Below are 120,051 nucleotides of genomic sequence, written 5' to 3' on the forward strand. Positions count from 1 at the left end.
GGTGGGGTAACTGGGTAAGCTGGACTGGGATGCAGAAGTGACTGGGAGTGTGCACCATGGAGAACAGGGTGACTTGAAGGGACTGGATATTGATAACAGGAATAAGCTGTTGCTGTGTTAGGTTGGGATAAAAATGATGCTGTGTTACGATACGTTTTTGATGATGTGTGTTCTAAATGCCTTTTGTAACTTTTCTGTTACTTTTCCATAGGGGAGCTGTGTGTGGTGAATCTCGGACAGATGTTTGGTTCCTGGGTGGGTGATGTTATGAGTTTGTGGGTAACAGGCACCCATAATTTCTGGGTTTGGTAGATGTTATAATTTAATAGATGCTTGGAGTCTTGAAATAGGTTGCCAGGTGCTGGATTTAGCAAAGTGCCAAAATACAGGCCAAACCAGTTTTTCTGTGTGTGCAGGAAATCGCCTGGTGAAGGAACCATCAAGGAGAACAAAGGCAGGGAATAGGCAGAGTCATTAAGCCAACAAAGACAGGAAGGGAAGCTACCAGCAAAGCTAAAACTGTGTGCCAGCCAGCAGATGGGTTGAGTCTTGCACTGTGCTCTGGGTAGTTAGCAAAAGACTTAGGACAGATGCTTTTTTTTTGGGGGGGGGGGTGAGTTTCAGGATTGGAGTTGGCCTGCTGTAAACGGGAGGAAAAATACTGGTAGCTGCATTTTGTAAATGTTTTGCAAGCTGGAGAAAGCGGGGTCAGAGCACAATGCAGGCTAGCAGTTTGAATCCAACGTTGCAGCCGTGGGAGAAACAGGACCTGCTTGGGGTGTCAAGCTCTGAATTCCTCCACCGTAGGCTCAGGTTGTATATATGTGTAAATAAACCATATGTCATAAAGACACCACAACAGTTGACTCTGTGCCTCATTTCTGAAGGAAACACAGACCTCGGATAAGCGCCTGGACCCCTGGAATCCCACACTGCTTGGAGGTTGCGGTGGCGCGTAATAGTATGCTTTAACATTTTGATTCTTATGATTGTACAGTGGTGCCTTGCAAGACGAAATTAATCCGTTCCGTGAGTCTCTTTGTCTTGCGGTTTTTTCGTCTTGCGAAGCACGGCTATTAGCGGCTTAGCGGCTATTAGCGGCTTAGCGGCTTTAAGAAAAAGGAAACAAACTCGCAAGAACTCGCAAGACGTTTCGTCTTGCAAAGCAAGCCCATAGGGAAATTCGTCTTGCGGAACGACTCAAAAAACGGAAAACTCTTTCGTCTTGCGCGTTTTTCGTCTTGCGAGGCATTCGTCTTGCAAGGTACCACTATAAAGCACTTCCTCTGCCCCAGCCGCAACAAAACATGACTCTCCTCCATCCCTCTCTACAGCCAGAGTAGGCACTGTAACCTTCCAACGCTTTGACTTCACACCCAAAGGTCCATGGTCTCTCAAAAAGACGGATGCCAGCCAACGTGCTTTGAGGTGCTTTATAGTAAGCATTCTAGAAACTGATGACTATATACTGCAAAAAAATATATACAGCTGTTGTTAGTCCTCCCCCCCCCCAGCTGCATTGGCTGCTTATCTGCTTCCAAGTACAGGTCAAAGAACCTGCCTTGACCCATAAAGCCTTAAATTGGTTGGGGGGCCAGGTAACCTGGAGGACTCTGGTGGAATCTAAGGTAAAGGTAAAGGGACCCCTGACCATTAGGTCCAGTCGTGACTGACTCTGGGGTTGCGGCGCTCATCTCGCTTTATTGGCCGAGGGAGCCGGCGTACAGCTTCTGGGTCATGTGGCCAGCATGACTAAGCCTCTTCTGGCGAACCAGAGCAGCGCACGGAAACGCTGTTTACCTTCCCGCCGGAGCGGTACCTATTTACCGTATTTTTCGCCCTATAGGATGCACCGGCCCATAGGACGCACCTAGATTTGGGGAGGGGGAAAATAAAGGGGAAAAAAATTATTTCCCCCTCCCCCAGGCGCGGGGCCCCAGAACAGGGCCCAGAGCGATGCAGAAGCTGCGTGCAGCTTTGGCATGGCTCTCGGAGCTTGCGGGGCTGGAGGAGGGGGACTTCTAACCAAGTCGGGGGACAGCGGGAAAGGCGCGCTGCGCCTCCCGCTGTCTCCCGAGTGTGCGGGGCTGGCGACGGGGAGGAGCAGGCTTCTCCCCCTGCCAGCCTTCCAACCAAGTCAGGGGACAGCGGGAAAGGCGCACTGCGCCTCCCGCTGTCCCCCGAGTTTGCGGGGCTGGCGACGGGGAGGAGCAGGCTTATCCCCCCCCCCGCCAGCCTTCCAACCAAGTCGGGGGACAGCGGGAAAGGCGCGCTGCACCTCCCTGCTGTCCCCCGAGCTTGTGGGTCTGGCGGTGGGGCTCTCCAGGCTTCAGCGAAAGCCTGCATTCGCCCCATAGGACGCACACACATTTCCCCTTCATTTTTGGAGGGGAAAAAGTGCATCCTATAGGGCGAAAAATACAGTATCTACTTGCACTTTGACGTGTTTTCGAACTGCTAGGTTGGCAGGAGCAGGGACCGAGCAATGGGAGCTCACCCCGTCGCAGGGATTCGAACCACCGACCTTCTGATCGGCAAGTCCTAGGCTCTGTGGTTTAACCCACAGCGCCACCTGCGTCCCTCTGGTGGAATCTACACACACATATAAAAAAGGCTGTGAAAATGGTTTTGTTTTTTTAATGTTCTGAAAAATACATTGAATTTGGCATAGCTCAATGTCGCCATCTAGTTTCACATCTGTATATTGCACTTTACAACACACTTTAAAACAGGCATCCCCAAACTCGGCCCTCCAGCTTTTTGGGGACTACAACTCCCATCATCCCTAGCTAACAGGACCAGTGGTCAGGGATGATGGGAATTGTAGTCCCAAAACATATGAGGGCTGAGTTTGAGGATGCTTGCTTTAAAAGTTTTATTTGCAGCTGTATAACTAAGTCCTCTGTCCCTCCATATAATCCTTCCCGAGAATCAAGATCTTCGACAGAGGCCTTTCTTGCCTTCCTTCCAGGTATCCAAAAGATGGCAATGTTTAATATGCTATTTTCTATGCCCCCCCTCAGTCCTTTGATAGCCACCAACTTGAATGACTTTAAAAGAGAATTAGGCAAATTCATTGAGATAACACTGTCAGTGGCCATCAACTCTGATGGTTATGTTCTACCCGTAAGGTGATCATTCACTGTTTGCCCTTAGGAGGTTGGCTTAATTTTTTTCTTTTTAATCAGGTCTTTTGGCCCTCATACTTATTTGGGATGCTGTGAGTTCTGTTGTTTTCTATCACTTGCTTACATTGTTATACTGGATTGAGTGTATACCACTCTGATCTCCTTAGGGAGGTAGAACAAGATAAGGATTATTTTATATAAATAAAGATCTAGGGATTTGTAGGCTGAAGAACTGGACTTTACAGATTCTTAATGTTTGCCTGACAAATTGCTGTCCACACACCTCGAGCTGAAAACAGTCATCCATTAGAAGAGGCAGATTTTACCATGCTGTTATAATCAGCTGTGAGCATGTGGTAACTTTTGCGTGTTCAGACCCAGAAACCGCCCCCTAAATAAATTCACACTTGACTCAAAATTTTGGTTTGGTTTTTGGCAGAATTTAGGCCACAACTTTATTGATTACAGAAAGTGACTGGTGGCATAGGCTCTGGTTCGACTAGCTCCCTGCCATACAGGTAGCACTGACCCAGGGTTCCAGCATAGGTCAGCCAAGGGTGAACACCTGGATAAGCGGAAAGCCAGGCACAGGCTAACTCCGCCACCCAAATGTCGCCCGGGACTCAGGTTCGGGCACAACCCCCTCTCAGGGGTTGACCCTCTCAGGGGTTGACCCTCTCAGGGGTTGACCCTCTCAGGGGTTGACCAAACCATCGAGTCCCTGGATTCCTTTAACTGAATACTCTTACATAGGGATGGCGAGAGCGTTCTCCCATCCCTATCACCTGAACCAGAGCCTATCCGCAACCTAACAAGTTGTGGTGATTTGCTATGCGGCAGGCGAAACCTAAATGGCAACAGTCAATCAGCCAAGTGGGGAAAATTCCTGCTGTCCCCCTGTCCCAACGACAGATGACACACGACGGCACAGCAAGGTCAAGCGCAACAAGCCCCAAAAGTAGAGGAGAGGTGGGTGGATGTTCCGAATACACGCGCTGAAAGAGGAAGCTCTGGGTCACGTGCATGTGCATAAATAGGTCCCTCAAACTGTTTAGACTGCGTCCCATTGGCCAGATTGTACCCAGCTTTGAGGGACCTACCAATCGGGTGTTGTGGCTAACCAACTGTACCCACCCACAACAGGTTGTCCAGGTCTCATCGCAATACAGTGGTGCCTCGCAAGACGAAAAGAATCCGTTCTGTGATTCTCTTCGTCTAGCGGTTTTTTCGTCTTGCGAAGCAAGCCCATTGACGGATTAGCGGATTAGCGCTATTAGCGGCTTTTAGCGGCTTATCGGATCAGCTGATAAGCGGCTTAGCGGCTTAGAAAAAGGGGGGGGAGGGAAAAAAACCCGCAGGAACTCGCAAGACATTTTCATCTTGCGAAGCAAGCCCATAGGAGATTCGTTTTGCGAAGCACCTCCAAAACGGAAAACTCTTTCGTCTAGCGAGTTTTCCGTCTTGCGAGGCATTCGTCTTGCGGGGCACCACTGTATGTGCCCTCTTTAAGGGAAGACCCAATTTGTCTCACACAGGCGTTTGGATGGGCAAATCTGTCAATTTTGATTTCTCTCAGTTTCTCACATTTCCAGTCAGACATTTCCACATCGGTTTGTGACTTAAAAAAAAAGTCCTCATGAATATCCGTCCACATCTTAGTGCTTAGTCCGAATACACACTTTTTTCTATGCAAAATATACATATTTTTACAAACCAGTTTCCCCTAATAGAATGCATTTTGTATGTTATTGTCCCTATGATGAGCATTTTATGTGCACCTTTACATCAGTACCTGCATTTTTTAGCACATTATTTGGTTGGAGAACTGCATTGCAAAATTCAGAGAAGTCCAAATTTCAAAGGATGGCTGTGTTTCAGATCATGTATTGACTCAAAAAGTACGAAGTTCACCTTCAGATACAAACTAAACAGAATTCTACACACACCCAATCCCTAAACAGAACTTTCTCATATGAGCTAACAGATAGTAAACCTTTGCCTGCTTCTGTATTTCAGTGCAGAGTGCTTTAGTGGCTGCAGAAGAGGGAAAAATTCAACAGATAACCCTTCTCTCCTCCCCTTGCTGCACCTTCATGTTGTAAAAAAATGTATCGTGCCAATAAAATATGCGGCAACCAGTGTTGTTGGAGCAGTTCATTGCTATCTCTTGGGTCCCTGATAATAGCTTTATTCCCATTTGATAAAAGAACGAACAGTGGCCAGTTTTGTACCCCGCCTACTTTTCTGAGGAAACGAAACTTAATTCTGCTTTGGCAAGCTTTTCCTTTTCCTTCAGAAGGGCATAGAAAGAGAAAGACCAGGTGCTGAGATCCAGGGAGCTCCAAGATGGCTTTGCAGCCTATTTTAAACCCGGTGAGTGTGGAGAGTGTGTGTAAGAGGGGAAAGCTTGAGAAGGTGGTGGTCAGGAAGGCTGCATAGACATTTTCTAAGAGGTTGTGTCTCTCCTAAGGATGAACTAGCCGGGAGATCTGACTAGCCCTTCCCTGTCTCCTTGCAGCAAGCTTTCTATGTGCATCCTTACAGCTAGGATTGAGCTGCTGCAAGGATAATTGAGTTACAGAAAAACCCCAGAGAAAATGCAGAAGCTGATAAGGCTTTTCTTGGCAGGGAGATAAGTAACGGGGAAAGCTCAGCTCCTCAATTCCTCTGGACTGACACTGTTTTGTGGGAGAGATTCAAGTGCGTACCTGAACTTTAGGTTTGCACAGTTAAAGTGGACTGAAGGGCTCTGTTACCCTAGTGCAATAAATCTGCTTAACAAAGAAGAGCCCTTTTTGTGGTTTGGAAATGCATTGAAAAGTATGCGGTGAACGAAGTAGCAGCGAGAAGACATGTAAGCTTCCCGCAAGCAAATCGGGATGGGTGCTCATTGTAGTATAAACAAATTGGAACAAATGCTCAGTAAAAACCGGACATCGCCTAAGCTTCGTGTTAGCTCTGTGGAAGCGTATCAGGATAAATGCTGAATAACCTTGGCTATGCTACCTCAACCGAAAGGCATGGTAAGAAAAAAGCAAGGCAAAATTTAAAGTGGTTGTGACTCTTTGCTGCCTTCCAGTCAATGCAATCTAAGTTGCCCCTGAGGTCTTTCACTCCTTACGCACTACCAAATTTGAGTCAAATCTTTGCCCAGAATGTCCCCACCACCAAGTTTGGGGCCTTAAGCTAAAAATGTGTATTTAGAAAACAGGTCTTTTAGACCATTTCCATTGTTTATCACACCAATGATATTCAGAGATATATAATGCCTGAGGAGATTATACTTGAGTTTGGGGAATAGGGACCCAGCAGATGACCACCTTTTTCTTTTCTTTTTTCTGCCCCACAGAGCGTTCCCTTTACTGGCCCCATTTTTGGGGGTCTGACTGAGGGGAAGATGATTGTAATCCAAGGGCAAGTCCGGGTTTCTGTGAAAAGGTTTGTCCTGCTTCCGCTTAGCTCTTTGTGCCCTTTTGATAATTATCCCGCCTCATCAATACCTTTTCCTCACATTTGATTCTCTGTTTTTACAGTCTTTCCATCTCCTTCCTCTTCACTGACTTTCCCCTGCTTTCCCAAATTCCAGAGAGTGCCTCACATTTTGCATTTAACGTGAAGTTGCTCTGTCAGGAACAGCCCTAGCATTGGGCGGAGTAAGTTAGTTGCCTCAGGCGGCTGAAATTTTGGGTGTCGTCAAGACAAGGCATTAAATCACCTCTTATTTACTTTTATATTTATTGAGATTTTTACTCTCGGGGAGATGTGAGATTTCCTGCCTCGGGTGCCATAATAACTTGCCCAGCCCTAGGTAGCTTTCATGTTGACATTAGAGGAGGTGTCATTTGCATTGTGCCTCAGGGGACAAAATATATTTGTGTGAACAAGGAACAGGAGAAACAACAACATGGGCAGTGTTTTCCTTTTGGAATAGTTTCCAGAACGATTAAAGCCACAACTCCATCCAGCCTTTACTATCGTTATTTTTAGCTGCTCACCACAAGTGAATAAGCTGCTTTTGCAGTGGACTTCTCTGCCCATACTGATGTGGTCTACTCCCAAACTTGGAGGGTTTTACATCAAGCCCTACCCTGTTACCAGTATTCTTGATTTTAAGAATATCTGTAGAAATATTACAATTTACCAGTATTTAGCCACAAACGGGGTTGGTTCCAGGTACTAATGCCCAGGCAAGAACATGTAGTATTCCCCACAAGGGACCCACATTTTCCTTCCCCTGAAAGTGTGGTGCAGTTTTTAATCTACCCCTCTCCTTTAGCTAGGGTGGTCTCTCAGATATCACCCCAAATAAGAGGAGACAGATTTGCCCAAAATGTGCAGAAATCTTGGGTTGTACCTAATGCTAGTCCTCCTCAGAGTTAGACTCATTAGAGCTAATGGACAAGGCTAACGTAGGTTCACTATTTTAAGTGGGTCTCCTCTGAGTATAACTAAGAGAAATCTTTGTACCATAATTTTATTTTTAAAAGATCAATACATCTGCTCTCATTGTAGTGGTGAAGACTGTGAGCAGGTGAGCTGTGTGCCTATCTGCTCCCAGGTGCTCATTGCTGATGGGTCCCTGCAAGATCTCCTTACTGGCTTTTTTATGATTAATTAATTAAACTTATTAGTAAAACACACACACACACACACGTAACCCAGACAGCTTACAAAAATAAATAGATAACACATACATTAAAACCAGCATAAAGCAAAACAGAAAAAGCTAAACCTCATTAGTATTTTAAAAAGGCATGGCTAAAGCATTCTTCTAACCTAATGTTTTAGGCCACGGGTAATTCAAAGGCACAGGTCTGGTGATAAGAAATGGTTTTTTTGCCTGGTGCCTGGGCTCATTCCAGCGAACACTTCAAAATACCCATAGGCCACCTTGTTTGGTGCTGGTTCTGTATATAGCATAGATCATGGTACTTGACGCTAATTTTTGTAGAGAAATTATATCCCTTTGATAGTAAAGGATTTCATTTTTAAAAGAAGCAACCATTTACCAGTTGCTTGAAAACCAGTCCCTAGTAATGGGGTGCTGTTCTTATACAGACATGTGAGGTAAATTACCACAAAACCGCCTGAAGGACATTCCATGGCTGCCAATATGGCAGCTCCCCCACCTACACCTTAGCCCATTACTGGTGGTAAATGGGAGTGGGGATGCTGCCATAAGCAACCATAGAATGGTCTTCATGTGTTTTGTGGTAATTTACCTCTCACAACTGGCTTTCAAACAACTGGTAAATTTTTATTTTATTTTAAAGAAGAATAATTCAAAAAAGCCTTTCTTTTGTGAGGGAGGTACTGATCTGAGTTGGGTTTTTGTTTGTTTTTTAAACAAAGTTTTATGACTTTAATCTAAATAAGCAGGAAACTAGTTCCTGGTACCAAGGAGGACTTTGTTTCTTGAATAGCACCCTATCACACAACGAGCCGCTTTTGAAACTGTAGGAAGTCTCAGAAATGGTTTATGTCATGAGGCAGCTTGGGAGAGAAGATCTATTAAAAAGGCAGAAACCACATTAAGCTTCCCCATCCCTTCAAGTGCGTCAAAAGTAGCTATTTGGGGATCCCAGCCTAAATGGCTATTTTAAAATCTATTATTATTTTATTTTAATATTGTGAGCCATGTTGAGGGTCTGCACTAGGCTGAAAGGAACTTCACACAAACAAACAAACAGTGGCGTAGCGTTGGGGGTGCAGGGGGGGCCGGCCGCACCGGGCGCAACATCTGGGGGTTAGGGTTAGGGGGCGCAAATCCATGGGTTAGGGGCGCAAATCCATGGGTTAGGGGGCACAAATTACTTGCCTTGCCCCGGGTGCTGACAACCCACGCTACGCCACTGCAAACAAACAAAATAGGGTGGACAGGAGCAAAAGTGGTCAGGATCCCTGTACCTTCAATTGGTATATAGAATATGGAACTTTTCTCACCCAAGCATGACAAATCGCACAACATATGCACAGTTATTAAAACAAAGCCCTGTAATTCATTTTGCATGTGGCTATACAGTATACAGTGGTACCCCGCAAGACGAATGCCTCGCTAAACGAAAAACCCGCAAGACGAAAGGGTTTTCCGATTTTTAGAGGCTTCGCAAGACGAATTTCCCTATGGGCTTGCTTCGCAAGACGAAAGCCCATAGGGAAATCTCCTGGGACAGCGGGAAAGCGCAGCGCACCTTCTCCTCTGTTCCCAGACCTGTCCTGAAGGCTTGTGGTGGGAGGCCCGGGAATAGAGGAGAAGGCGCGCAGCGCTTCTCCTCTGTTCCCGGGGCTTGCGGTGGGAGGAGGGTTTTTCCTCCCCACCGCCAACATTCAGAACAGCATTCTGAATGTTGGCGGTGGGGAAGAAAGCCCTCCTCCCACCGCAAGCCTTCAGGACAGGTCCGGGAACAGAGGGGAAGGCGCGCAGCGCTTCTCCTCTGTTCCCGGACCTGTTTTGAAGATTTGCGGTGGGAGGAAGGTTTTCCTCCCCACCGCCAACATTCAGAAGGCTGTTCTGAAGGCTGGCGGTGGGAAGAAAAGCCCTTCTCCCCCGCCAGCCTTCAGAAGAGTTCCCGGAGGGGTGCCTAGGCTGCGGATAGCAGCATGCTACCCCGCGCAAGGGGCGCTCTTAAGCAGAGCGCCCCTCGCGCGGGGCAGACATTCGCAGCTTGGGGAGCCCTGCAGGACTTCCCCGCAGGGCTCTCCAAGCTGCGGATAGCAGCCTGCTGCCCCGCACGAGGGGCGCTCTTTAGCAGAGCGCCCTTTGCGCGGGGCAGACACCTGCAGCTTGGGGAGCCCTGCAGGACTTCCCCGCAGGGCTCTCCAAGCGGCGGATAGCAGCCTGCTGCCCCGCACGAGGGGCGCTCTTTAGCAGAGCGCCCCTCGCGCGGGGCAGACATCTGCAGCTTGGGGAGCCCTGCAGGACTTCCCCGCAGGGCTCTCCAAGCTGCGGATAGCAGCCTGCTGCCCCGCACGAGGGGCGCTCTTTAGCAGAGCGCCCTTTGCGCGGGGCAGACACCTGCAGCTTGGGGAGCCCTGCAGGACTTCCCTGCAGGGCTCTCCAAGCGGCGGATAGCAGCCTGCTGCCCCGCACGAGGGGCGCTCTTTAGCAGAGCGCCCCTCACGCGGGGCAGACACCTGCAGCTTGGGGAGCCCTGCAGGACTTCCCCGCAGGGCTCTCCAAGCGGCGGATAGCAGCCTGCTGCCCCGCACGAGGGGCGCTCTTTAGCAGAGCGCCCCTCGCGCGGGGCAGACATTCACAGCTTGGGGAGCCCTGCAGGACTTCCCCGCAGGGCTCTCCAAGCTGCGGATAGCAGCCTGCTGCCCCGCACAGAGCGCCCCTCGCGCGGGGCAGACATTCACAGCTTGGGGAGCCCTGCAGGACTTCCCCGCAGGGCTCTGCAAGCTGCGGATAGCAGCCTGCTGCCCCTCGCATGGGGCAGACACCTGCAGCTTGGGGAGCCCTGCAGGACTTCCCCGCAGGGCTCTCCAAGCTGCAGATAGCAGCCTGCTGCGCCTATCCGCAGCTTGCAGAGCCCTGCGGGGAAGTCCTGCAGGGCTCCCCAAGCTGTGAATGTCTGCCCCGCGCGAGGGGCGCTCTGCTAAAGAGCGCCCCTCGTGCGGGGCAGCAGGCTGCTATCCGCCGCTTGGAGAGCCCTGCGGGGAACTCCTGCAGGGCTCCCCAAGCTGCGAATGTCTGCCCCACGCGAGGGGCAGCAGGCTGCTATCCGCAGCTTGGAGAGCCCTGCGGGGAAGTCCTGCAGGGCTCCCCAAGCTGCGAATGTCTGCCCCGCGCGAGGGGCGCTCTGCTAAAGAGCGCCCCTCATGCGGGGCAGCAGGCTGCTATCCGCAGCTTGGAGAGCCCTGCGGGGAAGTCCTGCAGGGCACCCCAAGCTGCAGATGTCTGCCTCGCACCGGGCAGCAGGCTGCTATCCGCACCCTAGGCAGCCCTCCGGGAACTCTTCTGAAGGCTGGCGGCGGGACAAGGGCTTTTCTTCCCACCGCCAGCCTTCAGAAGGCTGTTCTGAAGGCTGGCGGTGGGGAGAAAAGTCCTTCTTCCCCCGCCAGCCTTCAGAAGAGGTCTGGGGACAGACTGTCCCTGGACCTGGTCTGAAGGCGGTCTCCATAGGAACGCATTAATTGATTTTCAATGCATTCCTATGGGAAACCGTGCTTCGCAAGACGAAAAACTCGCAAGAAGAAAAAACTTGCGGAACGAATTAATTTCGTCTTGCGAGGCACCACTGTACAGTGGTGCCTCGCAAGACGAAATTAATTCGTTCCGCGAGTTTTTTCGTCTAGCGAATTTTTCGTCTTGCGAATCACGAATTCCCATAGGAATGCATTGAAAATCAATTAATGCGTTCCTATGGTCAAAAAAAGTCCAAACAAAGCCAAATTTGGTACAACAAGAGTTTATTAAGTGCTCTTTAAGGTCACACATACTGTAAAGAGCATTTCAAAAATTGAAGGAACAATAATTTAAGTTTCTAAATATGACATAAAAACATTTAAAAATCAACAAAGTGTACAGTACATTTTCTAAGACTCTGGGGGACAACTCGAAGAAGATTCCTCTTCCACTCTTTCTTCTTGCTGAAGAACCTGTCCACGGTCTGCTGCTTCATCCGCCTTTTCAGCACCTCCCTGAAAAGCGACATGACCCTCGTATCAAAAGTATTCGCAAGGTCATGTGCCACATGCTTGTCAGGGTGATGCCGCTGTGCAAAAGCCTGCACATCCTTCCACTTCAGGCAAATGTCCCTCAGTTCTTTGGAGGACAGCCATTCCTCAGTTGCTTCCTCCTCTTCCAGCGAGGCCTGCTCCTGCACAGCATCTGCCTGCAGTTCGACCAGCTCCTGGGTGGTCAGCTCGTGGTCGTGCTCCTCCACCAGCTCGCTGATGTCCTCCTCTGTGACCTCCAGGCCCATGGTCCTCCCCAAGGCAACAATGTCCTGCACCACTGTTGACTCTGGTGCATCAGAGTCACTTGGTGCCACACAGTCCAGCCACAGGCTGCGCCAAGCGCAATTCAAATTTCTCTGGCTGATCCCGTTCCAGGCCGTGGTGATCATCTTCAAGCAGGTGACGATGTCGAAGTGGTCCTTCCAGAATTCCCGCAGGGTGATGGTGGTGCAATCAGCCACCTCGAAGCATCGCCTGAAAAGCTCCTTGGTGTAGAGTTTTTTGAAATTGGCGATGAGCTGCTGATCCATCGGCTGGAGCAGTGGCGTGGTGTTAGGCGGCAGGAACATGATGTTGATGAAGCTGAACTCCTCGAACAAGTCCACCTCAAGGCCTTTAGGATGAGCAGGAACATTGTCCATCAGAAGCAAAGCCTTCAGCGGCAGGTCGTTGTCCATCAGGTACTGTTTGACAGCAGGGCCAAAAGCATGATTGACCCAGTCCACAAACAGCACACGTGTGACCCAAGCCTTACTGTTGGATCGCCAAATGACACTCAGCCGCTCCTTGTGACCTTGTGTTTCTTGAAGGCCCGTGGGTTCTCCGAGTGGTACACCAACAGGGGCTTGATCTTCAGGTCGCCACTTGCGTTGGCACAGAAGAGCAGGGTCAGACGGTCCTTCATGGGCTTGTGGCCAGGCAACTTGGCCTCCTCCTGTGTGATGAAAGTCCTTTTGGGCATCCTCTTCCAAAACAGCCCAGTCTCATCGCAGTTGAAGACCTGCTGTGGAACGTAGCCCTCCGTCTTCACAACCTCCAGGAACTCCGCTGCAAAGTCTTCAGCCGCAGAAACATCAGAACTGGCAGCCTCTCCATGCCAGAAAAAAACACACAAGCTTCCAGATTCTTGAAAACCCCTCCCCAACTGTTCCCCCAGCCACCCAGCACACAGAAATTCAAATCCAGATTTTTTTTAAAAAAACAGCAGAGTGGCCCAATGGTCACAGAAAATCATAAAAATGCAGAAAAAACACACAAGCTTCCAGATTCTTGCAAACCCCTCCCCAACTGTTCCCCCAGCTACCCAGTACACAGAAATTCAAATCCAGATTTTTTTTAAAAAAACAGCAGAGTGGCCCAATGGTCACAGAAAATCATAAAAATGCAGAAAAAAAAACACAAGCTTCCAGATTCTTGCAAACCCCTCCCCAACTGTTCCCCCAGCCACCCACCACACAGAAATTCAAACCCAGAATATTTTTTAAAAAAAACAGCAGAGTGCCCCAATGGTCACAAAAAATCATAAAAATGCAGGAAAAAAACACACAAGCTTCCAGATTCTTGCAAACCCCTCCCCAATACCAAGTCCTTGAATTCCAAACACCCCAACCCAAAATCCAAAAACCCCCCAAAAAGTTTTAAAAGCTTAACTTACCAAATGGCTGCAAAAGAAGTTTTGGAAAAGCTTCAAAAATCACCAGTCTTTAAAAACCTCAAAAAAGGCTACTATGTACACTGACTTCTATGAGTTGCTCCTCGAAGTCAAGTCGCAACTGTATTAACAGTGTTAAGAAAAAGGAAACAAAGTTGCAAGACGTTTTCGTCTTGCGAAGCAAGCCCATAGGGAAATTCGTCTTGCGAAGCAACTCAAAAACGGAAAACCCTTTCGTCTAGCGAGTTTTTTGTCTTGCGAGGCATTCGTCTTGTGGGGCACCACTGTATATTGTTATTCACTCAGAATTGTAGGGGTGGCTTGAAGTGGCATACTTTTGGGGTTTTTTGGCAAATATTTTTATTGACTGGCTTTCTGAACATACAATTAACAAACATTATCCTAAAACAGAAGCATGGTGCTTCTGCGTGAAGTCCAGTAGATTAACTTAGAGTCTCTCCATGGGTTGATGGAGGAATTATCATGTGACTAAGCTCTGTTAACATATGAAATGAAACAAAACTACGTCAGTCATTTTTTTTTAAAAAAAACATAGCCTTCAGTGGCGTAGCATGGGTTGTCATCACCTGGGGCAAGGCAAGTAATTTGCGCCCCCAGGGGTGGGGCTCAGCCAGGTAGGGGCAGAGAGCTGCAAGTGCGAGCACCCCCCCAGATGTTGCGCCCGGTGCGGCCGGCCCCCCTGCACCCCCCACGCTACGTCAATCTTCTCGTTAACTTTTCAACTAAATCAGTTTGCCAAATGCTTTCATACCACCTGGATGATGTTAATCCTAGAGTAGTTTTACCAGTACTTATTAGCCGTCGAGCCGCCACCATTAAAAATGTAAGGAACACCAGGATTTTGATTATCAAATATGGACAACGATGCTAGTTGAGGAATACAACTTTTTTGCCAGTCTCTTCAAATGTTTGGGTTTTTTTGGTCCACCATATGTTTTAAGCGCCCTCAAAGAACCTCATGGGAACTGTAGTTTGTTATGGGTGCTGGGAATTCTAGGTCATCGAGGGGTAAACTACAGTTCACAATGTTCTTGGGGGAGAGGACTGTGCTTTAAAGAGATGGTGTGTACGCAGCCTAAAGCTCATTAACAACAGAATCTTTTATGCACCTTCATGGCTCCTGCTCTTTCTGAATCACCCCTTTCCCCTACTCTCCCCTCCATTTCATCTCTCCAGTTCTTTCCCTGCAGGTGTGGTCATGGTCAACCAGCCCACCTGCCCACCTCTTCCCGCTGAGCTTCAGCCCAACCATCCCCTCACATTTCAGATTCTCGGTCAATCTAGTGTGCAGCAACGGCAACATCGCCTTCCACTTCAACCCCCGTTTCGACGAAGGCCGAGTCGTCGTGTGCAATACTCAGCAACACGGCCGCTGGGGAGCTGAGGAGCGGGCCTACAACATGCCTTTCCAGCCAAATATTTATTTTGAGATGATCATCAACGTCAAGAGCCACTGCTATCAGGTGAGGAGGCTGGAGAAGCTGCTCCGGCTCGCTGTCTACCATGCAGCCCCTTTGTGTCTTGCAGGGCACGGACTTGATAATTTGCAAGTGCAAGATTTATCTCCAGCATGGACTCCGACTTGGCTTTATGTTTAGGCCGGCAGAAGCTTGGCCCCATAGTGGTGCAGCAATAGAGCTGCTAGCACATTTGCAAAGCTAAGCAGGGTCGGGTATGGTTTCATATTGGATGGGGAGCCTCGCGTTGCAATTCTTGCTTTGCAGGGGGTTGGAGTAGATGACCCTTGGGGTCCCTTCCAGCTCTACAGTTCTATGATTCTATAAGAGATATGCTTCTCCATTCCTTCCCCTCCCGCCGCATTCCCATTAGAGATGCGGCTCGGCTGACAAGAACAATTTGGCAGGGGATGATGATAGCGAAGAAGAAATATATAAAGGCTGTATAAGAGCTGTGCAGGCTGGCCCGATGTTGCAATGAGTTCTCATGAGGACTTAAAACAGAAATGAGCAGACCGATATGCAAATTGTGGAGAAATGAGCAGGACTGGAAGAATTAGGAACCTGCAGAAACTTGAATGGATTTATCTGCCCATCCCTAACCACAGTAAGCGTGTCGCTGGGAAGTGAAGTGTTTAGGGGGTTCTGTGCATACTTTCATGCTGAGGGGTGTGGCGCTTGTACAAGTGTGGGCACAGCCTTCCATTTCAGGAGGGCCAGGCTTCTGAAAATACAGAAGAAATGCTTCACCTGTGAGTTCTGCTGAATGGGTTGCCTCACAAGTCCCCTTTGTTTGATAGCTGCTACCACCTAGTGGGTGAAGTAGAACACGGGTGGAATTCAATTCCAAGAAGAAGGTAGGCTGTCACAGATCATGTGAGGCGTCCAGTACAATTCACCAAACTGTCTCCCTGTGGGCTGTCATTCAGTTTTAAGCAGCTAGGCCAAGAGAGAAGCCAAACAAACATAGGACATCAGTCAATCCAAGGCATTAAAGAGATGGCTGTAGTCTGTATAATCATGTATTTATGCTTATAATAATTTTATTCAAACAACCTTTAAGAAATAAACTTGACAGTGGATTTTCTAAATGTTTCTATTTATTAAATCTTGAAACCATAAGAGGAGGGGGGCCATGTGGGCACCACCAAAAAAGGAGACACAGATTTGCATAACGTTTGCACCTGCCATTTTTCTATCGATTTGAATGGAAATATCATCCATCTCGTCATAGTGGGGGGGGGCAGGGGCAGTGTGTCGCGTTGTGTCACCCGAGGTGAAGTGGGAATGTGCTGCGCTGCCATGCCACACCTCTTCCTCCTCCTTTACCTGGGTTGCCCATGAAGTGGCAGCAGCATCCGTGGGTTCCGATGTCACAAAATCTTGCCTCGTCTCAAAGGGACTCGCCTAACCAGTTCCTCAACCTCCTCCAAACTCATAACAATAAAGTTACCGGTAAATGCTAAGAGTTACTTATATCCAATTGTAGTTCTACACAGAGTAGACAATTGAAATTAATGGACATGAGAGTCAGTTTAGTTCCATCAATTTCAATGAGTCTACTCTGATTATAATCTAGTTCAACTCACTGACTCCAACACCTTAACGAGGTTGTCCCTCCAAGTTCCACCCTCGGATTAGGAGCCCACAAAGCACAAATTCTGCCTCTTGTTTCCCAAGAACTAATCTCACCTCCTCCTTCCATTATTCTAGGTATCCGTCAATGGCAACCACTTCCTGGAGTACAGACACCACCTTCCTTTCCATGAGGTCCAGACATTGCAGATCAATGGAGATGTCTCTTTGAACTGCATCAGCTTTGCTGGCACTAATGTGAGTTGCACATTTTCACCTCTTACACCTCCTCCAATTTCAGCTTACCATGGTGGATCATGTACCTTGTAATGTGGGTAGCAGCCATTTGCAAATCAAAGGAGAACACTTAGAAATGCGTCAGTCTAATTTTAAAATGAGGTGCTGGAAACTGGTGAGATATGGAGTCGGAAGAGACAAAACATTTGTGGTTGCAGTTCTCATGCGAGCTTGAACACTAGAAACAAGATGCAGTGAATTTGTATGAACAACTTACCCTTCTTGGGGAGCAATCCTGGGGAGGGATGCTGCAGACCTCTATGCCAGAGAGGGTGGTTTGCAGATACAGTGGTGCCCCGCAAGACGAATGCCTCGCAAGACGGAAAACTCGCTAGACGAAAGAGTTTTCCGTTTTGGAGGTGCTTCGCAAAACGAATTTCCTATGGGCTTGCTTCGCAAGACGACAATGTCTTGCGAGTTCCTGCTGGGTTTTTTTTCTCCCCCCCTTTTTCTAAGCCGCTAAGCCGCTTATCAGCTGATCTGATCAGCAGATAAGCCGCTAAAAGCCGCTAATAGCGCTAATCCGCTAATCCTTCAATGGGCTTGCTTCGCAAGACGAAAAAACCGCTAGACGAAGGGAATCACAGAACGGATTCTTTTTGTCTTGCGAGGCACCACTGTAGACTCTTCTTCCTTGTGGTGGCAGAAAACTTAAGTGCCATCGGTGCTGTGCTCTGCCATTGCTGCACCAGCAGTGGCAAGACCAACAATTAACTGTGTTGTGCCATGCCAAGCCTCTGTCAGAGGAGGCTGTGGGTGTACAGGATCCCAAGCCTCCTTGTGACCCCAGATAAACCTTCAATTGCATTGCCTGGCATAAGCTTTTGGAACTTGGCAGAATTTGACAGAATTCCACACACATACCCTGTGTCCCATTAGGATTGTTCTGTAAGTTATTTTTTGAAACGTACTTGCCGTGCGTCTTTGCCAGTTCTTGAAATTGATTTCACAGTACCCACAAATATTTGAAACAGAAGATTTTGCTTTATATCACAAGGTGATCAGCAGGGTTAAGATTCTTCTTGATTAGCCTTTGCCTCATACGTGAAGTATAAGAAAATAAGCAGCAGGCAGACCTATCAGAGAAAGCATTCCATAAATAAGGTACCACCACCAATAATGCTAAGTTTCAAATTTTCAAATATCAGGTAAGAGAACTGTGAGAGGCATGTCTGAGGATTCTATCAGAAGTCTCATGGCCCTGTTACCCAAGGTGCTGCCAGCTGGAGTAAGCAGAATGGGCCAAGCTGGATAAGTGATCTGACTTAGTACAAAGTGGCTTTGTGTGCTCATACTTAATCTTAAGAGGGCATGAGAAATGCAAACTTGCTTCGGAAGCAAACAAATAAAAAAGGAATTTTTTTTTTGCTTTGGAAGCCAATAATGTTATTTACTCATTCATATATTTACGAATGGATGTATCACTTTAAGGTGGCAGTTGATGGCTTTTGGATCAAATTGGGAAAAGAGACAGTGCCAGAAGGGCAAGCTGTTGTTGTTGTTGTTGTTTTTAAAAAATAGTTCTTATTTCCAAACGTATTTTTATTGTGTTTCAGCCTCCACCCCCATACACCCCTCCTGCTTACAATGTTGTGACAGCCACCACAGTAAGTAGAAGCCCTTAATTTGTTTGCATCTCTTTGCTTTGCAAATCTAGTGGGGGGGGGGGCTGGGGCTGGTGGGGACTGATTAGTACTGGTTATTTATGTAGCAGTTTCAATGCACGAAGTGCTTTACAGTGGTACCTCTAGTTATGAACTTCATTCGTTCTGGAGGTCCGTTCTTAACCTGAAACTGTTCTTAACTAGAGGCGGGCTTTCGCTAATGGGGCCTCTTGCTGCCACTGCACTGCCGGCACATGATTTCCGTTCTCATCCTGGGGCAAAGTTCTCAACTCAAGGTAACTCTTCCAGGTTAGCGGAGTTTGTAACCTGAGGCATTTGTAACTCGAGGTACCACTGTACTACATTCACCTTCATAACTCCTTGCATAGTAGGCCGCTAGTTTTCCCATTTTCCGGGTTAGAATGGAGAAATAAGTGACTTATTCAAGGTCACCCTCTGAAGACCTGGTCACATGACTGTTGAGCACATGGTGCACTGGGGGAAAATAGATGAGAATCCTGTTTGTGTTCACAATGAACCTTTGCCTCCCTAATTCTTGGAAGCCAATCACAGAATCACTGTTAAAGGAGCCTTGTAGACTAGGAGGGGGGAACCTCTGCTCCCCCCCAATATTGCTGAACTACAACTCCCAAGCAAATGCGGCCAGAAATTATGGAAGTTATAGTTCAGCAACATCTAGAGAACCAAAGGTTCCCCACACCTGTTGCGCAGATCATCTGGGCCAACCTTCTCCACTGTTCAGCACTAAGGCATTCCTAGAACAAGGCTGCCTAACGTCAACTTGCAGACCTCCAGTAAGCGCGAGCCCCATGACCCCATATACGTAACCAGTGGTCTCATACCCTGCGTTGCTCGGAAATCAGTCTTGAAAGGCTCAAAATGACATCTAGCTATATCCAAACAGACAAAAACCTGTGTCTTGATCTCAGGAACCACCATGCAAAATTTTGCAACGATATTTTAAGAGGTGTCCAAATGCACAGTGAAGAGGCAGACCACTTTGTCAAACCACTCTGACCATTAAAAAATTTATCCTAACGTTCAACTGAAGTCTACCCTTCTGTAACTTAAGATCTAGTATTCCCAGGAGCAAACGAGTCTTTCCCCTCTTCTTTGTGACAGCTTTCCAGATATTTGAGCAGTGTTATCATATCCCCCCCTCAGTCCTCAAGGTTAAACATACCAATAGAGCGCGCTTCTGGGGTTGAAGTCAAATGGCTGTGTTAGCAGCACTAAAGTGACCTCTGCCTGCAATAATAATAATAATAATAATAATAATAATAATAATAATAATAATAATAATAATAATGCTGAAACTGCATCCCAGAGCAGAATCAAAACGCTAAATATCCTTCTGTCAGTGCAAAAGTTAATGCTCTCTTAATGATATATCTCTTTCTTTTCAGGTTGGTGGTATGTTTGCTCAGCCGAACTTTGTGCAGCCATCTTTTTCTGTGAGTAGCTTCGTGGAAACTTCACAGATCCTATAAACTACTGGGCTAAAGGATGGGAGGCCTAAGGCACAACCTGGCACCCTGATCCACTCACCAATGGTGACTTGTGGTTGCCGCACAACAACAGAATCCTGTTGGCAAATGGATTGGCACTGAGCCCAGAGCTCAGTGGAAGCAGGGCATAGCTCCACGAGAAAGATACATGCTTTCCAGGCAGAAGGTTCCAAAGGTTGCGATTCTATACTCAGTTACCTGGCTGGGAATAAGTCCTGTTGAAATCTGTGGGACCTTTTCCTTCTTCCATTTTTTAAAAATCAATGTATATACAACGTGAAAAACAGTTGTAGGGAAATTCTTCTTCCATTTTTTAAAATCAATGTATATACAACAGTTGTAGGGAAATATTAGAAAAGAACAGAAAAACAAACCAAGCACATGGTAAAGGTAAAGGTAAAGAGACCCCTGACTGTTAGGTCCAGTTGCGGATGACTCTGGGGTTGCGGCGTTCATCTCGTTTTATTGGCCTAGGGAGCCGGCGTACAGCTTCCGGGTCATGTGGCCAGCAGGACTAAGCCGCTTCTGGTGAACCAGAGCAGCGCACGGAAACGCTGTTTAATCCACGTGCTTTAATCCACTTTGATTGTGCAAACCTAAATTTTCTGGTATGCGTTTTCAATCCTACCTGCAAAATAATGAGACTGTGGAAGAGTTTTGTTGCCTCCCACTGAGCTACGTATAGATCCACCCACTGGCAAGTCAGGATTGCAGAGAGGAAGTGAGGATTAGGAGAAGAATGGGGTTAAGAATTAGGGTGAGATGTTAAATGAGAAGAAGCTGAAGTATTTATAGATTCCAGAGTGATGATTTTTCCTTTCTTTCTTAGTATAGATTTTGATATTTCATGCAGGGCCCTTACAAAGAAAACATTTAAAATTATATTAAGGGGGGGGTTACTTAAACTGACTAATCAAAAAGCAAGACTCAGTGTTTTTTTCTGGGGGGACACAGGTGTACACATACCCCTAATCATTTTGTGAATCTAAGTTTGGCCTCACTAAGGGGCAGTATTTCAGTATGAGTAGGAAAATGAGAATACCCCTAAACATTTTTTTAGAAAAATAAGCACTGGCAAGACTAGTCAGTGAAACATTCTCTCTAGTTAGTGGACAACCCTGGAGACATTTGATTGCTCCACCTATTCACTGGGTTCAACAAGTGTTCCCTGAAACAAAACAAAAAATAATACAAACAATAGTTCTACGTAAGTTAAATGATTGCTTTTCTTTTCATTCTTTGCAGACAAGGAAGAAGAAGACGGCCCAGGTGTGTGGGTTAAATTCTGGGGCAATATTGTAGTCTACCTAGTTTAGATAAGGCAGGACTGCAGGGGTTTGGTCTAGACTGAATTTTGATGCTTTTCGGTTCTGCTATACAGTATTATTATTGCAAGGCCTTTCATTTTTTCTCTGTTTCTTCATCTTTTCTCAGGGTAACAGTGGAATAACTTTGTCCAATCCTGTGAGTATATTGGTGTTCTGTTTTCTATGCCTCTTGGTTCTCCATCATAGATAAATTTAGAAATTTCTGCTCGTTTTTGACATAGATTAAAGATGGTAAACTGGCAGCCTGTAGGCCCCAAATATAATTTACAACACACCCACACAACAGATGCATCTCCTTTTGGCTAGATGAAGTGTTCTTGTGGCATTTTTTCCCTGAAGCTCCTGAATCTTCCCACTCTTGGGAGACAGGACGCTTAGTCAAGACAGATTGGTCTGATCTTATACAGGCATCAGGCCAAGTCTAGACATAGGTTGCCTAGTTAGATTAGGGAAAGCTGAGTGTTAAGAGGCAGCAAAGCAGACAGGAGTCAAAGAGGGTCTGGGCAGGGCACAATGAAAGAAAAGGCTCAGCAAGCAAGTTCAAGAGGCAACCAAGGTGCAAATATAATCAAGAAATTTGCTCTGCGTGCCAGCAGCTTCTCCCCTTAAGACATATAAGTTAAAGAGATCCCATAGCACTACCAAGAAGATGTGTATATTCTATCAGAAAAGACAAGGAAGATAGAAATAATGACGTTTGATGTTTGCATATATATTGGCACAAAGGCAAGGATGCAACTAAAAACTAAGAAACTAGTCCATTTTTTGGTGTTTAGAGGCGCCTCATAATCAGAGGCATTAAATTGTACCTTGCTTCTCCCTGCTTCAGTAGGGGCTGGAGGGTAGAGATACAGTGTGGGAAGGTTCTAGCAGTTCAATGTGTACTTGCATTTTAGGGCTAAGGAAGAGCGATTACAGCTGACTTGTAAATTGTGTCCTTTGGTTGCAGCCAGCCTACCCAATTTCCGCCTCTGATAATAGATCAAGATCCACCTGTGTTGACTTCTGAATGCAGGAACATTCTTCAGCTTCTGGGAGTCTTATTCTGGGAGTCTTAGTTCTGGGAGTCTTGGTTCTGCTTTGTCTTCTTGCTTCTCTTGATGAAAGACTGAATCCCTGTTGTTATTTTTTCCAGGCTGTCCCATTCCACATTGCCATCCCGGGGAATTTCACTCAGTTCCGCAAGATTACAATTGTGGGAAATGTGCCTTTTCACGCAAACAGGTGCGTTAGCAGAGGGGACAATATTATGCACCAACTTCCTACATTCAATTATCAAATGAAGTTGAAGCCAATCAGAAAGTACCGTATATACTTGTGTATAAGCTGACTTTTTCAGCACATTTTTTATGCTGAAAAAGCCCCCCTCGGCTTATACTCGAGTGAGGGTCCCTTTCGGGCTGCTCCTTCCTCATCCTCTGCCTTTGCCGCTGTCGGCGGCGGCAGAGGAACGAGCAGCCCAAAAGCAGCCCTTTTGGGCTGCTTGTTCTTACTCCACCACTGCTGCCACCAGCCTCTGCCTCTTGGCAGCACCCTAGGTAGGCTGGGGGACAGGAGGGGCTGGGAGGGAGAGAGAAGCCCCCTCTGCTGTGTGCGCGTGTGCACACGCACTATGGCCCACCAGGAGGTTTGTGGTGTGGTGAACCAGCTTATACTCAAGTCAGTAAGTTTTCCCAGTTTTTTGTGGTAAAATTAGGTGCCTTGGCTTATATTTGGGACGGCTTATACTTGAGTATATACGGTATCTGTCAAATTATGTCTGCAGGTTCCAGAGATACAACCAATCTAATTCGCTTCCCTATCACATTTGAATCTTATTTTGCTGCCTTCTTATTAAGTTTACCTTTGCTGTGTGTGGTTTTTCCAAAATATTTATTTCTTTCAGAGTAATTTTCTTTCTCGATTGGCAGTGACGTTGTTTGGGAACGACATGCAAGTGTCATGAAGGGTGGCTGATTTCATAACATTCACACATGCAGCAGAAGCTGAGCTTCTAGGTCAACCCGTGGCTCCTAGGTGCAGGTTTGCTTTCCTGCAAATGAGGACAATAACGAGAGCCAGTGTGGCGAGCACTGTGGTTCGGCTGGAGAGTTCAAATCCTCGTTCAGCCATGAAGCTCACTGGATGAGGTTGAGCCAGAGACTCATAGGGTTATTGTGAGGGTAAGGCAAAGTAATCTTCAAAGATGCCACCCTGAGTACAGTGGTACCTCCGGTTACAAACTTAATTCGTTCCGGAGGTCTGTTCTTAAGCCAAAACCTTTCTTGAGACGCGCTTTCGCTAATGGGGCCTCCCGCCGCCGCCACACTGTGGGCGCGCGACTTCTGCTTGCATCCAGGGGCAAGTAGGGGTATCTACTTCCAGGTTAGTGGAGCTTGTTACCCAAAGCATTTGTAAGGAGGACGGTATGTAACCCGAGGTTCCACTGTATATTGGAGGAAAGGGATGGTACCAGTGTGGTAATACAAATCTGATCCAGGGAAGACTCAGGTCTAAAAAGATCATGGGCTTATCCAGACTTTCTGTTACATTGCGCTTTTCAGGCACAGATCTGGGATTTAAAGCTGTGTGTCAGAGTGATGTTGGTTGGTTTTTTTCATCTCAGTACTTCCCTGGGAAAATCCGCATTTTACTGCTGAATCAGAGCAAATAAAAATCTGCAGAAAACCTGATTGCCGTAATCAGCAGTAAAGCGCAGGTTTCCCTAGGGAAACCACCGGGACAAAAAAGAAAACCTGCTTGGACACAAAGCTTTAAATCCCAGACCTGTGCCTAGAAATGTGGCATAAAAGATAGTCTGGATGAGCCATGAGTGAAATAAAAGCCAGATCAAGATGTTTAGGCCAAGCAGATGAAAGAGTGAATTATTTAAGATGGCTGTAGAGCAAGAAGCAGAGAAAGGCAGGCTCAAGAAGATTGTCTATCAGGTAAGCACTCACAAATACCCATTTGTTTTGTGTATTTCTCGAAGAAACAGCAGGTTGTAATTTGTCACTTACCCAGTCACTTGTGGCAAATAATGGAGAGTCCTCAAGGCTATGGCAAGAACAAAAATGATCAAAATAAGTTTTTCTTTCAGACCAAATGCAACTATCAGATCCTATGCATATTTACTGAGAACTAAATCCCAGTAAGTTCAATACAGCCCACTCCAAGTTAAGTGTACAGAAGAGGATAACATTAGATATTTATACTGGGAGCAGCCAGGCTAGTAAACATTTTCAGTGGGCATGTAACTTTAGTAGATTTATTTGCAAAGCTGTGAAGAAGTTATTTATTCCACCCACCTTACCCACCCATTTTATAAGTTCTTGTAGGCAGGGGTTACATTTCCAGGTATGCGTGAAATTATATATAGTGGGGAACACCATCTAAAAAACCAAACTCCGCCAAGAATCTGCCAAACTCCATCACAATTGCTCCCTCCAAACCTCCTTTCTCAAACTCCCAACTCTTCACAGCCCTCAAAGGTCTGCACAAAGGCTTCTGGATCGCTAGCCATTTTCCTGCTCTTTTCATGTCATTTTTGCAGTTTTTTTGCAGTTAAATTGGCAAAGGATCAGGAAGACTTGGTTCTCTTAAGATCTATGCTGGGTTAAAAGTCGTGTTGTATCATTTTGGAGACCCCAGGAATATGCATTGTCGCCCTTTTCCTCCCAGATTCCATGTGAACCTGAAAAACACAATGAGCGGCAACATCGCCCTGCACATCAACCCCCGACTGAAGGAGGGAGCAATAGTCCGGAACACCTTCATCCATGGCAGTTGGGGCTCTGAGGAGAGGCACTTGCCTGCCATGCCTTTCTCCCCTGGCCAGGCCTTCCATGTAAGAAATACCTTTGGGGAATGAGCATTTGCACTGGTTTACATTTCAGATCTTTGTCAGAAGGCACACCTCATCAACAATACCAACTTAGGTTGAAATGGTTACACAGAAGCTTCTGACATTCTGTGGCAGCTATTAGTTTCAACAGCTGATCTTGGAAAGACCCTTCCAACACTCTCCTTGCCCCCTGCCCTTTTAGCAGAGAGGAACTGGCCACTTTGTCCTGCTCTTCATGTGCAGGTGAAAACACATGAAGAAGGACCTTTGGCCTGATCAAGGAAAGCAGTGTTTATATTCCTACAGCCATTTTACTGGCTTATACTTGCCTTTCCACATCAGACCATCAATTCCAGCATTCTGTCTCAAACAATGCCTTTTAAGCAGCTAAGAAGGGAGAGATTGCCCCCTCCCCAGATTAGCCTAATTAGTCCAGTAGGGGGCTGGATTTTCTTGGGACCAGAGCGCTATACTTTTATAAAGTAGTGCTATACATCTGACAGGATTCTTGGCACTCTGAACAAACTGCTTCATTTTAGGAAATCATTAAACTGGTATAAAATTAGGGTTGCCATACGTCCATAATTTCCCAGACGTAGCCGGGATTTGGCAGTCGGAAACAGTGACCGGGCAGAAATCACAGCGATGTCTGTGAAAATCCAGATGTATAGCAACCCATGTCAGAAGTGACTCTGCAAAAAACCGAAACCCCTCAACAACAGTATGGCAACCCTAATAAAATTGATATAATGGATAAAATCTGCTCCATGCCTCTTGTTGTGTGTGGATTAGTATGGTTTGAAAACTCTGAATAAAACATTTCTTACTTTCTACCACTAGATGGAGATCACCAACCTAAAGAATAACTATCAGGTGACTGTGAATGGAATTGTGATATTCAGTTATACCCATCGAATCCCTTCAGGACAGGTGGACCACCTGGAAATAGCTGGGGATGTGACCCTCTCCTGTGTGCAGTACTGACGAGTCTCTGTTCTTCTTACACAACATTTTAAATAAGCTATCTTGAAAGAGAAAAGCAAATACATTTCTGTAGTGCCTTTCCCCCCTGCGGATCAGCGCTGCTTCAAACCACGTCAGGCATACCTGAACTGCAAGGCTAATGTTTACTATTATGGCTTCCCTACAAGGAACCCTGGGAATTATAGTCTGAAAGGATCACTTGCAGAAAAAAAATTTGGTAACCTTGTGGGATACCTGTGGGTAGGGAAGCCATGCTTGCAAACTCTGTACTTTTTCTGGTACTGATGCAAATATACAGGTGTTGAATAAAGATGTTGAATGGAGATTTTACTAACTGGACAGCAGATAGAATTTTTTTGTCTCAAATTCAGATAATCATTTACTTCTTCCCTTGTACCCTTAATCATACTTTACAGTTATGTAAATTATGCTGATATGCCTCCTTGATGAAAAATAAATGCCAATGAAGATAAGTTGGAATGATACTTGAAACTGCAGCATTCAATGATATTCCAAATAGTTGTGCTATTTTTGTCTGAGCAGACTCCATAACCACCTGCAAAAGTATGAAGTAACGAAACAAGCTCACACAATTAACACAAGGTGTAACACAACTCTCTCATTGAATTCCACAAATACTCAGCCTTCTGTATTCAGAGGATTGTGTTTTATATAGACACAACTAATTTCAAACCAGTCCTGTTCCACCACCATCATGAAGGATCACAAGCTTGTACAGGGCGAAGTCTTTTAAAAGATGCCCCGTGGAACTGTGTATCCGCGGGGCCTCTTTTAAAGGACTCACCCTGTACTACTCACTTGCTTAATCACCTACATTAAATATGTCTGTAGGTGGGCAGGTTTTCCCGCTCTTTCTCAGACTATTCACATGTCACAAATGAACAGAGGTATGCGTGGACAGACAGACTAGGTTTTTTCTTTACGTGAAATGGAAGCTTTTAAGATGCTGGTGTGAGTATAAATATGGTAAGCATTAGCTTTAAAAATTCAATATACATTGAAGCGCAACAAAAGATTTATCAAGAGCAGTTTAATTTTCTTTGACTCTACCATGCTGGACTATTTAGGCAAGGTTATTACAGGATATACAAGTGTGATTGAAACACTAGGCATCAAAAGTTTTGAGTCAAAAGCTTCTATTCCAGTTTCTTATTGCACCTTATGGCCAGGGATGGAGCAGTCTCTCTCTCTCTCTCAACACCTTTAACTGCCTGCAAAAAGCAGTTAATTGGCTAGCTATTGTTCTAGAACCAGCTATGTGTTTACTGGAGGTAGCTCTATCTGGATATCAGGCAGCAGGTTGCAGCTGGTGATGATGTCTATCTTTTCTGCAACAGCACGCAAGTCCTCCAGGACAAGCCGGATGTTGTGTGATGCGCTGATGATGCCGTTTTGGGAGTTACTGAGCTGTCCAGTTATGGCCCCAATCTCCTTGATAGCAGTCTGGTACACTTGCTTGACGGTGCTGCTGACATCGTAGTACAAGCGGGCATTACTCTCGATCAGCTTCTGCTGTAGTAAAGTGCTGTAGCGGCCGCGATGTCTGATACGAAGGGCAGGCTTCTCTTCAACTGCTGTGGGGGACCCCAGATCCTCATTCCTGAAAACAATCAGTGGAGGCAAGTCCGCGCCGATCAATTTAGGCTCTGCTTTCGGCCTACAGGGGCTTGCATCTTCCTCCTCATCTGTTTCAGAGGCCTCCCCAGCAATTTTTACGCCAGAAAGGTTGGGACATGAAGCCTGGGGTACAGAGGACAGATAAACCTCTTCCTCTGAATCAGTCTCTGAGGCTTCTCCCTGAACAACAGTTTTGTACCTCCGGGTGGTCATTTTTGCATTACCTAAAGAAACAAAAGCAACTTCAATTTTGAGAATTTGTGACGGAGATAAACCTACCAGGATAACCCCAATTGATTATATCCCATTATGGAGCAGTAATTAAGAATAGGATGTACAGACAGTGCTGTTGATGTGGGAGGTTGATGGAGGGGGGGGGGCTATACAAAAAATGAGGGAACTGCTCCATAAATCCTCCATGACCAGTTCCATCTATGTACTGACAGATGAGAGAACATAAGAGGGGTGGCTCCCTCCATATCCCCTCTTTGTCATCTTTTCAGGGACAGCTGTCTAATCACTGCTGGAGACAGAGGTGAGAAACCTCAGACCTGGGAGGCAAATGTGCCCCTCCAAGCCTCTCACATCACAGCTTCGCATCTTCCTTTTGTCCGGCTGGAAGGTGTCCTCAAACTCTGTTTGTGCCTCTCACTTTCACTCTGCCCACCGTGGAAATGTGGCTCCTGGAAGTTCGCCCAGAAACTTCCTCCACACTCACAATGCCAGCAGCCCGATAGCATACCATTACCCAATCCTCTCACACAGGTTACCCCAGGGTTGTTACTTTTAACACACCACCACAAACAAGATTTGTGTAGCATTTGCTAATTTATATCTATTAAACTGTTTGCTTGTAAAAGCCTACTGTAACATAAATGGAAATGCATCCCACTGCAGCGGTGAGATACCATACTTAAATAGTTTTAAGTTGCTCGGGGTTGCCTTGGGCACGATAAAGCAACTGATGAAATAATAATAAAAAATAATGATAGCAAGAAAGACTGGCCAGGCTACCTGTGTGGCTGCTCAGTGTGTACTTCAGGTGCTAAATGCAGATAGGAAACGTCAACACCCCCCCTTCATAGAATCAGAGAACTGTAGAGCTGGAAAGGAACCCAAGGGTCCTCTAGTCCAGCCGCATAAAATGCAGGAGTCTTTAAACTGGATGCGTTGCCAACCCAGCTCAAGCAAAGGCGCGACCCACTTGCAGAACCAGCCGCAACAACCCCCATCCTCCTCTCCCCTCCCTTTTTTCTCTCACAGCCTGACCCAACGGATGCCTACTCGGAAGTAAGCGCCACTAACTCCAAGGGAGCTTTCTCCTTAAGTAAATGCACAAAAAACCCTGCAGATACACTCTCTCTCTCTCTCTCTCTCTATATATATATATATATACATGCAGCTGCTGCTATTATTAATACTGCTCCTCCTGTCTTAGGTACAGCATACCCCCCCCCCCGCAAAAAACCATCCAAACTCAACCTTCCGATCAGGAAGAAGCGTCTCCACCTAGGAGCTGGTCACAGGACACAGACGGATCACGTGCCGCAGCAGCGCGTCGCTTTAAGTTTGGAGGTTAAAAAAAAGCAGCACGTAGCACATGCGCGCTGGCGGCTGGAAGCTGGCGCGAGCCGTCCTCTTCTCTCAGCCAATCCTCTCTCGCCTCCGCCTCCGCCTCGCCGTGTTCGCCTTCCCTCCCTTCGCGAGCACAACCGTCGAAAAGTTTTGAGCTGAGGAGAGGCTATAAAAGGGGCCGCTCGGCTGGTGCAGAGCGCGTTTCCCTCAGCGCTAGAGAAGTTTGTGGAGCTCTAAAGGGCGGGGCGGAGAAAGGGAAGGGAGAGCTCAACGGTTGGGCCAAGAAATTACTTAATTTATTATTATTATTATTTTATTTTCAATGCAGAGTTACAACAAAAATTACAAACATTGAATCCAAAATAATACTGTACAAACAAGAAAGAAAAACACAACACACAAAAAACAAAACAAAAAAGCACACATCTACAAATAAAACCATATCCTCATTCTAATCTAGTCATTACATATACACCTGTTGACTTCCCTTGTTCTAAGACCTCAAAAAATTTACTCTTTCTAAATTGTTGTGTCTAATGTAGATTACTTCTATCTTTATACTTTTATTACGCCATTTTCCCTTTAACCCTGTAAAGCATCATTCATTACACACTTACTTAATTTCATAGAATTTATACACCGCTTCATTGTAAACACATGGTTACCCTCAAAGCGAATCACAAAGAAACCAAAAATCTACAACCCTACTTTAAAACACGCCAAAGTTAACATGCTAGCACGGATTAAAATGACCTTGTCGACTTACTTTCTGACTTTAAGAGCCGTTCGACAGTGGCATGGTCTTGCCTTGGAGGTTTTAAGCAGAGTTTGCATTGGTGCTTTAGTTGAGATGCAGGGGTTTGGGGTGCCTTCCAACTTTTAAAAGTCTGATTTGATTCCTTCCTAAGCATCTGGGTAAAGGTAAAGGGACCCCTGACCATTAGGTCCAGTCGTGGCCGACTCTGGGGTTGCAGTGCTCATCTCGCTTTATTGGCCGAGGGAGCTGGCGTACAGCTTCCAGGTCATGTGGCCAGCATGACTAAGCCGCTTCTGGCAAACCAGAGCAGCGCGCGGAAACCCCGTTTACCTTCCCGCCAGAGCGGTACCTCTTTATCTACTTGCACTTTGACGTGCTTTCGAACTGCTAGGTTGGCAGGAGCTGGGACTGAGCAACGGGAACTCACCCCGTCGCGAGGATTCAAACTGCCGACCTTCTGATTGGCAAGTTCTAGGCTCTGTTGTTTAACCCACAGCGCCACCCGCGTCCCTAAGCATCTGGGTAGCATTGCCTAAACAGGAATGCTTTTAGCAGGCACCGAAAAGAATGTGGTGAAGGCGCCTTCTGGATCTCAGTAGGCAGGGAGTTCCAAAGGGCAGGGGCCGCCACGCTACACGATCAGAGTTCTTACAAATGTGGAACGGAGGCTCCAATACTTTGGCCACCTCATGAGAACAGAAGACTCCCTGGAAAAGACCCTGGAGTTGGGAAAGATGGAGAGCACAAGGAGAAGGGGACGACAGAGGACGAGATGAGCACCAAAGGGTCTCATCAATGGTTCCTCTTCATCCTGGAGAAGAGTGACTAGTGGGGTGCCACAGGGTTCTGTCTTGGGCCCGGTTTTATTCAACATCTTTATCAACGACTTGGATGATGGACTCAAGGGCATCCTGATCAAATTTGCAGATGACACCAAACTGGGAGGGGTGGCTAACACCCCAGAGGACAGGATCACACTTCAAAACGACCTTGACAGATTAGAGAACTGGGCAAAAACAAACAAGATGAATTTTAACAGGGAGAAATGTAAAGTATTGCACTTGGGCAAAAAAAATGAGAGGCACAAATACAAGATGGGTGATACCTGGCTTGAGAGCAATACATGTAAAAAGGGTCTAGGAGTCTTGGTTGACGACAAACTTGATATGAGCCAACAGTGTGACGCGGCAGCTAAAAAAGCCAATGCAATTCTGGGGTGCATCAATAGGAGTATAGCATCTAGATCAAGGGAAGTAATAGTGCCACTGTATTCTGCTCTGGTCAGACCTCACCTGGAGTACTGTGTCCAGATCTGGGCACCACAATTCAAGAAGGACACTGACAAACTGGAACGTGTCCAGAGGAGGGCAACCAAAATGGTCAAAGGCCTGGAAACGATGCCTTATGAGGAACGGCTAAGGGAGCTGGGCATGTTTAGCCTGGAGAAGAGGAGGTTAAGGGGTGATATGATAGCCATGTTCAAATATATAAAAGGATGTCACATAGAGGAGGGAGAAAGGTAGTTTTCTGCTGCTCCAGAGAAGCGGACACGGAGCAATGGATCCAAACTACAAGAAAGAAGATTCCACCTAAACATTAGGAAGAACTTCCTGACAGTGAGAGCTGTTCGACAGTGGAATTTGCTGCCAAGGAGTGTGGTGAAGTCTCCTACTTTGGAGGTCTTTAAGCAGAGGCTTGACAACCATATGTCAGGAGTGCTCTGATGGCGTTTCCTGCTTGGCAGGGGGTTGGACTCGATGGCCCTTGTGGTCTCTTCCAACTCTATGATTCTATGATTCTATGATTCTATGATTCTATGAGATGGTTCTTGAAGTGTTCTTGAAGCTACGAACATGAGTTTGACCAAACTGCGGGAGGCAGTGGAAGAGTCGGACACGACTAAACAACATCAAAGCACCACAGTTGCAGGAAGCCGCTGGAGGGGAAGAGGGCTCTTGTGCGTGCTGGTTTCCCATGCAGGCAACTCTTCAGCCGCAGTGAAAACAGGATGCTGGGCTAGATGCAGGGCTAGATTTAGGTTTGATGAGGCTCTAAGCTACTGGTAATGGGGCCCTTTGTATGTCCAGCTGTCCTTTGTCAACAACAAATTGTCACTGTTTTTTGTGTTGAATATACAGTGGTACCTCTGGTTGCGAACGGGATCCGTTCCAGAGCCCCATTTGCAACATGAGCAGAACGCAACCTGTGTCTGCACATGCGTGGGTTGCAATTTGCTGCTTCTGCGCATGCGCGTGACGTCATTTTGAGCGTCTGCGCTTGCTCGAGCAGCGAACTCAGAAGGGACCCATTCTGGTACTTCCGGGTCGCCGCGGGATGCAACCTGAAAAGATGTAACCTGAACTGAACATAACAAGAGGTATGACTGTATGCTATATGGTAGTTTATGGACCTAATGTACCTCAGGTACATTTATGGACCTATGTACCTCGGGTTACAGACACTTCAGGCTACAGACTCCGCTAACCCAGAAATAGTATCTCGGGTTAAGAACTTTGCTTCAGGATGAGAACAGGAAATCGTGCAGCGGTGCAAGCTGATAGATTTGCAGACTTGCAAGAGTGGCCCCTAATCTCTGGCTGTATTTTATAGCTGCACCCTTGGAAACTGCTGGTTGAGATGAAAGGTCACTCCTTTGCAGAAGACCTTCTTGCCTTAAGGGTCCTCTACTGAGGGACTCCACCACATGCCCCTGTTTTTTGCCCATGGATGGTGTTTAAGGATTTTATGGACCCAGGTCACTCAGGACAGATGTCTGCTGACCACATGAAACTGCCAGGGATCTGGCAGGATTGTTGCAAGTGATCACCACAGACTGTCCATTGTGTTTGTGTGCATGTGTGTGCATGAAACTCCACTTTGGCTAGGAAATTAGCCCAACTGCTTCTGGATTTAGGGAGATAGTTATTTCCAAAATAACCCAATACGAGCCATGGATAGTTACCGTAGTTCATCTTTCGTTTTCCTTGCAAGAGTTGCATTTTCACATGACCTGGAGAGGAAGTTCAAGAGTTCCTTGTTGTTTCCTTTTTGCTAGCATCTCCTTCCAACATGTCCTTATATAGCAAGATTATAACTTTCTCGCGAACAAGAGTGGACTGTACTGAATTTTTTTTTTTGGTCATGCAATAACAAAAGGAAAAGAAACCTTTAGAACTTTTGGTTCTCCAGGTCATTGTAAAGTTCAGACTTAAAGCTGGGGGTCATTAGCAGCTTAAACTACAGCTCATTCCCCCTACCTATCACATTTCAAGTTGCTTTTGCACATGGCAGTACACACTAGAGAGGGGGCAGGGATGTCTTCACCTGAGGAGCATTATCTGCTTGGTTTTCATGAGCCTGCAATCCCTCCAAATCCCATTCATAAAGCTGTCATCTGTGCATGTACAATGGCTGCCTCAAATGTACACACCTCAGCTTAACCATGGCTTACATCCTGAAACTGGATGGAAGCTGGGAAACACATCAAACAGCAGCATTTATCAATAAACTACATGATAGATATGGATTGTGGCTGATAATATGTAGAAGAGACTTTATTTGCATCAGCGGCTAGCCATAGCAATAAAATAAAATGTACTGAAGACAGAGGTAAAAACTTAACTATGGAAAATACATTTTGGGGGTTTACATCAATAAATCATAGATCTTATTCTAACTGCCCCAGCTAAAAACCTTGCAGTTTTTGCTTATATCATGTGTACATGGCTTCAGATGCCAGCTGTGGGAATGCCTGAGTAAATGGCAATGTATTCACAGCCATGTTCAAAGAAAATGCTTGCCATGCAAAAACAAAAAGGGGGAAATGCTTAGTTTTTGTTTTATTATGAAAAGTTCATCTTCATTTTCACTGTTTAGAAAATACAGGAACTTCACAGAAAGAAATTAGCAAAATAGAAAATGGAAGCTTTGTTGTTGTTGTTGTTTAGTCGTTTAGTCGTGTCCGACTCTTTGTGACCCCCTGGACCAGAGCACGCCAGGCACTCCTGTCTTCCACTGCCTCCCGCAGTTTGGCCAAACTCATGCTGGTAGCTTCGAGAACACTGTCCAACCATCTCATCCTCTGTCGTATCCTTCTCCTTGTGCCCTCAGTCTTTCCCAACATCAGGGTCTTTTCCAGGGACCCTTCTCTTCTCATGAGGTGGCCAAAGTATTGGAGCCTCAGCTTCAGGATCTGTCCTTCCCGTGAGCACTCAGGGCTGATTTCCTTAAGTATGGATACGTTTGATCTTCTTGCAGTCCATGGGACTTTCAAGAGTCTCCTCCAGCACCATAATTCAAAAGCATCAATTCTTCGGCGATCAGCCTTCTTTATGGTCCAGCTCTCACTTCCGTACATCACTACTGGGAAAACCATAGCTTTAAGTATATGGACCTTTGTTGGCAAGGTGATGTCTCTGCTTTTTAAGATGCTGTCTAGGTTTGTCATTGCCAAAGGCATATTTTCCACTAAAAGGTCACTGCCTCTGCTGGCTAACAAAAGTTTAGGATTTTTGGGGTTTGTTCAGAGCAATTATCCTTAAAAAAACAAACAAAAAACTTTGCTTTTACTCAAGCTTTAATGCTATATGTATCACTACTGGGAAAACCATAGCTTTTACTATACAGTGGTGCCCCGCAAGACGAATGCCTCGCAAGACGGAAAACTCGCAAGACGAAAGAGTTTTCCGTTTTGGAGGTGCTTCGCAAAACGAATCTCCTATGGGCTTGCTTCGCAAGACGACAATGTCTTGCGAGTTCCTGCTGGTTTCCCCCCCCTTTTCTAAGCCGCTAAGCCGCTTATCAGCTGATCAGCAGATAAGCCGCTAAAAGCAGCTAAAAGCCGCTAATAGCACTAATAGCGCTAAGCCGCTTATCAGCTGATCCGATCAGCAGACAAGCTGCTAAAAGCTGCTAATAGCGCTAATAGCGCCATGCCGTTTATCAGCTGATCCGATCAGCAGATAAGCAGATAAGCCGCTAATAGGGCTGAGCTGCTTATCAGCTGATCCGATCAGCAGATAAGCCGCTAAAAGCCTCTAATAGCGCTAATAGCGCTAATAGCGCTAATCCGCTAATCCTTCAATGAGCTTGCTTCGCAAGACGAAAAAACCGCTAGACGAAGAGAATCACAGAACGGATTCTTTTCGTCTTGCGAGGCACCACTGTACGGGCCTTTGTTGGCAAGATGATGTCTCTACTTTTTAAGATGCTGTCTAGGTTTGTCATTACTTTTCTCCCAAGAAGCAGGCGTCTTTTAATTTCGTGGCTGCTGTCACCATCTGCAGTGATCATGGAGCCCAAGAAAGTAAAATCTCACACTGCCTCCATTTCTTCCCCTTCTATTTGCCAGGAGGTGATGGGACCAGTTGCCATGATCTTCAGGTTTTTGTTTTTTTTTAATTATCTAAGCGTAATTATTGTTGCATGGTGGGACAGGGTTGAGAATGGGAGGCAGTAGGCCAGATTCAAAGGCACTGTGGACCAGATGACCATGCCTGATATGGATAGTAAAATAAATGGGAGAAGCATGAATTTAACCACTCATTCAATGCATGCTATCATTGGAAATATCCAGTGACTGCTGTCCTCTGATTTTCCAACGAAACCAGCCTTACTCTTCCTCATCCTCCCTGCGCTCCTGTTTGTTTGCATTAGACATTTAGGTCAAATCATAGCTTTTTATATAAGTCTTTGATGCTTGCCAGTCATAGAATCATAGAGTTGGTAGTGACCACGAGGATCATTTAGTCTACCTTCCTGCAGTGCAGGAGTCACAGCTGTAAGATGTCTAATATATTGTAGATTTAAAAGTGTTTATTTAATTTTACTCTCTTTGTAAAGTTTTTTATTATATCATTTTATAATGTATATAAAAGAAAGAGAACAATTATAACCGACTAAAATAAAAAAGATTATAAACATTCTAGTTTTGTAAGCAAAATTATTTGAGATGATTTCCAAGTGCCTGGTATTTCTTCACCATTCCAATTTTTTAAATAAAATAATTAAAAAAGGAAGAATCAGATCTTTAAACTTCTTGTAGAAATTTGAAGAAACACCATCTGGGCCTAGTGTTCATTTGGTTTTCAGTTTTTTTTCATAGCTGGTTGAGTGACTGAACCCAAAGAGTGCTCATTAATGGTTCCTCGTCATCCTGGAAAAAGTGACAAATGGGGTGTCACAGGGTTCTGTCCTAGGCCTGTTGTTGCTCAATGTCTTGGATGAAGGAATTGAGGGGATGCTCATCAAATTTGCAGATGACACCAAACTAGGAGGGGTAGCTAACGTCGCAGAAGACAGAATCAGGATTTAAAATGACCTTAACAGATTGCAGACCTGGACACAAGCTAACAAAATGAATTTCAACAGGGACAAATGCAAGGTTCTGCACTTAGGCAGCAAGAACCAGTGGCACCAATATAAGATGGGGGACACCTGGCTTACTAGCAGTACATGTGAAAAGGACGGAGAGGTCTTAGTGGACCACAAGATGAACATGAGTCAACAGTGTGATGCAGCAGCAAAAAAACCCCCAACACTATTCTAAGTTTTATTCAAGGGAGGCAATAGTACCACTCCTGCCTTGGTCAGACCACACCTGGAGTACAGTGGTACCTCGGGTTAAGTACTTAATTCGTTCCGGAGGTCCGTTCTTAACCTGAAACTGTTCTTAACCTGAAGCACCACTTTAGCTAATGGGGCCTCCTGCTGCCGCTGTGCCGCTGGAGCACAATTTCTGTTCTCATCCTGAAGCAAAGTTCTTAACCTGAAGCACTATTTCTGGGTTAGCGGAGTGTGTAACCTGAAGCATATGTAACCTGAAGCGTATGTAGCCTGAGGTACCACAGTACTGTGTGGGCACCACAGTTTCAGAAGGATATTGACAAGCTGGAACATGTGCAGCGGAGAGCAACATCACAAGTTGTTTATTTTTTTAAAAAAATGTTTTTAATTGCATTTTTTCCAGATACAACTGAATCAGATATACAAAGAAATAACAGAAAAGAAAAGAGAAAAAGAAAAAGAGAATCATCTTTCCAAAACATTTTTCCATAACCAACCGGACTTCCCCACGTCTCCCTCACCATGCGTTCTTTACAATAAAAATATCAGCAAATTATAACCTTGTTTCATGTATTCTTTTGTTCTTTCAAATAATTATATTTTGGGTTTAAAATACTTATTGTCAATTTACTTTAAAAACAAATGTAATATTGTTTTAAACATTAGTCCTTTCATTAATATAACTTAAATTCCCATAACATCGTATCTTATTGCTGAAGCTGGATTTTCCAAACCATGCAAATTCTTAACATTCATATAACTTATAAAATTTTTGTAAATAATCCTTAAATTTTTTCCAATCCTCCTCCATTGTTTCTTCTCCCAAATCTCGGATTCTGCCAGTCATTTCAGCCAGTTCCATATAGTCCATCAATTGCGTCTGCCATTCTTCCAGTGTGGGTAGATCTTGTGTCTTCCAATATTTTGCGATGAGAATTCTTGCTGCTGTAGTTGCATACATAAAAAAAGTTCTGTCCTTCTTTAACACCTTCTGGCCGACAATGCCCAGGAGGAAGGCTTCTGGTTTCTTAGGAAAGGTGTACTTAAACACCTTTTTTAGCTCATTGTAAATCATTTCCCAAAAGGCCTTCACTTTTGGACAGGTCCACCAGAGGTGAAAGAATGTCCCTTCAGCCTCCTTACATTTCCAACATTTATTATCAGACAAATGATATATCTTAGCAAGCTTGACTGGGGTCATGTACCACCTATATATCATTTTCATAATATTCTCTTTCAAGGCATTACATGCCGTGAATTTCATACCGGTGGTCCATAACCTTTCCCAGTCTTCAAACATAATGTTGTACCCAATGTCCTGAGCCCATTTTATCATGGCTGATTTGACTGTCTCATCCTGAGTGTTCCATTTAAGCAGCAAGTTATACATTCTCGAAAGTACCTTAGTCTTTGGTTCTAACAGTTCTGTCTCTAGTTTCGATTTTTCCACCTGGAAGCCTGTTTTCTTGTCCAGCTTAAAAACCTCTTGGATTTGAGCATAATGAAACCAATCCTGCACCTTATTCTTTAATTTTTCGTAGCTCTGCAGCCTCCAATTGTCTCCAATTTTTTCTAATATTTCCCCATATTTCGGCCAGCCGGCCTCCATATTGGGTTTTTTTCGAGCCTTGGCCTCCGCTGGTGATAACCACCTCGGGGTCTTTCCTTCTAATAAGTCTTTGTATTTTGTCCAGACCATAAATATTGCTTTTCTGACAATATGGTTTTTGAACATTTTATGAGTTTTCACCTTGTCGTACCACAAATATGCATGCCATCCTAGAGAATTATTAAACCCTTCCAGATCTAGGACATCAGTGTTCTCTAAAAGTAACCAATCCTTCATCCAGCAGAAGGCTGCAGCTTCGTAATATAACCTTAAGTCTGGCAGGGCAAACCCCCCTCTTTCCTTAGCATCAGTTAGTATTTTAAAATTTATTCGGGGCTTTTTGCCCTGCCAAACAAACTTAGAAATATCCTTCTGCCATTTACCAAAACATTCCACTCTGTCCACAATCTGTAGGGTTTGAAACAAAAACAACATCTTTGGCAATACATTCATCTTTATAGCTGCACTTCGGCCCAACAAGGAAAGTTTTAGTCTTGACCAAGTTTCTAAATCCTTTTTAACTTCTGACCAACATTTTTCATAGTTGTCTTTAAATAAGTTCAAGTTTTTGGAAGACAAATTAATCCCCAGGTATTTCACTTTTTTAGCCACGCTTAATTCTGTTTCCTTCTGAAACCCATCTGTTTCTAAAGGTGTCAAGTTTCCCCCCAAAACTTTAGTTTTTTGTTTATTCAACTTAAATCCCGCCACCTTGTGATCCCGCAACATCACAAGTTGTTTAGATTGATATCTGTCCTCATCCACCTTTAAACAAATGTTCCCCACAAAAATACTTAGGCTAGAATAAATCACAGAGACTTGGCCCTGAGATGTGCCCCAGTGGTAAAAAAGATGATGGTTGGACTAGATGTCCTTTGGTGTTCTTTCCAGCTCTACAATTGTATGCTTCTATGATGGCTATTCTCCACCTCCACAGTGAGGCAATATTACTTTTGAATACCAGCTGTTGGAAACTACAGGAGGGGAGAATGTTCTTGTTCTCAGGTCCCGCTTGCTGGTTTCTCACAGGTATCTGGGTGGCCACTGTGACCACAGGATGCTGGAGTAGATGGGCCATTGGATTGTTCCAGTAGGCTCCTCTTATGTTCTTGTGTACGGTGTGAAGGCAGAATTAAGATTTATTGCTATGTTCGCTGTTGCCTCTGGCCCTGACCATCACTGGCTTGTGCTCAACCCACAGATGATCGCTCAGAGGGGAATGTTCCCTGTCCCTGGGTTAGCTACGCATTTTGGTGTTCAGCTGAGGATAAAAACCAAACTACTAAGAAGGCAGCAAACTCCACTGATGTAACACACATGATACAGAAGGTGGAACCTTTCCAGAAGACGTTATATTGATTCACAGAATGCAGTACGTTACATTTCTTTCTTCAAAATATATACATAGATTTATCATGAACATCTGTACAAACTATCTTAACACATAACCATACAAACAGTAACAGAACCATACATCTTCAGTATTTGGTTTTTTTAAAAAACATTTATTAAGGTTTCAAAGAAAAAAATTACATAAATAAAAAGAAAAGAAAAAAAGACAGAAATAAGAATAAAAGAAAAATACAAAATACAAAAAAGATAAAAAACACTTAAAAAAATACATCAATCTTTCCACCTTACATTCATTTCCTTGCTTCCCTGACCTCCTCACACCTCCCTTTTTTGTATTCCAATTCAGTTAGTTAATTCAGCAATTTCTTTTCCTCTTTGTTTTTATCTTAATCCTTTAACTTAATATATTATAACTTTGGATTCTCACCTGTTAATAATCCATTTTTACATACACCTTTATAGCATTGCTGCTTAAACCACTTAACTTCATTCTGACATCATTCTAACATTCATTAATTTTGCAATATTTCTGTAAATAATCTTTAAATTTCTTCCAATCTTCTTCCACCGACTCTTCTCCCTGGTCTCGGATTCTGCCAGTCATTTCCGCCAATTCCATGTAGTCCATCACCTTCATCTGCCATTCTTCCAGAGTGGGTAGATCTTGTGTCTTCCAGTACTTTGCAATAAGTATTCTTGCTGCTGTTGTGGCATACATAAAGAAAGTTCTGTCCTTCTTTAACACCAATTGGCCCACTATGCCCAGGAGAAAGGCCTCTGGTTTCTTCAAGAAGGTATATTTAAATACCTTTTTCATTTCATTATAAATCATCTCCCAGAAACCCTTAATCCTTGGGCACGTCCACCAAAGGTGAAATAATGTACCTTCAGTCTCTTTACATTTCCAACATTTATTATCGGGCCATACATCTTCAGTATTTGTAAGGGACACCCTTCCTTTCAGTAATGACTGCTCATGCAAGTTGTTATTTTAAAAAGAAAACTAAAGTTTATTCTATATCTCCTCCCTGCCCAATGTTCCCTTAATACTTGTACAAACTTTCTAACCCAGAAAGAATCCCGTTTCTCTCACATTTATTATTATAAACAACAAAGAAAAGCATCAATACCCATAAACATTTCTTCAAATTTAAATTTTAAAAACGGCTTCCTAATGAATGAAAGCACTTTGTTTCTCCAATAAATAATCACGAATAAAAGGAAAAATCATAACAATTCAAGTAAGTGCTCTGGGCTTCCAAAGAGCATAGAGGTCTGTCATCAAACAATAGTATTTTTTTAAAAAGTAAAAGCCACAGTTCTGTCAGCTTTTAGAAATTGCTGACACCAGTCACAGGGCAATGTAGTGCAGGTGGGGGAAAATGCTTGTGCAGCAAAGCAGATTTCCAAGAACCGTCTCATTTAAAGGTAAAACAGTCCTGGCGGTTTTGCTTTCACACGTTTTGCTTCCTGAGGTAATGAAACTTAATTCTATATAAGCATCTCCTTTCATTGCGTCTTTGGAGGGCAGAAAAAAGTGGAGAATCATTCGGTCAGTTCCAGCAAGTGCTATAAGATGGCTTTCTCCTCACCGATTTTGCATCCAGTGAGTATAGAAATAAGATGTTTAATAGATGAAAGCTTTTGGGATTGCAATGGGAAGAAGGGCGGCGTGGGCATCTTCTCAATAGATTACTGTATTTTTCGCTCTATAAGACACACTTTTCCCCTTCAAAAATTAAGGGGAAATGTGTGTGCGTCTTATGGAGCGAATGCAGGGTCCTTGGCTTCAGCGATAGCAACGCGAAGCCGCCTGAAGCCCCCGGAGCACAGGGATCCCTCTCGCTCTCCAGGCTTCGCTTCGCTGGAGAGGCGCTGCACAGTTTTCCCTCTCTGCGCAGCGCCCCTTCAGCAAAGCGGGAGGAGAAATGGAAGGGGCTCCGTTTCTCCTGCCGCTTCGCTGAAGGGGCGCTGAGCAGAGAGGGGGAGATTTTTTCTCCCCTCCTATGGTCCGGTGCGTCCTATAGAGTGAAAAATACGGTATGTTTGTGCAACATGCAGCACAAAGCTGGAGCTTTCTAAATAACAGCATGCATCTCATACGGTGAGGCAGATCTCTAAAGCAGATCTCTAAATAAGTGGCCAAGCAGATTTACAATCCCTTTCCTGCCTCCTTCGCAGCAGAGTTTTTGCAGGCAACCTGACCAAGCTTGCAGGTGGAATGGCGACCTGCAGCTAGGATCAGATATTGATTCAAACTTATAGGAAATGCAGAAACTAAGTAGGCAGAGCTTTGGCATGGAATTGAAGTTGTCATCCATCTGCCTGGCGGGACAATGGAGGAAAGTGCCATCGGGGGAACAGTCAAACAGTTGAAGAGTTACAGTGCCTGGTTTTTTTGTTTTATTGGTCATTCCTGCTGTAATCACTGCTGTGAACTGTCTGTCTCCAGGCATTGCGGTCATCTGCAAAGGATCCCAGAAGGGTTTATGGCATGGAATTGGGTGATGGGAAAAGCTTGTCTCCTTAAATATTTTGTCTGCCAGGCTGTTCAAGGCACAGTAAGGGGGGGGGGAGGGAAAGCTAAGATAATAGAATAACAGAATGGTTCAGCTAGAAGGGACCCTGAGGGTCATCTAGTCCAACCCCCGCAATGCAGAAATCTCAACTGAAGCACCCATGACAGATGGCCAGGCAACCTCTGCTTAAAAACCGCCAAGGAATGAGAGTCCACCACCTTCTGAGCGCGTCCGTTCCGCTATCGAAAAGCTCTTACCACCAGAAAGTTCTTCCTGATGGCAAATCCTAACCGCTGACTTCCAGTTAACCTCAGCAGTGATGTGGCTCACATTCCTTCCTCCTCTCCAAATCAGAGGAGGAGGTTCAATCATAGCTGTCAACTTTTCCCTTTTCTTGCGAGGAATCCTATTCGGAATAAGGGAATTTCCCTTAAAAAAAGGGAAACGTTGACAGCTATGTGTTAAATGCATCTTTGCATTTAACATGCTGGGCTCCCGCCAACCCCAAAGCCAATAGAATAGCATTAGCTGGAAGGCCTGATAATTTTTGGGACTGTGGTGGGCATGGAGGAGGAATTAACCCTTGCTCCCCCAGCTGAGGTCCCCTAGGGGCTTTACGTTTATTCCCAAGTTAAGGTCTCTGCCTAGGGTGTCCCCAACTCTAGGACCAAGTGTGCATATTTGAGAAGCAGCCTCCTGATTTTTAAAACTTAACTACTTCTAGTAGGGGACGCAGGTGGCGCTGTGGGTTAAACCACAGAGCCTAGGTCTTGCTGATCAGAAGGTCGGCGGTTCGAATCCCTGCGACGGGGTGAGCTCCCGTTGCTCAGTCCCTGCTCCTGCCAACCTAGCAGTTCGAAAGCACATCAAGCACAAGTAGATAAATAGGTACCGCTCCGGCGGGAAGGTAAACGGCGTTTCCGTGCGCTGCTCTGGTTCGCCAGAAGTGGCTTAGTCATGCTGGCCACATGACCTGGAAGTTGTACGCCGGCTCCTTCGGCAAATAAAGCAAGATGAGCGCTGCAACCCAAGAGTCGTCGCGACTGGACCTAGTGGTCAGGGGTCCCTTTACCTTTACCTTTACTTCCAGTAGAGATTTATAATAGATGATGATGATAAATGTATAGTTCATTTTGGAGAATAGGAACAAGGATGTGATGATTTTTGTTTTTCTGCTCCACAGAGTGTTCCCTTTCTGCAATACTTTCATGCGCCCTTGCGTGGGGGGATGTCGATTTGCATCATAGGCCAGGTCCTGCATTCTGCAAAAGGGTTTGTGTGTCTCCTCTTTGTCTCCCATGCCCTCCCTCCCTCAAGAAATGCCCTCACCCCTCCTACACCAATCTTTCTTCTATTACTAAAGAATTTCCCAGGCTGAAGTCAGAAAGTTATCTTAGAGAGCCCAAACCCTCTACCACACCGAGATTAACTCTTCAGACTATATTTTGACTTTTTGTCACATAGAAAAGATACTATGAGCAGCACTGAGGGCTCATTCACATTCACCTTTGCTTTCATGCTTTCGAGGCAACTGCCCAGGCTTTCCAGCTCTGTGTTCGAGTGTTTTTTTGTTGTGTCCTCAGGTTTTCCCGAGGGGAACCCATGTTTTACCTGGGAAAACCCAAGTGAATTGGAGCAAATGGCAACCCCCAAAAAACCCTATTTCCAGTTGCTCCGATTCAGTGGTGAAATTTGGGTCTTCCTGAGGAAAGTGCTGGGACTAAAAAGCCTGTACTGGTCAAAACTTCCTTTCAATAATGACTGCTATCAAAAGTTGTTATTTTAAAAAGAAAGCTAGAGTTTATTCTATAGCTGCTCCCTGCCCAATGTTCCCTTGCAGGGTGTCAATACTTGTCACAACTTTTCCCACCCCTTCAGGACAAATCACACTTACCAGAATTCTTCGGTGCAGCTGTTAAAATGTCACTTTTTTTTTTTGCACTGGCTACACATCACACCACCACCCTGTGACAATTTAGTATGGGGGACTCAGACCTGGGGTCCGGATGCGGCCTCTGCATTTGGCCCTTGGAGCTCTCCACAGGCCACACTGTTCACTGGCCCTGCTTCATATCCAGAGTGTTTTTGCCTGGCTGGAATTGGCCCTCAAACTCTGATCATGCATTTTCTGCTTCCCTGGGTAAAGGATTGGGATGGATGGGTGAGCGGATGCAGGACAGCTTTCAACAACCCGGTGCTGTCCCACAGCATCTGGAGGACACCAGGCTGGTGAAGGCTGATGGAGAAACTAATCTGCTGTGCAACAGGTAAAACTATATTACTAAATAAGTACAACTCCTTCCTCCATTCTGCCTCTGGCCCTGCCCACCACTGGGGGGTGGCACTCAGAAGGTTGTCCAGAAAGCAAATGTGGCCCTCGGGGTGAGCAAACCTCCCCACCTGTTATGTACTGAGCTGAATGGGATCCAAAATGCAGCAGTCTGATTGGCCCTAGAACAAGAGGATTCAGAATGCAGCAGTCTGATTGGTCCTAGAACAATGCAGCAGTCTGATTGGTCCGCAGGAGCCACCCAATCCAGCTCCAGGTGGAAGTGAATCCACAACCTGATTGGCCTACAGGAGAATCCCGGAATTAGCCAATCACGTGCAGCCCATTGTGTAAATAATGTATATAAAGCAGATATTGTGGGGGAAATTCCATTCCTCCTCACCACTATGAGGGGAATAAAGAGCATGAAATCCACTCTCAACTCCGAGTATATTTCACCACCCTTTTTTTTTAAAGCAGATACTTGTGTGCATTGAAATGCTACACATTTTAAGGAGGTGAAAACTACAGCCATCTTTGCATTAAGTAGTTTCCCTAGCACTATACACCAGTATGTATTTAATAAGCTTTAATGGCCCATCCTATCCCAAAGTCTGGGTAGCTGAGTTGGTTAGAGCATGGCGCTGATAATGCCAAGGTTGCTGATTTGATCCCCATATGGGACATTTGCACATTCCTTCATTTCAAGGGGTTGGACTAGATGATCCTCAGGGTCCCTTACAACTTTGATTCTATCGTTCTAAGGTGAGTTTCAGGACATCCTTTCTTAATTCAGCCTCAAACTACCCCTTTCTCCCACTACCCCTCCGCTATTAACCCCCCTCACCCCACCTTTCCCTTCAGTACCATTTCCTCCTACGTAGCTTCAGTGTCAATATCGCATTTCAGGTTCGCGTTCACTGTTAATCTGTTGGGCGAGAATGGCGACATCGTCTTCCACTTCAACCCGCGGATGAACGAAAATGAGGTGGTCTGCAATACGAAGCAAAACGGAGGTTGGGGAAAAGAGGAACGCTGGCCCATTCCTTTCGAGGCAGGGGCCACTTTTATGATGATCATCGATGTCATGAGCGACTGCTACAGGGTGAGGCTGCCGGCAGGGCATATCTATTCTTCATCAAACAGTCTTCTCATGGCCTGTGGGCTTTTAATTCTCATGGCTCAAGATGGCTTTACTTTTTCTGTAACAGGCAAGATGGCTTTATGTTTAGTAAAGTAAAGTGGTAAAGTGGCTCCTGACCATTAGGTCCAGTCGTGACCGACTCTGGGGTGGCGGCGCTCATCTCGCTTTATTGGCCGAGTACAGCTTCCGGGTCATGTGGCCAGCATGACTAAGCCGCTTCTGGCGAACCAGAGCAGCGCACGGAAACACCGTTTACCTTCCCGCCGGAGCGGTACCTATTTATCTACTTGCACTTTGAAGTGCTTTCGAGGAGCAGGGACCGAGCAACGGGAGCTCACCCCGTCACAGGGATTCAAACTGCCGACCTTCTGATCGGCAAGTCCTAGGCTCAGTGGTTTAACCCACAGCGCCACCCGTGTCCCGGCTTTATGTTTAGGCAGTGCTATCTTTCTAGAAAAAGAGGTGCCAGAACTCACGATGAACGCCCCCTCGTTCTCTTCGAATGGCAATGGCGCCCTCTTGAGAGATGCTGGAACTGAGTTCTGGTGAGTTCCGATTGAAAGAAAAGCCCTGCATTTAGACATTCTCCTTGTGCCCTCCATCTTTCCCAACATCAGGGTCTTTTCCAGGGAGTCTTCTCTTCTCCTGAGGTGGCCAAAGTATTGGAGCCCCAGCTTCAGGATCTGTCCTTCCAGTGAGCACTCAGGGCTGATTTCCTTCAGAATGGAGAGGTTTGATCTTCTTGCAGTCCATGGGACTCTCAAGAGCATAGATGAGCATAAAGCTTCTGAGTTTGCTTCTCCTTCTATTCTTTCGCATCCCCAAATACTCTCAAGGATGAGCAAATGCAAACATGCTCTGAGCTACCTTTACTCCTTGTTTTCGGAAGACACACAGCCCCTAATGTTAATATATTAGATAAGGCACGTTTCCCTCTCCTATCTAAAGTATGTTTCAAAGTATGAATTCATCTTCCTAGTGAACTCATCTTTGTCACTGGAGGTGCAAATAGCCTCTGAGGCATGAAGCATTTCTGAGACTGGCTTCCTAACAATGATTTCTTTTGGACAGAGAGAATCTGGCCATGTGTGGCTGCCTGTGAAGACAGTTCAGAGGCAGCAGCTAGCTGAGAACATCGCCGCGAGGCTGCTAATGGGAGCTAGGCGATGAGACCTCTCGCTCCTGTATCAAAACAACTTTACTGACTCCTAGTGGTAGTCATTATTATGATAGTTATTATTATTTCTACTGATTAGTAGCTTTTTCGCAGGATTAACACATCTCACCCACTAAAAAGAGACAACAAATGTCTGAAACCCTCCAAATTTACATGCAAAAGCCTGGGCGAAAAAAAATGTTGTTGCATAAAGATATACAGTGGTACCTCAGTTTACGAACTTAATCCATTCCGGAGGTCCATTCTTCAACCAAAGCTGTTCTTAAACTGAAGCGCGCTTTCCCTAATGAGACCTCCCGTCGCTGGTGCCCTTCCACTGCTTGGCTTCCATTCTTAGACAGAGGTAAAGTTTGCTAACCAGGACACTACTTCCGGTTTTGCGGAGTTCGTATACCGAATAGTTTGTAAACAGGGCTGTTCTTAAACTGAGGTACCACTGTATAATGATGCTGTAAGGCCGGCCTCCCTAGGGAGAGCATTCCACAAGCAGGGAGCCATCACCGAAAAGGCCCATTCTCATGTCACCACCCTCCACACATCCCTCAGAGAGGGCACATGTCTTAGATGACAATTGCTCGGCACCCTATGCGGAGGTCGTGCTGCCCTAAATCTGCCTGTGCTGTCACTTTCTTGTTCTATTCTTTCCCTAGGTAACTGTCAATAGTAAAGACTTCCTGAAATACGTCCACCGCATTCCCTTTTTTAGCGCCCGGGCTCTGGAGATCAAAGGGGATGTCAACTTGCAGAGGGTCTCTTAGGGTGAGTTGCAGGTTTTTAAAGCTTCTTAATCCTTCCCCGTTTAAAACTTGTCAGCGTGGTTTCTCTTGCTTACGGTAAGGAAAACAGCCGTTTGTCAGTTAACGAGAAGTCCTTTGAAATGAGGCAATCTAATCTTAAAGGAGCTGTTGTTGGGCAAGTTTATTTATTTATTACATTGATATCTCCCACCCTTCCTCCCAAAGGAGACAGATTTGCAGAGCAACAAGTGATAAAGCAATAAAAACACATTGAAAATAATTCCAGTACAGATGCAGACTGGGTGCGAACTCAACTTAAAAGGTTTGTTGGAGGAGGAAAGTCTGCAGTAGTCAGTCAGACCTCTCTTAAAGGAACACATTAGTCCTACTGATACTACTGACCAGTGTCAAATCATTTGACCCTGGCCAAATCTGATGTATCAGGACAACGTGACTGCTACGTACGCTTGGATGAAGGCAGGTTATTTGGATCTGTTCCGTTGTGATGTCTATCCTAGTTTTGAAATCTTAAACTGCTCTGCTTTCTGTAGGGCAGGGGTAGCCAATGTAATGCCTTCCAGATGTTTTGGACTACAACTCCCATAATTCTCTACATTGGCCAGGCTTGCTGGGGCTGTTGGGAGTTGTAGTTCAAAACGTGTAGAGGGTACAACAATAGGGTTGCCATATTTCAAAAAGTGGAAATCTGGACACACTACCAACATGGCTGCCATATGGCCAGATTTTCCTGGACATTTAAGCGATTTCGGCCCAGACGCTGTTTATGAGGGCTGAATACTGAGTATGTCCAGGAAATTCTGGATGTATGGCAATCTACACAACGTTGGTTCTCATTGCTCCAGTGGATGATCTTCCCTGGAAGACAAAGGAGGATGAGACCCTGATGAATCTCCTGGATCTCTTGGTGGTGGCTGATGCAATCAGTCAGAGTATCATTCTGGACCACTTTGTAGGACTGTGATGAATGGGGAATACCTGTGGTGCCGGTAACTCATTTGCATTTTTTAAAATTGTGTGTGGTTGTGTGTTGTTTTTTTACAGGAACAAAACAAAAAGAGGGGAAAAGAGAAGACAATGCTCAGAAAGACGACACAGAACAGAAAACAAATTTATTTTTTAAAAGGATTATAAATTGCTATACCTTGTCTACTTACAATAAAATAAAAGAGAATGCAACTTAATATTTGTGGAAGAAATATTGTTGACTAGTATATAAAAACGAGTCTGAGCTTTCATGGCCTCTTGCATATGGATTCTGAAGAGTCTGTGAACATTAGGAAGAGAGAAACCATTATTGCTCCAAGAAAATACCTTTTGCAACAGATCGGTCCTCTCCTTAAAAAAATAAAATCAACAAATACTTGCAGGCATGCCCATAATGGATCTGAGGTTTCTAGAAGTTACGGTGGACGGAAAAGTGCCGATTTAGGGGAGGGGACAGCAACAGACAATGCAAATATATTTCACCAAGCACACCGGCCACTAGTGGGAATGGGAAACATTGACATAGATTTTGGAGGCATAAAATTGAAAGTGCCCATGTATGAATGAGGGAACACAAATGTGCACATGGAAACAGCAATCCACAGAGAAATCTGAACCCATTGTTATTATGAGCTACCCATCCTTCACTCTAAGGTCCAGGGGTGCATTGCAACATTAAAACACAAAGTTTAAAACTGTTTCAAAAAACTTGCAGTCACAGAAATTAGGTGGGTACAAAAAATAAACACCTCAAGTCTCAAAAGCCAGGGCAAAGTGTTAATAATAATAATAATAATAATAATTATTATTATTATTATTATTATTATTATTATTATTATTATTATTTATACCCCTCCCTTCCCAGCCAAGGCCGGGCTCAGGGCGGCTAACAAGCAATAATAAAAACAAGTTGAAAATTGAAATACAAAATTAAAATATTGAAACATTAAAATATTAAAATGTAGCCTCATAGCAGGAGGAGAAAGGAAAAGAAAAAAGAAAGAGAGGGAGGGAATCAAATTGGCTCCAAGCCAAAGGCCAGGCAGAACAACTCTGTCTTACAGGCCCTGCGGAAAGAAATCAGATCCCGCAGGGCCCTGGTCTCATGTGACAGAGCGTTCCACCAGGCCGGGGCCAGTGTTGAAAAGGCCCTGGCTCTGGCTGAAGCTAATCTAACTTCCTTAGGGCCCGGGACCACTAGGGTGTTGCTATTTATGGACCTTGAGGCTCTCCGTGGGGCATACCGGGAGAGGCGGTCCCGTAGGTACGAGGGTCCTAGGCCGTGAAGGGCTTTAAAGGTCAAAAGCAGCACCTTAAATCTGACCCTGTACTCCACCGGGAGCCAGTGCAACTGGTAAAGCACTGGGTGAATATGCTCCCATGGCAGGGACCCCGTGAGGAGCCTCGCTGCAGCATTCTGCACCCGCTGGAGTTTCTGGGACAACTTCAAGTGTTGTGTGTCCAGCATTTGCCAGGGGCAAGGTGTCAGATGCAGCTCTGTGGGCAGGGAGCTCCACACCTCCTCATCCCTTCCCAGCCTTTCTCTGCCACTGCCAAGGCCCAGCCCCACATGAGGCATTGGCTCTGAGGGGCAGGCAGTGGGCAGGGCTGGCCTGGGTGGGAAGAAAGGGGGAGTGGAGAAAAAGAAGCCTTGAATATTTTTTAATTTAAAAATGCTTTGTACGTCAACATCTAATCTTGCCCCTTCCTCAAATTTATTTATCGGAGTGTGTTTTTCTTGTTGTCAATCTACCAAAGAATAAAATGAAACCAGGATTGATGGGTTTTCTGCGGGCGGTGGAGAGTGGGGGTGTGCTGGTGAAGTGGGGGGTGGCACTCACCCTTCGTCTGATAGGAAATGCTCTGTGGGGGAGGGGGCACGGCAATGGGGGTTCGAGGAAGGTCAGTTGGGGTGAGGAGTGAGCAATGTCCCTATTTCCATATGAGGAATGTTGGAGGGTATGCAATCAATGGCTTATAGCCATGACATGCCTATGCTCCAGCTCCACAGCTGCAGTGATGCTTTCGAATTGCTGGAAGTCACAGGAACAGGGGTGAACAAAGGCGTTGTGACACCCGGGGCGGCAACCCGCTATGTACGGTGCATGTGCAGCATGCGCTGTACTTAGAGGTGCCACACATGTGCTGTACATAGTGGTTTGCCGCCGGCACCACTCCAGCGCTGTACGAATGGTGCCGGGATCTTCTGCTCGCAACTTCAGGCCTCATCATGGGACTGAAACTGCCTTGGTCGCACTGGTTGATGATCTCCGGCGGGCTAGGGACAAAGGTGAGAGCTGTTTCCTAGTTCTGCTGGATCTCTCAGCGGCGTTTGATACCATCGACCATAACATCCTTCTGGACCGTCTTGAGGGGCTGGGAGCTGGGGGCACTGTCATACAGTGGTTCCGCTCCTTCCTCCTGGGCTGTGTTCAGAAAGTGGTGTGGGGGATGAGTGTTCAGACCCCTGGGCTCTCACTTGTGGGGTGCCTCAGGGTTCTGTCCTCTCCCCCATGCTTTTCAACATCTATATGCAGCCGCTGGGAGAGATCATCAGGGGGTTTGGGCTGGGTGTTCATCAGTATGCAGATGATACCCAGCTCTACCTTTCTTTCAAATCAGAACCAGTGAAGGCGGTGACAGTCCTGTGTGAGTGTCTGGAGGCGGTTGGAGGATGGATGGCGGCAAACAGATTGAGATTGAATCCTGACAAGACAGAAGTACTGTTTCTGGGGGACAGGAGGCGGGCAGGTGTGGGGGATTCCCTGGTCCTGAATGGGGTAACCGTGCCCCTGAAGGACCAGATGCGCAGCCTGGGAGTCATTTTGGACTCACAGCTGTCCATGGAGGCACAGGTTAAATCCGTGTCCAGGGCAGCTGTGTACCAGCTCCATCTGGTACGTAGGCTGAGACCCTATCTGCCCGCGGACTGCCTCGCCAGAGTGGTGCATGCTCTGGTTATCTCCCGCTTGGACTACTGCAATGCGCTCTACATGGGGCTACCTTTGAAGGTGACCCGGAAACTACAACTAATCCAGAATGCAGCAGCCAGACTGGTGACTGGGAACGGCCGCCGAGACCATATAACACCGGTCTTGAAAGACCTACATTGGCTCCCAGTACGTTTCCGAGCACAATTCAAAGTGTTGGTGTTGACCTTTAAAGCCCTAAACGGCCTCGGTCCAGTATACCTGAAGGAGCGTCTCCACCCCCATCATTCTGCCCGGACGCTGAGGTCCAGCGCCGAGGGCCTTCTGGCGGTTCTCTCATTGCAAGAAGCAAAGCTACAGGGAACCAGGCAGAGGGCCTTCTCGGTAGTGGCGCCTGCCCTGTGGAACGCCCTTCCAGCAGATGTCAAAGAGAACAACAACTACCAGACTTTTAGAAGACATCTGAAGGCAGCCCTGTTTAGGGAAGCTTTTAATGTTTGATGTATCATAGTATTTTAATATTCTTTTGGAAGCCACCCAGAGTGGCTGGGGAAACCCAGCCAGATGGGCGGGGTATAAATAATAAATTATTATTATTATTATTATTATTATTATTATTATTATTATTATTATTATTATTATTATATAGCATACCGTTATGTACAGCACATGTGCGGTGTTGTTATGTACAGCGCATGTGCGGCATCGCGGTTTCCTGCCGGCGCCAGGATCCTCTGCTCACGGCTGCAGCCGCGAACGGAGGATCCTCCACATGCGGCTGTGGCAGCACGGTGGCTGCTCGTGCTGCCACAAGGCCCCGTGGGGTGCCTTGTCACCCGCCCCAGACATGGCACCCAGGGCACCCCCCCCCGTTGCGACGCCACTGCACCGTAAGGGAGAATGCCCTTATGTTGAGTCCTGACTCCTGCGTGTCGGTTTTGTGGGAATGTTCAGGGAGTCAGGCGAGGATATATTGTTTAATGATATCCCTCCTAACTTGTGTTAGCAAGTTCTATGGCTTAGCAGAGTTTAAGCATTCCCCTTTAAACGCACAGCGGTTAGCTTGTTGCAGGCTCGTCTCAATATAAGATTCCTGGTAAGATCCCGTCTCGTCCCTCTTAAAAAGAGGCAGTCTTATTAAAGTCAGTATAAAACTAGTTTACTCACAATCATTCAGTTCACAGTTGGATACCTGAAGGCAGACTTAGGTTACAAAAGTATATGTACATGTGGAACTATCCCATAATAGTTCCAAGTGACTGATGACAGGCAGTCACTTCTGCTAACATGTAGAAAAACAAAATGGAGAAGAGAGAGAAGCTAAAGAAGATGGTGTACTCCTCTTCCCCAGATTAGGCCTCACACACAGCCAGGAGGAAACAGGAAGTTAGACTCCTGGCTGGTACAAAGCATCCACTAGCATGTCCATTCTAGGAGTGTTGTAAAGGTAAAGGTAAAGGGACCCTTGACCATTGGGTCCAGTCGTGGCCAACTCTGGGGTTGCGGCGTTCATCTCACTTTATTGGCCGAGGGAGCCAGAGTACAGCTTCCGAGTCATGTGGCCAGCATGACTAAGCCGCTTCTGGCGAACCAGAGCAGCGCACGGAAATGCCATTTACCTTCCCGCCGGAGTGGTACCTATTTATCTACTTGCACTTTGACGTGCTTTTGAACTGCTAGGTTGGCAGGAGCAGGGACCGAGCAACGGGAGCTCACCCCTTCACAGGCATTCAAACCGCTGACCTTCTGATTAGCAAGCCCTAAGCTCTGTGGTTTAACCCATAGGAATCAATCCCATAGGAATGTTGTACTTGAATGCTATGTGTTTCGCATCCCTCAGGTTTCTCCCAGGAACCTGCTTGGCCAATGTGAAGACAGGATGCTGGACTAGATAGCCTGATTCAGTAGGCTTACCTTATGTTCTTGTGTGCTGTGTGAAGGTAAAATTCACATTTGCTGCTCTGTGCGCTTTTGCCTCTGGCGCTGACCACCATGTGCTCACCCCCAGAAAATTGCCCAGAAGGGACTCACACCCCCGGACTGAAAAAGATTCCCTGCACCTGGGCTAATTCCTCCTTATGGTGGTCAATTTATCATTGCCTGATAATTTGTATTCCCAATCCCAATGTTTAAGATGTTTAAGATCCATGTTGCAGATGATCTGTCACTAACTTCTCCATCTCTTGCCTCCTCCCCTCAAGGGTTCAAGGCTTGAAGAGAGGAGGTAGAGCGGTCCATAGTCCTCCTTGTCCTCCTGCGCCGGCTTTTGGCCCCTTCGCTAGGGATTGTGGAGAAATTTGATTCAGTTTGCATTTAAAGACGAACACACCTAATTCACACTTCCCATAACAATATGAACTGGAACCTACTTCTCTGAATTTTGCAATGCAGCAAAATAATATGCACAAGAATACGGGGGTAATGCGGAAATAAAAAGACACAAATCAAAATAATATATAGAAATGTGTTGTATTAGTGGAAATCAATTTTCAAAAATATGTGTACAGTCATACCTTGGATTCTGAACGCCTTGCAAATCAAACGTTTTGGCTCGTGAACGCCGCAAACCCAGAAGTGAGTGTTCCGGTTTGGAAACGTTCTTTGGAACCCAAACGTCCGAATCGGCTTCCGTTTTAGTGCAGGAAGCTCCTGCAGCCAATTGGAAGCCGCATCTTGGTTGTCGAACATTTTTGGAAGTCAAACGGATTCCGTTCGACAACCAAGGTACAACTGTATTAGGCATGACTGCATACGAATGTGTTATAAGGTATATTACAATAAATTTGCACCAAAATGCTGATTAGTTTTCATAGGGCTTCACAGGAAAGAAACAGCAACTGATGTAGAAATGTGGAGAGCTATACTTAAGATTAGAGGGATGCAGGTGGCGCTGTGGGTTTAAACCACAGATCCTAGGACTTGCCGATCAGAAGGTCGGCGGTTTGAATCCCTGCGACGGGGTGAGCTCCCGTTGCTCGGTCCCTGCTCCTGCCAACTTAGCAGTTTGAAAGCCCATCAAAGTGCAAGTAGATAAATAGGTACCGCTCCGGCGGGAAGGTAAACGGCGTTTCCGTGCACTGCTCTGGTTCGCCAGAAGCGGCTTAGTCATGCTGGCCACATGACCCAGAAGCTGTACGCCGGCTCCCTCGGCCAATAAAGCAAGATGAATGCCGCAACCCCAGAGTCGGCCACGACTGGACCTAATGGTCAGGGGTCCCCTTTACCTTTACCTATACTTAAGATTGGGAAAATGAAAAATCGAGAGAAACCAAAATGGGCAGACTGGCCCATCCCTCCCTTCCACAAGAATATTCTCCCTGTGGCCTGAACTTTGCTCAAAAGGAGCAGCCAGAATTGTGTCCCACCCCTTTCCTGAGGAAGGTTGATGCTTGCTAGATGAGGCTTTGCTTTCACTTTCATGCCAGGAGAACGTGAGAAGAAAAGCTGACGAACTAGCTGCAAGATGGTGAGTGGGGTGCAGGGAAAGGGCATGTCAGAGGGGGAACCACCCTTTCTTCAGGTGGGAGTGGGGTGGTGCTCCTGACTCAGCCTTAACATGTGCTGTTGATCCCCAGCACTGAGCTGTTGCTTTATCATCATCAGGAAAAGTGACAGCATCTTTCTTGGCACGTGATGCCATTCACTCCTAAGGAAAGGATCAGCTCTTAACCGCCTTGTTTTAGCTGGCACCCCCCCCCCTATTTAATGCCCCTTTCCTTAGCAGAGCACTGCCCCTCTTTTGCCTTGTGGGAAAATCATGTTGTTGACTTCTCAAAATGCAGCCGATATAAACAGTTTCCATTAAAATGTGAGTTCTTTTCATGACGGTTGGGATGGTTTTGAGGCTGAGTTTGAGGCTATTGGATCGAGAATGTTATTTTTGCGCTTTTCTCCCCACTCCACAGAGTTTACCCATTGCTGCTGCTTGGACCAATATTGAAGGCCTCAGTGAGGGAAAGAGGTTTTTAATCCAAGGCTTTGTCCGACCATACACAAAAAGGTTTGTAAAGCTTGCTGGTCACGTTTGATTCCCTTTGTTTTTTTGGGAGCTGTTCTGCCCCATCCATCTCTTTCTCTCAGACCTGGCCCTTCTTCCTCTGTGACCAAAATCATGGATGTGGGGTGATGTATGCAGTCTGTCAGGGTAGTGAAGCTGCCGTGTTCTGCTGTTAAATCTTCTTGAGTTCATTTAGGAATAATTTACAAAAATAGTACTCCATAAAGAAATGCTGATTTAAAATAAAATTTTAAAAAGTTTGAAAAGCGTTGTTGCTGATTTGAATGTGTTACTGTGGGGCTTCTTTTGCCGCATGATTTCGTTGCCATTCATTGTTGCAATAGACCACCACAGTAAAGACACAACAAACAAATAAAAGTATCATAGAACTGTAGAGTTGGAAGGGACCACGAGAGTCATCTAGTCTACCCCCTGCAATGCAGGAATATTTGTTCAGTGTGAGGCTCCAATCCACAACCCTGATATTAAGAGTCTCATGGTCTACCGGCTGAGCTAAATAATCATTTTGAGGTATTCAGCACACCCACACACCCACACACCTGAAAACTAATAACACCTCCTTGCACTGTCAGTTTGCAGATAGTACAGTGGTACCTCGGGTTAAGTACTTAATTCGTTCCGGAGGTCCGTTCTTAACCTGAAATTGTTCTTAACTTGAAGCACCACTTCAGCTAATGGAGCCTCCTGCTGCCACCGTGCCGCCGGAGCACAATTTCTGTTCTCATCCTGAAGCAAAGTTCTTAACCTGAAGCACTATTTCTGGGTTAGTGGAGTCTGTAACCTGAAGCGTATGTAACCCGAGGTACCACTGTATTGATCTGATGTGTAGAGATCTTTCCTATTTTAATTAATTCAAGAGGATTCTGAAAGCTTCTCTGTGTGAAAGAAACAAGCAAGAAGGTTCATGATGTTTGAGTATTATCTCCAGAGAAGCTAGTACAGTTGGTTTAAACTGGTTCGCTTATCTGTTTCTGTGAAGGTCATGCTGACTATAAAAGTAGGGCCAGAAGGAGCCAGGACTTCCCTTTCCCCTTTCACTTTCTATCTCTTTTCCTTTTGGTGTGGTGTTCTGTATACCGTATAGTGTTAAGGTTTAGACTTATTATAAGTTATCATACGTTTAAGTTAAGTCTGCTGCAACTGGATTTCTTAGGGACAGTGCCAATCCTGAATGTATTGGATTTGTGACCATAATTCTCATTTGCTTTCAGTAGCTGTAAAGTTCTGCTGGATGAACTATTAATAGCCTCTGGTCTATTTTTAGGGAATCCTGTAACGTGTTTAAATTTTTACTCTGCTAACTATATCTTATGTACTAAGCCTGGAGTATATTTCACTGTACATTGGGGTTCTGCTCTGGATCAATATTAAATAGAATTCTATGACATACATATCACACACTGTAACTCTTCAATAAGCTATAAAGTGTTAAATATTACAACAGAATAGAAGCACACACACACCAAGTTTCTTGGAACCTGGCTTGCATTTTCTCAGTGGCCAGAGCAAATCTTGAGACTTGGATGTTAATGAATATGTCTTCCCCTGCAAAGTCTGCCCAGCCACGTACATTGGACAAACAAACAGACGAATAAATGCACGTATCGCAGAACACAAGAATGCCGTCAAAAAAGAAGAAAAAACTTCCTCTCTTTACCAACACATGAAAGAAACAGGACACGAAATTAATTTTGCAGATTCCAAATTGCTCTTTAACATGGAACACCACCACAAGAGAATAATCATGGAAGCCATCGAGATAGAGAAACACCCTCACAACATGAACAAGCGTGACGACACGTCCCGCCTGCCAGACATCTGGAAATTAGCCCTCCCCACAAAAACTGACACCAGAACCAGAGGCACACAGAACGCCATCTCCAATCAACCTCACCAGACCCAAACCCAGACCCTCTCCACAAATAAATTACAGACACCATCCAGTAGCCAAACCATAGTGGCACCTCCGGATGCTGCACCCCCCTGCAATCCCTACACAGATCTAGCTGGCACAGGGCACAAAACCACAGCTCGCCCCTATACACGAAGCCAAGCCAGAGCACAACTAAGTGCAGTACAGCCATCTTCTCAGGAAAAAAACTCTTCACAAGCTCAAGAGGTCAAGACACGAAAGCTTTAGCAACTAATCCACTCCTAATGACCCTCCTAAATGGTACTCAGAATATCACTCAAGAAATCTCTCAAGATATCCCTCAAGTAATTAATGAACAAAAGAAGAAAAGGCACACTAACCTGGGAACTTCCTCTCTGCCCAGAACGTTGGAGGCTATACACCACACCCCCTAAACAGTATTTATAGGAACTCAAACACTGAGATCCTGCTCTGTTCCAGTAACAAGAAGCCGAAAGCACCAGCCTGAAGATGACGAGTGAGACCTCGTCGAAACGTCGCCTAGACACCCCAACTCTTACACGGGAAGACACCCGAAGACAACAAAACCTGCATTCCTGTACCCGTGAAAATCTACGAAAGCATATATATATATATATATATATATACTGTTTTTGCGTTGTTATAGCTGAGAGCCAGGGAGCATCTTATCACAGAGGTGTATTGGACTGCAGGGGCACATGCGCCGGAAGTCCTGATTCAAGCTGTTCCCTCAGCTCTCTGTTTTGTCAAGCAAGGAACTGGGAATCGGGGATAAGGATCTGGGAACAAACTTCAGCCTGTTATTCTTTGGAGGGTTAATTCAGAGCACTGTCAAGTACATGCCTTGATAGAATTATATTCATGCTTAAAAGACTCGGTGAGGATAAGCAATGGGCATGCTATAGGTGCACAGAAACTTTACTGTGGTGTTCCCACTTCCTTTTGCTGAGTCCCAGTTGTGCTCCTCAGGTCAGCCTCCATGACTCCTGCCCTTTCCAAACCTTGCCTTTCTCTCTTGCTCCATTCTCCCCTCCATTTGGCCTTTTCTTTTTTCCTTTTTGGTTTGCATGTTTGTTTATTTTTGTTTAAATAATACAGAAAAAAACAAAACAACAACAACAAAAAATTGAAAACAATCCAAAAACATTGAAAACAAATATTACATACTTATCATATAATACGCCCCCACCTGCAGCTTTCTTCCACCACAATTCGACTTCTTTGAATCTCTATTTCCACCTTTATCTTTGCATTCTCCAAATGTATCATTCTTTGTATTTCATGTATCTCTTCTCTTTTCCAATTCATAGATATACTTTACATTTTTATTCTAGGCAGATTAGCATATCTTTCTCAGAACTAGATTTTAACATATAATCTTCCAAACATTTCCATTCCTTTTTTAATTTTTGATTTGACTGATATCTTACGATTGAGGTTAGCTTTGCCAGTTCTAAATATTCATTTAATTTGCAAATCCACTCCTTTTTTGAGGGCAAGATTTGAGATTTCTATTTAGAAGCAATCACTACCCTGGTTGCCGTAGTTGCATATAGAAAAATTCTTTTTTTCCACTTGCGGTATAGCTTTCCCTATCACGCCTAGGAGATATGCCTCTGGCTTTCTAACAATTGGGATTTTCAACATTTTCTTAAATTCCTCATGTATTACTTCCCAAAATTTCTCAATCTCCTCACAACCCCACCACATGTGTATTGTTGTTCCTGCTTCTTTGTCCACTTGGCTTTTCCAGTTCCTTTCCCTCTGCAATCGGTTGCTCTCTCCTTCCTCACAGTGCTTCTGCCCTTCTTACATTTCAGATTTGCAGTGAATTTTCTGTGCGCCAATGGCGACATCGCCTTCCACTTCAATCCGCGATTCGATACGCTAAACCCGATGGTTGTGTGCAACACTCAAATGAAAAGTAAAAAACGGCTCTGGGAGTCCTGGAAGAGCGACGAATTCTTCTGGGGGGAAGAGGAAATTGCCCCCAGCACACCTTTCAAGCAGAACAGTTCTTTTGAGATGACCATCAATGTTGAGAGTGGCTGCTATCAGGTGCGGTGGGACTGGGATGGTGAGCCAGGTTACTCCATTTGATAGCAAGCAACCTGGAGTGGCGTGGGTGGCGCTGTGGTGTAAACCACAGAGCCTAGGACTTGCCGATCAGAAGGTTAGCGGTTCAAATCCCCGCAACGGGGTGAGCTCCCGTTGCTTGGTCCCAGCTCCTGCCAACCTAGCAGTTCGAAAGCACACCAGTGCAAGTAGATAAGTAGGTACCGCTCCGGCGGGAAGGTAAATGGTGTTTCCATGCGCTGCTCTGGTTTTGCCAGAAGCGGAATGACCCGGAAGCTGTATGCCGGCTCCCTCGGCCAGTAAAGCGAGATCAGCGCCGCAACCCCAGAGTCGGCCACGACTGGACCTAATGGTCAGGGGTCCCCTTTACCTTTTTAACCTGGAGTGTCAGCTGGAAAAGGAAAGGCTGAGGAGGAGAGGAAGACTCTCCTATATTCCTGGAACCAGGAAAGGTTTTAGGATTTAACCAATCCCCAGATGCAGCAGTTGCTGAGACTAGCCGAGTCGCTAAGCAAACAAAGCAGGGATATGCGCCATTAGCAGAGACTCTGTACCCTATTGCTGTTTGCTCTGATTCAGCGGTAAAGAGTGGTTTTCGCCAGGGAAAAGCAGCAGGAGGAGAAGAAATGTGGGATAAGCTCTCAGTGTGAATGTGCAGGCCAGCAGTGAAGTGAGAGTGTGTCCCTGTGGGTAAATTACTGTCTTATTCAGCACTGTGGGAGTGAAGCTACTGGCTTAAAAGGAAATAATAGGCATAGCTGTCAACTTTTCCCTGTTCTTGCGAGGAATCCTATTCGGAATAAGGGAATTTCCCTTTAAAAAATGGGAAACATTGACAGCTATGATAATGGGGCTAGTGAGCTTGCCTCACCACAACTCGGCTTCCCTACCTAGCCAAAATCTTGTTTCTGACTCACCCACACACTTTTCTCAGGCTTGGGCTAAAACAAATGACACCAGTTATTCTTAATTAAATTTATCAGTTGCTTTATCTGGCTCAGGGCAACCCAAAGCATCTTGCAACCAGTCTAACTTCTGAGCTATAAGCAGCGAAATATTCAGAATTGTATTCTTGACTGCAAATACGGGATTCAAATCTGTGTGAGATATTATGCAAACAAAGGCAGGGGCTGAGGGGGTAGAATGTTGGGGAAGTGGCAGTTGGAAAGTGACAGTTGTGTTGCATTTTTCTTTTTAAAAATTAAATGTAAAGCTGTAGAGAAAAAAAGAAAATGCTCCATCTAGTGGTGGAAGCAAAGAGTATAGAGAAAACAAAAAACCTGGGTAGAAATAAGGCTAAAACAGGGCAAGGATCTGCTCCTTTGTTTTAGGGTGGAAGATTTAGACATAGAACAACAGAGCTTTCCAAACTGTGAGTCACAGCACATCAGTGCGTCAGCCGCGGTGTGTAGGTGTATCGTGCGAATGCTCCCTGCGCTCCTCCCCGGGGCTGGAAAGGGGTTAGTTTAACCTCCGGTTTGTTAGTAAAGCTGAATTACTGTGTCACGGAATGGTTCATGTCTAAAAAGTGTGTCACCAACATGAAAAGTTTGGAAAGCTCTGAGGTAAAAGCTTAGCCCCCCCCCCCAAGGCTGTAAACCTCTGTAGCATGGGTAGGCAAACTAAGACCCAGGGGCCGGATCCGGCCCAATCACCTCAATCTGGCCCGCGGACGGTCAGGGAATCAGTGTGTTTTTATATGAGTAGAATGTGCCCTTTTATTTAAAATGCATCTCTGGTTTAATTGTGGGGCCTGCCTGGTGCTTTTACATGAGTAGAATGTGTCCTTTTCTTTAAAATGCATCTCTGGGTTATTTGTGGGGCATAGGAATTTGTTCATCCCCCCCCAAAAAAAATATAGTCTGGCCCCCCACAAGGTCTGAGGAACAGTGGACCGGCCCCCCTGATGAAAAAGTTTGCTGACCCCTACATGTAGTGTAAGCTGCGCTGATTATCTAAACGGCAGAAAGGAAGGGCAAAAACATGTTAAATTAAGTAGAAAACATTTACATTACTCTGGAATAAGCTTCGGTGAAATAGCTGACAGTCAGATATATCCCACGAGAACTTACATTGTATTACGCCTGGTAGTCTTTTAAACACCTGAAGCCTTCTTCTTGTCCCTGCCAACTGGTAATTGAATGCTTGTTTCATTTTTCCTGTAGGTGTATGTCAATGGAAATCGCTTTTTGGAGTACAAGCACCGTGTTCCCCTCAAAGAAATCCAGACCTTGGAGGTCAAAGGTGACGTCTCAGTGAACCACTTTGAATTTTCTGAGATTAAAGTGAGTTGGTTTTTCTCCTCTTTCGTCCTTAGCTTAAACTTGCCAGTCTGGTTTATGGGGCATCTAACCTGGGAAACAGCCATTTGTCAAAGAAATGAGGCTCCCCAAAAATAATTTGAGGAGGCCTTCACCTTTTTACCTGCAAAATTCTGGACGGGATATTAATGATTTCTGGGAGAATGCCTGATTTCTGCTTTTAAGTGATTCAGCACAGAGTTGGAAAAGATGGATGAGACTGCATAGCAGTTTCAGGTCTCTGAGGATGAAAAGTTGAAACAAGAAAACAGTTATGATGCAAGTGGCTGGATTTCTAAAGCTTAGTCCCCACTATCTGAAGCCATGCACTTTTCAACATCTGCTCTCATCCCCTGATATCTATATTTTTGTGTTCCAGGCTCCACCCCCTTACAGCCCTCCTAATTCTGGTGACACCACATATAACAAAGTAAGTCAGACCCCTGTGTGTATTTGTACTTCTCTCCCAATAATGGATGGAACTGGTAAAGATTTTTCAGTAAGCTCAATTCTGCACATGAGTTTATAATTTTTTTAAAAAAGTCCTCATGAAGATTCATTAGCAGTTTAATTGAATTTATTGTGATATGCATATGTGTGTACAATTTGCCTGATGGGGTTTTTCCCTGCAAAGCAACTTCCCCTAATAGAATGCACATTCTTGTGTTGTTGTTTTTAAAAATATACTATATGCATCTTTGTACACATTATTTGGCTTGGAAACTGCACTGCAATATTTGGAAAAGTGGCTTTCAAAGAATGCCCGTGTTTTGGTTTGCGTACCCTTTAGAAAACTGTGAATTAGGGAGGTTCACTTTGTGAGTGCAAACTGAATCAGATTTCTCCCCCATGCCAGCCAATACAGTATATCCTAACTGAGATTGCAGCTCTGCCTTCCATCTCAACACAGCCTGCAGGGCTTTACCATGATGTCCAAAGGCATATTTCCCCCTAAAAGGTCACTGCCTCTGCTGGATAACAAAAATTTGGGATTTCTTTGGGTTTGTTCAGAGCAATTATCCTTAAAAAAACAAACAAAAAACTTTGCTTTTACTCAACTTTTAATGCCATATGTATTGAGCACTGTAAGGGACGCAGGTAGCTCTGTGGGTTAAACCACAGAGCCTAGTGTTATGTACTGAAGTTCTCACCTTGGGCCTGCAGGGGGATACTGTAGATAGTTTTCACTCAGGTCCACGTATGCAAATAAGGGATTGAAAAGTGACTTTCAGTAATTGGATACTTACAGAAAATGGTTACTGTTGCGTTCTAGTGGAGCTCTATATAAGCAGGCTGGCTGAACCCTTCAGTTCAGTTCTGTTCTGGCTTGTGAATAAACAAGAGCTTTTTGAAGAATGATGTGCCATCTGATATGTTCACCCACAACTTAACACCTAGGACTTGCCAATCAGAAGGTCGGTGCTACTTTCAAGGGACACGGGTGGTGCTGTGGATTAAACCACAGAGCCTAGGACTTGCCAATCAGAAGGTCGGTGGTTCAAATCCCTGCGACCGGGTGAGCTCCCGTTGCTTGGTCCCTGCTCCTGCTAACCTAGCAGTTCAAAAGCATGTCAAAGTGCCTCTGGCAGGAAGGTAAACAGCATTTCCGTGTGCTGCTCTGGTTCACCAGAAGCAGCTTAGTCATGCTGGCCACATGACCCGGAAGCTGTACGGAAGCTCCCTTGGCCAATAAAGTGAGATGAGCGCCGCAACCCCAGAGTTGGCCACGACTGGACCTAATGGTCAGGGGTCCCTTTACCCTTTACCTTTATTGAGCACTGCAACAGCAATAAGCAGTCACCCCAGCCTCCTCATGGTTGGGCAAGCTTTGACCCCATTTCCTTTATGGCAGTCTTCCATAAGCCCACCTAGGTTGGTGATAACTTGGCATTGACTTCATTCTGTGCTTTCCTTTTGTCTCTGCCACTCAGCAGGAAGAGAAGCGTGCCCCAGAAGCAAAGTCAACCAAATAGTGAAGACCCAAGATGAGCCTGCGTGATTCTTTGGAAAACGGAAGCCCTGGCTGGTTGGGTAAAGGGATGGGTGCTCTTTTCCTGACCTCACTGAGGATAGAGTTCAGCTGTTATGTGTGGAATGAAGCAAAATTAAGTAGTGTCATAAAAACCAGTAGTTAGCAAAATATTTGCATGGTTTCTATATACTGTACTTTGTTATTGTTGGCTGTTGTGAGGGCAATGGGAGATTGCAAAACAACAAGGCTTGGGGAATAAACATTGTAAACTCAAGTAAACTCAAGGCCCTTCAACAGTCACCACCAATGCTTTGTTACCAGCAGATCCTGCTAGCCGTCCTCAATACATTTCCTGGAAATCATTTGTCAGGCCAATGTTTGCAGACAAACCCACAATTTCCATTGATGTCTTTGGGAATCGGTTATCTCTGTCCGCTCCTGCCATGGTTTGTTCCTAAAATGGCTGCAGCCAACCAGCTAAAGGGAAGCAAAGCAAAAAACTGATTTGTCCAATCTCTCTCCCCACTCCCTTTCCCCACGGTTTCTGTCCGAAAATGGCTGCCACTGACCAGCCAAGCACAACAAGTGAGGAAGTGGGCAAACTCTGGCTCTTTGGATATCTGAATCTGTGGAGTGTATAGCAAGGTTTGGGCATGATTATTTATGTTTGGATAAGTGAACTGGCAGATAGTGAGCAGGTGGACAGCAGGACCTGCATGTACTTGTCTTTATGCTGCTTGTGTTTATGCTGGCTTTTAGGTTGTTTTTTTGTGCTGACTGGTAATTCCATTTTAATATTCTTCTGCTTTAATTTGTCGTGTTAATAACTTTGTTAACCACCCGCAAAGGTGGTATAGAACTGAAACAAACAAGCTTGGAAATTTGAAATATATAAATAAAAGTGCTATGCGAATAACAGAAAAGTGAAATGTGCGATCCTTTAGGAATTATTGCATTACTTTTATGTGATTTCTCTAAAATGCACATTACATCAGGGGCAATCCTCCTTTTGCCCAGGCACAACCTGGAGCACACTTTAAGACTGCCATTTGTGTATTGGCAGCCATGTCAAGTGTCGGGCCGGTGGACGTGGTTTGGGGGAGGAATGGATTTGTAGGCCAAATTGGGACCAGAAGCCAGCCAAATATGACAGGGGTGGATACAGCCTTAGGCAAAAGCGAGCAGAGCAGGAATTTAATGTTTGCCGTCCTCCGGTAGGCTAGTTTCTGCACAAGCACACACCTGTGCTGTCCCTCCAGGCAAGGAAGTGGCATTATCAGAGTTCAGGGAGGCATTCCAGCCACTTAAGGAGCGTTCATAGCAGGGCCAGTGAGAGATGTGGGGGTGTGGCTGGGTTTTTCAGAAGCAGGTCAGGCAAAGTTTGAACCTGCTTAGTCTACCATGATCTACAAAAATGCAAATGCAACACGCTGGCTAATAACTATTAGTGAATTGGTTACGATGTCATTCAAAATATACGAATAAGCCACTTATATATCATACAACACATCTCACAAAATATACATGTAGCTACAAGTTGTTGTATATATACAACTTGTCAAAGAATCAAGCAAATCAATGAATAGCGAGGAACCCCAAACCGTCTCTCAAAGGATGATGTCTCACAAAAGTCTCAAAGGAAGACGTCTCTCAGAAGTCTCAACAGGACAGTATATCCGGAATAGTTCAACTGTTTCGGAATAAAGTCTTCATCAGCTGGAAATGGAATACAAGGCATTGCAAACAATGAATGACAACAAAACTGAGCAACCTGCATGTAAGTTAGTATATACAGGCTATAAAAGGGGTCTGCTCGGTTGGTGCAGAGCGCGTTTCGCTCAGCACTAGAGAAGTTTGTGGCGCTCTAAAGTGCGGGGTGGGGGTGGGGGCGAGGTGGAGAAAGGGAAGGGAGAGCTCAACGGTTGGTCCAAGAAATTACTTAATTTATTATTATTATTACTGTATTTTATTTTCAATGCAGAGTTACAACAAAACTTACAAACATTGAATCCAAAATAATACTGTACAAACAAGAAAGAACAACAGAACACACAAAAAACAACAAAAAAGCACACATCTACAAATAAAACCATATCCTCATTCTAATCTAGTCATTACATATACACCTGTTGACTTCCTTTGTTCTAAGACCTCAAAAAATTTACTCTTTCTAAATTGTTGTGTCTAATGTAGATTAGTTCTATCTTTATACTTTTATTACGCCATTTTCCCTTTAACCCTGTAAAGCATCATTCATTACATACTTACTTAATTTCATAGAATTTATACACCGCTTCATCGTAAACACACGGTTACCCTCAAAGCGAATCACAAAGAAACCAAAAATCTACAACCCTACTTTAAAACACGCCAAAGTTAATATGCTAGCACGGATTAAAATGACCTTGGCGACTTACTTTCTGACTTTAAGAGCTGTTCGACAGTGGCATGGTCTTGCCTTGGAGGTTTTTAAGCAGAGTTTGCATTGGTGCTTTAGTTGAGATGCAGGGGTTTGGGGTGCCTTCCAGCTTTTAAAAGTCTGATTTGATTCCTTCCTAAGCATCTGGGTAAAGGTAAAGGGACCCCTGACCATTAGGTCCTGTCGTGGCCGACTGGGGTTGCGGCGCTCATCTCGCTTTATTGGCCGAGGGAGCCGGGGTACAGCTTCCGGGTCGTGTGGCCAGCATGACTAAGCTGCTTTTGGCAACCAGAGCAGCGCACAGAAACCCCGTTTACCTTCCCACCGGAGCGGTACCTATCTATCTACTTGCACTTTGACGTGCTTTCGAACTGCTAGGTTGGCAGGAGCAGGGACCGAGCAACGGGAGCTCACCCCGTTGCGGGGATTCAAACCGCCGACCTTCTGATTGGCAAGTTCTAGGCTCTGTTGTTTAACCCACAGCGCCACCCGCGTCCCTAAGCATCTGGGTAGCATTGCCTAAACAGGAATGCTTTTCGCAGGCATCGAAAAGAATGTGGTGAAGGCGCCTTCTGGATCTCAATAGGCAGGTAGTTCCAAAGGGCAGGGGCCGCCACGCTACGCGATCAGAGTTCTTACAAATGTGGAACGGAGGCTCCAATACTTTGGCCACCTCATGAGAAGAGAAGACTCCCTGGAAAAGACCCTGATGTTGGGAAAGATGGAGGGCACAAGGAGAAGGGGACGACAGAGGACGAAATGGATGGACAGTGTTCTTGAAGCTACGAACATGAGTCTGACCAAACTGCGGGAGGCAGTGGAAGACAGGAGTGCCAGGCATGCTCTGGTCCATGGGGTCACGAAGAGTCGGACACGACTAAACAACATCAAAGCACCACAGTTGCAGGAAGCCGCTGGAGGGGAAGAGGGCTCTTGTGCGTGCTGGTTTCCCATGCAGGCAACTCTTCATCCACAGTGAAAACAGGATGCTGGGCTAGATGCAGGGCCAGATTTAGGTCTGATGAGGCTCTAAGCTACTGCTAACGGGGCCCTTTATATGTCCAGCTGTCCTTTGTCAACAACAAATTGTCGCTGTTTTTTGTGTTGAATATACAGTGGTACCTCTGGTTGCAAACGGGATCCGTTCCGGAGCCCCGTTCGCAACATGAGCAGAACGCAACCTGTGTCTGCACATGCGTGGGTTGCAATTTGTTGCTTCTGTGCATGCGCGCGACATCATTTTGAGCGTCTGCGCTTGCGCGAGCGGCAAACCCAAAAGGAACCCTTTCTGGTACCTCCGGGGCGCCGCGGGATGCAACCTGAAAAGACGTAACCTGAACCGAACGTAACAAGAGGTATGACTGTATGCTATATGGTAGTTTATGGACCTAATACAGTGGTACCTCGGGTTACAGACGCTTCAGGCTACAGACTCCGCTAACCCAGAAATCGTACCTCGGGTTAAGAACTTTGCTTCAGGATGAGAACAGGAAATCGTGCAGCGGTGGCAGCAGGAGGCCCCATTAGTTAAAGTGGTAACTCAGGTTAAGAACAGTTTCAGGTTAAGAACGGACCTCCAGAACGAATTAAGTTCTTAACCCAAGGTACCACTGTACGTAAATCCGGCACTCACTGGATGGACCATTGATTCTCTTTTAGGTCTGCTGAAATTATATTAGAAGTTATTCCAAATGCAGTTCCATTGTTTCCTGGTTATTCTTTGATCCAAATCTTGCACATATAATTTCTCTATTTGATTCTGATCCAAGTTTAACCAGTCTTAAAACTGAAATTCAGTCTTGAAGTTACATCTTTATCCAACTAAGAGACAATAGAGTTTCACAATTGTTCTCTTTCCTGACTTCCCCATGTTTTTGTATCAGAGAGGAGATCACACCTCTAATTTGAAATACTGGAAGAGTGGAGGTCTCCTTCCTTTCATAGTACCCACAACCTCCTCAATAGTCAGAATGACGACCCCACAACATCTTTATGCTTTCTAAACCAGTATTTTCCCATTGCTTGAAATATTTAACTACCATTTATTCCAGATTTAGAAATTCATTGTAAAATGGGGAAGTTAAAGACGACAGATCTGTTTTTAATTTCATACTAGGTTCTTTTACTAAGGAAGAATTTCAAATTTAAGTTCCCAATAGTTTTCTTTAAACCATAGGAGATATTTAAGCTTTTTCGTTATGATTAATTATTCTGCCTCCAGTATTGGATCTTCTTTAAACCATTTTAAAACAATTTTGTTGCCTAACAACAACTCTTTCTGCTAGGTGCTGCCACAATCCACTGCTTGGCTTTTTAAATATAGTTTCAGCAGCTGCCCTATGTGGTTTTTGTATTGAAGCTGAGGCTCCAATACTTTGGCCACCTCATGAGAAGAGAAGACTCCCTGGAAAAGACCCTGATGTTGGGAAAGATGGAGGGCACAAGGAGAAGGGGACAACAGAGGACGAGATGGCTGGACAGTGTTCTCGAAGCTACCAGCATGAGTTTGACCAAACTGCGGGAGGCAGTGGAAGACAGGAGTGCCTGGCGTGCTCTGGTCCAGGGGGTCACGAAGAGTCGGACACGACTAAACGACTAAACAGCAACAACAACAACAATGGCCCATCCTATCCCAAAGTCTGGATAGCTGAGTTGGTTAGAGCATGGCGCTGATAATGCCAAGGTAGCTGATTTGATCCCCATATGGGACATTTGCATATTCCTGCATTTCAAGGGGTTGGACTAGATGATCCTCAGGGTCCCTTCCAACTTTGATTCTATCGTTCTAAGGTGAGTTTCAGGACATCCTTTCTTAATTCAGCCTCAAACTACCCCTTTCTCCCACTACCCCTCCACTATCAACCCGCCTCACCCCACCTTTCCCTTCAGTACCATCTCCTCCTGCGCAGCATCAGTGTCAATATCACATTTCAGGTTCGCGTTCACTGTTAATCTGTTGGGCGAGAATGGCGACATCGTCTTCCACTTCAACCCGCGGATGAACGAAAACGAGGTGGTCTGCAATACGAAGCAAAACGGAGGTTGGGGAAAAGAGGAGCATTGGCCCATTCCTTTCGAGGCAGGGGCCACTTTTATGATGATCATCGATGTCATGAGCGACTGCTACAGGGTGAGGCTGCCGGTGGGGCATATCTATTCTTCATCAAACAGTCTTCTCATGGCCTGTGGGCTTTTAATTCTCGTGGCTCATGATGGCTTTACTTTTTCTGTAACAGGCAAGATGGCTTTATGTTTAGTAAAGTAAAGTGGTAAAGTGGCTCCTGACCATTAGGTCCAGTCGTGACCGACTCTGCGGTGGCGGCGCTCATCTCACTTTATTGGCCGAGGCAGCCGGCATACAGCTTCCGGGTCACGTGGCCAGCATGACTAAGCCGCTTCTGGTGAACCAGAGCTGCGCACGGAAACGCCGTTTACCTTCCCGCTGGAGTGGTACCTATTTATCTACTTGCACCTTGATGTGCTTTCGAACTGCTAGGTTGGCAGGAGCAGGGACTGAGCAATGGGAGCTCACCCTGTCGCGGGGATTCGAACTGCCGTCCTTCTGATCGGCAAGTCCTAGGCTCTGTGGTTTAACCCACAGCGCCACCCGTGTCCCGGCTTTATGTTTAGGCAGTGCTATTTTTCTAGAAAAAGAGGTGCCAGAACTCACCATGAACGCCTCCCTCTTTCTCTTAGAATGGCAATGGCGCCCTCTTGAGAGATGCTGGAACTGAGTTCTGATGAGTTCTGGCTGAAAAAAAAGCCCTGCGTTTAGACATTCAGAAGAAATTGCAGGGGTATGTCTTTTCATCATCCCCTTTAGAGATGTGAACACCTTGATGAGAATGACCTATGTGGTGGTCATTTGGTAAAGGTTATCGGGACATGGTGTATGTGGAACTTAAAAGGATCTTTAAATTTATGTTCCCTAAAAACCCCGAAGCCTTTCTATTGGCTATAACAGATGATGATATACAAAAAAAGAGCACTTAATCTATTTCTTTACGTGACCGCTGTGGCCAGAATAGTGTAGGGGGAGGCGGGGCACATTGATGCAAGGGGCACATTGATACACCAATAATATTTCCATATCGAGAAACGTTATTTGTGTCGTGACATCACTATACATGTGTGAGTACGGCAGTTGCGACTGCGCCGCTTGCCAGTTCGCCGTTGGTGTTTGACGAGAGTAGGTGTGTTTTTAGTGAGGCCAACTAAAAAATTATGTGAAATGTAAAAGTGTTCCAATGTTGTTTTACGTCGTTTAGTTAAGATTTAAAAATACCAAAGGTAAATTATCCCACTCAGTAATCAGGATTAAACATGATTTTTAAATAAGTTCAGTGGTTTTATTAATAATTGTTAGTTTTCTGAAAATGACTGTTGGGGCACTTTAATACACTAAGACATGGGGCTCATTGATACATATAAAAGTGCCCCACTAGTGTACAATGGTGCCCCAATATACAAGTTTGCATGAAATCTCAAAACTGTTTTCCTACTCATGAAATTCGAAAAGAAAAAAACTGTTGTTTACTACATGGTCAAAATTATTTCTAAATATTATATGACCGATTATCAAGTGTCATATCTCAGGGGGGAAAACAGGATCTTGTATGTTTGTCTTCCCCATTGTAGAAGATAAGGCAAGCGCTGATTTCAAGGATGTTGTTTTGCAGTTGCCAAAACCAAATTTCTCAAAGGGCATATCTAGAACATTATACTTTTTCTTTTGACTTCAGTGGATATAATGTGCAATGGAAGCTAAACGTTAAGTAATTATCTTCTTTTTTTATAAACATTTTGTTTAAATTACTGTTTTTTGACTACCTAATGTGAATTCTTAAAAGTTTTTCCAATGAGGTGTCCAAAGTATTGGAGCCTCAGCTTCAGGACATGTCCTTCCAGTGAGCACTCAGGGCTGATTTCCTTCAGATTGGATAGGCTTGATCTTCTTGCAGTCCATGGGACTCTCAAGAACATAGATGAGCATAAAGCTTCTGAGTTTGCTTTTCCCTCTATTCTTTTGCATCCGCAAATACTCTCAAGGATGAGCAAATGCAAACATGCTCTGAGCTTTACTCCTTGTTTTCGGAAAACACACAGCCCCTGATGTTAATATATTAGATAAGGCACGTTTCCCTCTCCTATCTAAAGAATGTTTCAAAGTATTAATTCATCTTACTAGTGAACTCATCTTTGTCACTGGAGGTGCAAATAGCCCCTGAGGCATGAAGCATTTCTGAGACTGGCTTCCTAACTATGGTTTCTCTTGGACAGAGAGAATCTGGCCACGTGTGGCTGCCTTTGAAGACAGTTTAGAGCAGTGTTTTTCAACCTTTTTTGGGCAAAGGCACACTTGTTTCATGAAAAAAAATCACGCGGCACACCACCATTAGAAAATGTTTAAAAAATTAACTCTGTGCCTGTATTGACTATATATAAAGTCTCTTGAATAGGAATCAAATAAACACAAAGAAAGTATTTTATAATTACTTTATTATGAAATAGTAAGTAAACAGAAATGTGAAAAATTATAAAATACTTTATTTTTAAATCTTTTGAATTTTTCAATTTTTCCCACAGCACACCAGGCAACATCTCGCGGCACACTAGTGTGCCGCGGAACAGTGGTTGAAAAACACTGGTTTAGAGGCAGCAGCTAGCTGAAAAAATCATGGTGAGGCTGCTAATGGGAGCTAGGCGATGAGACTTCTCTCTCCTGTATCAAAACAACTTTACTGACTCCTAGTGGTAGTCATTATTATGATAGTTATTATTATTTCTACTGATTAGTAGCTTTTCCGCAGGATTAACACATCTCACCCACTAAAAAGAGACAACAAATCTCTGAAACCGTCCAAATTTACACGCAAAATCCTGCGTGGAAAAAAATGTTGTTGCATAAAGATACAGTGGTACCTCGGGTTACATACGCTTCAGGTTACATATGCTTCAGGTTACAGACTCTGCTAATCCAGAAATATTACCTCAGGTTAAGAACTTTGCTTCAGGATGAGAACAGAAATCGTGCAGCAGCGGCAGCAGGAGGCCCCATTAGCTAAAGTGGTGCTTCAGGTTAAGAACAGTTTCAGGTCAAGAACAGACCTCTAGAACGAATTAAGTACATAACCTGAGGTACTACTGTATACAGTGGTACCTCAGTTACAAACTTAATCCGTCCCGGAAGTCCATTCTTCAACCAAAGCCTTTCTTTCCCTAATGAGACCTCCCGCCGCAGGTGCCCTTCCACCATTCAGCTTCTGTTCTTAGATCGAGGTAAAGTTTGCTAACCGGGACACTACTTCCGGTTTTGCGGAGTTCGTATACCGAATAGTTTGTAAACAGGGCTGTTCTTAAACCGAGGTACCACTGTATAATGATGCTGTCAGGCCGGCCTCCCTAGGGAGAGCATTCCACAAGCAGGGAGCCATCACCGAAAAGGCTCATTCTCATGTCACCACCCTCCACACATCCCTCAGAGAGGGCACATGTCTTAGATGACAATTGCTCGGCACCCTATGCGGAGGTACCGGTCATGCTGCCCTAAATCTGCCTGTGCTGTCACTTTCTTGTTCTATTCTTTCCCTAGGTAACTGTCAATAGTAAAGACTTCCTGAAATACGTCCACCGCATTCCCTTTTTTAGCGCCCGGGCTCTGGAGATCAAAGGGGATGTCAACTTGCAGAGGGTCTCTTAGGGTGAGTTGCAGGTTTTTAAAGCTTCTTAATCCTTCCCCGTTTAAAACTTGTCAACGTGGTTTCTCTTGCTTACGGTAAGGAAAACAGCCGTTGGTCAATTAAAGAGAAGTCCTTTGAAATGAGGCAATCTAATCTTAAAGGAGCTGTTGTTGGGCAAGTTTATTTATTTATTACATTGATATCTCCCACCCTTCCTCCCAAAGGAGACAGATTTGCAGAGCAACAAGTGATAAAGCAATAAAAACACATTGAAAATAATTCCAGTACAGATGCAGACTGGGTGTGAACTCAACTTAAAAGGTTTGTTGGAGGAGGAAAGTCTGCAGTAGTCAGTCAGACCTCTCTTAAAGGAACACCTTAGTCCTACTGATACTACTGACCAGTGTCAAATCATTTGACCCTGGCCAAATCAGGACAACGTGACTGCTACGTACGCTTGGATGAAGGCAGGTTATTTGGATCTGTTCCGTTGTGATGTCTATCCTAGTTTTGAAATCTTAAACTGCTCTGCCTTCTGTAGGGCAGGGGTAGCCAATGTAATGCCTTCCAGATGTTTTGGACTACAACTCCCATAATTCTCTACATTGGCCAGGCTTGCTGGGGCTGTTGGGAGTTGTAGTTCAAAACGTGTAGAGGGTACAACAATAGGGTTGCCATATTTCAAAAAGTGGAAATCCGGACACACTACCAACATGGCTGCCATATGGCCAGATTTTCCTGGACATTTAAGCGATTTCCGCCCAGACGCTGTTTATGAGGGCTGAATACTGAGTATGTCCAGGAAATTCTGGATGTATGGCAATCTACACAACGTTGGTTCTCCTTGCTCCAGTGGATGATCTTCCCTGGAAGACAAAGGAGGATGAGACCCTGATGAATCTCCTGGATCTCTTGGTGGTGGCTGATGCAATCAGTCAGAGTATCATTCTGGACCACTTTGTAGGACTGTGATGAATGGGGAATACCTGTGGTGTCGGTAACTCATTTGCATTTTTTAAAATTGTGTGTGGTTGTGTTTTCTTTTCTTTTTTTACAGGAACAAAACAAAAAGAGGGGAAAAGAGAAGACAATGCTCAGAAAGACGACACAGAACAGAAAACAAATTTATTTTTTAAAAGGATTATAAATTGCTATACCTTGTCTACTTACAATAAAATAAAAGAGAATGCAACTTAATATTTGTGGAAGAAATATTGTTGACTAGTATATAAAAACGAGCCTGAGCTTTCATGGCCTCTTGCATATGGTTTCTGAAGAGTCTGTGAACATTAGGAAGAGAGAAACCATTATTGCTCCAAGAAAATACCTTTTGCAACAGATCGGTCCTCTCCTTAAAAAAATAAAATCAACAAATACTTGCAGGCATGCCCATAATGGATCTGAGGTTTCTAGAAGTTATGGTGGACGGAAAAGTGCCGATTTAGGGGAGGGGACAGCAACAGACAATGCAAATATATTTCACCAAGCACACCGGCCACTAGTGGGAATGGGAAACATTGACATAGATTTTGGAGGCATAAAATTGAAAGTGCCTATGTATGAATGAGGGAACACGAATGTGCACATGGAAACAGCAATCCACAGAGAAATCTGAACCCATTGTTATTATGAGCTACCCATCCTTCACTCTAAGGTCCAGGGGTGCATTACAACATTAAAACACAATGTTTAAAACTGTTTCAAAAAAACTTGCAGTCACAGAAATAAGGTGGGGTCCAAAAAATAAACACCTCAAGTCTCAAAAGCCAGGGCAAAGTGTTAATAATAACAATAACAATAATAATAACAATTATTATTATTATTATTATTATTTTTATACCCCGCCCTCCCCAGCCAAGGCCGGGCTCAGGGCGGCTAACAAGCAATAATAAAAACAAGTTGAATGTTTACAACTTAAAAACAAAATTGAAATACAACATTAAAATATTGAAACATTAAAATATTAAAATGTAGCCTCATAGCAGGAGGAGAAAGGAAAAGAAAAAGAAAGAAAGAGGGGGAGGGAATCAAATTGGCTTCAAGCCAAAGGCCAGGCAGAACAACTCTGTCTGCAGAAAGAAATCAGATCCTGCAGGGCCCTGGTCTCATGAGGCAGAGCGTTCCACCAGGCCGGGGCCAGTGTTGAAAAGGCCCTGGCTCTGGTTGAGGCTAATCTAACTTCCTTAGGGCCCGGGACCACAAGGGTGTTGCTATTTATGGACCTTGAGGCTCTCCGTGGGGCATACCGGGAGAGGCGGTCCCGTAGGTACGAGGGTCCTAGGCTGTGAAGGGCTTTAAAGGTCAAAAGCAGCACATTAAATCTGACCCTGTACTCCACCAGGAGCCAGTGCAACTGGTAAAGCACTGGGTGAATATGCTCCCATGGCAGGGACCCCGTGAGGAGCCTCGCTGCAGCATTCTGCACCCGCTGGAGTTTCTGGGACAACTTCAAGTGTTGTGTGTCCAGCATTTGCCAGGGGCAATGTGTCAGAAGCAGCTCTGTGGGCAGGGAGCTCCACACCTCCTCATCCCTTCCCAGCCTTTCTCTGCCACTGCCAAGACCCAGCCCCACATGAGGCATTGGCTCTGAGGGGCAGGCAGTGGGCAGGGCTGCCCTGGGTGGGAAGAAAGGGGGAGCGGAGAACAAAGAAGTCTTGAATTTTTTTAATTTAAAAATGCTTTGTACGTCAACATCTAATCTTGCCCCTTTCTCAAATTTATTTATCGGAGTGTGTTTTTCTTGTTGTCAATCTACCAAAGAATAAAATGAAACCAGGATTGATGGGTTTTCTGTGGGTGGTGGAGGGTGGGGGTGTGCTGGTGAAGTGGGGGGTGGCACTCACCCTTCGTCGGATAGGAAATGCTCTGTGGGGGAGGGGGCACGGCAATGGGGGTTCGAGGAGGGTCAGTTGGGGTGAGGAGTGAGTGATGTCCCTATTTCCATATGAGGAATGTTGGAGGGTATGCAATCAATGGCTTATAGCCATGACATGGCTATGCTCCATCTCCACAGTTGCAGTGATGCTTTTGAATTGCTGGAAGTCACAGGAACAGGGGTGAACAAAGGCGTTGTGACACCCGGGGTGGCAACCCGATATGTACGGTGCATGTGCAGCATGTGCTGTACTTAGAGGTGCCACACATGCGCTGTACATAGCGGTTTGCCGCCGGCACCACTCCAGCGCTGTACGAATGGTGCCGGGATCTTCTGCTCGCAACTTGAGCGGCGCCGCTCGCAGCAAACCGTTATGTACAGCACATGTGCGGTGTTGTTATGTACAGCGCATGTGCGGCATCGCGGTTTCCTGCCGGCGCCAGGATCCTCTGCTCACGGCTGCAGCCGTGAACAGAGGATCCTCCACATGCGGCTGTGGCAGCACGGTGGCTGCTCGTGCTGCCACAAGGCCCCGTGGGGTGCCTTGTCACCCCCCCAGACATGGCACCCAGCGCACAGCCCCCCCGTTGCGACGCCACTGCACCGTAAGGGAGAATGCCCTTATGTTGAGTCCTGACTCCTGTTTGCTGGCTTTGTGGGAATGTTCAGGGAGGCAGGAGAGGATATATTGTTTAATGATATCCCTCCTAACTTGTGTTAGCAAGTTCTATGGCTTAGCAGAGTTTAAGCATTCCCCTTTAAATGCACAGTGGTTAGCTTGTTGCAGGCTCGTCTCAATATAAGATTCCTGGTAAGATCCCGTCTCGTCCCTCTTAAAAAGAGGCAATCTTATTAAAGTCAATATAAAACTAGTTTACTCACAATCATTCAGTTCACAGTTGGATACCTGAAGGCAGACTTAGGTTACAAAAGTACATGTGGAACTATCCCATAATAGTTCCAAGTGACTGATGACAGGCAGTCACTTCTGCTAACATGTAGAAAAACAAAATGGAGAAGAGAGAGAAGCTAAAGAAGATGGTGTACTCCTCTTCCCCAGATTAGGCCTCACACACAGCCAGGAGGAAACAGGAAGTTAGACTCCTGGCTGGTACAAAGCATCCACTAGCATGTCCATTCTAGGAGTGTTGTAAAGGTAAAGGTAAAGGGACCCTTGACCATTGGGTCCAGTCGTGGCCAACTCTGGGGTTGCGGCGTTCATCTCACTTTATTGGCTGAGGGAGCCAGAGTACAGCTTCCGAGTCATGTGGCCAGCATGACTAAGCCGCTTCTGGCGAACCAGAGCAGCGCACGGAAATGCCATTTACCTTCCCGCCAGAGTGGTACCTATTTATCTACTTGCACTTTGACGTGCTTTTGAACTGCTAGGTTGGCAGGAGCAGGGACCGAGCAACGGGAGCTCACCCCTTCACAGGCATTCAAACCACTGACCTTCTGATTAGCAAGCCCTAGGCTCTGTGGTTTAACCCATAGGAATCAATCCCATAGGAATGTTGTACTTGATTACTATGTGTTTCGCATCCCTCAGGTTTCTCCCAGGAACCTGCTTGGCCAATGTGAAGACAGGATGCTGGACTAGATAGCCTGATTCAGTAGGCTTACCTTATGTTCTTGTGTGCTGTGTGAAGGTAAAATTCACATTTGCTGCTCTGTGCGCTTTTGCCTCTGGTGCTGACCACCATGTGCTCACCCCCAGAAAATTGCCCAGAAGGGACTCACACCCCCGGACTGAAAAAGATTCCCTGCACCTGGGCTAATTCCTCCTTATGGTGGTCAATTTATCATTGCCTGATAATTTGTATTCCCAATCCCAATGTTTAAGATGTTTAAGATCCATGTTGCAGATGATCTGTCACTAACTTCTCCATCTCTTGCCTCCTCCCCTCAAGGGTTCAAGGCTTGAAGAGAGGAGGTAGAGCGGTCCATAGTCCTCCTTGTCCTCCTGCGCCGGCTTTTGGCCCCTTCGCTAGGGATTGTGGAGAAATTTGATTCAGTTTGCATTTAAAGACGAACACACCTAATTCACACTTCCCATAACAATATGAACTGGAACCTACTTCTCTGAATTTTGCAATGCAGCAAAATAATATGCACAAGAATACGGGGGTAATGCGGAAATAAAAAGACACAAATCAAAATAATATATAGAAATGTGTTGTATTAGGGGAAATCAATTTTCAAAAATATGTGTACAGTCATACCTTGGATTCTGAACGCCTTGCAAATCAAACGTTTTGGCTCGTGAACGCCGCAAATCCAGAAGTGAGTGTTCCGGTTTGGAAACGTTCTTTGGAACCCAAACGTCCGACTCAGCTTCCGTTTTAGTGCAGGAAGCTCCTGCAGCCAATTGGAAGCCGCATCTTGGTTGTCGAACATTTTTGGAAGTCAAACGGATTCCGTTCGACAACCAAGGTACAACTGTATTAGGCATGACTGCATACGAATGTGTTATAAGGTATATTACAATAAATTCGCACCAAAATGCTGATTAGTTTTCATAGGGCTTCACAGGAAAGAAACAGCAACTGATGTGGAAATGTGGAGAGCTATACTTAAGATTAGAGGGACGCAGGTGGCGCTGTGGGTTTAAACCACAGATCCTAGGACTTGCCGATCAGAAGGTCGGCGGTTTGAATCCCTGCGACGGGGTGAGCTCCCGTTGCTCGGTCCCTGCTCCTGCCAACTTAGCAGTTTGAAAGCCCATCAAAGTGCAAGTAGATAAATAGGTACCGCTCCGGCGGGAAGGTAAACGGCGTTTCCGTGCACTGCTCTGGTTCGCCAGAAGCGGCTTAGTCATGCTGGCCACATGACCCAGAAGCTGTACGCCGGCTCCCTCGGCCAGTAAAGCGAGATGAATGCCGCAACCCCAGAGTCGGCCACGACTGGACCTAATGGTCAGGGGTCCCCTTTACCTTTACCTATACTTAAGATTGGGAAAATGAAAAATCGAGAGAAACCAAAATGGGCAGACTGGCCCACCCCTCCCTTCCACAAGAATATTCTCCCTGTTGAGGCATCAGGCATAAGCCTGCATTTTATTAATGTTTGATCAGGACTTGTATATTAAAGAGGGCTTAGATTTTCAAATGTTTCATGCCAGGCAAGAAGGCTAGCTGCTTAAGAAAACAGTGCTTTCTTTCTCTTAGACAAGGGGCCTCTTTTGATTGATAGCAGAAAGCAATTCTCAAAGTCGTAAAAGCTGAAATTACAGACTGAGTAAGAACACTGACCCTACATGTTATAGAAGATAACAAAGGCAGAGATAAATATAATTAGGAATGGGCAAATAGTAAAATGATACCATGGGCCTCTTTTAAACCTTGAGCTGTATTTTCTAAAGCCAGAGGCGAATGGGGAAAAGCATCTAGCTGGGAAGTCTTTTTAAAGCTGTTTCTTCCTTAAACAGATAATGGGAAAAGCAGCTTGCTGAAGGGGGGGGAGATGTAAACTGAAGAGCCTTCTTCTGAAACTGTTTTAAACTGAGTTCTTTTTTTTCTTTCTCTCTCTACTTTAAAAAGGCCTTATTCCTTTTAAAAGGTTACCTATGATAATGTATGAAATATATTAGCTTAAATATATTGGCTTAAATGTAACTATGCAAAGGATTTAGAAAGTAACAAATTTAGATGTTAGATTCTTATTTCATAGAATCATAGAGTCCTAGAGTTGGAATAGACTACAGGGGCCATTGAGCTCAGCCTCTTGCCAGACAAGAAGACGCCATCAAATGCTGTCCAGATATATTAGCTGTCAGAGAAACCTTCAAATGAAGGATATCTTTCAATGTTGATGTGAAACTCAAGATCCTTGACATATGTTTAAGATAAAAATTTAAGATTAACCATTTGTTTTAAAAGGCAATAGGGCAGGGAGGGCAAGAGGTGAGCTGGTAATTAAGATTCCTTGTTGAGACACATGTAAGATATATTACTACTTATTTGTCATTTATAGATGTAACAATATATAGCTCTTTGTGTTCCTTATAAGGACAGGAGGATGTGGGTGTATCTTTTAGGATTGGATATAGCAATCAGCCAATAGGAAATCCAACCAGGCTGATTGGACAGAGGCAGCCAAAGGAGGAGCAAAGGGGGCTGGATTAAGGGAATATAAGGGCTGGCCATAATGGCAGGAGCCAGGCCAGAGCTTGGTAACCATATACCACTGTGCCTCTCATTTATTTGTCTGACAAATAAATAATTATTTTAATTTCTCTATTGCTGCGTTGAATATTTCATTCCAGCTAAGCGTTAACCACAAGCAGGGTGCTACATTTTATGGTGCTCCTGTGACTCGGATAAGTGGTCTGCTGGAACGCAGCCCCTTCGCTCTACTGAGCAGGGTACAAGAGAGAGGATCTTTAAACTGCTTACCCAAGCGCGCACTGGTAAATTTTTCCAGGGGGAACGCAGAAGTCTCGTCTGTCTGATACCCTGCTCACTGGCGGCGACGGACCGGGGGGGAAACGGAACCAACCAGGGGTAAGTGCACAAAGGGATTTTTGGCCCTCCAATTAACTGGGAGGAAGAGAAGTCTTGATCAAACTTCTGCGTCTCAGTAAGTGGGAACTGAGTACGCTAGGTGGTTGGATACATCAGATGGTGATCTGGTGGGGGGAAAGGGAAGAATGGGAGGTAGTGTGTGGTGAAGTATCTAACGCATTGTATGTGTGAGAAAGTACAGAGCAATCTGTAGCTGACCTGAGTGTGGAGTGGGTAGTACTTCGGTTCCCAGTGAGGCGACTCCATCTGGGCAAGGAAACCCACGAAGCGTGTGTGTGAGTGACTGAGTGGATACTTCACAGGGCCATACAATGGGAGTTGGGGGTTCAAAAGGGGAAAATACACCTCTTGAATGTATGTTAAATAATTTTAAGAAAGCCTTCTCAGGGGCGTATGGAGTCAAAATGACGCCAGAGCGCCTGAGAACGTTATGTGAATTAGAGTGGCCAAAGCAAAATACTGAATGGCCATCTCAAGGAACCTTTGATATAAATTTAGTAAGCAAACTTTGGTCTAACATCGCCAAAGAAATTGGAGGGTGCCCAGAACAATTTTCATATATAGATTCCTGGCTGAGCACATTAAATAAAAATCCTCCATGGATAAGGGAATGCAAAGTCCAACGATGCAAATTATTGGCTGTAAAAGCCGAAGCTAGGAAAGGAATCTTGCCAAATAAACTCAAACCCATTTTTGAGGGACCAGAGGAAGAGCTGCTTCCACCTCCACCTTATGCTCCACATCGAAGGGAGCCAAATCCAAACACTCCACCAGTTGTAACCCCAAGGCAAGAAAGTGGAATGAATAATGGGGCTGGAGTCACAGAACTTGATTCCTTGATAGATTATGATAAATATCTTCAGGAGGCATTGGAGGCCTATAATAAAGCCCAAGCAGAAGTGGTTATTCCATCTGTGAGTCCCAGTAGAACTCCATCTACAGTCTCTTTTAGTGAAACAACTGATTGCCTACCCCAAACCCCTGTACATCCAAGTCCTAGAGAATTATTACAGAAGTTACAGGGAGACCTTAATCGGTCAGCAAGCAATACAGCCAGGCGTATAAAGCTGCTAAAAGAACGCCTTGGGACAAATACCATCCCCTATGATTTGAGGCCCCTAGAGCAAGGCGAGAAAGATCACGTAGTAGCCCCTCTCAGAAGAGTATTTGATGCACTTGAGGAGCCTGTGCTGGTTAACGGGCAACCCGGACCACGGCCACCTCGAACTTCGACCCTCCAGTACATTCCATTCACAACTACGGATCTGATGAATTGGAAAACACACACCCCATCTTTTGCAGAAAAACCTCAGGCTATGATGGACTTGGTGACTTCAATAATAAATACTCATAGTCCTACTTGGACAGATTGCCGCCAGCTCCTGAATACTCTGTTTACCACTGAGGAAAGGAGAGACATAATTGAAAAGGCACAGATATATTTGCGTGAGCAGGCCAGAGTGGGAAATATTTATAATATTGACCGTCATCTCCAAGACAACTTTCCCTTGGAAGATCCTAATTGGGATCCAAACAATGTAATTCACCTGGCCAGACTTACCACCTACCGCCAGACGCTTGTGCAAGGTATCCGCAGGGCATGCCAGAAGCCCACTAATATGTCTAAAGTCTCAGAAGTAGAACAGAAACCAAATGAGAGTCCAGGAGACTTTTTAGAGAGGCTGCAAGAAGCCTATCGTATATGGACTCCTTTTGACCCTGAAGCCCCTGAAAACAGCAGAATGATTACTGCTACATTTGTGGCCCAGTGCGCTTCTGACATTCGTAAGAAAATTCAGAAATCCGAAGGATGGGAAGGGATGCTGATGAGCCAAATTATGGCCATTGCACGCCGAGTTTATCGGAATAGGGATGAGGCTGAGAAACAAGAGAAGAAGAAGTGGCAGAAGGAAAAGATGGTAATGCTAGCCACAGCAGTGAAGCAAGACTACCGCCCCTTAAATGGAGGAAGAGGGCGGGGAAGGAATCCACCACTGGGAAGGAATCAATGTGCAAATTGCAAGAAGGAGGGTCATTGGAAGCGGGAGTGTCCTGAACCCCTGAGGTTGGAAGAAGTACGCCCAGGCCCAGGCCCAGGCTCCGGCCCAAGAAACCAGGGACGGGGACGGGGAATGATCCGAGATGGAAGATATCAGAGACCTGGACAAGGACGGAGTAGGGACAATGTCATTGGACTGGCAGAGGAGGATTTTACCCAAGACTAGGAAAGACCGGACTCCATAAAGTTAGGCTTCCAGGAGCCCACGGTCACGATCCAATTAGGAAGCCATTTAATAGACTTTATGATTGATACTGGGGCTGAATACTCAGTACTCCCAGAACTATTGCAGAAAAAGGCATCCAAAAGTGTAGTCATTAAAAGTGCCACTGGTCAGTCAGCTAAGAGGTCTTTCCTCCAACCTTTGGAATGCCAGATTGGGGGACATCGTTTAACCCATCAGTTTTTGTATATACCTGAGTGTCCAATACCTCTCTTAGGTAGAGATATGCTGTCCAAATTGCAGGCCCAAATCACCTTCACTCCTCGAGGTCCAGAAATGAAATTGCCATCAAAGGCAGCAGGAATAATTTCCCTCTCAGTACCTAAGGAACAATCATGGCGCCTAATGTCAGCCCTGCAAGTCCAACCCACATTGGATACAGAGTTAAACAAGCTCCTCCGAACTCTACAGGTGCCACCAGGAGTATGGGCCGAAAATAGCCCACCAGGAATGGCCAAGAATATAGCTCCAATTGTAGTAACCTTAAAACCTATGGCTACCCCTGTATCTGTAAAGCAATATCCTTTACCCCGGCGAGCAGCAGAGGGCATCCAGAAACATTTGGACCGCCTATTAAAATATGGTCTGCTTAAGCCCTGCCAATCAGAATGGAACACACCCCTTTTGCCTGTTCGAAAACCTGGGACAGATGAATACAGGCCAGTGCAGGACTTGAGGCTCGTAAACCAGGCTATCGAGACCTTGCACCCAAATGTACCAAACCCATACACCCTGCTGAGTTTGATCCCACCAGAAGCAACATTTTTTACTGTATTGGACTTGAAAGATGCATTCTTCTGTTGCCGGCTGGCACCACAGAGCCAACCTATATTTGCCTTCCAGTGGGAAGACCCTTTGACAGGAACAAAAGGCCAGCTAACCTGGACGAGATTGCCCCAGGGATTCAAAAATTCCCCAACTTTATTTGGCACTGCCTTGGCGAAGGATCTAACAAGTTACCCCTCAATACCTGGAGAAAAGGTGGTTCTGCAATATGTAGATGACCTTATACTAGCAGCAAAGGATTTTGATACCTGTAAAGAAGGTACAGAGGAACTGCTCCACTTGCTCTGGGAAGCTGGCTACCGAGTTTCCCAGAAAAAGGCACAGTTATTGTCAGGGGTTTAGGAGCAGAGGCACGGGCAAGGGAGGAGACAGAGAGCGAAGGGGAGGAGGCAGAAGAAAAGATGAGTGATGACGACGACCCGAGATCTCCCAGTCTTTCCAGTGAATCAGAGGATTCACAGAAAGGAGCACCAGTGGCCAGGGCAAGGGGGGAGTCTAGGGGGGCACCCCAGGAAGATAGAGCCAGAGGGGACTCAGGGGGAAGCAGCTGGAAATCGGGACCAGCGTCACCGCCAGGAAGCAGGGAAGAGAAAGGGAGCCAGGGGGGAAGCGCTGGCAGCTCACCACAGGAGGGAGGGCATGAGTCAGGAGTGGCCACGCCTCCATCGGGGAGCGAAGAAACGGTTAAGAGGAAAGTGGAAGGTTGGGCGCGCGCGCCAAGTTCAAATGCAGAGGAAGGCGGCGCAGTAAGCAGCCCCGAAAGGGAACCAGGTCCTAAAGCCCGGCGCAAGGAGGCAGGAGGGTCCGGGTCAGCGTCAGAAGAATCCCGGAAGGAAGAAGCCCCGGGGGGTAGAGGGACCCAGAGGAGGACAGTCAGGCGGAAAAGGTGGAGCAAGGCTAGGATATTAAGTTGGTGCACACGGGGCGGAGACTCAGACGGAGCTTCGCCGATCTAGCTACTAGACGTAGAGTTTGCGCGCAGCAGCGTGAGAATGGAAACTGTAATTCAATAAAGACTTTTACTTAACGATCGCTGGCTAGCGTGATCCTCTGTGAGCTAGGATCTTCAAGCAGCTCTGACAGTAAGCTCCGTCTCATCATTGTGGGCATCTACAGCCTCGAGGAGGGGAGAGAAACAGGTGCCTACTAGCGAGCTCACGAACGGCAGACGACATGACGGCTGAGCAGCAGATAGAGGACCTCAGAAAAGCAGTGGCACAACTGAACGCCGAGGTTCTCGCATCCAGGAAGAGAGAGGAGGAGGCAGCTGCCGCCTGCAGGGATCTCCAGGTCAGGTTAGACGTGCTGACAAAGCAGACACCCCGGCAGGAGGGAATTGGGTTGGCGAGACGGACAGGCGGGCTAGTCTCTCACTTCGATGGGAACCTGCAACAGTATCCCAACTTTAGAGCCGACGTACTGTGCGCACTGCAACTGCTGCATAAAGACTTTAGAGATGAACAAGAGAGAGTGGGGTTCATCATGTCCCATCTGCATGGGGATGCGAAAGCATGGCTACGCAATTTATGGAGAGATAAGGATCCGGCGCTCCAGAATGCGGATGCCTTTATTAAAGCGATGGATGGGTGCTTTTTATCAAGTATTGACGTGGATCTTGCACGGAAGGAGGTGCATGGGCTGAGACAAGGGAGGGCCAGCGTCAGGCAGTATCATGCCCGCTTTTTCGCCTTGGTCAGTGCCCTGGAATGGGACAGAGATTCGGCTCCGGTAAGAGACCTCTTTTGGGAGGGGCTGCACAACTCGATTAAAGATGAGATCGCGAGGGGGGAGAGACCCCGAACCACCCAGGAGGTCGTTCAGAGGGCACTGGCAGTGGGGGTGAGGCTGGAAGGACGTCCGTGGAGCAGGGAAGAAGGGCGTGGAGGGCGCGAACCAGCCGGGGGCCCCTCCTTCCTTCCCAGAGAAGCAGCGCGGGCGCAATCCACGCCTCCGCCAGGAGGAGGAGCCGAACCTATGGAGGTTGGAGGTGCAAGGGCTCAGTCAGCAACCAGAGCCCTAGCACCGGCAGCAGTGAAAGCGAAGCCTCCTAGAGGGAACAGGAAGTGTTACGTCTGTGAGGAACCAGGGCATATGGCAAAAGAGTGTCCCCAGAGGCCCCACAAGCTCACTGCAGCCTCGGCAATGGTGACTGCAGCAACGCAGCAAGCAGGACCACAGCAGGGAAACGACGCAGTCTGGCTGGAGGAAGAGGCACTGGGGCCCAGCCAGACGTGTTAGTGACGCAGTCCCCAGAGATTTTACAGCCCGTGAACCCCCTCCCGCCCAAACCAGTAGTGAGGCTCACAGCATCTCTCCAGCTGCCCAATGGAATCACCATAGACGTGCCAATCACCATCGACTCCGGCAGCAATGCGGACTTTATAGGACAGGACTTTGTCGACAGGCACGCGGTGCAGTTGCTGCCGGCCACACTGCCCCTGCAGGTTGTCACGGTGGATGGCAGGGAGCTGCTCGGGGGGCAAGTGGTGAAGCAGACGCCACCAATGGTGATGCGACTTGGGAATCACAGAGAAATCATCAGCTTCAACGTCACTCAACTATCTGACACGCCCGTTGTATTGGGCATGAGTTGGCTGGACAAGCACAGCCCAACGATGGCTTGGTACCAGAGGCAGCTGACCTTCGGCTCTTCCTTTTGTGCTGAACACTGCATAGTGCCCAGGCAGGAAGGAGAGGAAGAGGAGTCACAGCTGCTGCTAGGCACGCTGCAAGCGATTCCCCACAAGTACGCTGAATTTTTGGAAGTTTTCTGCGAGAAGGAGGCAGACAGGCTACCCCCTCACAGACCATATGACTGCAAAATTGACCTGCTGCCGGGGGCGGCGCTGCCTAAAGGGAAACTGTATTCCATGTCAGAGGACGAACTGCAAGAACTCAAGGAGTTCATTGATCATAATTTGCAGCGCGGCTTCATCCGGGAGTCCAAGGCAGTGGGGGGCAGTCCCGTATTCTTTGTTAAGAAGCGGGACACGCCCCAAAAGAGACTCGTAGTGGATTACAGGATTTTGAACAGTGTGACTAGGCCGTCGGACTTCCCCATGCCCCGAATTGACGACCTCCTCGCGAAGGTACGGAAGGGCAGAGTGTTCACCAAGTTGGACCTGCGGGGGGCGTACAACCTCATTCGCATGCGGGAGGGTGATGAGTGGAAGACAGCCATGTTCACGCCCCTGGGGACCTACGAATATAGAGTTATGCCTTTTGGATTGCAAAATGGCTCCCACGTTTTTCAAGCATTTATGCATCACGTGTTGGCGGGACTGCTCTACAAGACGTGCGTCTGTTTCTTAGATGACATCCTGATCTTTTCGGAGTCGCAGCAGGAGCATGACAAGCACGTCAAGGAAGTGCTGAGCAGGCTAAAGCAACATAGGCTCTACGCCAAGCTGGAGAAGTGCCAATTTGACGTGACGGAGGTGGATTTTCTGGGCTACAAGCTGTCTGACAAGGGGCTCGCCATGGACAGCGCCAAGGTTCGAGCGGTGTTGGATTGGAAGAGCCCGCGCAACCGGAAGGAGGTCCAACGGTTTGTCGGCTTTGCGAACTTCTATCGCAAGTTTATCAAGGGCTTCGCGATGCAGACGGCGGCCATCACTGACACGCTTAGCTCCAAGAAAAAGAAGTTCATTTGGACAGAGCAGGCGGAGCAGTCCTTTCAGGCACTCAAGCGTCTCTTCGCGTCGGAAGAGCAGCTGCTTCATGTCAACCCCAGCAAGCCGATGAGGGTGGAGACAGACGCTTCGGACAGAGCCGTGGGGGCGGTCCTGCTGCAGAAAGACCCGCAGGGGGTGTGGCGACCGGGAGCGTTTTACTCCAGGAAGCTCAGCAAGTCCGAGCAGAACTACACCATATGGGACAGGGAGTTGCTGGCAATTCATGCAGCGTTCAAGGCGTGGAGGCACTTTCTGATCGGCGCCAAGCACACGGTGCAGGTTTGCACGGACCACAAGAATCTAGAGCACTGGCGCACGGCACAGTTCCTGAACCAGAGGCAGATACGTTGGGCTGAGTTCTTTGCGAACTTCGACTTCCGAATAGAGTATGTCCCGGGGGACACCAACATCATGGCAGACGCTCTCTCCCGTAAGCCACAGTATCTGGAGGACGCAACACCAGCGGCCGCCATGCACATCTTCGCACCGACAGTGTGGGCGTGCGCCGCGGCGACCGTGGACCTAGAGGCGGTACGGCGAGCGTTGCAGGGGGACTCCTTCGCACAAGCAAAGATGGCAGAGGTGCAAAGGGGCAAGGCAGCGGCCGACGGTTTCCAGCTAAGAGATGGATTGCTCATCCGTAAAGGGGCCATCTACGTGCCGGGAGACGAACTTCGAGCCAAGGTGCTGCAGCAGCTGCACGACGCGCCCACGGCCGGGCACTTTGGCAAGGAGAAGACGGTGGAATTGGTAGCCAGGGATTTCTGGTGGCCTGGAATGAGAGGGGAGGTCGCAGACTACGTGGCGAGGTGTGACACCTGCCAGAGGGCCAAACCAGTGTACAAACCGCCGGCCGGACTGTTGGAGCCGCTGCAAACTCCGGTAGAACCTTGGGAAAGGGTGGCCCTGGACTTTGTCACGGATCTGCCCAGCTCAAGGGGCAAGACGGCAGTGCTGGTGGTGGTGGACCTGTTTTCCAAGATGGCGCATTTCATTCCGTGTGCTAAGGTGGCCACGGCGGAGCAAACCGCCAAACTGTTCATAGACCACGTGTTCAAGGTTCACGGTCTGCCACGGTCTATTCTGTCCGACCGCGGGCGGCAGTTCATCTCGAACTTCTGGCAGAAGCTGATGGGCTTCCTGAACGTCAAGATCAACCTGGCGTCGGCGAGACACCCGCAGACCAACGGGCAAGCGGAGCGGGTCAATGCCATCATGCAGCAGTACCTGAGATGTTATGCAAATCAACAGCCTGCGACGTGGGTGGATTACCTGCCGCTTGCAGAGTTCGCCTACAACAACACAAAGCACGTATCCACGGGGGTCACGCCGTTCTTCGCCAACAACGGGAGGCACCCCAGAACCTTCCCGGGACTGGAAAGAATGGGGGAGGGGGAGCCGCAGACAGCAGATGCGTTCGCGTCGGAGCTGCAGGAAGTCCACGATCAGCTGAGGCGCCACCTGGAGCTGGCCAAGCACGCATACAAGGTACAAGCCGACAAGCACAGAAGGGTTGGAGAAGAGCTCCACGTGGGAGACTGGGTTTGGTTAGCGGCCCACGCAGTGCCGGCCAGGTCGTTGGCCAAGAAGAAACTAGGGCATAAACAACTGGGGCCCTACCAAGTCGAAGAGCAGGTCAACCCGGTAGCTTTCAGACTGGCACTTCCGGAGGGTTCCAGAATGCATCCGGTATTCCACAGATCGGTGCTCACTCCCTACAAGGCACCGCACAGGTTCCAGGAACCCGGAACGGCGCCGAGTCCGGCCAGAGACAGAACAGGACACGCGGGAGCGGCACAGAAGGAACGCATCAACGAAGTCACGGAGATTTTGGACTCCAGATGGGGGGAAGAGGGGGTAGAATACTTTCTCGCCAAGGAGGGCACCCCGGCCAGTGCGAACAGCTGGGTGCCGGGATACGCCTTAGACGAACCTCTGCTCAAAGACGAGTTTCATGCCCTCTTCCCACATAGACCTATGCCAGCAGACTTTTTCGACGACTGGCTTTTCACACCCACGCTTTCGGCCAGCACTTTCCGGGGGTTCGACTCGGACGAGGAACCAACGCGAGACGTCCGTTCCCCGGAGGGGTCACCCTCGGGATCTGTCTCAGAACCCTCGTATTGGTGGGACGATAGGCCAGAGGAGCAGTTCCGCAGAAAGTGGCTGGACTGCTCAGGACGAGCAACGCCGCCAGGAGGAAGTGAGGGAGAGACGGACATGGACATTTTCGGGGACGACCCTGGTTTCGAGCACGGCGGCACAGAGATGGAAGCGGAGGTGACCGTCGTCGACGAGAGCAGGGAGGAAGTCCCGGAAGAGTTCAGATGGAGGCCCGCCACGGGAAGCGACCGATATCCGACGTTCGTCCCTTTGCAACAGCAGCCCCCAGCTCCAGCACCGGAAGGAGGGGAGGGGGGAATGGGGGGCTTCGAGGGGGGGATGGATGTCAGGGGTTTAGGAGCAGAGGCACGGGCAAGGGAGGAGACAGAGAGCGAAGGGGAGGAGGCAGAAGAAAAGATGAGTGATGACGACGACCCGAGATCTCCCAGTCTTTCCAGTGAATCAGAGGATTCACAGAAAGGAGCACCAGTGGCCAGGGCAAGGGGGGAGTCTAGGGGGGCACCCCAGGAAGATAGAGCCAGAGGGGACTCAGGGGGAAGCAGCTGGAAATCGGGACCAGCGTCACCGCCAGGAAGCAGGGAAGAGAAAGGGAGCCAGGGGGGAAGCGCTGGCAGCTCACCACAGGAGGGAGGGCATGAGTCAGGAGTGGCCACGCCTCCATCGGGGAGCGAAGAAACGGTTAAGAGGAAAGTGGAAGGTTGGGCGCGCGCGCCAAGTTCAAATGCAGAGGAAGGCGGCGCAGTAAGCAGCCCCGAAAGGGAACCAGGTCCTAAAGCCCGGCGCAAGGAGGCAGGAGGGTCCGGGTCAGCGTCAGAAGAATCCCGGAAGGAAGAAGCCCCGGGGGGTAGAGGGACCCAGAGGAGGACAGTCAGGCGGAAAAGGTGGAGCAAGGCTAGGATATTAAGTTGGTGCACACGGGGCGGAGACTCAGACGGAGCTTCGCCGATCTAGCTACTAGACGTAGAGTTTGCGCGCAGCAGCGTGAGAATGGAAACTGTAATTCAATAAAGACTTTTACTTAACGATCGCTGGCTAGCGTGATCCTCTGTGAGCTAGGATCTTCAAGCAGCTCTGACAGTTATGTTTAGAAAAGGTCAAATATTTGGGCTTTGACATCTCACACCAACAACGAGCATTGAGGCCAGAGAGGAAAGAAGCTATTTGCCTTATCAAGGAACCTACCACAAGGAAACAACTCAGAGGATTCCTGGGAACAGCAGGGTTTTGTAGACTATGGATACCTGATTTCAGCAGTCTGGCCAAACCCTTACATGAAAGCACTCGAGGTGCAGAAAAGGACCCATTCGTATGGGGACCTGAGCAGCAACAAGCCTTTTTAGTTATCAAACAACGACTTATGGAGGCCCCAGCCCTTGGACTGCCTAATTCGGAAAAACCCTTTCAGCTGTATGTACATGAACAGAATGGGATTGCAGCGGCAGTCCTGACCCAGAGATTAGGAAGTTGGAACCGTCCAGTAGCTTATTTGTCAAAACAATTGGACTCAGTAGCAAAAGGATGGCCTCCATGCCTAAGGGCAGTAGCGGCCACTGCCAGCCTTGTCAAAGAAGCTGATAAATTTACCTTCGGCCAGACGATGTATGTGAATGTACCTCATGCTGTTCTGACACTCATGGAATATAAGGGTAGTTATTGGCTAACGAACCCAAGGATGGCTAGGTACCAAGGCCTATTGTGTGAAAATCCCAGGATTCATCTACGAGTAGTGAATATGCTCAATCCAGCGACTTTGCTGCCCCTACCAGAGGTAGATGATGAAGAATCACATGATTGTCTCCAAATAATGGATGAAGTTTATTCCAGTAGACCTGATCTGAAAGATGAACCATTGAAAAATCCAGATGTTGTATATTATACTGATGGTAGCAGTTACCTGCATGAAGGTGCCAGACGAGCAGGATATGCTGTGGTCACCAATGAGGAAGTTGTGGAAGCTGAAGCTTTGCCTGCTGGCACCTCGGCACAAAAAGCTGAACTTATAGGTTTAACTAGAGCTCTGCAATTGGCAGCCGGATGTAAGGCAAACATCTATACTGATTCTAAATATGCCTTCTTAACCCTGCATGCACATGGTGCTCTATGGAAAGAAAGAGGTCTAATAGGAGCCCACGGGAAAGCCTTGAAATATGGACCTGAAGTAGAAATCCTGTTAGAAGCAGTATGGGCTCCAGAACAGATTGCTGTAATGCACTGCAAAGGTCATGGACGAGGAAGGGATCCAATAACCAGAGGAAATCATGCTGCTGACAAAGCAGCTCGAGAGGCAGCCCAAAAGCCTGTGGGAGGATTTATAGCAGCCCTCATACCAGAGGTAGTTCCAGAAGAAGTTAAACCTCACTATACCCCAGAAGAGAGGAAGTGGGCTGAACAGGAAGGAGCAGTTGTGAAGGACGGTTGGATGATCCTGCCAGACAATAGGATTTATGTACCTCATCATCTAGCAGGCACAATTGTAAGAAATTATCATGAATCTACTCACCTTGGCGGTACTGCAACCAGAGAGAGTCTCAGTCGGAAGTTGTATATTATTAACCTATCACAATTAGCAACTTGCATTTCACAGAAATGTGTTCTTTGTGCTAAAAACAATCCCAGGCAGGGACCGGTACAACCTCCTGGAATCCAACATGTGGGATATGTCCCCATGGAAAGCCTAATTGTGGACTTCACAGAGCTGGTCCCTTCTAAGGGATTCAAGTATCTCCTTGTGTTTGTAGATACTCTTACCGGATGGGTTGAAGCTTTTCCCACCCGAACTGAAAAGGCACGAGAGGTAACTAAGAGACTCCTCACTGAATTGATCCCGAGGTTTGGATTACCTAGATGCATTGGAAGTGACAATGGGCCAGCGTTCATTGATCAAGTAGTACAAGAAGTATGTCGAGTCCTACAAGTGAAATGGAGACTGCATGCAGCCTATAGGCCTCAGAGTTCAGGGAAAACTGAAAGAATGAATCGGACTCTGAAAACCCAATTGGCAAAATTAACCCAGGAAACGGGATTGGGATGGGTAGATGTGTTACCCATAACACTGTTTCGTGTTCGGTGTGCACCCACAAAAAGACTTAAGTTGTCACCTTTTGAGCTCCTGTATGGGAGACCACCCTCCTTTGTTCAGGATATTTCAGCTGATCTTAAACAAATAGGAGACCATGTGACACAGGGACAAGTGCAATCTCTCTCCCGTGTTTTTGTTTCTCTTAACAGGTGGGCCCTCGAGCGCACGCCGTGCAGCATTGCCGAGCCGATTCATCAGTTCCAGGCTGGCGATAGCGTATGGGTGAAAGAGTGGAAACGTGATCCACTTGCACCTAAGTGGCGTGGACCTTACACCGTCTTGCTCTCTACTCCAACAGCGGTGAAGGTAGCTGAGGTGACCCCCTGGATTCATCACTCCCGTTTGAAGAAGTCCGAAGGCAGTTGGACGTGCAAAGGTGACCCCTCTAATCCTCTTAAACTGACTCTCTCCAAAAACCCCTGTATCTAGCCCTACCGGGAACGGGCTAGGTCACGGGCAACATTTGACGACCGGCCTGCTGCAGCCACAACCTGGAAGCTGGCTGACCTGCGCACGCCTGAAGCTTGAGGAGCATCTGAACCAGCGATTGTGAAAGGACAGATTCTCTTATACAATTAATTGACTGCCCCACAATTAATTGACTGCCCACCTCCTTGTGGAACAATTATCAGATATTGCTCATTGGGGATCCTCGGGATATATGTTTTGGTCTTGGTGGTTCCCCATTCCTGTCACTGGGGGAATTATATTGGGACTAATATTTATTTGCTATCACAATAAGGTAATCTTTTGTGGAAGGAATGCATATGCTAGACATCAACATGATTCTATTAATCCTGATCCCTTGGGAAGGGGAAGGGTCCTTGAATCTGGCCAAATTGACTAAATATGGATTCCACCATGACCACAATATGTGGGTAGGTTTAGCTGAAATGGTAGCCAATGTTGCAAATAGGACCAATTGCCTTGTTTGCTCTCTCGGGCCAGATGATTCAGAGGGAGGTATGCCCTTATTACCGATACCATTAGATGCCATTGGTATGGTAAGCGAAATACCACACCAAACAGAAGTACAGAATTTCCCCGGATGGAACTCAACTAAACCATTACGAGTTATACCTGTACAAGGGGAATTCTGTGTACATAGATCATCAGATGCAGCTGATTCTACCATGATAGGCTCTTCTCATTGTCACTATACTTGGGATAATATTAAGAATACCTGGGCACACGATACTACCTATCGAACTCGGGATGCCTTGCCCTGTGCACCTCCTTTTATTCATGCATGGAAAGTGGTATGGAACATAACTGTGACAGAAAAAGGCAATCTAACATACTGCACTGTGAACTCTCTACCTCTTTTGCTATTTCGCCTTCTGTACTCCACGTACCAAAGACCTCAGACACGATGGTTGTGGTGGATATGTGGAGAATGGGCATACAAGAAACTCCCCTCCAAATGGAGTGGGACTTGTTTCCTGGGATGGGTATTACCACCAATGTGGATTATGCCCACTAATTTGGCCAAGCGTACACGAAGAAACGCTGATATTTCTCATATAGCAGGAGGAAGTACCCAAAGTTGGAGCGGTACTGATGATTGGCCACCAGAGCGCATTATAGCCTATTATGATCCTGCCTCCTGGAATCCTGGTGAGCTCATACAAGGGGCACGGGATCCTATTTATAATCTAAACAGAATAATTCGATTGCAAGCAGTAGTGGAACTTGTAACCAATGCAACGGCCAAGAGTTTGAGACTTATTGCACAACAGTTGGATGAAAGTAGAGCCGCCATTTTGCAGCTGAAAATGGGAATGGATTATGTACTTGCCAAGCAGGGAGGCCTATGTGGAGTCTTGAACTTGACAGGGAATGCCTGTTGCTTTAACATTTCAGATAATGGTGAGGCAATCCGTGTGTTGGCCACAAAGATGGAGAATATAGCACATGTCCCAGTACAAACATGGGAAGGATGGGATATGGGATGGCTCACCAATTGGTTACCTAATGTCACAGGACTCAAAGGGATACTATTGTCTTGCTTGTTTTTCTTGACAGTAGTGGTAATGGTTTTATGTATGATGCCATGTATCATTTCATGTTTTAGAAGTACAATTAGCAAGATGGTTTCAAATGAAACTCTACCTCATATCATGGCCCTATACAGAGCTTTACCTCAGGAATATGATGAAGGTCAAGCTATCAAGGACACTTGGGATGAAGGTCCTTGAGCTTGAAAGGGGGGAATGAGGCATCAGGCATAAGCCTGCATTTTATTAATGTTTGATCAGGACTTGTATATTAAAGAGGGCTTAGATTTTCAAATGTTTCATGCCAGGCAAGAAGGCTAGCTGCTTAAGAAAACAGTGCTTTCTTCCTCTTAGACAAGGGGCCTCTTTTGATTGATAGCAGAAAGCAATTCTCAAAGTCGTAAAAGCTGAAATTACAGACTGAGTAAGAACACTGACCCTACATGTTATAGAAGATAACAAAGGCAGAGATAAATATAATTAGGAATGGGCAAATAGTAAAATGATACCATGGGCCTCTTTTAAACCTTGAGCTGTATTTTCTAAAGCCAGAGGCGAATGGGGAAAAGCATCTAGCTGGGAAGTCTTTTTAAAGCTGTTTCTTCCTTAAACAGATAATGGGAAAAGCAGCTTGCTGAAGGGGGGGGAGATGTAAACTGAAGAGCCTTCTTCTGAAACTGTTTTAAACTGAGTTCTTTTTTTTCTTTCTCTCTCTACTTTAAAAAGGCCTTATTCCTTTTAAAAGGTTACCTATGATAATGTATGAAATATATTAGCTTAAATATATTGGCTTAAATGTAACTATGCAAAGGATTTAGAAAGTAACAAATTTAGATGTTAGATTCTTATTTCATAGAATCATAGAGTCCTAGAGTTGGAATAGACTACAGGGGCCATTGAGCTCAGCCTCTTGCCAGACAAGAAGACGCCATCAAATGCTGTCCAGATATATTAGCTGTCAGAGAAACCTTCAAATGAAGGATATCTTTCAATGTTGATGTGAAACTCAAGATCCTTGACATATGTTTAAGATAAAAATTTAAGATTAACCATTTGTTTTAGAAGGCAATAGGGCAAGGAGGGCAAGAGGTGAGCTGGTAATTAAGATTCCTTGTTGAGACACATGTAAGATATATTACTACTTATTTGTCATTTATAGATGTAACAATATATAGCTCTTTGTGTTCCTTATAAGGACAGGAGGATGTGGGTGTATCTTTTAGGATTGGATATAGCAATCAGCCAATAGGAAATCCAACCAGGCTGATTGGACAGAGGCAGCCAAAGGAGGAGCAAAGGGGGCTGGATTAAGGGAATATAAGGGCTGGCCATAATGGCAGGAGCCAGGCCAGAGCTTGGTAACCATATACCACTGTGCCTCTCATTTATTTGTCTGACAAATAAATAATTATTTTAATTTCTCTATTGCTGCGTTGAATATTTCATTCCAGCTAAGCGTTAACCACAAGCAGGGTGCTACACTGTGGCCTGAACTTTGCTCAAAAGGAGCAGCCAGAATTGTGTCCCACCCCTTTCCTGAGGAAGCTTTATGTTTGCTAGATGATGCTTTGCTTTCACTTTCACGCCAGGAGAACGTGAGAAGAAAAGCTGACGAACTAGCTGCAAGATGGTGAGTGGGGTGCAGGGAAAGGGCATGTCAGAGGGGGAACCACCCTTTCTTCATGGGGGAGTGGGGTGGTGCTCCTGACTCAGCCTTAACATGTGCTGTTGATCCCCAGCACTGAGCTGTTGCTTTATCATCATCAGGAAAAGTGACAGCATCTTTCTTGGCACGTGATGCCATTCACTCCTAAGGAAAGGATCGGCTCTTAACCGCCTTGTTTTAGCTGGCACCCCCCCCCCATTTAATGCCCCTTTCCTTAGCAGAGCACTGCCCCTCTTTTGCCTTGTGGGAAAATCATGTTGTTGACTTCTCAAAATGCAGCCGATATAAACAGTTTCCATTAAAATGTGAGTTCTTTTCATGACGGTTGGGATGGTTTTGAGGCTGAGTTTGAGGCTATTGGATCGAGAATGTTATTTTTGCGCTTTTCTCCCCACTCCACAGAGTTTACCCATTGCTGCTGCTTGGACCAATATTGAAGGCCTCAGTGAGGGAAAGAGGTTTTTAATCCAAGGCTTTGTCCGACCATACACGAAAAGGTTTGTAAAGCTTGCTGGTCACGTTCGATTCCCTTTGTTTTTTTGGGAGCTGTTCTGCCCCATCCATCTCTTTCTCTCAGACCTGGCCCTTCTTCCTCTGTGACCAAAATCATGGATGTGGGGTGATGTATGCAGTCTGTCAGGGTAGTGAAGCTGCCGTGTTTTGCTGTTGAATCTTCTTGAGTTCATTTAGGAATAATTTACAAAAATAGTACTCCATAAAGAAATGCTGATTTAAAATAAAATAAAATTTTTTTTGGAAAAGCTTTGTTGCTGATTTGAATGTGTTACTGTGGGGCTTCTTTTGCCGCATGATTTCGTTGCCATTCATTGTTGCAATAGACCACCACAGTAAAGACACAACAAACAAATAAAAGTATCATAGAACTGTAGAGTTGGAAGGGACCACGAGAGTCATCTAGTCTACCCCCTGCAATGCAGGAATATTTGTTCAGTGTGAGGCTCCAATCCACAACCCTGATATTAAGAGTCTCATGGTCTACCGGCTGAGCTAAATAATCATTTTGAGGTATTCAGCACACCCACACACCCACACACCTGAAAACTAATAACACCTCCTTGCACTGTCAGTTTGCAGATAGTACAGTGGTACCTCGGGTTAAGTACTTAATTCGTTCCGGAGGTCCGTTCTTAACCTGAAATTGTTCTTAACTTGAAGCACCACTTCAGCTAATGGAGCCTCCTGCTGCCACCGTGCCGCCGGAGCACAATTTCTGTTCTCATCCTGAAGCAAAGTTCTTAACCTGAAGCACTATTTCTGGGTTAGTGGAGTCTGTAACCTGAAGCGTATGTAACCCGAGGTACCACTGTATTGATCTGATGTGTAGAGATCTTTCCTATTTTAATTAATTCAAGAGGATTCTGAAAGCTTCTCTGTGTGAAAGAAACAAGCAAGAAGGTTCATGATGTTTGAGTATTATCTCCAGAGAAGCTAGTACAGTTGGTTTAAACTGGTTCGCTTATCTGTTTCTGTGAAGGTCATGCTGACTATAAAAGTAGGGCCAGAAGGAGCCAGGACTTCCCTTTCCCCTTTCACTTTCTATCTCTTTTCCTTTTGGTGTGGTGTTCTGTATACCGTATAGTGTTAAGGTTTAGACTTATTATAAGTTATCATACGTTTAAGTTAAGTCTGCTGCAACTGGATTTCTTAGGGACAGTGCCAATCCTGAATGTATTGGATTTGTGACCATAATTCTCATTTGCTTTCAGTAGCTGTAAAGTTCTGCTGGATGAACTATTAATAGCCTCTGGTCTATTTTTAGGGAATCCTGTAACGTGTTTAAATTTTTACTCTGCTAACTATCTTATGTACTAAGCCTGGAGTATATTTCACTGTACATTGGGGTTCTGTTCTGGATCAATATTAAATAGAATTCTATGACATGCATATCACACACTGTAACTCTTCAATAAGCTATAAAGTGTTAAATATTACAACAGAATAGAACAGAATAGAAGCACACACACACCAAGTTTCTTGGAACCTGGCTTGCATTTTCTCAGTGGCCAGAGCAAATTTTGAGACTTGGATGTTAATGAATATGTCTTCCCCCTGTATATATATATACACACACACACACACATATACATACTGTTTTTGCGTTGTTATAGCTGAGAGCCAGTGAGCATCTTATCACAGAGGTGTATTGGTCTGCAGGGGCACATGCACCGGAAGTCCTGATTCAAGCTGTTCCCTCAGCTCTCTGTTTTGTCAAGCAAGGAACTGGGAATCGGGGATAAGGATCTGGGAACAAACTTCAGCCTGTTATTCTTTGGAGGGTTAATTCAGAGCACTGTCAAGTACATGCCTTGATAGAATTATATTCATGCTTAAAAGACTCGGTGAGGATAATCAATGGGCATGCTATAGGTGCACAGAAACTTTACTGTGGTGTTCCCACTTCCTTTTGCTGAGTCCCAGTTGTGCTCCTCAAGTCAGCCTCCATGACTCCTGCCCTTTCCAAACCTTGCCTTTCTCTCTTGCTCCATTCTCCCCTCCATTTGGCCTTTTCTTTTTTGGTTTGCATGTTTGTTTATTTTTGTTTAAATAATACAGAAAAAAACAAAACAACAACAACAAAAAATTGAAAACAATCCAAAAGCATTGAAAACAAATATTACATACTTATCATATAATACGCCCCCCACCCGCAGCTTTCTTCCACCACAATTCGACTTCTTTGAATCTCTATTTCCACCTTTATCTTTGCATTCTCCAAATGTATCATTCTTTGTATTTCATGTATCTCTTCTCTTTTCCAATTCATAGATATACTTTACATTTTTATTCTTGGCAGATTAGCATATCTTTCTCAGAACTAGATTTTAACATATAATCTTCCAAACATTTCCATTCCTTTTTTAATTTTTGATTTGACTGATATCTTACGATTGAGGTTAGCTTTGCCAGTTCTAAATATTCATTTAATTTGCAAATCCACTCCTTTTTTGAGGGCAAGATTTGAGATTTCTATTTAGAAGCAATCACTACCCTGGTTGCCGTAGTTGCATATAGAAAAATTCTTTTTTTCCACTTGCGGTATAGCTTTCCCTATCACGCCTAGGAGATATGCCTCTGGCTTTCTAACAATTGGGATTTTCAACATTTTCTTAAATTCCTCATGTATTACTTCCCAAAATTTCTCAATCTCCTCACAACCCCACCACATGTGTATTGTTGTTCCTGCTTCTTTGTCCACTTGGCTTTTCCAGTTCCTTTCCCTCTGCAATCGGTTGCTCTCTCCTTCCTCACAGTGCTTCTGCCCTTCTTACATTTCAGATTTGCAGTGAATTTTCTGTGCGCCAATGGCGACATCGCCTTCCACTTCAATCCGCGATTCGATACGCTAAACCCGATGGTTGTGTGCAACACTCAAATGAAAAGTAAAAAACGGCTCTGGGAGTCCTGGAAGAGCGACGAATTCTTCTGGGGGGAAGAGGAAATTGCCCCCAGCACACCTTTCAAGCAGAACAGTTCTTTTGAGATGACCATCAATGTTGAGAGTGGCTGCTATCAGGTGCGGTGGGACTGGGATGGTGAGCCAGGTTACTCCATTTGATAGCAAGCAACCTGGAGTGGCCTGGGTGGCGCTGTGGTGTAAACCACAGAGCCTAGGGCTTGCCGATCAGAAGGTTAGCTGTTCAAATCCCCGCAACGGGGTGAGCTCCCGTTGCTTGGTCCCAGCTCCTGCCAACCTAGCAGTTCGAAAGCACACCAGTGCAAGTAGATAAGTAGGTACCGCTCCGGCGGGAAGGTAAATGGTGTTTCCATGCGCTGCTCTGGTTTCGCCAGAAGCGGAATGACCCGGAAGCTGTACGCCGGCTCCCTCGGCCAGTAAAGCGAGATCAGCGCCGCAACCCCAGAGTCGGCCACGACTGGACCTAATGGTCAGGGGTCCCCTTTACCTTTTTAACCTGGAGTGTCAGCTGGAAAAGGAAAGGCTGAGGAGGAGAGGAAGACTCTCCTATATTCCTGGAACCAGGAAAGGTTTTAGGATTTAACCAATCCCCAGATGCAGCAGTTGCTGAGACTAGCCGAGTCGCTAAGCAAACAAAGCAGGGATATGCGCCATTAGCAGAGACTCTGTACCCTATTGCTGTTTGCTCTGATTCAGCGGTAAAGAGTGGTTTTCGCCAGGGAAAAGCAGCAGGAGGAGAAGAAATGTGGGATAAGCTCTCAGTGTGAATGTGCAGGCCAGCAGTGAAGTGAGAGTGTGTCCCTGTGGGTAAATTACTGTCTTATTCAGCACTGTGGGAGTGAAGCTACTGGCTTAAAAGGAAATAATAGGCATAGCTGTCAACTTTTCCCTGTTCTTGCGAGGAATCCTATTCGGAATAAGGGAATTTCCCTTTAAAAAATGGGAAACATTGACAGCTATGATAATGGGGCTAGTGAGCTTGCCTCACCACAACTCGGCTTCCCTACCTAGCCAAAATCTTGTTTCTGACTCACCCACACACTTTTCTCAGGCTTGGGCTAAAACAAATGACACCAGTTATTCTTAATTAAATTTATCAGTTGCTTTATCTGGCTCAGGGCAACCCAAAGCATCTTGCAACCAGTCTAACTTCTGAGCTATAAGCAGCGAAATATTCAGAATTGTATTCTTGACTGCAAATACGGGATTCAAATCTGTGCGAGATATTATGCAAACAAAGGCAGGGGCTGAGGGGGTAGAATGTTGGGGAAGTGGCAGTTGGAAAGTGACAGTTGTGTTGCATTTTTCTTTTTTAAAATCAAATGTAAAGCTGTAGAGAAAAAAAAGAAAATGCTCCATCTAGTGGTGGAAGCAAAGAGTATAGAGAAAACAAAAAACCTGGGTAGAAATAAGGCTAAAACAGGGCAAGGATCTGCTCCTTTGTTTTAGGGTGGAAGATTTAGACATAGAACAACAGAGCTTTCCAAACTGTGAGTCACAGCACATCAGTGCGTCGGCCGCAGTGTGTAGGTGTATCGTGCGAATGCTCCCTGCACTCCTCCCGGGGCTGGAAAGGGGTTAGTTTAACCTCCGGTTTGTTAGTAAAGCTGAATTACTGTGTCACGGAATGGTTCATGTCTAAAAAGTGTGTCGCCAACATGAAAAGTTTGGAAAGCTCTGAGGTAGAAGCTTAGCTCCCCCCCCCCCCCGAGGCTGTAAACCTCTGTAGCATGGGTAGGCAAACTAAGACCCAGGGGCCGGATCCGGCCCAATCACCTCAATCTGGCCCGCGGACGGTCAGGGAATCAGTGTGTTTTTATATGAGTAGAATGTGCCCTTTTATTTAAAATGCATCTCTGGGTTATTTGTGGGGCCTGCCTGGTGTTTTTACATGAGTAGAATGTGTGCTTTTATTTAAAATGCATCTCTGGGTTATTTGTGGGGCATAGGAATTTGTTCATCCCCCCCCAAAAAAATATAGTCTGGCCCCCCACAAGGTCTGAGGAACAGTGGACCGGCCCCCCTGATGAAAAAGTTTGCTGACCCCTACGTGTAGTGTAAGCTGCGCTGATTATCTAAGAAAGGAAGGGCAAAAACATGTTAAATTAAGTAGAAAACATTTACATTACTCTGGAATAAGCTTCGGTGAAATAGCTGACAGTCAGATATATCCCACGAGAACTTACATTGTATTACGCCTGGTAGTCATTTAAACACCTGAAGCCTTCTTCTTGTCCCTGCCAACTGGTAATTGAATGCTTGTTTCATTTTTCCTGTAGGTGTATGTCAATGGAAATCGCTTTTTGGAGTACAAGCACCGTCTTCCCCTCAAAGAAATCCAGACCTTGGAGGTCAAAGGTGACGTCTCAGTGAACCGCTTTGAATTTTCTGAGATTAAAGTGAGTTGGTTTTTCTCCTCTTTCGTCCTTAGCTTAAACTTGCCAGTGTGGTTTATGGGGCATCTAACCTGGGAAACGGCCATTTGTCAAAGAAATGAGGCTCCCCAAAAATAATTTGAGGTGGCCCTCACCTTTTTACCTGCAAAATTCTGGACAGGATATTAATGATTTCTGGGTGAATGCCTGATTTCTGCTTTTAAGTGATTCAGCACAGATGGATGAGACTGCATAGCAGTTTCAGGTCTCTGAGGATGAAAAGTTGAAACAAGAAAACAGTTATGATGCAAGTGGCTGGATTTCTAAAGCTTAGTCCCCACTATCTGAAGCCATGCACTTTTCAACATCTGCTCTCATCCCCTGGTATCTATATTTTTGTGTTCCAGGCTCCACCCCCTTACAGCCCGACTGATTCCAGTGACACCACATATAACAAAGTAAGTCAGTCTCCTGTGTTTATTTGTACTTCTCTCCCAATAATGGATGGAACTGGTAAAGATTTTTCAGTAAGCTCAATTCTGCACATGAGTTTATAATTTTTTTAAAAAAGTCCTCATGAAGATTCATTAGCAGTTTAATTGAATTTATTGTGATATGCATATGTGTGTACAATTTTGCCTGATGGGGTTTTTCCCCGCAAAGCAACTTCCCCTAATAGAATGCACATTCTTGTGTTGTTGTTTTTAAAAATATACTATATGCATCTTTGTACACATTATTTGGCTTGGAAACTGCACTGCAATATTTGGAAAAGTGGCTTTCAAAGAATGCCTGTGTTTTGGTTTGCGTACCCTTTAGGAAACCGTGAATTAGGGAGGTTCACTTTGTGAGTGCAAACTGAATCAGATTTCTCCCCCATGTATCCTAACTGAGATTGCAGCTCTGCCTTCCATCTCAACACAGCCTGCAGGGCTTTACCATGATGTCCAAAGGCATATTTCCCCCTAAAAGGTCACTGCCTCTGCTGGATAACAAAAATTTGGGATTTCTTTGGGTTTGTTCAGAGCAATTATCCTTAAAAAAACAAACAAAAAACTTTGCTTTTACTCAACTTTTAATGCCATATGTATTGAGAACTGTAAGGGACGCGGGTAGCGCTGTGGGTTAAACCACAGAGCCTAGTGTTATGTACTGAAGTTCTCACCTTGGGCCAGCAGGGGGATACTGTAGATAGTTTTCACTCAGGTCCACATATGCAAATAAGGGATTGAAAGTGACTTTCAGTAATTGGATAGTTACAGAAAATGGTTACTGTTGCGTTCTAGTGGAGCTCTATATAAGCAGGCTGGCTGAACCCTTCAGTTCAGTTCTGTTCTGGCTTGTGAATAAACAAGAGCTGTTTGAAGAATCGCTGTGTCGTCTGATATGTTCACCCACAACTTAACACCTAGGACTTGCCAATCAGAAGGTCGGTGCTACTTTCAAGGGACACGGGTGGTGCTGTGGATTAAACCACAGAGCCTAGGACTTGCCGATCAGAAGGTCGGTGGTTCAAATCCCTGCGACCGGGTGAGCTCCCGTTGCTCGGTCCCTGCTCCTGCTAACCTAGCAGTTCAAAAGCATGTCAAAGTGCAAGTAGATAAATAGGTACCGCTCCGGCAGGAAGGTAAACGGCATTTCCGTGCGCTGCTCTGGTTCACCAGAAGCAGCTTAGTCATGCTGGCCACATGACCCGGAAGCTGTACGGAAGCTCCCTTGGCCAATAAAGTGAGATGAGCGCCGCAACCCCAGAGTTGGCCACGACTGGACCTAATGGTCAGGGGTCCCTTTACCCTTTACCTTTATTGAGCACTGCAACAGCAATAAGCAGTCACCCCAGCCTCCTCATGGTTGGGCAAGCTTTGACCCCATTTCCTTTATGGCAGTCTTCCATAAGCCCACCTAGGTTGGTGATAACTTGGCATTGACTTCATTCTGTGCTTTCCTTTTGTCTCTGCCACTCAGCAGGAAGAGAAGCGTGCCCCAGAAGCAAAGTCAACCAAATAGTGAAGACCCAAGATGAGCCTGCGTGATTCTTTGGAAAACGGAAGCCCTGGCTGGTTGGGTAAAGGGATGGGTGCTCTTTTCCTGACCTCACTGAGGATAGAGTTCAGCTGTTATGTGTGGGATGAAGCAAAATTAAGTAGTGTCATAAAAACCAGTAGTTAGCAAAATATTTGCATGTTTTCTATATACTGTACTTTGTTATTGTTGGCTGTTGTGAGGGCAATGGGAGATTGCAAAACAACAAGGCTTGGGGAATAAACATTGTAAACTCAAGTAAACTCAAGGCCCTTCAACAGTCACCACCAATGCTTTGTTACCAGCAGATCCTGCTAGCCGTCCTCAATACATTTCCTGGAAATCATTTGTCAGGCCAATGTTTGCAGACAAACCCACAATTTCCATTGATGTCTTTGGGAATCGGTTATCTCTGTCCGCTCCTGCCATGGTTTGTTCCTAAAATGGCTGCAGCCAACCAGCTAAAGGGAAGCAAAGCAAAAAACAGATTTGTCCAATCTCTCTCCCCACTCCCTTTCCCCACGGTTTCTGTCCGAAAATGGCTGCCACTGACCAGCCAAGCACAACAAGTGAGGAAGTGGGCAAACTCTGGCTCTTTGGATATCTGAATCTGTGGAGTGTATAGCGAGGTTTGGGCACGATTATTTATGTTTGGATAAGTGAACTGGCAGATAGTGAGCAGGTGGACAGCAGGACCTGCATGTACTTTGTGCTGCTTGTGTTTATGCTGGCTTTTAGATTGCTTTTTTGTGCTGACTGGTAATTCCATTTTAATATTCTTCTGCTTTAATTTGTCATGTTTAATTTGTCATGTTTAATTTGTTAACCACCCGCAAAGGTGGTATAGAACTGAAACAAACAAGCTTGGAAATTTTAAATATATAAATAAAAGTGCTATATAAATAACAGAAAAGTGAAATGTGGGAGCCTTTAGGAATTACTGCATTACTTTTATGTGATTTCTCTAAAATGCACGTTACATCAGGGGCAATCCTCCTTTTTCCCATGCACAACCAGGAGCACACTTTAAGATTGCCACTTGTGTATTGGCAGCTGTAAGGGTTCCAAGCGGTTGCTCGAGAGCAAGCAGGCAATTACCTGCCTACTCGGTAGTAAAGCCTTGCTTTAGCTGCAAAAATAAACTTTATCTGTCCAGAGCGCCACTCTATCGTGGCTGGCTCATTCACTCGCAGTATCTGTGAGTGGGCGGTTCTTAAACTTTCCCCAGCAGAGCAAGTCTTGGTTGACCACAAACTTGACATGAGCCAACAGTGTGATGCGGCAGCTAAAAAAGCCAATGCAATTCTGGGCTGCATCAATAGGAGTATAGCATCTAGATCAAGGGAAGTAATAGTGCCACTGTATTCTGCTCTGGTCAGACCTCACCTGGAGTACTGTGTCCAGTTCTGGGCAGCACAGTTCAAGAAGGACACTGACAAACTGGAACGTGTCCAGAGGAGGGCAACCAAAATGGTCAAAGGCCTGGAAATGATGCCTTATGAGGAACAACTAAGGGAGCTGGGCATGTTTAGCCTGGAGAAGAGGAGGTTAAGGGGTGATATGATAGCCATGTTCAAATATATAAAAGGATGTCACATAGAGGAGGGAGAAAGGTTGTTTTCTGCTGCTCCAGAGAAGCGGACACAGAGCAATGGATCCAAACTACAAGAAAGAAGATTCCACCTAAACATTAGGAAGAACTTCCTGACAGTAAGAGCTGTTTGACAGTGGAATTTGCTGCCAAGGAGTGTGGTGGAGTCTCCTACTTTGGAGGTCTTTAAGCAGAGGCTTGACAACCATATGTCAGGAGTGCTCTGATGGTGTTTCCTGCTTGGCAGGGGGTTGGACTTGATGGCCCTTGTGGTCTATTCCAACTCTATGATTCTATGAATTTCTGGATGCCCAGTCTGCGCCTCCCCTCTCTGCGTGGAAGCCTACTGCGCAGGGAGGGCGTGGGTAACGGAGGACCCCTCTCCTCCCCGCTTTGCCCAGACAAGGTGTCCTGGCACAGCCTTGCCTCCTCTGAGCCCTGCAGCTCCTCTCCACTGGAGGCGTGGTTACTCTCCTCTGCTGAGGAGGAGCTGCTTCCCACGATCCTTGGGGGCTCTCTATAATCCATTCGGCTTTTCCTTTCTCCCTCCTGAACCGATGGCAGTTCCCTGACAGCAGCCATGTCAAGTGTCGGGCCGGTGGACGTGGTTTGGGGGAGAAAAGGATTCGTAGGCCAAATTGGGACCAACAGAAAGCCAAATACGGTCTGCAAATTGGAGGTTGCTTTAAAAGATCAAACAGGGACTTTTGATGATATTAAGGTTGGTGGAGACCATTTTCAGCCCACATGCCAGGGGTGGATACAGCCTTAGGCAAAAGCGAGCGGAGCGGGAATGTAATGTTTGCCGTCCTCCGGTAGGCTAGTTTCTGCATAAGCACACACCTGTGCTGTCCCTCCAGGCAAGGAAGTGGCATTATTGGAGTTCAGGGAGGCATTCCAGCCAGACAAAACACTTAAGGAGAGTTCATAGTGGGGCCAGTGAGAGATGTGGGGGTGTGGCTGGGTTTTTCAGAAGCAGGTCAGGCAAAGTTTGAACCTGCTGAGTCTACCACAATCTACAAAAATGCAAACGCAACATGCTGGCTAATAACTATTAGTGAATATATAGTTGGTTACGATGTCATTCAAAATACACAAATAAGCCACTTATATATCATACAACACATCTCACAAAATATACATGTAGCTACAAGTTGTTATATATATCAGAGTCAAAGAATCAAGCAAATCAATGAATAGCAAGGAACGCCAAGCCGTCTCTCAAAGGAAGATGTCTCACAAAAGTCTCAAAGACGTCTCTCCGAAGTCTCAAAAGGACAGTATATCCGGAATAGTTCAACTGTTTCGGAATAAAGTCTTCATCAGCTGGAAATAGAATACAAGGCATGAATGACAACAAAACTGAGCAACCTGCATGTAAGTTATATAGTAGAACAAAATACCGTATTTTTTGCTCTATAAGACTCACTTTTTCCCTCCTAAAAAGTAAGGGGAAATGTGTGTGCGTCTTATGGAGCGAATGCAAGCTGCGCAGCTATCCCAGAAGCCAGAACAGCAAGAGGGATTGCTGCTTTCACTGCGCAGCGATCCCTCTTGCTGTTCTGGCTTCTGAGATTCAGAATATTTTTTTTCTTGTTTTCCTCCTCCAAAAACTAGGTGCGTCTTGTGGTCTGGTGCGTCTTATAGAGCGAAAAATATGGTAATTGGTTATGATGTCGTTCAAAATATATGAATAAGCCACTTATACAACACATCTCACAAAATATACATGTAACTACAAGTTGTTATATATATCAGAGTCAAACAAAGAATCAAATGAATAGCAAGGAATCCCAAGCCGTCTCTCAAAGGAAGATGTCTCATAAAAGTCTCAAAGGAAGACGTCTCTCAGAAGTCTCAAAGGAAGACGTCTCTCAGAAGTCTCAACAGGACAGTATATCCGGAATAGTTCAACTGTTTCGGAAAAAAGTCTTCAAGGCATTGCAAGCAATGAATGACAACAAAACTGAGCAACCTGCGTGTAAGTTATACAGTAGAACAAAATATGTAAAGAGGTGAAGGTAAAGGGACCCCTGACCATTAGGTCCAGTCGTGCCCGACTCTGGGGTTGCGGCACTCATCTCGCTTTACTGGCCGAGGGAGCCGGCGTACAGCTTCCGGGTCATGTGGCCAGCAGGACTAAGCCGCTTCTGGCGAACCAGAGCAGCGCACGGAAACGCCATTTACCTTCCCGCCGGAGCGGTACCTATATCTACTTGCACTTTGACATGCTTTCGAACTGCTAGGTTGGCAGGAGCAGGGACCAAGCAACGGGAGCTCACCCCGTCACGGGGATTCAAACTGCTGACCTTCTGATCGGCAAGTCCTAGACTTTGTGGTTTAACCCACAGCGCCACCCACGTCCCCATGTAAAGAGGTACATACTGAATAACTATCAATGAAATATTCATACTAGTAAGGATCATGCTAGAGGATCAGTGCTCACTGGATAGTGTCGCTGCAGATGCTTGCAACACAAATGCATAGGACATATAAAGTTGACCACAAGTGTCTCAAATAACAATTAATTGCAGACAATGTAAAGAAACTGAGAGGAACAGTACGTCAATTCTGGCACCACAATGCAAAGACAACCCATAAAGTGACAGACTTACAACAGAACAGATTTGGATGGTTTTGAAATAGTATTTAAAATAGTATTACGGATTTTACGTAAAATAGATTTTAAATAAAACAATTGAAGTCGAGTTCTGAATTCAACCCCCCAGGATATGTGGATTTAAACAAATAAACGGGTTTCTTGTTGATGCAATAGCTGTTCAAAATCTCGCCCAACCCCATGTTTCTTCTGGTTTACCCATAGTACTGTAAATAATAAATCTGTATCCGAATGGTGATGTGTGATGAAGTGTTCAACCAGAGGTGCCTTCATGAGGATGTCAGGGACAAGACATATTCTATGGTGTCCCCATATATTTGGAATTAATCTGCCCAAGCCCCCACTTTGGACCCTCAGACTCATTGTTTAGTTTCCCCCTGAACTATTTTATGGCAGACCTGATGGATTGGATGGGTGGATCCTGATCACAAGGATGTGGAATAGCTGCCTGGGAGCTAGATTGGTGTGCATCTGTATCCAGAGCTGTAGAAGTGACTGTCAGTGTTATCTTTGACAATAAAGACTTAACTCTCTGCTGTGTGCAGTCCTTTGAGTGCAAAGTGCCCTTGGCACTTCCCCTATTAGCTTGGCCAATGGACAGGGATGTTGGGAAGTGTGGAGAAATACTGTATATATGTCTCTATCTCTGTGTGTTTGCAAACGCATTAGAAAGGAAAAGGTTGTTCCCCACACCCACACATGTAGGGCAACTGGAAATAATCAATCTGGAAATAAACTTCAGTTAGTAAGAATTTTGGGTTATGAGGTTCCACTGCTTCCAACTATGTTGTTGTTGTTGTTGTTTAGTCGTTCAGTCATGTCCGACTCTTTGTGACCCCGTGGACCAGAGCACGCCAGGCGCTTCTGTCTTCCACTGCCTCCCGCAGTTTGGTCAAACTCATGTTGGTAGCTTCGAGAACACTGTCCAACCATCTCGTCCTCTGTCGTCCCCTTCTCCTTGTGCCCTCCATCTTTCCCAGCATCAGGGTGTTTTCCAGGGAGTCTTCTCTTCTCATGAGGTGGCCAAAGTATTGGAGCCTCAGCTTCAGGATCTGTCCTTCCAGTGAGCACTAAGGGCTGATTTCCTTAAGAATGGAGAGGTTTGATCTTCTTGCAGTCCATGGGACTCTCAAGAGTCTCCTCCAGCACCATAATTCAAAATCATCCATTCTTCGGCGATCAGCCTTCTTTATGGTCCAGCTCTCACTTCCATACATCACTACTGGGAAAACCATGGCTTTAACTATACGGACCTTTGTTGGTAAGGTGATGTCTCTGCTTTTTAAGATGCTGTCTAGGTTTGCCATCGCCTTTCTCCCAAGGAGCAGGCGTCTTTTAATTTCGTGGCTGCTGTCACCATCTGCAGTGATCATGGAGCCCAAGAAAGTAAAATCTCTCACTGCCTCCATTTCTTCCCCTTCTATTTGCCAGGAGGTGATGGGACCAGTGGCCATGATCTTCGTTTTTTTGATGTTGAGCTTCAGACCATATTTTGCACTCTACTCTTTCACCCTCATTAAAAGGTTCTTTAATTCCTCCTCACTTTCTGCCATCAAGGTTGTGCATATCTGAGGTTGTTGATATTTCTTCCGGCGATCTTAATTCCGGCTTGGGATTCATCCAGCCCAGCCTTTCGCATGATGAATTCCAACTATATTTTTATTGAATTATTTGGGAGGGTCAATAAAGAAATGACATAAGGAAAGGATTTTCTTCTTCTTTGCTAGCAATCGCCGGAATCTTCTAGGCCGGTAAATGAAAAGGAAAAACAGCCCCAAAGGTCAAAGAATGTCAAAATATGGGGCTATATAGCAGTGTCTTTCATTTCCAATAGGTTGACCCAACCCTAGCTCTTTTTATAAGTGAAGAATTCACAAATACTATGGCCCAATGGGTTGTTTTTACATAAGGTTTCCTACCAGTCTTGGTCTAAGTCAGGAACAGCCAACACAGAGCCCTCCTGATATTGGGACTATAGTTCCCATTACTCCTGTCCACTGATTATGCTGACTAGCTAGGGCTGATGGGAGTTGTAGTCGGACATCATCTGAAGGGCACATTGTTGGCTTCTCCTGGTTTAAATGGTAGGTGGTAGTTGGCAAGGGGGTTTTCTTGGAGCCTACCAGAACCTGAATGAGGCGTTCTCAAAGTAAAGGAAGGATTGAACTCTGATTAATAAGAATACACACAGAGGCTTGAACCAGCAAGACTCTGGGAAGGGTGCGTATAATAATCTCTCTCTCCACCCCCTGGCCCAGGTCGTTTTATTCACAAAAGAACTTTTTACAGAATGTCCGTAAGAACCAATCAGATTTCTTCTAAGCATTTCAACAAACCCCACATGGGGAAAAGTTAAACTACAAAAACTAATTAAGCATGCATATTTCTGGGGTAAACAAAGAACAGAACTACAAAGGAGTGCATTTGGCAACCCCGAAGGTGATAAACAAGCAATATACATGATAAGAAGGAGGGCCAGGAAGACAGTGATCATTATCACCTTCAGGTGAGATCTGTTTCCTGGCCCTAAGATTAACATCCTAAGATTAACATATCAGAAAAGCTACATCAAAGAAACTTGCCCACTATCTTTATGGCCCAGGATGCCTTCCTGTCTAAGTGGGTACGTGATTTGTCAAGCAAGAAAAATGGGCAGTAGAGGAAATGGCCAGAGATGCAGAGGGTTGTGGGATTTGATCAGAAATTATTGTCAATGAATCAAACACAGTCAACACAATGCATTCATCGTGGACACAATGGCTTGATGCATATTTTATAATTCCTCACCTGACCCCACACTCTGGATAGTTGCACTCCTACACCTGAACCCTTTGCACCCACTTTTCTTGCTCACTGCAAGCTGCCACACTTCAAAAATGCAGGCTGGCTTCTTGCTTTATGTTTCATATTCATAAGTTGCTTCTTCTGCCCAGCAGAGGGTGCTACACCATTCACCATGTGAACAAATTTCAATATTACTACTATTTTTGAATGCTTTTCCCCCCACATCTGAACACATCCACAAGGTGTGCCAACCTTAAAAGACACAAGGAGTTGTCAACTAATGGAGCATATGCTAACAATTTATCTCTCAAGAACTTTGTGTTGAAGTTCAAACGGCCTTTCAGACCCTTTCCCTCGTGGCAGTCACCTCACTTCTATGTGTAACCACAGAGTTTTGTGTTCAGAACCCAATTCTTTGCAGACAGTTTCTGTCGAGAGCGCTAGTTTCGACGTAAGTAATAATTTTCACATGTCATCCTAGGACAGAATGCAGGACATTACTCATGTGTTTGGAAGCTTGTACTGCAATGCACTCTACGTGGGGCTACCTTTGAAGGTGACCCGGAAACTGCAATTAATCCAGAATGCGGCAGCTAGACTGGTGACTGGGAGCAGCCGCCAAGACCATATAACACTGGTCCTGAGAGATCAGCATTGGCTCTTAATACGTTTCCGAGCACAATTTAAAGTGTAGGTGCTGACCTTTAAAGGCCTAAATGGCCTCGGTCCAGTATACCTGAAGGAGCATCTCCACCCCCATCGTTCTGCCCAGACACTGAGGTCCAGCACCGAGGGCCTTCTGGCGGTTCCCTCACTGCGAGAAGTGAGGTTACAGGGAACCAGGCAGAGGGCCTTCTCAGTAGTGGCGCCCACCCTGTAGAACATCCTCTCTTTAGATGTGAAGGAAATAAGCAACTATCTTCTCTTTAAAAGACATCTGAAGGCAGCCCTGTTCAGAGAAGTTTTTAATATTAATGCTGTACTGTTTTTAACATTTGATTTGGAGCCGCCCAGAGTGGCTGGGGAAAGTCAGCCAGATGGGCGGGGTATAAATAAATTATTATTATTATTATTATTATTATTATTATTATTATTATTATTATTATTATTATTATTATTATTATTATCATCTGTGGAGAAGAAAGCAATGAATCAGAGTTGCTTTCTGAACAGATTGGATCCGACCATTCTTCCTTCCTCTCGCATATGGAACAAAGTTTCCCTGCTCTTCTAAACTGGTTGTCCAGTTTTTTTTGAAAATAATAATAAAATCTCAAAATGGCATGCTTTGTTTCTAAATGAATGAATGAACAGCTTTGATGGTTGCAAATTTTCATTTGCTAGCATCTCACCACCCTTCACATGCAAATATCTCGACATGCTATTTTTTCCCAGTACGTGAAACCATATTTCATGTATTGTTGGTCAAACTTTCAGTAGTTGCGTTCTCTCTCTGCTTTCTGGGGTTTTTCACAGGATCGTCTTCTGCATCTTCTACTGCTTTCTTTTGCTTTCAAAACCTATTTTTCTTCTCTGTCACCTGCCTTTATTTCTCCTACTTGATTGCACTTCTTTTCCTCTGTCACCTGTCTTGGTTTTGTTTTCCTCCTTTTTCTTTGCCTCCTTGCCCTTTCTCGGCACTTTTTCTGCTGCCACTCTGTCCCTTGTCTCACCTTCTTTCTAAATCCTTTATCCCCCCCCCCCATTTTTTAAAAAATATTTTTTATTAAATTTCCAATTAACAAACCAATCATATCACATTAGTTCCAAATTATACCAATACATAACAAACTCCAAATTTTCTTCAAATATTTAGCTGAATTTTAAATTTTTGTTGGGGGTACCCATGCTTCGAGTTCAGAAAAGGTCCAATCCTCTCATATTTCTGCTGCTTTGATGTTCATAAGTCCCATCTTTCCATCTCTCTGTTGTTATCCTTTACAAATCCCCTCTTCCAATCTTCTTGTTATCATTTTTTTCCTTTCTTTATAACCTCTGAGATTATCTCCACAAGCGAGTTGAAGCAAACACCCCCCCATTTTTTAAATTAATTTTCACGAAATTATAAACAAACAAACAAATAAACATACAAACATAAATCATAACCTTATTAAAATTACACTCATTAACATTGTTACGTGACTTCCTTACGTCCCCTTGGTTGAATTTCCATGCATATCCTTTGAACAGCTTTCCAAATCATAATTCTTATAAACTTAACTTAGTCTATTAACATCCTTATATCTTTTCAATTCAAAGTTAAACATATTAAACATCACTTAACTAAAATAAATTCCTAAGCCAACCTGTTACCTGCAAGCTATTTCCAGTTAGTTTAACTTAACAAATTTAGCTAAATAATCATTAAATTTTGTCCATTCTTCCTCATACTCCTCCTCCTTCTGGTCGCGGACTCTTCCGGTCAGGTCGGCTAGCTCCGAAAAATCCATCATCTTCATCTGCCATTCTTCCACCATTGGTAATTCTTGGGTTTTCCACTTTTTAGCTAGTAAAATTCGAGCAGCAACTTTCCAAATCCTTTATCAACAGCGGCCTGCATGCTGCTTCTTCCCCTCTGCTGGCATTTTCTTCCACCTTCTCACCCATTTCAATCCTTTCTTGCTCTCATGTTCTTCTTTCTTTCACCAGGTCTATTTACCTCTTGCAGCCTCTGGGAGACGGGTAGGAAAACTAAGGCCCAGGGGCCGGATCCGGCCCAATCGCCTTCTCAATCCGGCCCGTGGACAGTCCGGGAATCAGCGTGTTTTTACATGAGTAGAATGTGTCCTTTTCTTTAAAATGCATCTCTGGGTTATTTGTGGGGCATAGGAATTTGTTACTACTATTTTTTCCAAAATATAGTCTGCCCCCCTGCTGAAAACATTTGCTGAACCCCGGGCAGGACTTGCAAACAGAGGGGGGTGGATTGTGAGGGATTGGCGGAGGAAACCAAAGAAAGTGAGCTTGTGTCTTTTGGATTTAAGGAAATAATGGATTGCAGGCATTATTAAGTAATTTTAACTAATAAAAATTCAAAACAAACTTTCAAAGGGAAAGAATGCCTAAGCACTTTAAGAAAGATTTAGCAAAGTTAATTCTTTAGCAAAGAATTAACAAATTCTTTGTTGTGCGACTATATATATATATCGCAATTCACACCATTCTAAAAATGGAAGTCCAAAACACCTATTGGGCCAGAAAGAGCCCAGATGTGCTAACCACATGGGTAGTGCTTGTCTACTTCCTCCTAGCCAAGGGGAAGTTGTGAAGTACCAAAGATCTTCAAATCAAATTGAAGAGAGATCTGAGAATTAAAATGGAGAAGTCACCATTCACCCAATTAACAATTGTTCGAGCGCCTTTTTAGTGACATATATAAATGCCTATATTTCAGGCATTTGATGATTCTCTCCCCCCCCCCCCCGCACGAGCTTTGGATATAGAATAAGGCTCCAAAAGGCACCATTGTGAAGCTATTAAGCTGCCCTTTGTCCCCGGATTCCAGAGGGCATGTAATACCATTCCTCAGGAGGCAGGAACGGCCTGCCAACTTTTGGTTGCTCCAGAAGGGAACAGGCAGCCTCTCATCATGACTCCAGACATCTCAAAGGAGATTTAGGTCCTAGACAGAGCTCTGGAGATATCCACCTTCTGGAGTTACAATGAAAACAACAACAGGAAAATAGTAATTGGGTGTAATCCTTGACGCCTCCCTTTCCATGGAGGCACAGGTTACAGCAACAGCCAACGCGATATTTTTCCACCTTCGCTGTATCAAGCAGTTGGTCCCTTACCTTTCCTGCCCCGACCTGGCCACAGTGATCCATGCGACAGTCACCTCCAGGCTTGAATACTGTAATTCACTCTACGCGGGGCTGCCTTTGAAACTGTCCCAGAAACTCCAGTGGGTGCAGAATGCTGCAGCGAGGCTCCTCACGGGGTCCCTGCCATGGGAGCATATTCATACCCAGTGCTTTACCAGTTGCACTGGCTCCTGGTGGAGTATCGGGCTGGTTTTGACCTTTAAAGCCCTATATGGCCTAGGACCCTCGTACTTACGGGACCGCCTCTCCTTGCATGCCCCGCAGAGGACCTTAAGGTCCATGAATAATCATAGTTTAGAGGTCCCGGACCCTAAGGAAGTCAGATTATCCTCCACCAGGGCCAGGGCCTTCTCAGTGATGGCTCCGACCTGGTGGAATGCTCTGTCCCATGAGAACAGGCCCTGCAGGATTTAACCTTCTTCCGCAGGGCCTATAAGACAGAGCTATTCCGAATGGCTTTCAATTTGAACTTAGCCTGATCTTTTATTCCTCTTCTTTCCCTCCCCCTCCCCTTTTTATGAAGATTACCCGCTCTGGGATCCCACAGCTAATTCTCCCCTGGCCTCCTTGCTGGCCCAAATAGGACTAATTTAGCCAGCTAGCCCTGGTGATCATCTAATGTTTATTGGATGGATTTTCCCCTAAATTTCCCCCCTAAATTTTAGAACTTTGAATTTATTGTTATTCACGCTTTTATGCTGGTTTTTTGTGTGTGTATAACAATTAAGTGTTTTAAATTTGTTGTTAGCTGCCCTGAGCCCGGTTTTCTGAACCAGGAAGGGTGGGGTAAAATAAAATTTTGTTATTATATTATTATTATCTAATTTCCTGCTCCCCTTTTCCCTTTCTTGGGTGATTTAGGAAAGGCAAGGAAGACACCATATAAGGAGGACAAAGACCCTTCTTTTGCCATCACAGCACCCTCACTGCAGCCCCATCGAATGGAGTGCTAGACAGGGAAGAAGAAGAAGAAGAGTTTGGATTTGATATCCCGCTTTATCACTACCCGAAGAAGTCTCAAAGCGGCTAACATTCTCCTTTCCCTTCCTCCCCCACAACAAACACTCTGTGAGGTGAGTGGGGCTGAGAGACTTCAGAGAAGTGTGACTGGCTCAAGGTCACCCAGCAGCTGCATGTGGAGGAGCGGAGACGCGAACCCGGTTCCCCAGATTACGAGTCTACCACTCTTAACCACTACACCACGCTGGCTCACCTGGGGAAGCAGATGGGTCTCCTCATGCTTGCTCTGCTATTAGATTATTCACTCTAAGCATATTTGTGGGGGTGGGAAATCAGAGTGTAGGCCACTTAAATCTCACCAGTTCTTTGACACAGAAAACCTTGGTTTCAGCACCGTTTTTCTGTATGTGGGTTGCAATGTGATGGGGCAAGATTCATCAAATTTCTAGTCAAGATTAAAAAGCGCTGGATGTGATTCTTGCATCCCCATGTTTCTTTATGTTATGCTTATGGACAGAGATGAGCGAAGCTGCCAACTTCTGTTTCTCTCAGTTTATCATTTGTCCTCATTTCCTCATTTCCAGTGTGCAAAACAAAACAAAACAAAACTCCTCATGATGATCCATCAGCATTTTGTGTGAATTCCTCCTAATATACACATTTTGTATGTAATTTTGCCTGAGACACACATTTCAGCAAAGCAATCTGCCCTAATATTTTGCCCGTTGGCGCTGTGGGTTAAACCACAGAGCCTAGGACTTGCTGATCAGGAGGTCGGCGGTTCGAATCCCCGCGACGAGGTGAGCTTCCGTTGCTCAGTCCCTGCTCCTGCCAACCTAGCAGTTCGAAAGCACGTCAAAGTGCAAGTAGATAAATAGGTACCGCTCTGGCGGGAAGGTAAATGGCATTTCTGTGCGCTGCTCTGGTTCGCCAGAAGCGGCTTAGTCATGCTGGCCACATGAACCGGAAGCTGTACACCGGCTCCCTCGGCCAATAAAGCGAGATGAGCGCCGCAACCCCAGAGTCGTCCATGACTGGACCTAATGGTCAGGGGTCCCTTTACCCTTTACCTTATGCTACTTTCACTGGTACACGTACACTTCACCTTGGAATGTGCAGTTTTGTAAACTTTGGAGAACTGCAAAATTCAGGGAAGTGTGAATTTCAAAGGATTGGTGTGTTCCAGTTTGCACGTTGTCTCAGAATGGACAAATTAGGAAAGTTCACCTTTAAATGCAAGCCAAATCAAATGTCCCTACTTGAAACGGAACTCAGGACATAACAAACAAACAAACAAAAAAAAACCCCTGCACAAATGAGAAGTGGAAGTGTCACTGAGCTCATGACATGACACGTAACGTCTTTCTCTCTTTTACAGTCCTGGTTCCCCCCCCCTTCTGATGTCTTTCCACCTGGTTGCAAAGTAAGCAAAGTGCGAACTCAGAAACCGCAAAGAGAAGAGGGGAGGTCAGAAAACCTGCCAGCCTTTTCGTCAATGATGAAGGTGTGAAAACGAAACCGCCATGTGTGACTTACTTGGTCTTCCTGTTGAGCTCCGTCGTGCCAATCAGACTGGGGAAAGGCAGAGCCGATGCTAAAAGGACCTGAGCAGGTGTCGAAATGGTGTGACAAAGATGTTCAGAACAGAAAAGCTCAAACAACTCCACACCACGAGTACCTATTTATTTACCGTATTTTTCGCCCTATAGGACACACTTTTCCCCCTCCAAAAATGAAGGGGAAATGTGTGTGCGTCCTGTGGGACGAATGCAGGCTTTCGCTGAAGCCTGGAGAGCAAGAGAGGTCAGTGCGCACTGACCCCTCTCGCTCTCCAGGCTTCGCGCAGCTCTCCGCAAGCCGTGGGAGCCCGGCACTGGGCTCCCACGGCTTGCGGAGAGCTGCCTGTTCTGGGGGCTGGGGTTGGGCGAAGCTTGGGCTTCCCCAGCCCCACGCCTGGGGAAAAAATAATTCCCCCCTTTGTTTCCCCCCCAAAAACTAGGTGCGTCCTATGGGCTGGTGCGTCTTATAGGGCGGAAAATACGGTATTTAATAACATTTCTATACCGCGTGATCATTGAAAGAAATGCTCAAAGCGGTTTGTGTAAAGAATAGCGCAATAAAATTATTGGCAAAATAGGTAAAAACAATTGTTTCAAACATTCAAAAAATAGTACCAATAGGAAGCTTAAAAACAGATTAAAACACATGCTAATATTCTATATATCTGAACAGGCTTGCAATACTCTACCTACCAGCTTGCCTAACTTTTTTTAAGGACCGGAATGCAGCAGACCATATGAAGAACGAGGGGAAGGAGAACTGAACCAGAGAGTTATTTCCTCCTATGTCTGCTATGCAAATTGGGAATCTGAGCTCAGATTGGGGGGAAGAACCTGCTGAGCAACTGCTCTGTGCATATTACTTTTGGTTTTGCTGGTTTGAATTATTTTTATTAAATTTAAAGAAAGGCATGCAAAAGGAACAGTCTCATTCAATGCAAACCAATTAGCTGAACGTAAAGTGGCGTTGAGGATTGTTGCAAATAAATCATCTACGATAACATCATCAGCTGGAAGAATTGAGCAGACAAATAAATAAAATCTTGCTTGTTCCACTTTTTAATTACCATATTTTTTGTTCTATAAGACGCACCAGATCACAAGACGCACCTAGTTTTTAGAGGAGGAAAACAAGAAAAAAAATATTCTGAACCCCAGAAGCCAGAACAGCAAGAGGGATCGCTGTGCAGTGAAAGCAGCAATCCCTCTTGCTGTTCTGGCTTCTGGGATAGCTGCGCAGCCTGCATTCGCTCCATAAGACGCACACACATTTTCCCTTACTTTTTAGAAGGGAAAAAGTGAGTCTTATAGAGCAAAAAAATATGGTAATAAGCATCTTCCTTGCAGGTTCCAGGCTACCTTTGGCATTTTTTTCTCCCTGTGGCTCTCATGTGCCTTCAGCTCGACTGAAGATGGTTGAAGCTGCATCAAAGAAAAGGGGGGGGGGTCTGTTCAACCTGGCATGTTTGTGCACCAAGAAAAAATTGTGGTGGGCCTTTCTCTGAGAGATGGTGTCTGCAGATGATGCAACCTTGACAGCACACCAAGAAGCTCTACAGAGACTCAAGAAGCCTTTTGTCCAAGTCTGCAGAGAGTTTGGTCTTAACTTCAGCCTGCCATGTGTGAATCCCTTGCATCAGGTTGTGCATCCATAGCAGCGACCAAAGGAGGAATGACCTCTGGGAGGAACACAGAGAGAAGAAACACCATGGTTCGTCTGCAGAAGCACAACCAGACACCTCCATCTGCCCCAGCTGCAACAAAACATGTCTCTCCCATATCAGTTTCTAAAGCCACAGCGGGTGCTGCAACCTTCTAAGCATTTGACTTCACCCCCAAAGGCCCTCTCCTCCATTAACTCCCGAGACAGACGGATGCCAACAAAATTCAAGGCTATTCGTTTGGAAATCTTTCCAGCACTTGGAAATTGCAACTCTTGCTCCCTTGGTCTTCACTTCAGATCATCTTTGTCCACATCCCAAACTCTCACTGCTGCACCACATCAATCCTCTTCTGGGTTACACTTTGACTTTGTCCCTCTGTTTCTTCACTGGGTAAAGGTAAAGGGACCCCTGACCATTAGGTCCAGTCGTGGCCGACTCTGGGGTTGTGGCACTCATCTTGCTTTATTGGCCGAGGGAGCCGGGGTACAGCTTCCGGGTAATGTGGCCAGCATAACTAAGCCGCTTCTGGCGAACCAGAGCAGCACACGGAAATGCCGTTTTCCTTCCCGCCAGAGCGATACCTATTTATCTACTTGCACTGTGTGCTTTCGAGCTGCTAGGTTGGCAGAAGCTGAGACCAAACAACGGGAGCTCACCCCGTCACGGGGATTCAAACCACCGACCTTCTGATCAGCAAGCCCTGGGCTCAGTGGCTTAACCCACAGTGCCACCTGCGTCTTCACTGGGTAGGTATTGTCAATTTTAGATTACAGTGGAACCTTGATTTACAAACTTAATCCATTCCGGAAGTCTGTTCCTAAACCAAAGCATTCTTAAACCAAGGCGTGCTTTCCCATAACAGTGGGCGACTCAATTTACAAATGGAACACACTCAACAGGAAGCGGAGAATGTTCTTATTCCAAGGCAAAGTTCACAAACCAAACACCTACTTCCTGGTTTGCAGTGTTCTCAATCCAAGTTGTTCATAAACTAAGCTGTTATTAAACCAAGGTACCACTGTACTTGATGTGTATATCCCTGCCTAAGGAACTGGAGGAAATGTGGATGTATCACAGAGCTAGAGTGTAGACCAAGTTTTTGTACACATTCCTTCAGAGTCTGTCTTTCAGGGCCACACACCAACTGAGGGCAGGATGAAGCCTGCAGTGGGTGGGGCCGGAGCAAAAGTGGGAGGGACCACCCCTTCTCTCCTTCTTTCTGCTACCCCTTTTATCTGTCTTTTGTTTCGGCCACTCTGAGAACAGGATCCTGAACTAGGTGGCCATTTTGTTTTTTTAAAAAATATATTTATTAAGCTTTCAAAATTTATACAAAAAAGACAAAAAACAAAAATTAAAAACACATATAATTTCATTTCACTTATTTTCCTTTAACTTATTTCTCGGACCTCCTCATACCTCCCCTTTTTGTATTCCAATTCAAATTATTCATTCAGCAAATCCTCACCCTCAATTTTCACTTAATTTGACACCT

General features: G+C 45.7%; 5 protein-coding genes and 4 long non-coding RNA genes across 26 annotated transcripts; 5 read left to right on the top strand and 4 right to left on the bottom strand.

Annotated features, from left to right (window-relative positions):
• Positions 1–5,148: 5,148 nt before the first annotated feature.
• LOC308590487 (galectin-4-like) lies at positions 5,149–26,552 on the top strand. Of its 3 annotated transcripts, XM_081200581.1 has the most exons (11): positions 5,149–5,501; positions 6,478–6,566; positions 14,750–14,945; positions 16,653–16,772; positions 18,368–18,418; positions 19,843–19,890; positions 21,190–21,213; positions 21,379–21,408; positions 22,408–22,496; positions 24,933–25,098; positions 25,936–26,552. In XM_081200581.1, exons 1-11 carry the CDS (start codon positions 5,475–5,477, stop codon positions 26,077–26,079), a joined length of 984 nt encoding a protein of 327 aa, XP_081056707.1. In that variant the 5' UTR covers positions 5,149–5,474; the 3' UTR covers positions 26,080–26,552. The 3 variants fall into 3 exon arrangements, with proteins under 3 accessions (XP_081056707.1, XP_081056706.1, XP_081056708.1); XM_081200580.1 differs by lacking the exons at positions 5,149–5,501; positions 6,478–6,566 and adding an exon at positions 7,156–7,301; XM_081200582.1 differs by lacking the exons at positions 5,149–5,501; positions 6,478–6,566; positions 21,190–21,213 and adding an exon at positions 7,156–7,301.
• Positions 8,692–14,021, bottom strand: LOC308590651. Its single transcript, XR_014009841.1, has 3 exons — positions 13,744–14,021; positions 8,977–9,142; positions 8,692–8,796 (listed from the first exon to the last, which is right to left on the bottom strand). It is a non-coding gene; the product is annotated as an uncharacterized lncRNA (long non-coding RNA).
• Positions 20,249–21,155, top strand: LOC308590686. The gene is made up of 2 exons (XR_014009875.1): positions 20,249–20,898; positions 20,935–21,155. It is a non-coding gene; the product is annotated as an uncharacterized lncRNA (long non-coding RNA).
• A 558-nt stretch (positions 26,553–27,110) lies between the features above and the next one.
• On the bottom strand, positions 27,111–29,321 carry BLOC1S3 (biogenesis of lysosomal organelles complex 1 subunit 3). Its single transcript, XM_081200728.1, has 2 exons — positions 29,200–29,321; positions 27,111–27,941 (listed from the first exon to the last, which is right to left on the bottom strand). The coding sequence occupies exon 2, from the start codon at positions 27,928–27,930 to the stop codon at positions 27,355–27,357; it is 576 nt and encodes a 191-aa protein (XP_081056854.1). The 5' UTR covers positions 27,931–27,941; positions 29,200–29,321; the 3' UTR covers positions 27,111–27,354.
• Positions 29,322–41,040: 11,719 nt separating this feature from the next.
• On the top strand, positions 41,041–73,912 carry LOC308590597 (galectin-9-like). Of its 3 annotated transcripts, none has more exons than XM_081200791.1 (5): positions 41,042–41,181; positions 43,278–43,366; positions 68,970–69,165; positions 72,628–72,736; positions 73,773–73,912. In XM_081200791.1, the coding sequence occupies exons 1-4, from the start codon at positions 41,152–41,154 to the stop codon at positions 72,733–72,735; spliced, it is 423 nt and encodes a 140-aa protein (XP_081056917.1). In that variant the 5' UTR covers positions 41,042–41,151; the 3' UTR covers position 72,736; positions 73,773–73,912. The 3 variants fall into 3 exon arrangements, with proteins under 3 accessions (XP_081056918.1, XP_081056917.1, XP_081056916.1); XM_081200790.1 differs by lacking the exons at positions 68,970–69,165; positions 72,628–72,736; positions 73,773–73,912 and adding exons at positions 45,273–45,468; positions 47,335–47,443; positions 48,484–48,623 and having other exon boundaries at positions 41,043–41,181; XM_081200792.1 differs by lacking the exon at positions 73,773–73,912 and having other exon boundaries at positions 41,041–41,181; positions 72,628–72,737.
• On the top strand, positions 54,673–64,539 carry LOC308592201 (galectin-5-like). Of its 10 annotated transcripts, none has more exons than XM_081203487.1 (6): positions 54,675–54,822; positions 55,262–55,356; positions 59,089–59,326; positions 61,510–61,629; positions 62,024–62,074; positions 63,579–64,539. In XM_081203487.1, the coding sequence occupies exons 1-6, from the start codon at positions 54,820–54,822 to the stop codon at positions 63,615–63,617; spliced, it is 546 nt and encodes a 181-aa protein (XP_081059613.1). In that variant the 5' UTR covers positions 54,675–54,819; the 3' UTR covers positions 63,618–64,539. The 10 variants fall into 10 exon arrangements, 4 of the variants coding, with proteins under 4 accessions (XP_081059614.1, XP_081059613.1, XP_081059612.1 ...); XM_081203486.1 differs by having other exon boundaries at positions 54,676–54,822; positions 63,576–64,539; XM_081203488.1 differs by lacking the exon at positions 62,024–62,074 and having other exon boundaries at positions 54,673–54,822.
• On the bottom strand, positions 59,177–59,893 carry LOC308592202. The gene is made up of 2 exons (XR_014010436.1): positions 59,724–59,893; positions 59,177–59,379 (listed from the first exon to the last, which is right to left on the bottom strand). It is a non-coding gene; the product is annotated as an uncharacterized lncRNA (long non-coding RNA).
• A 21,658-nt stretch (positions 73,913–95,570) lies between the features above and the next one.
• LOC308590577 (galectin-7-like) lies at positions 95,571–104,051 on the top strand. Of its 5 annotated transcripts, none has more exons than XM_081200748.1 (6): positions 95,571–95,685; positions 96,124–96,218; positions 99,019–99,256; positions 101,437–101,556; positions 101,940–101,990; positions 103,498–104,051. In XM_081200748.1, the coding sequence occupies exons 1-6, from the start codon at positions 95,683–95,685 to the stop codon at positions 103,537–103,539; spliced, it is 549 nt and encodes a 182-aa protein (XP_081056874.1). In that variant the 5' UTR covers positions 95,571–95,682; the 3' UTR covers positions 103,540–104,051. The 5 variants fall into 5 exon arrangements, with proteins under 5 accessions (XP_081056874.1, XP_081056875.1, XP_081056876.1 ...); XM_081200749.1 differs by having other exon boundaries at positions 103,501–104,051; XM_081200750.1 differs by lacking the exon at positions 101,940–101,990.
• On the bottom strand, positions 99,107–99,823 carry LOC308590687. The gene is made up of 2 exons (XR_014009876.1): positions 99,654–99,823; positions 99,107–99,309 (listed from the first exon to the last, which is right to left on the bottom strand). It is a non-coding gene; the product is annotated as an uncharacterized lncRNA (long non-coding RNA).
• Positions 104,052–120,051: the final 16,000 nt, after the last annotated feature.

The sequence above is a fragment of the Podarcis bocagei genome, assembly GCF_964188305.1.
Source record: "Podarcis bocagei genome assembly, chromosome: 7".
NCBI classification, from domain to species: Eukaryota; Metazoa; Chordata; class Lepidosauria; order Squamata; family Lacertidae; genus Podarcis; species Podarcis bocagei.

Coding starts and splice junctions, on each gene's coding strand:
- LOC308590597 (XM_081200792.1), top strand. CDS start 41,152: ATGGCTTTCTCCTCACCGATTTTGCATCCA. Junction 41,182..43,277: donor CCTCACCGATTTTGCATCCA/GTGAGTATAGAA, acceptor TCTGCTCCACAG/AGTGTTCCCTTTCTGCAATA. Junction 43,367..68,969: donor GTCCTGCATTCTGCAAAAGG/GTTTGTGTGTCT, acceptor ATCACATTTCAG/GTTCGCGTTCACTGTTAATC.
- LOC308590487 (XM_081200580.1), top strand. CDS start 7,171: ATGTGGTCTACTCCCAAACTTGGAGGGTTTTACATCAAGCCCTACCCT. Junction 14,946..16,652: donor TCAAGAGCCACTGCTATCAG/GTGAGGAGGCTG, acceptor CCATTATTCTAG/GTATCCGTCAATGGCAACCA. Junction 25,099..25,935: donor CCCCTGGCCAGGCCTTCCAT/GTAAGAAATACC, acceptor TTCTACCACTAG/ATGGAGATCACCAACCTAAA.
- LOC308590577 (XM_081200748.1), top strand. Junction 96,219..99,018: donor GTCCGACCATACACGAAAAG/GTTTGTAAAGCT, acceptor CTTACATTTCAG/ATTTGCAGTGAATTTTCTGT. Junction 101,991..103,497: donor GTGACACCACATATAACAAA/GTAAGTCAGTCT, acceptor TCTGCCACTCAG/CAGGAAGAGAAGCGTGCCCC.
- BLOC1S3 (XM_081200728.1), bottom strand. CDS start 27,930: ATGACCACCCGGAGGTACAAAACTGTTGTTCAGGGAGAAGCCTCAGAG.
- LOC308592201 (XM_081203486.1), top strand. Junction 61,630..62,023: donor TTGAATTTTCTGAGATTAAA/GTGAGTTGGTTT, acceptor TTTGTGTTCCAG/GCTCCACCCCCTTACAGCCC. Junction 62,075..63,575: donor GTGACACCACATATAACAAA/GTAAGTCAGACC, acceptor TCTGCCACTCAG/CAGGAAGAGAAGCGTGCCCC.